General features: G+C 45.7%; 2 protein-coding genes across 3 annotated transcripts; one reads left to right on the top strand and one right to left on the bottom strand.

Annotated features, from left to right (window-relative positions):
• Positions 1 to 32,782: 32,782 nt before the first annotated feature.
• Positions 32,783 to 87,124, bottom strand: CYTH4 (cytohesin 4). Of its 2 annotated transcripts, none has more exons than XM_084809747.1 (14): positions 87,019 to 87,124; positions 71,613 to 71,695; positions 68,130 to 68,194; positions 67,528 to 67,594; positions 60,999 to 61,117; positions 60,778 to 60,858; positions 57,534 to 57,646; positions 54,166 to 54,314; positions 48,974 to 49,085; positions 47,214 to 47,290; positions 44,776 to 44,847; positions 39,536 to 39,690; positions 33,347 to 34,624; positions 32,783 to 33,212 (listed from the first exon to the last, which is right to left on the bottom strand). In XM_084809747.1, the coding sequence occupies exons 1-13, from the start codon at positions 87,035 to 87,037 to the stop codon at positions 34,552 to 34,554; spliced, it is 1,185 nt and encodes a 394-aa protein (XP_084665873.1). In that variant the 5' UTR covers positions 87,038 to 87,124; the 3' UTR covers positions 32,783 to 33,212; positions 33,347 to 34,551. The 2 variants fall into 2 exon arrangements, with proteins under 2 accessions (XP_084665873.1, XP_084665872.1); XM_084809746.1 differs by having other exon boundaries at positions 34,556 to 34,624.
• A 12,025-nt stretch (positions 87,125 to 99,149) lies between these two features.
• RAC2 (Rac family small GTPase 2) lies at positions 99,150 to 128,403 on the top strand. The gene is made up of 7 exons (XM_084809745.1): positions 99,150 to 99,294; positions 102,739 to 102,810; positions 106,805 to 106,922; positions 112,410 to 112,472; positions 113,685 to 113,844; positions 124,938 to 125,070; positions 127,338 to 128,403. The coding sequence occupies exons 1-6, from the start codon at positions 99,260 to 99,262 to the stop codon at positions 125,066 to 125,068; spliced, it is 579 nt and encodes a 192-aa protein (XP_084665871.1). The 5' UTR covers positions 99,150 to 99,259; the 3' UTR covers positions 125,069 to 125,070; positions 127,338 to 128,403.
• Positions 128,404 to 144,179: the final 15,776 nt, after the last annotated feature.

Genomic DNA, 144,179 nt, shown 5'->3' with positions numbered 1-144,179 from the left:
GAAAAATCCATTTACACTGACCACGTGTTACGTTCCAAGAAGCAGGTAAGTAATTCAAAAGAACATTTACATCAGTAAATATTAAAGAGCTTTCCAATACAAAATTGATCTGTACAATAATTCCTCCCAAAAGGAGGCGGCCATTGTGCATTTCCAAAACATTTGAATAAAAGAAAGCATTGACTGCATTACACCTCCAACAATTAGCCAAATTTGACAAGCCTTTACTAAAAAGACATTGTGTTCAATAGACCCGAAACAAGAGCTTTTGCTGAATAAGATGTAACCGAAGATCCATTGAAATGTCCAATACAGATGCCAAAACAGCAGTCCATGGATTAAGCAAAATAGGACGTTCCAATTCCCTATTCCATTCCTGCGGTAAACCACTTGTGTTATATTTATTCATTGATAAGAAATGTTTATAAACGTGAATCGTAGGATGATATATCTGATCAGCTTCAATAAGTATTTCCAATAGCGAAGGAGAGTCTGAGGTGGTAAAAGCAGCAGGACCAAATCTAGATACCAACAAATGTTTCAATAGCAAGTACTGCCATTCCACTGTAGCACGCAAATCAAATTGATCTCACAAAGTTGAAAATAACAAGAACTCATCATCAACCCCCACTAATTGATCCAGGGTAAAGATTATTTTATCTGTCCAGGTCCGCCATAAAAACATTTTCTTGCCAATTCTTAAATTTGGATTTCCCCATAAAGTCAATTTAGCATGGGAAAATCGACCAAAGTGTAATTGATGTGACATTATATGCCAGGCTTCCCTAACTGCCAAAATTGTGGGAGGAGCTCTGTCTACCTTAATATGCCAGGACCCTAATGCCATCCATTTAAAGAGAGGCTCCAGACAAGAAGATTCCAATACTGACCCACAGAGGAAAATCTAATTTTAGTGGAAAAGACCAAAATTTAGTAGAGGTCAGCAAATAGGCCCGATGGTACATAGCTAGATCCGGAAAACCGAACCCGCCTTCATTAGCTGGAAGTTGCAGAATGCCTTTCTTAAGCACTGAATAACTATGGCCAGTCATCCCCTATCATGGGTAAAAAGAAAGGCTTCCAAGTCAGAAGGTACTGCTTCCAAGCAGGCTCAGTTTGGGTCTCCCCCCAAACCCCCAGCATTAGACTGTCCACCTGGTGCTACCGGGCTGGGAAGCAAATTCTGTTCCTGGGGCAAAGTGCCACAGGGCAGGGGTGCTTATGGATGGTTAATCATGCACTCTGCTGGCTCAAAATAAACTAGAAAAGGGGTGATGTTTGGTTCGAAATGTGTTGTTTTAAACTCTTGTGAGTTGAAGGACATCATGATAGATTAGCCTCTGTCATGTTTTAATGAAAGCAGACCAAATTCAGGCTTGGAGTTTGCTGTGTTAACTGGAGTGGCAGGAGGGGTATGTGTGGTTCTGGTCAGGCACACAATATGTAACATTACTGCTGTGATGAAGGTGTGTGTGTATAGGACCCTATAAGCTGCTTGGTGGGGCAGCAGGGTGGGGGGTGGGCTTCCAAATACAATTCAGCTACTGCTGTGCCGAACCCCCACCTGCCCTTTGTTTCCCTGTGAAAGAGGCAAACATTTTTCTGCCCTTTTTACTGGGTTGCTTAGAATTTCGGAGAAATTTCTCAGGGTGCGGGGCTTTAGTGCCTACCTTACTGTAAGATGGTGGCTGAGGGGTTCATGTGTGCTCTTTATTTTACTATTTTCCCCATTCTCTCCTTGCAGCCACTCTGGCTGCTTAAGCTTCTTAGAAATCCCCCTGGAAGACTTAGCCAGGACTTCCTCCCTTGGTTTTTCCAGTGCAGCTGTTGCTGAGTACCTGAAACCTGAGTGATGAGTTGTTGTTTTTCTTATTGGTTTTCTTCTTGTTGTTATTACAAATTCTTTTAACAACAACGAAGCAACACCAAAAATGTCTCTCTCAGCTTTTCAGGCACTCTGCAGGCAGCAGCATAGGGAGTCCCAAGGGGGGAGGTCCTGGGCCTGGCTAAGTCCTGCAGGGGGCTTTCTAAGAAGCTGAAGCAGCTGGAAAGGCTGCAAGGACAGAATGGGGGGATGGTAAAAGAAGGAGCACCCCCACTCCCCTCAGCCACCTCCTTACAATAAGGTGAGTACTGAAGCCCTGCACCCTGAGAAATTTCTCTGAAATTCTCACCCCTTCCCAAAATTTTTGGGTGCAATTTCTTTTTGCCCCTCCCCCCTGACACTTGGTCAGAAATAAATAGATTGAAAAATTTGGCACAGTACTAATTTCAGCAACTTTGACAGCTTTTTGAATTGTTGCAATTGGATATCAAAAAGCCAATTGCAAATTCATTCTGTGGGGTCAACCCATTATGGAGTCATAGAAGTTTAGAGTTGGAAAGGACCTTGAAACTCATCTAGTCCAACCCAGCTGCTCAATGCAGGATCTGCAATGCAAGATGCAGCTACAAGATCCATGACAGCCCATCTAGCTACTGCTTAAATACCTCCAGCAAAGGAGAGCCCTCCACCTCCCAAGACAGTCTCTTCCAGCGTCAAACAGATCTTACCATTAGAAAGCTTCTCCTAATATTTACCCAAAATCTGCTTCCTCACAATCTCCACCCATTGGTTCTAGTCCTGCCCTCTGGAGCAACAGAGAAGAAGTCCGCTTCATCTTCTGTGTGACAGCTAGGAATGGGTGAATCTGTCAGTTCCGCTTTTCCCCACATTTGAATTTTTTTAAATCTCAAGTTCATTCTCTCCTGAATATGAAGATCTTGGAGAAATTTGGTAAATTCTTATGAAAAATGAACTGAAATCTATCTATCTGCACAAGCCAAATTCAGCAGATACAGATCTTCCTAGCACAGAGAGGACCATGTTTTCCCTGCCTGCCAGGTAGCAGTTGAAGATGAGGGGCCTGTCAGAATAAAAGAGGTGGCGTGGCAACACTAATTCAGCAGCACAAATGTAGTTTAATACAACAGGGATTCAGACACAGACTTTTAAGAGCAAAGCACTCAAAGCCCTGGGATTGGATGGATGAATCTGTCAGTTTCTGTTTCTCCCACATTTGATTTTTTTTTTTTTTTAAGAATCTCAAGTTTTTCTTGTCCCAAATAAGGAGAACTTAGTAAATCCTGTAAATTTTGTAAAATGAAACTGAAATGAAATTCTCACCCTTTCCCAGTGACAGCCCTTCAGGTATTTCAGGAAAGCTATCACGTCTCCCCTTAATCTTCTCTTCTCCAGGCTTAATATACCCAGCTCTTTCATCTGTTCCATCACTTTGCATGTGTCCAGCTTGCCTCTTGACATCAGAGTTGGCAATTAACATGGGTGGCTGCCACAGGCACAAAGTGCCATGAATTGATCCTTGCTCTGACTAAGTTGCATATCCGGCTGCACAAATGCTGTGTTTGGATGTAATGGTAGACTATGATTTAGTGTAGGGATGTCAAAGAAGGAATCCATCCAGGGGGTGGAACTCACTGACCTTTCATCAGCACAGCCCCACAGACTTTGGCTGATTTCCTGCAAACTGGGCTAATAGAATCATAGAACAGTAGGGTTGGAAGGGGCCTACAAGGCCATCAAGTCCAACCCCCTGCTCAATGCAGGAATCCAAGTCAGAGCATCCCCGACAGATGGCTGTCCAGCCTCGTCTTGAACACCACTAGTGTGGGAGAGCCCACTACCTCCCTAGGTAATTGGTTCCATTGTTGTATTGCTCTAACAGTCAGGATGTTTTTCCTGATGTTCAGCCAGAATCTGGCTTCCTGTAACTTCAGCCCGTTACTCCGTGTCCTGCACTCTGGCATGATCGAGAAGAGATCCTGGCCTTCCTCTCTGTGACAACCTTTCAAGTACTTGAAGACCACTATCATATCTCCCCTCAGTCTTCTCTGCTCCAGGCTAAACATGCCAAGTTCTTTCAGTCTCTCTTCATAGGGCTTTGTTTCCAGTCCTCTGATCATCTTTGTTGCCCTTCTCTGAACCCTCTCCAGCTTGTCTGCATCCTTCTTAAAGTGTGGTGCCCAGAACTGGACACAGTACTCCAGATGAGGCCTAACCAGTGCTGAGGAGAGGGGAACTAGTACTTCCCTGGATTTGGAAGCTATGCTTCTATTAATGCAGCCCAAAAGAGCATTTGCCTTTTTTGCAGCCACATCACATTGTTGGCTCATATTCAGCTTGTGATGAACAACAATTCCAAGATCCTTCTTGTTTGTAGTGTTGTTGAGCCACATATCCCCCATCTTGTAACTGTGCATTTGGTTTCTTTTTCCTAGGTGCACAACTGGGCATTTATCCCTATTAAATGTCATTCTGTTGTTTTCTGCCCAATGCTCCAGTCTATCAAAATCACTTTGAATTTTGTTTCTGTCTTCCAGAACAGAATTAACTATCCCTCCCAATTTTGTGTCATCTGCAAATTTGATCAGCATTCCCTGCACCTCCTCCTCCAAGTCATTCATAAAAATGTTGAAGAGCACTGGACCCAGGACTGAGCCCTGCGGTACCCCACTTGTTACCTCTCCCCAGTTTGAGAAGGTCCCATTGATAAGCACTCTTTGAGTCCGATTCTGTAGCCAACTGTGGATCCACCGGATCGTTGTCTCATCTAGCCCACTTTGAGCTAGTTTGCTCATCAGGAGATCATGAGGCACTTTGTCAAAAGCTTTGCTGAAGTCGAGGTATATGATATCTACAGCATTCCCACAGTCCACAAGGGAGGTTACTTGATCAAAAAATGAGATCAGATTCGTCTGGCAGGACTTGTTCTTGACAAATCCATGTTGGCTTTGAGTAATCACGGCATTGTTGTCAAGGTGCTTCCAGATGGATTGCTTTATGATCTGCTCCAGAATTTTCCCAGGGATCGATGTCAGACTGACTGGTCTATAGTTGCCAGGTGCCTCCTTTTTACCCTTTTTGAAGATAGGGACAACATTAGCCCTCCTTCAGTCATCTGGCACTTCACCCGTCTTCCATGATTTCTCAAAGAGAATAGACAGGGGTTCTGAGAGTTCATCTGCTAGTTCCTTTATTACTCTAGGATGCAGTTCATCTGGCCCTGGAGATTTGAACTCATTCAAAGTAATTAGGCGTTCCTTGACCATATGCCTGTCGATCTCAAGCTGCAGTCCTGCCCCTTCTGCCTGTACTTCGCCTTTGCCAGGGGAGTCATAGACCCTCTTTCGGGGGAAGACTGAGTCAAAGTAGGAATTGAGCACCTCTGCCTTTTCTTTGTCATCTGTTATCATTCTGCCATCCTTATTTAATAGCTGAACCACCATTTCTTTCCTCTGCCTTTTACTATGCATGTAGCTGAAGAAAGACTTCTTGTTGTTTTTAGCATCCCTCGCTAACCTCAGCTTGTTCTCAGCTTTAGCCTTCCTGAAGCCATCCCTGCAATTCTGTGCTACCTGCCTGTACTCTTCCTTTGTTACTTGGGCTTCTTTCCACTTCCTATATGTGTTGTTTTTTTGTTTTCAGGTCATCTCTAAGCTTTTTGAGAAGCCACATTGGTTTCTTCTGTTGTCTTCCACCTTTTCTTCTTGTTGGAATTGTTTGTAATTGTGCCTTGAGATGGACTCCTTTTCTCGTTAGCGTCGCTTTCTATGAGACCTTACTGATCATTGTTCTGAGTTTATTAAAATCAGCTTTCCTAAAATCCAGGGTATGGGTTTGGCTACACTCAGCTTTTGCTTCCCTTAGAACCAAGAACTCAAGTACAACATGGTCACTTTACCCCAGAGTTCCTGTAACTGCTACTTTATCCACTAAGTCATCTCTGTTGGTTAGGATCAAGTCAAGGATAGCCGATCCTCTAGTTCCTTCCTCTACTTTCTGTAGGAGGAAGTTATCCACCACACAAGTCAGGAATTTCCTGGAGGGGCCATGTTTTGCAGAATTTGTCTCCCAACAAATTTTGTGGAAATTGAAGTCCCCCATTACTACTACATCATGCTTCTTTAAAACATTGGCTATTTGTTTTTCAAAAGTTTCATCCTCGTCTTCTCCTTGATTGGGTGGCCAGTAGTAGACTCCGACCATCAGGTTCCTTTTATTCTTTGCTCCATTTATTTTGATCCAGATGCTCTCGATGGGGCTACCAAGCTCCTCCTCCTGTATTTCTGTGCAGAGATATGTATTTTTCACATACAGTGCAACTGTAGCCTCTGTCTCCTTTGTCTCTTTTACTACTGCATCTCCCCTGGCCAACTCCTGTTTGCTCCCCCTGTTCGCTCGCTATGGTCGCTCGCTCTCTGGGAGCTTGCTTGCTTCTGTAGTCCCTGGACCAGCTGGAGCAGCTTGCTCTGCTGTGCTCAGCTGGGAGGTGGGAAACAGACTCGATCTGCACTGAGTTGGGCCAGTTTGCAGAGTTTCAGTTTTTTTTATTTATTGCATAAATAGAAAGTTACACAAATAGCAGCTGCAATTTGCTCAAATTGAGGCTGAAATGTCCACAAATTATGGCTATTTGCACAGCTTTCTATTCGCTCATTTTTTTTTTTTTAAAGAAAAAACAACAGAAAACGTTCCTGGCTTTCAAGGAAAACCCGCAGCTTGGTTCGCAAATGCAAGCTGAGTCAGGGTGCTGTGGAAATCCAGCAAGCCCCAAAAGGGCTGGATTTCCCGGTGACAGACGTCCCTGGTTTAGCATTATATCAACAAGCCTGGGCAAGCCTTGGGCCTGCCTTCTCCCCATCCCCTCTTCTCCTTTGGCACACCTACAAGAAGATCAGAAGCTTTCACTTCAGTTTTTGACAAACAGCAGCTTAATGTAATGTCTAAACATAGACAAACTGTGGTTAGTCTTAACTATGGCTTACTGAAACAAGCCAAATCCAGACCTTGGCTTATGAGCTTGCTTGTGTCAAAAAGTGTGGGACACAATAAGGTTAAACTTCTGCCCTACATCCCATGGTCCTGATCCTGAATCTGATTGGGGACCCCTACAGCAGTGGCGGCTGGTGGCTCCAATGTCAGTGGGGCTGTGAACCCACTCCGAGTATCAGTCAGAACCAGCCAGGACTCTAAAGGAGCTATCCAAGCTCCTTGGATAGCATCTTGGATAACACCTTGGATAGCACCTTGGATAGCACCTTTTCTGTGTGAAACCCAGAGCGGATTCACCACCCTATTGACATTAGAGCCACCAGTCTCCTCTGCCCTACAGCTGTTAGTTTTAAAGTAAAAACAAGACATTTTAAGCACATCCAGAGATTTAGTGTTTGTCTAGTTTGGCCCTCATTTTCTGTGAGTTTCTTCTATGACCTTGAAGAAGTCACTTCTAACTGGTCGCTTCCTTCCTTACTGATCCCATCCTGTTGAAATCAATAGCCCCTTTGTATGCACATACCCTGAGTGCCTGCTTGCCCCAGCAATTTCTCATAGCACCTTACATCCCAGAGAGCAAAAGTGATTGGAATTCATAAATGCAACCTTACAACACTGGGTTTGACCAGTATTTTCTTCCTAGTTTGATGCAACGAAAAAGAAAATGAAGCAGAGATGGGCAGAAAGATTTGGGCCTAGCCAAATCTTTTTTCAGGAAAAGCTCATCTTCCTGAACTTGCATTTACATTGAAAAATGCACACTTATGGGGAAAAAAAGCACATTTTCATGCTTTAGTCTATGAGGAAGGTGCACATTTGGGCACTTCAAAAAATGCATTCCAAAAAGCACACTTTCCCTGTTCAAACAAACAAAAAACAGATAGCAATCGAAAACAGGAGTGAGGTGGATTGAGCTCTGAGATGGAATTCAGAGAACTGTGACAAGCTCAAGCCTCACTGATTCTCCCACCCCTAGCTTCAGGTTGCCTAACACTTACGAACCCTCCTCTTTTCATTCTGCAAGGATCCCTCTACCTCTCAGAAACTATATTCCATGGAAGCCACAGTTCATAATACTTCCAGGTATTGGTTAATGGCTTGAGACCAAACAGCCCTCTGTTCATACTCAGAGGCATCTTCTTTATTAGGGTGACCATGTGTCCTACTTTATAGAGGACATTCCTCTATTTGAAGGGCTATTAGAGTACAACCCTCTATTTAAAAGTGTTCCTCTCTATTTGAAGCACTATCCAGTCCAAGTACAGTTTAACAATAATGAACCATAAGAAGAAAGTCACTGCCGCCCCTTAAGAAAGTCACTTAAAAGGGGGTGGGGTGGGGCAGAGCCCTGTTGGCACCTGAGTACAGAGTAGTAAAGGTGGGGGGAGGATTTTCACTCAACCCTAGCCACATCTAAAAACACTGCTGTCCCAAATGACCCCTCTGAATACAGACATAGCAACAGACCCACAAATATCATCTACTACAGGGGTGCAGAACCTTTTTCAGCCCCAGGGCCAAATATTCCATTTCAGAGAAGCTTTTGGGGTTCACATTTGGGCAGAGCTGAAGTCAAAATGAAGGAGGAGTGAAAGCAAAAGGGGTGGGACCAAAGATACACAAAATACAAGCATATTTTTAAAGCTCTTGCTGCCGTGGGAGAGGCATTTCAACCTTTTAGAATGGGTGAAAATGGCACAAAAGCCAGGAAGCCACCAAATGATTGGTGGTCAGGGGAAGGGGTGTGTGGCCAGGGGAAGGGGCATGGCCCTCTGGGGAACCCCAGAGAGCTGGATTGGAACCCCAAGGAGGGCCATATTTAGTCTCTGGGCATGAGGTTCATGCAGACTCCTTAGACTGGAAAAGGAGGCTGTGAGGCTGGCACAAATCGCTAGGGAGTAGAGCAAAGCAAACAAGCCCATGAAATATGCAGAACAGATGCCATGTTTCACTCTTCCAATAACAAACGTCATCACTGACAATACAGAACGGATTCTGATTTACCTGTTATTAGACCAAATGGGGAGGAAATGTTATCAGAAAATGTGCTGGCCATGCATGCTTTCCCTTGAGGCTTCTCTGGAAGAACTTTGTGGGACATTCAGCAAGGTCTTTGTGAAGGCTTGTTGCTTCACAACAAAAGGAGTACAAGGCAGAGCCAAAGGTAGCTGTGCCATTCTCAGTGGTGCAGCCAGGGCTGGACCTCAGGGGACTGAAGTTCTGGGTGGGCAAATGATGGCCCAGAGAGCAGTAGGTGATGCAGGCATGTGGTAAATAGGCTGACTCCTGGGCTGGCAAGCTCCATTTTATTCCTGAAACCACAATGGTGCAATTAAGTGAGTTTAAAATGTGAAACTGCACATGCTCAGAGTCAGGGTCGGCCCTCCCATGAGGAGGGGTGTGAATCCCCCAAATCTGGCTGCAGAGCAGGAGTGGTGAATTGTGCAGTCCCCCCACCCTTGCCGGAAGGGCCCACCACCTCCAGTAGGTGCTGTTGAGAGCCCCACCAGCCACTCTCCTCCTGTGTCAGCTCCTGCCAGCTGACCGCAGCTGGTGACGATAAATCATAAAACTGTCCAAGGCTGGGGGAGCGAAAAGCAGCTGTAGCAAGGCATATTTTACCCAGGCAGCAAATCCAAAGCGCTGAGACAAAAAGAAGTCGATTGTCCAGTCCGAGGTCCAAAACACACAAGGGAACATGAGGAAGACAGAGGGTCAGGGCCGAGACTGAGGTGCAGCATACGATACGACATTGCTCTTCAGCAGCCCTGCCCCAGCCTGCCTTCTGCTTTTAACAGCCATGACTTGAGGCAGCTGCATCCAATCAGTCCTCCAGCCTCTGAAAGCCTCTCTGCCTTAAACAGAGAGCTGCTCTTGGACATGCAGCTGCCTTCGCTCTGTGCGGGTCAGTGGCATTTTGCCCTCTGAATCCTCTGGGGGGACTGGAGCTGGGCATGGGACATCCACAGGGGGTGAGGGCTCCTTCTGTGCTGGTCCCTTCCCCTGAGTCCGGACCCTGCCATTCCCCTTCATCCTTGGAGGAGTGAAGGAGGCATGACATCCTGTGGCATTTGCTGCAATGGAAGAGTGGGGCTGGCAAAGGGGCTGGGGTGAGGGCATGACAGGAAGGGGTAAGACAGGGGGTGTGCAGTGCCAGTGCTTCTCAGAGGAGGTTGTTTTTTGTTTTTTAACAGGGTTGGCGAACAGTTTTTTTCTTGTTAGGTTTATTTTTAGACCTGTGCACAAATGGCCTCTCAAAATTCTCCAGCCTATTTCTGGGCAGAGAGATTGGGGGGACAATTTCACTGAATTTCTCCAAGGGGAGAAGAAATTCGCCAGCACTTTTGCACAGATAGGACTCACTATTGGCATGAGTTGTAGCACAGGTTCTTTCTTTTTTCCTAAGGGTTTTTGGTTTATTGCCCTGCTTCTGTACGTGGCAGCAGCATTAACTGTGGTTGAGGCTTCAACTTTTCTGAGGCAGAATTTTGAATTTCTTTTGGTGGTATTTTTGAGCTTGTCTAATCCCTGCGAGGTGGCCGAGGGTGCCATGTGTTTTCTCTCTCTAATGCACATCTCTCCATTGCTCTGCAGCCTCCCGGGCCACCTGCACTTCCTGAACTGAAAAGACCCCATGGGAGGAATTGCCTCACGACGTCTTCCTCATGATGGCTTTCACTGAAATGTGGGAAGCCGAGGAGGCTACAGGCTGCCAGAGCGATTATTGGACAGACAGGAGGCTCATGCACACTCCTCAGCCACCTCCTAAGTAAGGGAAGCCCAAGAACCCCAAACCCAACCCATGAGAATTTCTCTGAAATTTCTCCTCCTTTGAATTTCTTTTCAAAAACAATTTCTTTTCTATCAAATTGAATGAGAATGGTCGAAAAACATGTGGGAGAAATTGTCGGCACAGCACTAGTTTTTCTCTCTCTAACATATTAGGACTATAGACGTAGTTGTAAAGCATGGAGTGGTGGGGGTGGGAGGGGCAGGAAGAAGAGAATTATTAGTTGTGTGTTTCACAACAGCATTAATATATCTGGCCATCTAAAGGGCCCCTGATAAGACTGTTACATCCAGGGACTAACCATTGGCCATTCTCGCAAGTTCCCTCCTTCTCTCTCTCTTTGTTAGGGAGGGATCTGCTGGAGGTGGCCAATTAAGGCTGAGACACTTAAATCCTCATTGAATTTCTGAACTGTTGCAGAACTGAGTGCTTCAAGAATATATCTGGGTGTTTGTGGGTCCCCCCCTTTTCCCCCACGAGACTTCCAGCAGCTGAGGAAAAAGAGTGCCTGCTGATTCCAGACAAATCACTACAATCTTTGCTCCCCGTTCCTTCCACTTGAGAGAAGCTACGTTTCTTTCCCATTTGAGTAATAATGACCATCTGTTGGGAAAGCTTCCAGCATGGATAAAAGTGACAGGTCAGCTGCAGGTGCCATGCTGTTCAGACTCAGATTTAGCGGTGTGCCTTGGAGTGATAATGGGAAGTTGAGGGGGGCGTCTTTTTCCCCCTAAAAGCTTCCCTTGAGCTCTGCTGATGTGACAAGAAGATGGACACTCATCACCATAACTGCCTGATCCACAGTAAGCTGGCATGGCTGCCAGATGGAAGGAGGGCAGCTAGAGCACAATGCAACAAGATGTTGGGTGCCCTGGGGAGGGGACATAGCTCAGCGGTAGAAGTAGGGATTTGCGTGTTTTGTAATCCATGCAAGTGCCCTGACTTGACTGCCCAATGGCTGAATGGGGCTCTCTACAAATTCCAAATTTGTAAACAGTTTCTATTCAGTTTTATCACAACTAGGGATACTGGAGGATTCCATTTGGGGGGTGAAGGTTGATGGATTTTTTTCTGGCTCGGCCCTGTGGATTTTGTTCTGTTTTCCCCCGCTGGCTCTGACTCATTCAGTAGCGAGTCGAGCCAATATACAGATTCTGGTTTTTTGGGTTTTTTTTAATGTTGGTGATTTGTGCATTTCCTCCCTTCCATCATGTGCACAAATTGTAATTTGAGCAATTTTTTTTGGCGGGGCGGGGTGACAGATCAGGAAAGGGGACCAGATCACCCACTTAGCAAGCTGATCCTCAGGGTTTGAAGTGTTGAACTGACAGTTGTGGGTCCCCTGCTTCCAGTCCACACTTTCCCAAGTCTCAAGCAAGAGCTTTGAACAGAGATCTAGTCTCCCCCCACCCCTTTGGGGGTTCCCATTTCAAGGCTCTCAAAAGGGGGTGGAGGCTAGATCTGTGTTCAAAGCACTTGTTTTGAAACATGAATTTGAGGGAAACATTTAGAAAACATGTTGATCATGTTAAATATCATTTCTATGGGAAGGGTTCAGGCGGAATCCTGACCAGATGAATTGCCACCAATGTCACTGGCTGCACAGCTAAAAATTACTGCAACTCCACACAAATGCATGAACACACACACACTTCTTTGCTTCTGGCTGAGCAACGCTGTACTGGGTTGTTTGTTCCTTGACTGTGAAATAAGTTTTCCTGAAAGGTACAGATAGAGGGATTTTTTTTAACTCTTGCAGATGTGGGAGCTTGAAGGTGTAAACTTCTTGGAAAACAAGCAAACAAAAACAAAACAAAAACCTTGTGAGAGGCAGCTCAGTCCCAGGAACAGGGTCTGCGTCAAGAGTAGGCATGGATATGCCCCTGCTGAGGACCCATACCCCTGCATGGGTCCACTGGCAAAAGCCCCCTGGAGTTACTCTCCCTCATCACCACTGCAACCTGCTTGTTTACCTGCCTCTTGCCCTGTCCCAGACAATGGTGGCAGTGAGAAGGAGGAGCAGTAGATGCCTCTGCCTACCTGCTCACTGTCTGTCTGTCTGTCTGTCTGTCTGTCAAGCAAGCAAGTGGTACCAATGATGAGAAAAAAGGACGAGGATGGCAGATGGTGACGATGGTGATGAAAAGATAGGCTCATGGAGGGGGCCCATTCAGGGTGTCTTGCCCAAGGCTTCTCCAAAACCTGGAAGTGGCACTGCCTGGGAAGGCCAAGAAGGGTTGCTCAGAGTTTCTTATTTGAAAGGATCTTATATAGTAAGAGAAAACTCATTCTCTGAGTGCCAGATATGTAGCCAGAACACCACTATCCATGCATGTGAAGAAGGTAGTAACAGGTTTGGGAAGGATCCCAACATTTGTAGAAGAATAAAAACACTTTCAGGGGGAAACCCTAAGGGGGACCTCCAAAACAGTCCAATGAAGACTGAACTTGCTCAGTGGCCATAGGACACTGGTTATTGGGATGGGGGACTGAAAACATGGGGGGAGGGGTATGGAATGGAGTATCTCAAAAAAGGGCATGACTAGATGGAACCTTGAACAGGAGTACTTCACACTTTTGTTGCAAGTCCACATTCCTTTTCTATTTTGAAGCCCATGCACTTTCTTTCCCCACATGACACTAGAAAGAAAGGAGAGGAGCCCTTCTCATTCATCCTCATAATTTAAATCACTGGTCCTTCAAGAATACAGATCATCTTGACAAATCTTCTACTAATGATTAGAGGAGAGGGGGGTGAGATGGTGGGCAGAGAGAGTCACTGACCAAGAAAAGACCAGTGGGACATAAATGGAGCTTTGCATGCCAACTCCAGGCTATCAAGAACAAGGCTGTGTCTGAAAAGTCTTCGTAATACCAATAAATATTCATATCACTGATTAGATATAATTGGCACCCAAATCAGTCCTTCTTTGACCAGCTCAAGTGTTCTATGTGACTGTCATTTGTGTGTTGGGGGGGGGGAAGCAAAGGGAAAGTGTCAGTCAGACGGTGTTCTTTCCAGAGGCTGTTCAAGCTGTGCCAGGCTGCATCTATAGAAAATGCTAGCTCCCCAGTACAGTACATTGACACAGGGAGGAATGGGGGAGAGATTTATTTGGTTCACATTTGAATTCAAATTTACCCAATTTCTCACTTTCAGTCCAATATAAGAAGTGGAACTCATTGATCCCTCTAAATTCGCACTTTTCCGAATTTTGCAACGGAGTTCTCCAATCAAAAACTGTGTACAAAAATGTGTGTATTAGGGGAAGATGAGCACAAAAATGCCTATACTTGTGAAAATAACATTAAAAATGCATTAAATTAGGAAAATTGTTTACAAAAAAAGTGTCTATTACACTACATTATGTACAAAATGCATATATTAGAAGAAAGGCACACAAAAATGCATACAGATTTTCATGAGAACTTTAAAAATTCTCCATGTCTTGGACAAATTGCACTTAAGAATGGAAAAGTGAGAAACTGGGAGAAACTGGGAGAAACCAAAATTGACAGGTTAATCCACCCCTACTCACAGGACAACTCACTTTCATTCTCTGCTCTAGTGCGGATTAAGACTTGGTCAACACAGGTAATACGTTAAGACAATTTACAACATTCTCATACTTGCAGATCTATGCTTGTGGGCTAAACTGAAAACCCATATCTGTAAAGGATAGGTAACTTTACTTGCACTGCTTGCTTGTTACTATAGCCATGTGGGCAACTGCAAATGAACAAAGAGAGGCGTAGGACCACTAAGAGGTGAAAGTACCAGCTGCTGGATCTGTCTGCCACTGCCCCGAGTGGTGAATCACTTAATTGCAGAGGGCAGTGAAGTTATCTTCAGGCCTTGGACTGACTGCGCCCACCCAAGCTGGCCATTGGTTCTTCCTGGGCAGGAAGGAGTATAAAAGGCTTCCTGTTTCAACAGTGGTGTGTTCCTGAGAAAGTGCACCTGCAATGTACAATAAAAACATTAACATTTCACATAAAATCCAAGGAATAAAGCCAAGGGAAAATAAACTGTGGCATTAAAATTAAAGACCAGCAAAAAACATAAAGCATTAAAATCCTGATGAAACAGGACTTTTCTCCCCTTTTAACTGCCAATCTAAAGCAAAGCAAACCAGCAGACTTCTGGCTTGTTTTTTGGACCCGACCTGCTCTTCTGTTTTGACTTCTGGCTAGGGATGTGCAGATTTTGTTCAGTCTGTGTTTCATGGTTTGTCAGGTGTCTTTCATTCTGTTGTCTGCCCATTGATGGGATTTGATTTTTTTAAGGGATGTACAAGAATTGCATTCCACTTGCACTAACGCACATTAATGGAAGTGCAAATCTGTGCAAATCCCCCCCATTTTTTTTTTTTTTATGGTCTGTAAGTCCACTGAATCTGCATGACTTGGAAAAAGCCAGTGCGCTGCATATTCCACAGGTCAGAGTAATAGAAATCTAAACTCATTTGAATATATTGCAGCTTTCTCTGACATCCCTACTCCTTGCTTGCTTCTTGATCATCCCACCTTTGGGTTTGTCCTTTGGCTCGGGCTGATCCTTCATCCCTGACTTCTGCCTTGCTCTTTGACGTTGCCTCCTGGTTTGCCCTCTGGTCCTGACTTGCTGTTTGGTCTTCTTGGTTACTGGGTTGTCTCCTGGCTACTGGCACCCCTCAGACAGCTGCCAATGGTCCAGCCCCGATGCAGCGCATACAGATTGAGTATCCACCCCTCCTTCCTTCAAGCCCACCATCTAAATGTTTCCCCATCACCACTACAGTAAAAAAAGAAAACAAGAGAGCAAGTCAGCCGTTAACTGAGCATGACGTGTGGATGTGCTGCACTAGGGATGCTATATGCGCAGGACAGCATCCCCATTTCCAGGTCTCAGGGGAAACCCCCACACACAATTTACTTCTTAAAAGACACAATTGGTAATTGTGTGGAGGGTGCATTGTCTGGTTTGGTCCTCAGAGTCAAACATGGGGGCTGGCCTAATAGCATTGTAGTAGGGTGCGTAAAACAGAGCAGAAAACAGTCTGCTGTTTTGGCTCTGTCCCCCAACTCTCTGAGATTTTACTCTTTCTCCTGGAGAACAACCTCCTCTTTTCACTGCCTCTGACAATTCAGCAAATACTTGTGGCGTGGAGAGAAAGGCCCGTAGCAGAGATGTGAGAGAGTGTAGGTGTGTGTGTCCCATATACACATTCTTTCCTTTCCACCTCTGTGGGACAGGCCCCATTCATCATCATCAAAGGGAGGTCAAATTGGAAATGGCACAGCAAGATTAGACTGCTGCACATCCCTGCCACAGCTGCTTAGAGCTGAGCCATGCACGTGCTCAGTAGACTCTAGCCAGTGGGAGCGCAAGGATGTGGCCACAGTGATGGCCGTTCCCACAGGGGACACACCTTTCTCAGTCTGGCCAGTGGGAAGCGGGATGAGGGAAGGCCAGTTCTTACCTTAAGGTGTGAGTGTGGGATACAGGTGGGGAGGAGGAAGGGTAGAGGAGAAAGTGTGTGGACTTAGGACCCCGCAACTAGCCATATCACTGAGCACAGCATGGGGATTTCCTTCCCTGACCTGGCGCCCTCCAGATGTATTGGACTACAACTCCCATCATCCTCAGCCAGTATAGCCATGACAACTAGGCCATGACTGGTGGGGAAGGCTGATCCAGAAAGTCAGCTATCTGGGTGGGATGTGTAACTGTGTCTTGGCCGGCTTGTAGGCAGAGCTGCCTTCAAAAAGGCAGCTCTGCAGTCTCAGAGATGATGGAATACAAAGCCCCATGAGGAGAGACCGAAAGAGCTGGGCACGTTTCGCCTTGAGAAGAGAAGACTGAGTGGAGATATGGTAGCACTTTTCAAGTACTTGAAAGGCTGTCACAGAGAGGAAGGCTAGGATCTCTTCTAGATCATCCCAGAATGCGGGACACGGAATAATGGGCTCAAGTTACAGGAAGCCAGATTTCGGCTGAACATCAGGAGAAACGTCCTGACTGTTAGAGCAATACGGCAATGGAACCCATTACCTAGGGAGGTGGTGGGCTCTCCCTCACTGGAGGCATTCAAGTCGAGGCTGGACAACCATCTGTCGGGGATGCTCTGACTTGGATACCTGCACTGAGCAGGGGGTTGGACTCGATGGACTTGTAGGCCCCTTCCAACCCTACTACTCTATGATTCTATGAAAGATTCTATGTGGTGCTGCACACTCATTTTATGTCCATGTTTTGAACTCCTTACGGCCCTTGTCAGTGATTAATTCAGGGCAGGGCCATATTTTTGAACTGAGCCAGGGCTCAAAAGGCCAGCCTCATTAGTTCCACCCACTGACTCACCCCCTCACAAGCCACCATGGCATGGAGAAAGGGGGTCTTCGACTCCCTCCCAGGCCAGCCATGTTGAGCAGCTATGGAGGCAACAGCGGAGACCTCCCTTCGTCCCCCTCAGTTACTTTCTGTCTCATTTGCCTGTCTGCAATTGCAAACATCACCTTCTGAAGCAAATCGCTGCCATGGAGGGGGGAGCACAGCACTGGACCAAGGCCCTGCAGCTGCTTCTCCTTTGAGGTAAAAGTGGCAGCATTAAGAACACATTTTTAAATGAGCAAGAAACAGGACATGTGGCCCGCAGCTCACAAGAACAGGCAGCTGGGGTGCATAAGGGGAGAACACCAACAAGACCGTGTTTTGCCTGTATGTAACACAGGGGTGAAAGACCCTTTGCTGCGTCTCGGTTAAGAAGAAACTGGCTGGAGTGCTTAACTCAGGGGGGAGGGCAGGGCTGGCATCAAGGGTAAGCAAGATCGGGCACCTGCCAAGGGCCTAGACCCTAGCAGGGCCCCACTGACAAGAGCCAGCTAGAGTTGCTCCCCCTCCTCACCACTGCAACCTGCTTGTTCACCTGCCTCTTGCTCTGGCCCCCGAAAATGGTGCTGGTGAGAAGGAGGAGCACTAGATGCCACTGCCTACTTGCTCACACTGGCTGTCAACCTGTCAAGCAAGCAAGAGGTCCTGGCAATGATGAGAGAGAAGATGAGGAGCAACAGAAGCTGGTGACAGTGTGGTGAGAAGGCAGGCTTACTGAGGGAGAGGCCCATCCAGGGTGTCTTGCCTAAGAGTCCTCCAAAACCTGAAGCTGGCAATGGTGTGTGTGTGTGTGTGGGGGGCGTCCTTGGGATCCAGGCCCAGGATAGGTTGCCTAACCCAATCTTACCATCTTTAGGGATGAATGGCTATAGATTGAGGCCAGTACTGATTAAATACATATTGGTCGATTAATCCAAAGAGGTTTAATCGATTTAATTGATTGATCAACTCTGCATATGACTAAAACAATGGTTTTCAAAAAGAAGAAAATGCTTCCTTTATTTTTAGATGGTGCGTGCATATACTGCAGCACGAGCCATCTTAGCAGAAGCATCCCCACCTGAGAGCGAAAGGGAAAAGGCCTCTACTAAGTTGTCGACTGCCATGTTCAGTTTTTACAAGTACTTATATGAAACATATATACCATTCGACACACCATCTTGCCTGGTTAATTGGGCATTTGTTTTTGTTTTTAATCAGTTTACCAATTCATCCATTAATGGTTGAAGTCCTACTATAAATGCTAGTGATATGCTGAAAAATGCTCCCATATTTTTTTCAACCATTCTCATTCAATTTGATAGAAAAGAAATTGCTTCTGAAAAAAATGCAATGGTGAAGAAAATTTTTGAGAAATTCTCATGGGTTGGTGCTTACCTTACTTACAAGGTAGCAAATGAATGTGTGCAAGTTTTCATCGTACAATATCCCTGGCAGGCTGTAGCCTCCTTGGCTTCCCAGGCTTCAATTAAAGTCCAGGGGAGGATATCATGAGGTAATTCCTCCACCAGAGCTTTTTCGGATCAGGAAGTGCAGGCTGCAGAACAATGGAGAGATGTGTAATAGAAAGAAAACACACACACAGCATGCTCAGCCACCTCACAGTGATTAGGTAAGCTCAAAAACACCACAAAAATGAATTATAATAAAGCACCCTGAGAATGAGGCAGAACGATGGAAGCCTCTTTCATGGCGGGTGGGGGGAGAAAATGTTCAGGAAAATGGAGGACAGATGGCAACACAGCACTAGCTCCACCTCTTCTCTGGATCTGGATACAACATTGTCTTCCCGCACGCACACGCGCCCGCACGCACACGCGTGCGCACACATACACCTGCATTGTGGTGGATGCAAAATGGGGGCCAAACTGCCAACACAATTGATGCTGTTGCCACTTGCAGTGGCAGCACAAGAAACCCAAAAGCCAGAAGGAAGGAAGGAAGGAAGGAAGGAAGGAAGGAAGGAAGGAAGGAGAAAGAAAGAAAGAAAGAAAGAAAGAAAGAAAGAAGCTGTGCTACAACTCATGCCAATGGTGAGTCATACTTTTGAGAAACTGTTGAGAATTTCTCCTTCCCCTGGCGAAATTCAGTGAAATTGTCCCCACATAATTTCTCTGCCCACAAATATGGTGGAGAATTTTGAGAACCCATTTGTATCCAGCTCTAATAATGCTGAGTGTGTAGAACTCATTCAGCTTCATGACATCTGAACCTTGTGGTAGCACCCATCTGCCCATTGTTCAAATTATAAACTGGATCTGATTTTGCTTTTCATCTTATTTAATCCTTTCCTCCTACTCTTCTTTCCACCTTCCTCTTTCTACCACCATCTTACCAGCTTGTCTTTGTCCATCATCTCTTCCTGATCTGCTGTTACATTTCACTCTGTCCAACATTTAGGCAGCGTTTGTGCAAGATGCCAGACATAACTCTGAAACACTGCTGTGTATCTCTTTGCAAAGGCAGCAGGCCTCCTTCCCTCTAAGGGCGTAAATACATCTGGTGTCAGGGGTGTTCCTGAGCACAGGAAGTGGGATAGCAGTTCAGATTCTGAAGGAGAACCATCAGACATGGGGGAGGTGTTTTCCCAGGCTAGTCCAGATATGAGTAGGCCTGTTTCTCAGGTTACAAACATCCAGATGGCTGAGCTTGAGGGTCCCTCGTCACCCGCCCTGCCCCCCATGAGAGGCAATGAACAGGAGGAGGCAGGGTCTGGGGAGTATGACCTAATAATTGCCAGATGCAGGCACAGAGCAAAGAGAGAGAAGGCAGAGGCAGAACTTAAATGGTCTACCCAATTGGCCTTGCATGAAAAGCTGCTCTTAGAGGCCTCACAACAAGAGAAGAACCTCCCCTGCTTAAGTTAGGCTAGTGAGACAGCCTTTCCTTTAAAAATGTAAGCAATTTCTACATGATTCACATTTGATATAAGAGCAGAAAACATACAAAATACAAAGTGGTTGCAAACAAAACACATTTTAAAATCTTTTAAATAATTGTTAAGGAACATTGTCTTTCATTGTCAAGATTAAGGGTTCTTACCCAATGACACTTCTGTACTGGGAGCAAAAAGGAGTGTAGAGAAGCTAATGAGGACAGATGGGATGTCCTGGAGTCCCTGTGCTTTGGCTCTCATATTTAATGATTTTTATTAGTACTGCTTATGTGATACTTAGGGACGGATGGACATACCTGCGCCCAGCTTCGTCCAGCTGCTGCCGCCGCCCGCCCCTGCTCAGGGTGCTGCACAAGCTTTGTCCCAGCCCAGCAAGCACCCAATGAAGCTGCGGGGCCACCTTTCCTCCCGAGCAAGACGCCATTGTGTGCAACAACAGCGGCGTGGGCACTTCCGGGTAGGTAATGTTGCATACTCGACAGCCATAAATGCCCATTTTACACAAAATTACAGGTGTGAATTCTGCATTCACGTCTGTAATGTTGCATAAATGGACCCTTAACAGATGCAAAGTATGCAACATTACCAACCTGGAAGCACCTGCACCGCCATTGTTGTGCTCAATGGTGGCTCGCTAGGGAGGATGGGCAGATCCACAGGGTGCTCTCCAAGCAGGTCCACGAGTGCCCCATGGTTTGGCAAGCAGGGTCTGGGAGGGTGGGAGAAGGAGAGTCTGGCAGACTCCCCCCTCGCACTCGCTGTGGACTCTCACAACATCCCTAGTGATACTGCTCCAGACAGAAATTTCAGAACAGGATTTCTTAACAATGCAATATCATTTTTCCAAAATTCCCAGGTATGATTTGGAGTAATAAATTTACTTCATAGTTTTCTCAATGATGCTGAGACACACTTCCCTTAAGTTTTGAAACAGGACAACATCTGCTTCTCTTTTGTAGGTTTACTGTCTTGGACTATTTTCATGTGAAGTCTTTTTTAGTTCTATTTACTTCTCACAATATTTTATGTTATTTGCTTCATAAACAAAACATGTTAACAATAGTCCAGTAAGCAATTATTCCTCTTCCTTCTTTTCTAATGCACATGTTTCCTTGACTCTAGGTGGGAAATCTTGTTTTTCTCAGATTCTGTTAACAATAGCAGGCTTCTGGGTCAATGAAAAGTTACAGCAGGTCATCTAGGGAAGTCAGAGAAATCCACAACGGATTTGTGTGAATCTGACCTGCAGATTCCACAGCAGCCTGGCTTTTTCTGAAGTCATTTGAATCCACTTTGGATTTCTCGGACATCCCTACTCCCAGCTTTAACACAGTGAGAGGATTAATGATCAAATGTCCATTTCAGTCAACTTAATGATGTTGATCCCACCATGAAGACCATAGGATGGAAGATAGCTGAACTCTTTTTCACAGTTATTTTCACTGCAGATCTGAATTAGATCACACTAAGCCTTCCTGTGGTGAATTTAACACATAACTAGCTGAGGATGTCTGGTTAGAGATCTGCAAATCAGCAAAACTTGAGCTCATCTCCAAATTCTACCTCGAAGCTCATTGTGACTTGCGTCTGTATCAGAATATGAGCTCCGGTGTTGGTTTGTTTTTCTTTTCACATGAAAATATGTGCACATGTTTCCAAATGTATGCATCAATTGTGCCCATTTTGAAATGTACTCATTTTCGTCCCATTAATTAAAGCGTATTTATGAAGATTTTTCAAAAATGTGCATCTTTTCATGGACATATTTAAAATGTACACACATTTCTTTCTTTCTTTGTTCCACCAATCACATTGTGACCTCAGAAATGTACATACTTTGACTGCAGGTTGCGTTCGGGTCCACTTTTGGTTCCTGGAGTTGCAAACTGAATAAATTCTGGTCTAAAATGAACTGAAATGAATTTCTCATACATCCTTATGTCTGGCTTGGTTTACTATAAAACGTGCCTTGAAAATACATCTTGAGCAGGCTCTGAGTTGGGATGCAACATTATGTGTGAAGTCCCAAATCGCTCACTTGCACTCCCCGAGCCCTCTAACAATTCTTCTATTTCCTCATCGTATGTTTCCTGCATCCTGTCCTACATGTCTCTCTAAACTTAGCTAAACAAAATCCTTGGCTGGCCTCCCAGCTTCAATCTCCTTCACTGGCAAATGATTTCTTGAAGCCTTTTAAAATGTATTATCTTTCCAAAGAGGAGCTGATAAACACAGGTGGGGAGGGAAAGGTGCAGGGGGGACAAAGCTGGAACCTGCCATATTCCTCTGCTTTATGCACATTGCCTCCTGGCCTTTTATGAAGATATATAGACATTTATTATATAAAAAAATTACCAGCTGCACTCTGAAGTCCTTGATAGGAAGGGGGGGAAAGGCCCAAGTGTCAGCATTCGCTTTCTGTCTCCAGGCGTGCTTGTGCTCTTGAGCGCAGACAGAAACATGTAGGCAGGCCGGCAATCTATCAAATTTACTATCCGACAGGGCATTGCATGCTCATATATGCACAGACACAAAGGTGTACGTGGGCAGTGAGGCAGTGTACACAATGGGGTTGATGATAGACCGAAGAGGCAGCACAGGAAGCCAATACTGATAGCTGGTGGGGAAATCTTAACCATATGAAGGTTTGGATCTGGGCTGGCATTAGCCTTGGGCAACTGCTAGAGCCCCAGGGTCCTGGTAGTCCCCACTGTGGATGCTTGCCCTGGAGCCTCCTGCCAAAAAATGGAAGAAGTTCTGGCCCAGTGCACCAAGCAGTGTCTGGTCTACCACCATTGAAATTCCTCACAATGCCTCCAAAAGAGTGTCACTTGGAAGCATTGTGGGAAATCAAAATGGTGACCAGACCCAGCTGCCTGGCATTGCTCAGATTGCTGCCTTGCCTCACTGCTGCCAGGTATGCCTGCCAGAGCCCACCAATGGAGGAGGGGGACAGTAGGGATGGCCATCATGGAGGAATCTGGCCCTTTTGAGGCTCTCCAGACTTCCCTGCTGCCCCCGGCTTGGCTTGCATTTGCAAGCCGAGCCAGGGGCTTTCCCCAGAAATCTGTGAACTTATTTGGGGTTTTTTGTTTGTTTCTGTGGGTAAATTTGTGCAAATTATCTTTGTAATTTGCACAAATTTTCCGACAGAGCCCCCCTCCCATTCCCCCTGCGACCTCCAAGCAACCACTTCTCTCTTTGACAGTGCCCAGCAGAGAAAGGGGCAATTGCATGGTGGCGGCAGTGGTGACAGGGTGGGAGCTGGGAGTCATGGCACTTCCTCTCCCGGTGCCCACCTTATCACTGCCACCACCATGCACAACCCCTCTCACTCTCCTTGCTGGTGTCAGCAGTATTGGCAAGGAGAGTGTGAGGGGTTTGGCTGGCAGTGGAGGTCTGCGAGCTGGCCCAACTCACACTGGTCAAGTTGGGCCAGCTGATGGACAAGTGAAACAGAGTCCAGGGGGGCTGAGCTGCCCAAAGCTTGGCAGGCCTGACCCCCTGGATGGATTCCTCCATCATCCCTAGGGGGCAGAGATAGGGAACTCTGATCAGGACCCTCTACAACCTGGAGCAAGTCCTGGTTTGTATTAGGGCTGTGCAGAGACCCCCCAATCTGACTCGGAAGCTGATTTGCGGCTTCCAAGGCGGGCCCAATTTGGCTCGGGATGATGGGGGGGGGCGACCTGACTCGGCCCTGAACCTGAAGCAGGATTCAAATGGCTGAGTCCTGCTTTGCCCCCCCATGCCCCCACGCAAACCCCCAGCTCCTTACCTGGGTTGCCACTGCCTCCTCCGCCTCCTTGTGCCAGGGATTGCACCTTGGATCTTCTGTATGCAAAGCAGGTGCTCTCCATGGAGCTATGGCTTCTCCTGAAGGACCACAAAAGCATGCCCCTAAATACCGACAAGTTACTAGCCTCCTTACTCCAGCCCACCACAAACCACATACACATGATGGGGCTAGACAAAACAGCTGCTAGGTCAGAGGCTATGACTTAAGAACATAAGAAGAGACATCCAACATTCTGTCCACACAGTGACCAACAAGATGCCAATGGGGGAAGCCCACGATAGGATATCAGGGCAAGAGCACCCTCCCACTCATGTTCCCCAGCCACTGGTATTGAGAGGCATCCTGCCTCTGATCCTGTGATGAGTAGCCATTGAAAGCCTTATCTTCCATGAATTTGTCCAATCTCCCTTTACATCCATTCAAGCTGGCAGCCATCACTACATCTTGTGGTAGCAAATTAAGAACATAAGAAGAAGAGCCATGCTGGATCAGACAGAGGGTCTGTCTAGTCCAGCATTCTGTTCACACAGTGGTCAACCAGTTGTCAACCAGGAACCTACAAGCAGGACATGAGTGCAACAGCACCCATCTCACCCATGTTCCCCAGCAATTGGTGTACATAGGCTCACTGCCTCTGGTACTGGAGGTAGCACATAGCCATCAAGAATAGTAGCAATTGATAGACTTCTCCTACAAGAATTTGTCTAACCCCCTTTTAAAGCCATCCAAACTGGTGGTCATCACTACTTCCTGTGGTAGCAAATTTCATAGTTTAACTATGCACTGTGAGAAGAAGTACTTCCATTTATCTGTCCTGAATCTCCCACCAATCAGCTTCATAGGATGACCTTGGGTTCTAGTATTTTGAGAGAGGGAGAAAAATGTCTCCCTATCCACATTCTCCACACCATGAATAATTTTGTACACCTCTATCATGTCTCCCCTTACCCTCTTTTTTTCCAAGCTAAACAATCCCAGCTGTTGTAACCTTCTCTCAGAGGGGAGATGCTCCAGCCCCTTGTTCATTTTAGTTGCCCTTTTCTGCTCCTTAAAATATCTTTTTTTAGGTGTGGTGACCAGAACTGGACACAGTATTCCAAGTGTGGTTGCACCATAGATTTGTATAGGGACAGTATGATGTTGGCAGTTTTATTCTCAATCCCTTTTCTAATTATGTCTAACATGGAGTTTGCCTTTTTTACAGTGGCTGCACACTGGGTTGACATCTTCATTGAGCTGTCCACCACAACTCCAAGATCTTTTTTTTCTTGGTCAGTCACCACTAGCTCAGATCCCATCAGGTTATACCTGAAGTTGGGATTTTTTGCCCCAATGTGCATCACTTTGCACTTGCTTACATTGAACCCCATTTGCCATTTAGATGCCCATTCTCCCAGTTTGGAGAGATCCTTCTGGAGCTCGTCACAATCCTTGTTTGTTTAAACCACCCTAAATAATTTGGTGTCATCCACAAACTTGACCACTTCACTGCTCATTCCTAATTCCAGATCATTTATGAACAGGTTGAAAAGCATTGGTCCTAATACAGATCCCTGTGGGACCCCACTGTTTATTTCTCTCCATTGGGAGAATTTACCATTTATTCCTACTCTCTGCTGTCTGTTCTTTAACCAGTTACTGATTCATAAGAGGACCTGTCCTCTTATTCCTTAACTGCTAAGTTTTTTCAGGAGTCTTTGGTGAGGGACTTTGTCAAAAGCCTTTTGGAAGGCCAAGTAAACAATGTCTCCCAAATCACCCTGTCTACATGTTTATTGACACTCTCAAAGAACGCTAAAAGTTTACTGAGACAGGATTTACCTTAGTGCAATCTGTACTGATTCTTTTTCAGCAGGGCTTGTCCTTCTATATGCTTACTAATTTTATCCTTAATAATGCCTTCAACCAATTTACCCGGAACAGATGTTAAGCTAACTGGCCTGTAATTTCCCAGATCCCCCCTAGATCCTCTCTAGATCTTTCTTATTACTAGTGAAGGAGTGAAGGAGATCAGCATATCATCAACCCAGGTACAATCTGTAATGCTCAACTAATGATGCTATGCTAGTGAGATAGTTTGTAATGTTATATAGCATCGAAGCAGGATGAATCACTAGTGAGGTATAGGGACCCTCTATTACTAACTAACCAGTAAATTGGTTGAAGGTAAGGATGGCGGAGAATTTCTCTCCGAATCTTCGGGAGGCCGAGCGCCGATGCATTCGGCCCCCCGAAGTTGGTTGGGAAATTCTCCACCAGCCCCCCGCCCCCCCCGGGACGGGACTTACCTTTACCTAAATCTTTACGTAGACTAGACGTGCCAAAATAAGGAACGCAAATGGCGGCGCCCCATGGGTGCCGCCATTTGCATACGTGCTTTTTTTCCCCCCCAAAGTCACCTGTGATAGGCTACATGACGATTTATGTAGCCTATCACGGCTGACTTTGGAAATCTAGCCGTGATAGGCTACGTAAATCATCACGTAGCCTATCACGGGGTCTTTTTTTTTTTTTATGTTTCGCGGCCGGGGAGATGGGGCGCTTCTCCCCGGCCTGAATTTCGGCCAGGCGAGGCGGGGCGCCTCCTCCCCAGGCCTGAATTTCAGCCGGGCGAGGTGGGACGCCTCACCCCCGTCGCCTGAACTCTGGGGGGAGAAGCGAAGTGCCTCCCCCCCACCGCGAAGCCAAGCTGCGAAAAGGTAAGTGACTTTCGTACATCCCTAGTTGAAGGTATTATTAAGGATAAAATTAGTAAGCATATAGAAGGACAAGCCCTGCTGAAAAGGAATCAGTACTGGCAAATAGAGGGAGAAAACGTGGAGGCAGTGACAGACTTTGTCTTTCTAGGAGCAAAGATTACTGCAGTTGCTGACTGCATCCAGGAAATCAGAAGACGTGTACTTCTTGGGAGGAGAGCTATGACAAATCTTGACAAAATAGTTAAGAGCAGAGACATCACACTGACAACAAAGGTCCGCATAGTTAAAGAAATGGTATTCCCCATAGTAACCTATGGCTGCGAGAGCTGGACCATAAGGAAGGCTGAGCGAAGGAAGATAGATGCTTTTGAACTGTGGTGCTGGAGGAAAATTCTGAGAGTGCCTTGGACTGCAAGAAGATCAAATCAGTCCATCCTCCAGGAAATAAAGCCAGACTGCTCACTTGAGGGAATGATATTAAAGGCAAAACTGAAGTACTTTGGCCACATCATGAGAAGACAGGATACCCTGGAGAAGATGCTGATGTTAGGGAAAGTGGAAGGCAAAAGGAAAAGGGGCCGACCAAGGGCAAGATGGATGGATGATATTCTGGAGGTGACAGACTCGACCTTGGGGGAGCTGGGGGTGGCGACGGATGACAGGAAGCTCTGGCGTGGGCTGGTCCATGAAGTCACGAAGAGTCGGAAGCGACTGACCGAATAAACAACAACAACAAATTCCTAACTCTCACAGTGTCTTCAAAGCATTGGGCCAATAATCTGTCTCTTCAGATGGATACATTCTAGTTAGTATGTTATGGCAAGAAGTTATGCATGTTTGTAGATTCACTGAATTACATAGTTGGAAGGGACTTTAGAAGTCACCTAATCCAAACGCCTCATTCAGTGCAGGGTCTGTATTGCAGGAAGCAGTTCCACCCAGGGCCCTTCAGCTTCTGCTTAAGTATTTCCAGCGAAGAAGAGCCTACCATGCCCTGAGGTGGTCTGTTCCCTGTCAAACAGCTCTTCACTCCAGGAAGTTTCTCCTAATCTGCTTCCCTGAAATTTTCACCCATTCCTGTTCTCTGGAGCAATGTGGGAACCAGCTCCTGCAATATTAGGAGAAATGTACTTTCTATTGTAGTTGCTATACTCCGTTATGGGAGCCTCCTATTCTTCCCAGACAGCTAGTCACGCCAGTGTCCGCTGTGCGCATTCCGATCTCTGAAAAAATGGATTATTTTCATTAAATGGCCCCTTGCATAAAATAGCTGAGTTCAAGCTCCTGGAAGCAGGCTGGCAAAGGATAACATATTTCACCCTGCTTCCCTCACCACCAAGACCAACCACCAGCTTTCTCCCCACAGCCTTGATTGATTCTGCTCCAGGTATAAAATGGCCTTTGAATTGAACCTGGGAATCCTAGGCTAGGTTGCAATCTTAAGCATACTGACTAGGAAAAATAAGCCCTGATGGATTCATTGAGACCTACTCAGGCTGTCATAGCAGACAACACTCCCACACCTCTCTGAATCAATGACTATGAAATAATTGGTGGGGGGAGGTCATAGCGGGCTGCTGGTGGGATGAGAACTCAGTTCCGGGCCCAGCCTATGTCCATGTAAAAAGGTAAAGGTGTCCCCAGCTAGTCGTGTCCGACTCTAAGGGGTGGTGCTCATCTCCATTTCTAAGCCGAAGAGCCAGCGCTGTCCGAAGACGCTTCCATGGTCATGTGGCTGACATGACTGAACACCGAGGTGCACGGAACGCTGTTACCTTTCCCGCCGAAGCGGTACCTATTTATCTACTTGCAATTTCTTGCTTTCGAACTGCTAGGTTGGCACTTGGCAGAAGCTGGGACTGAAGACGGGAGCTCACTCCGTCACGCAGCACTCAGGTCTCGAACTGCTGTCCTGCTGACCTTCTGGTCTGCAATTCAGCGTCTTAACCACTAAGCCACTGCGGCCCCTACATGTCCATGTACTAACTGGTAAAGTATTTACATAAATACATGGAGCAATGTTCTGCCATGGGTCTTGGGATTTTTATGAGGGCTGGATAGCAGTAGAACTACCTAACTAAGGGAGCGATCCTATGGGCCACTACTACCCACTAGACACTGTCTAGAGGCCCATGGGATATGCTGTTTTCTGGGAACCTACCTCCCACTACGTCCACGAGCGCAGAGCGACTGAAAAGAGGCATTCCGGGGGGGGGGGGGCGTTGCAGGGTGGGGAGAGCAGAGCTGCATGTACAACACATCCAATGTGTCGTACAGCAGCCTCCTCTCCTGGTCATCTCCCCTGTGGCTAGACAGCCGAAAACAGCTGTCTAGCAGAAAATAGCAGGGCAGGAGAGGTGCGGAGGGAATGATCCCCCCCCTGTGCCTCTCCTGCCTTGCTTTGGATAGGTGGTCACCTTTGAGTTCGGAGGCGGCCGCTTATCTTGATAGGACTGTGCCCTAACAAACTGAATAAATAAAGCTGTTGTATGATGTTGCAGCTGCTGGGCAATCATTCCTTCCTTACACAGATTGCTGGCTGATTGTTCAGGATGGTTGGTTAATGTTTAATCAACAGGGGTTAATATTTAGGAGATGGTATCCTGATAGCTATGCATTACTTTGTTCTTGAATGAGATACCCACCAGTTCTTGGAGAAAGTGGCACCTCTCTGTCTGGTGTATATGAGTGACAGAATCAGCAGCAGGCAGTTTTTGAAGACCAAGGGAAAGGGCGATGTGGAATGGCTGAAGGCGAGGGACCTTGGGGTTCAGCATCCCCCCCCCTCAAGTGATATGATTTGGGGTAGCAGATCTGCTGCCTCACAGGAATGTCTCTTTGCTATTATTATGCTCTGCAGCTGGAGATGGAACTAATATTACAGAGATGCTGTAAGTCTCCAGAGCTCTCTCATCCCATGGAAACCAAAACCCTGAAGTTGGTGGCACTGCCTCTGGAAACTTCTCACACTGCTCAGGGAGGTATGTGTGTGGGTGGGTGGGTGGATAGGAGGTGAAGTGTGTAACAAGTCAGAATGCACTGTGAGACATCAGCAATGATTTTTCTTTCCCTAGAGATAAAAGGAAAAGCCCCTTTCAGCTCCTCTCCTCAATGCTTAGGATAGGATCCACTTTCAAATCCACATTCCTTCTCTTTGGACCAATCTGAGCTATAAAAGATTTCAGAGGTGTCTTCATCCATAGCCTTTCATATCCCTCGACCTCTGCCTGCTTCTTCCTCCTACACAGACATTAAAGGATGATAGAAGCCACCTGGTTTGCAAAGCCTTGTGGGAATTAAGAACAAGGGGTGCAGTCTTCAAAGAGGAAGATGCACGGCTGCAACTGACTTCCCAAATGAAGCTCAAAGCAGTTCAAGGTTTGGGTGCTTTAAAGAGCTGCAGAACAGACAGAAATTCAACAGGTCAGGGCCAGCTCTACCATGAGAAACAGTGAGGTGGCCGCCTCAGACTCATGATTTGGGGTATCATGAAAGGGGAACAAAATTTTGGTTATTTAATTTATTATTATTGTGTTTTTTACTGTCAGAAAGGAGGAGAGGCACTTGTGGGATTTTCTGCCTCAGATACCAAAGTAACTTGAAGATCCTTGGGTTCTATGCACCTTGACTTTGGGGGTGGGGTGGGTATTTTCTGCTCTGCCTTAGGCAGCAAAATGTGTTGGGGTGGCCTTGTGACAGATGAAATGGTTCTTGGCCTGAATTCTGCCCCAAATGCTGCTGCTAAAGGCAGAGGAAGAAACCTTTCAGGGTTTGTTGTCATTTGGGTGGGCTTTATTCATTTTAGAAATTAAGCACTGCTCAGGGAGGGAGGAAGGAAGGAACTGGAACTGGATTTCATATTACCTGGAATGAACTCTGGAGGCAGCCTTTTCTGGGGAGGAGCACCCCCCATAACAACCACCATCCACAGCTGGATTTCTCTGCCTCTAAAACAGATTCTCTTTGTGCAGACTCCAGATAATATTTTGAGCAAGTAGTGCAGCTTGGACATTCCAAAGAGTTTCTAGGTTGGGGCCAGGCTGGTAAGAAAGCTGCTGGTGTATTCAACCTTCCAAATATATTTAGCAGATTCATTTCCAGTGGAGTAAAATATTCTCCCCCCTCCCTTTTTTACTTTGCTAATTTTGCTAATATCATGCCTAGAACCTACAGGGATTTCTGTTAGGGGTGGTGGGCTTTCTTTCCTTGCCAAGGGAAGACCCAAGACATACGCTAACTAGCCAAATCAATAAGTAAGCTCCTTGGTGCATTGGCGTCATCAGAGGAAAGAAAGAGCAGCGCAATGTCGTCATTCAGCGAAAACCTTCGTGTTCCTTCTACACGTGCCTTGACTCAAAGATATATTCTCTCTCCCGATGGAAATTAATTCAACTGCCCTGTTGCATTGGCAAAAAAAGAAAAGATGAACTAGCTGCGCTTGTTCTATGGATTTCCTTGTGGACAGAGCCCCCTTCAGGAGGAGAGGTGAGAAATTAGAGTTGGGATTGCAGATAAAAAGGCAAGAAAGATACATAAGGAAGGCCAGGAAATGTTCAGGGTAGGCCAGCCAAGAATAACCAAGAAAATGGAGATTGGGAGATATGTTTCCAAGTTACAAATTCTTGCATTTACTTGTTTTCTGGCCACCGCTGTGTAATGGACATTGTGATCAGAACAGTATGTGACTCCACACTAAGAAATCAAATCAAAATTCAGCATCCAAGCAATCCAAATCATGTGTCCCTCCAAAAGCTGAATTTTGCAACCTGTATAAATCATGCAAATTGGGCATCTTTGCATAATTTCTTATCTTCAATTTTGTTCTGTTTTGCTAGTCATAGAGAGCAGCAAATCAACTATGCAGGTCACTGCAGCCTAACGTTTATTTCACCAGCTCTCTGGCATTATCTCCACATTTTCAAACTGATCTTCACAACCATAATGGCTAGAAACTTGCTTTCTTTTCATGAAAGTACTCAGGATACTCAACTTTGAGTCCAGTACCATACTGTGCATTTTTTCTGCACTGCTGTGGAATAAAGGCATGCACACAGCCTTGATTATAGTCAACATTATAATTTCTAAAGAACTTGTGTTAGTTGTACAATTCTTCTATTGCACATTTTTCACAATAACCCTGTTAAGTCAGTTAGTAAAACTCCAATTTTGCATATGAGTAACTAAGTTTAGCCAGGGCCGTGGTGGCTTAGTGGTTAAGACGCTGAACTGCAGACCGGAAGGTCGGCAGGACAGCAGTTCGAGACCTGAGTGCTGCGTGACGGAGTGAGCTCCCGTCTTCAGTCCCAGCTCCTGCCAACCTAGCAGTTCGAAAGCAAGAAATTGCAAGTAGATAAATAGGTACCACTTTGGCGGGAAAGGTAACAGCGTTCCGTGCACCTTGGTGTTCAGTCATGCCGGCCACATGACCACAGAAGCGTCTTCGGACACCGCTGGCTTTTCGGCTTAGAAATGGAGATGAGCACCACACCCTAGAGTTGGACACGACTGGCTGGGGACACCTTTACCTTTTTAACTAAATTTAAGGACCAAACTAGACATGGCATTATTCATGCCTTTAGTCTGATTTAAAAACAACAAGAAAAATAGCCATGTGGGTTACTGAACTGGATTGGGGCCATGGCACTGGGCCCTCTGCTATTGTCCCAGTCTGAATCAGCCCTCCCCCCCACACACACACACCTATTTATAATGGGAAGAAAGAGTGGCTTGCTCAAGGTCACCAAGTAGTAAAGATAGGATTTGAAATGGAGATCTAAATCCAGTACTCTTGCCCCCTGGAATACATCTTCTGCCTCTTGAGTGACATCAAGCTAATAACATAGAGTTAAATCCAATGTATAGTTAAATGTATATTGTTAGATCCAGTGGGTCTTCCTCTTGCTTTCCTCCTCCCTGCAGCCCTGCACACAAGCCCCAAATCTCTTCTGAAGGGTCCCCCGACCCTCCAGAGATGATCTGGGAGTTGAAGGTTGAAGGGGAAGGAGAAATTTGTTTTGCCAGCTGTTTTCAATGTGCTGGTGGATGGCCAGCATTGGATACACCACTTAGGAAGCTGCCTTATACCAGGCCACATCATTGGTTAGCTCAATATTATATTTATTGACTGGTGGCAACTCCCCAGGGTTTCAGAGAAGGGTCCTATCTGGAGATTCCAGGGCTTGAACCTAGGACTTTTTGTTTGCAAAGCCTGTGCTCTCCCACTGAGCTATAGCCTTTCTCCACGTAGACATGATGAAAACCTACCAAATTATGTAGCTGGGGCTCATCTTAAAGGGGGGAAGGAAAGAACTACAGAAATACAGCATGCCCACTGCTTCTGTTTGATGTTGATAAAAACAAACTGCAAATGTAAAAAGCCGCAAGATGTTTTTTCACATTTTTATTTATAAAGGAAATTTGGCATTTCTCCATTTGTTGGACTGTGTGTAGGGAAAAAGCAAACACCCATTTCCTCTTTGTGTGTGTTAATACATTGGAAATAGCATCTTTCTATCTACTAACTTTTAAGTCCTTAAAATAAGTGGTTTAAAAACTCCTACTTATCATTTACATAGCACTTCAGGGATCTCCCCATCGATCTCTGGGTGATTTACAGTAGATCAGCAAGGGTTTCTGACTCCCAACTGTATAACAATAGCAAAATTAAACATCCTTTCCCCCTTCTAAATTATGTTGCTGAAAAAGAATGCTGGGGGGCGGGGGGACGGACCAGGAGTGGATTTTCGCATGAAAGGATTTGTGAGCTTGGTTCTGGTCCTGATCACAAATTCCTGGTTTGGGCATGTGCTCAGAGCAGTGGAGGCTGGTGGCTCCAATGTCAGTGGGGCAGTAAATTCGCTTGGGGCTTGAGTCAGAACTCTAAAAGAGCTACCCAAGCTGCTGTACCCCACTGCTCAACTGACATCGGAGCCACCAGCCTCACTTGCTCAGAGGCACCCTGTTCCTTAAATCTTAGCATATCTTTGCCCACTTGATCCAGTCTTCTGCAGCTGGCTCCAGTTGATGGACCTCAGTGTTCTAATTAAAAAGAAGAAGATCCTGCATGTTCAAAGTCTGCCCACCTTGGGTTAATACAACAGTTATCACTCTCACAGCAATGCAGTTCATTCTCACAATAACCTAGTCAAGCAGGGACTCTTATGCCCATTTCACAGATGAGAAACCAAGGGTGAGGGGAAGCAATTTGCTTGAGAGCATAGTTATGGCAAAGGCTGAACACATAATTCCCTACTAAAGCACAGCTCTTAATCTGCTGGACTAGACTCTCTTAGAAGATGACAGAAGTGCATAACTCATCCCAACAGTACTGTATCTTTAGTCTGCTCCAACACTGATGGGGCAGCCAGTTAGAAAAATATAGGAACTATCTACTTGCTGTCTTGTTATTTGACAGCCAGATTCTAGTTGCAAGATTCTGTCCTGAGAAGTTTTTATTTATTTATTTATTTAATTTCTATACCCCCCAATAGCCGAAGCTCTACACCACCCAATAGCTGAAGCCGAAACTAAGTTCAGCAGTATGGTAACTTTGGCAGCAGTTCACGTCTTCCAAAGGACCACGTGCCAAGCTCAGTAACACAATACTATCTAAGTGCTTGCTCTGGCCAGGCTCCACCACATGGAATTGTTACCTTTCACCCCACCAGGTAATCTTTGTCCTTCATTCTATGATTCCAAATGGATGAATTTATTATGTGCTACATAACTTGAACTGCACCATTATTCATGGAACAACAAGTTGGACAGGACAGGAATCCATGTACACAAGTCTCTCTCGGTTACATATATAAAAGACTGGGCAGCAGCTCTGGTCATTTTAAGAGGAAGTGTCTCTCCTTCCTGGGCTCTCTGACCCAGGTCAGTGATTGATGGATACAAGCATCCAAACCCTGCTCTGTACTAGGTGAATGTTGACACCTGATACCTGTACATACAAATGAGCCATAATTCTTGCAGCAGTCTCAGTTTCTTCAGATTCTGGCTCTGGGAGTGGAAAAAGGAAGCTACTCATCAGCCTGTCAGTCATTTGCCTGTCTTAGACTGGAAGTTGAAGTACTTTGAATTCCTTTGCCAACAGGACTCCAAGGAGCCTTTTCCTTGAAGTTGAAATGTTAGCTGAGCAAGAGGGTAGCCAAATAGGGTCACTTTTTGCTGGCGATTTTCTTCTTACGAGCAGCGACCAGGTCATAAAAGGGGTCTTGAGAGATGCTGGTTCTGGAATAAAGCAAAAATTGGGAAGAATTTAAGAGTTAGCCATCAGCAAAGTGTTAATCACCTTCACAGGGGGCACAGGAGAGTCACTGAACTTGAAGCTGGGGTAAGTCAAATAGACAAGGCAGGCCAGGGGTAAGCAACCTGGTGTCCTCCAGATGTTTTGGGCTACAACTCCCATAACTTACCATTGGCCATACTTGCCAGGGCTGCTGGGAGTTGGAGTCCAACAACATCTGGAGGGCACCAGGTTGCCTACACCTCGAACATATGACAGCAATACGGATCTTCCATGTATTGAAAGAAGATCAATACATCTTCCACTGAATATGCCACTGAATTAGTATCAATTGCTAGGGGCAAACAAAGGGCGAGGGCTATTGCCATCAAGCCCTGGTTGTGGGCTTCCTAGAACAACTTTTTGTCCACTGTAGGAAATAGTATGCTGGACCAGATGGATTCAGCAGGACTGTTCTTATGTTCATAGGGGCATCAAGAACACCTGGTGATCAGCACAAAAATCTAGGGAGAGAAGGAAGTAGGAAGGGAGAAATGTGGTGGTGCATGAAAAGAACAGAAAACATATGTATCCCTGGTGCCTATAATCATGGAGGGAGCTTGGGATTCACTCCACACCTGCCCTCCCCATGCTGATGGGGAAGGTCTGCAGAAGCAGTGTAACTGTATTTGGCTGGAATGCACTTACATTTCTCCATGTGGCTTATGTGACTAGGGATGTATGAGAATTTCGGTTTTGCTTACAAAACATGTGAGCTTGCTGTGTTCAAAGCTCTGAAGGCAAGTGTAAGCACACGTCCACTGCAAATATTCAGGACACATGCTTACATTTGTCTCATTCCTGATTGCCAGTTTGGTTTGTGCCAATTTCCTAATTTGTGCCAATTTCCGCTGTAGATTGAATCAGTCCTGCTTTTGCCTATGGAAGAAAGTTGTGCAAATTAGGAAATTTGTGCAAATGTTGGGAAACTTGTGCAAATCTCCTAATCAACCACTGCTCGAGTACTTTGTACTTTGTACTTGTACTGCACTTTGTACAAGTTTCCCATTCATGCAAAGTGAGCAGCGACCACGAACACAAATGGGAATCAGGCACGAGTGGCAAGATGAAGTTTGGAGACTCCTGGAGATCTAAAAGATAGGTCATTCATCCATCCCTACATGATTCCTGATCTATTAGGGTTCCTATCAGGGTTCCTGATTGCATGGGGCTCTGTGGATACCTTCAGGTCAACATAGTTACAACACCCTTTGTAGATTTTCCCCATTAACATGGGAATGTTGGGTGTGGATGGGGTGAGACTGGAGCACACATCCCTTGCTCCATCCATGCTTACAGGGAAGCCCTCTTTGGTGAACATCTGAAAAGGCTTAACTCAGCCTTCCCCAGCCTGGTGTCCTCCAGATATTTTAGACTACATCTCCCAGAATTCTTCACCATTGGTCCTGTTAGTTGGGGCTGATGGAAATTGAAATCTAAAACATCTGGATGGCACTGGGATGGGGAAGGCTGGCTCAATTCCTTTCCAGATATCGGTGTTGGAAGTGGGTAGCATGTTTTTACCCATGTACTTACAATGTTCCTTTTCTGCTATTCTAATCTCATGAATTAAATAGGGGTGGTGGTGGAATATTTTGCAAGAACTTCATGACATGCTGCCAGTTCTCCGTACCTGTCATTTCCTGCCAACTTCCACCACAGGAAGCTGCTTACCTGTGATCTCATTGTCTTAAAAAGATCCTGAACCCAAATGGGAATGTTGTGGGCTGATTTTCATATGCATGTTCTCACTTGATGACTGCTGCATTAAGTGAGGAGTTGCATGTGTGAATGACCACCATAGATCAGACACCAAAGACAGAACTTTCACAGTGATTCAAACGCAATCCTTTGCAGTGGATTGCAGTCCTTTGCAGTGGATTCAGACATTGTGCTGTAAGTCACCAAGAGCTAAGGAAATGAGAAGAGTCATGCTTGATCAGACCAAGGGTCCATATAGTCCAGCATTCTGTTCACACAGTGGCCAACCAGCTGCCTGAAGGAAACCCAGAAGCAGGACAGGAGTGCATCAGCACCCTCCCGCCCACGTTCCCCAGCAACTGGTGTACATAGGCATACTGCCTCTGATACTGGAGATAGCATAGAGTAGGGCTGTGTATCGCTTCAGTGCCAAATCCAAATACCAAAGTAAATTGGGGTGCTTCAGGGTTGTCTTGGTGAGATCCGAAGCAAATCAGACCAGCACAGAGGCAGTCCAAAGCAAAGTGGGTCACTGCTGAAGCACCTCAATCTGCCTTGGAGATTCGGAGCTATTCTGATGCCTTCTGAAGCCCAGACAGCCCATCTCTGAATGTATCAACTTGTGAAATATCAGGGAGGGGGAGAGGAGGAGGAGGGAGTGAGCTTTGGCAAATGGCAACTGTAGTTGCCAAATTAGGGCTGAACGTAACCCAGCAGTCTCCAATCAGTGACAGTTGTGGATCGGGGGCGGGGGGGGGATACTGTATATATTGGACATCAGTCTGAATTTGTTTCATTGCAAGAGAGAGAATGCTGGTTGGTTAGAGTTGGTTGTGAGAACTTAAAGGTAAAGGTAAAGGTGTCCCCAACCAGTCGTGTCCGACTCTAGGGTGCGGTGCTCATCCCCGTTTCTAAGCTGAAGAGCCAGCGCTGTCCGAAGACGCTTCCATGGTCATGTGGCCGGCATGACTGAACACCAAGGTGCACGGAACGCTGTTACCTTTCCCGCCGAAGCGGTACCTATTTATCTACTTGCAATTTCTTGCTTTCGAACTGCTAGGTTGGCAGAAGCTGGGACTGAAGACGGGAGCTCACTCCGTCACGCAGCACTTTGGTCTCGAACTGCTGACCTGCCGACCTTCCAGTCTGCAGTTCAGTGTCTTAACCACTAAGCCACCAAGTCCGTTAATTGGCTAGATCCCTCTGTGTGTGTGTGTGTGTGGGGGGGGGTGTATTGTACTGCAGCTTTGTCCTTCTTCTTTCCCACCCAGCCCTCCTCAATTCAGCTATTCCCTTCCTTCCTTTTCTTGATTATTTATTTAAAAAACCAAAAACGTCTTAAAAGTACTTTAGTTTCCTACTTTCCTTGCCTTGTTCTTTGGCTCCCCCCCCCCTTTCTGAATTATTCAACCATTCTTATCAGTTTTGCCTCTCTCTCTCTCTCTCCCTCTCTCTCTCTCTCTCTCCCCCCCCCTCTCCTTTATATATATAAAAAGATTTTTTAAAGTAGTTTAGCTTCCTTGCCTTGTTCTTTGGCTCACCCACCTTCTGAATTCAACTCTTTCTTCATAGTTTTCCCTGTCTTTCCTGCTAGATCCTTAAAAACAAATATCTATCAATCTATCACAAAATAAGTACTTTCCTTTTCTTGTTCTTGGTTCCCCCCCTTCTCAATTCCTGTACTCCTCCCCTTCCCATTTTTGAACTCTATATCTTTTCCCTAAAAAAAAAATTAAAAAAATTAAAAGCCCTTTGCTTGTATGTAGTTCTGGTTTTGCTTTTCTTTTGCTCTTGTGTGTCTGTGTGTCTCTCTGTATGTGCTTATGTTGTGATTAAGCAAACGGTGTGTGGCAAAGCACTACACACAAGTCCACATTTCAAAATACAGTGGGCACACTACACACATTAACATATATTATTTAAATGTAATATTACATTGTGTGGCACAGCAAGCCCAATATGACCCATCTTCGGGGTCTTGGAATAGGTACTGCCCATTGCCCAGATGTCATGCACTTCTGTGAAACCAGTGAAAAGTGATAGCTCTTTGCTTTGGGAGTTTTTGTTGAAAAAAAATTAGCACATAGCACAAAAACTACTCTGCCAGCCTGCCTGCCAGCCTGTTTTCCAAGGTAATGTGTATTCCATTCAGCCAAAGAGAGCTTGAGGTCATCCACTGTGAAGCTGAATAGAAAAGTAGTACTAGGGGAGAGGGGTTATTTGCACTTCAAAGAAACATTAGGTATAGTGACCTTTTCCTAATCACCACTTAAACACCTAACTTCTCTGAATATCCCTTGATGACCTTTGGTTTGAGTTTCTGAGAACACCACATTTTACCTGTGCCGAGCACAAAAAGTACTGGGCCAAACTGACTGAAATTTGGCAGGTGGAATAATCTCCATGGGGGCTGCCAAGTCCCCACATTTCATGTACAGATCATGAAAACAGAAAAGGCTATGGCCATTTCTGTTTTCCAATGCAAGTCAATGGGAAAACATCAAATCTGAATAATTCAGATTTCCAAATCTCGCTTCAGATGTGAATCCAAAGCAAAGCAGGTTGGGTCCGAATTGGCATCTGAAGTGAAGCAGGGCTGCATCGGAAGGTCTGAATCAGCATACGATGCAAAGCCGGGGGTCTGTGCACATCCCTAGCATACAGCCATCCGGACTAGGAGCCATTGAGAGCCTTCTCCTCCATGAGAAGCAGATGATGAGAAATCAACTGAGGTGCTGGTGAGCAAGGCTGGGCCAAGACATTTTGTTGCCTGAGTCAAAGAGCAAGCTGTGCAGGTGTTCATAGGCCTGGCAGTTGAATCTTATTTTAACAATGGCAATGGGACAATGCCCTCCTGAGAGGAGCAGATCAGCACAGTGTGAGCTGCATGGCCTATGCAGCTCCATCCTCCAACAGCTTGCCTCCTGCCCCCACCCCCATCTGACACCTGAAGCAGCCATCTCACTCTGCCTAATGGTAGGGCTGGCCCTGCTGGTGAGTGAACTGCACATTGGACTCCAGATTGGACTTCAGTTTGTTGAACTGATGGCATACTGTCATATTTCTTATTTCTGAGTGTTCCTCTCCCAACCTGATGTCATCTCTCCCATGACATCATTATGACCCCATATCACCTCGATACCCTTTGCCCTCACCGTATTGCTTCAATCCATTGGTCACGCTCTTCTGGCATGGCTGCAGAGATCTTGTAGGATTGGTGCTTGCCTTCAACCACCTTCCCATCCCCGTCTGTCTTGCAAGCTTTGATCTTCCGCCCTTTGCAGTTTGCATTGAAGAGCTCAAAACAATTCTGAGGGGAGAAAATGGGAGGGAATCCAAGACTGAGGATCAGCAAAACTGCAAGTTCCAATATCTGGGGTGTGTGTGTGTGTGTGTGTTGTACTTTAGGTTAAAAAACAGCAAAAGGCATCCTCTTTGATAGCTTCACATAGAAGCATGCTGAAATCCTATGTGAACCAGTGCAAGGATATTGGATTGAAGAACCGACTGTATGATCCTGGGAAATTTACTCCATCTCTTTTCCCTGTCTGTGCATTTATTCTACAATTTGTCTACACTGTGCACTTTTTGTAGGAGAGGATGTTATTTTATTTACTTGTTTTATTTACTTGAGGAATTTGTTCTTCATGGATTCCACTATGAACTAGGGATGGGTGAGGAATCTTTCACTTCACACCAAAATCACACTTCCCAAACCTATGCCCAAACTGGAATGCATTGATAAGGCAGTATTTGCATTTTCCTAAATTTTGTGATCAGTTGGCAAATCAAAACTGCACACAACAATGGGTCTGGTAGGGAAAATACATGTAAACATGCATACAATGGAGGGAAATGCACACAAAAATCTGTATATTGGGGAAAGTGCATAGAAAACCACATAATGTTAGGGAAGATTGCTTGCAAAAATGTGTATATTTTAAAAAGTGCATACAAAAATGTGTACATTTAGATGAATGTGCACAAAAATGCATACAAATTTTCGTGAAGATTTTTTTTTAAAAAAACTGTCGATTGATGCAGAAATGGAATAGTAAAAACTTAATGTAGGAAAAAAGAGAACATGAGTGGAATTGAACTTGATAGATTTTATCATTCCTACTATGAACTGATCTGATCTGCACTTCCTAGACTAATCTGCAGAATAAAATGTGAAGTTATCTATCAGATTTCACACACCCCAAATATTGCCACACCATACTTGGTGCAAAAAGTAATTTTAAAAAAGGTGTATTTTGAGAGAAAATATTTTTAATGCAGATTCTCAGAGAAAATGCATTCAAAAACTGACATGCAAATTTTGTTGCAGATTAAAACAAATCACAGATGAAACAGATTTATGATTAACCCATGCAAAAGTAATATGAATCAGAAATGGATTGATTCATCCATCCCTGCTTGTTATGTTTGTATCTCATCTTTCACTTGGATTGGGGCCACGGCATGCATGTAGGGGAGATTTCATCCCTTGCCTCCTAGCTGCTTGTTTTCCTAAATCCATCAAAGGGGCTAAGGCTAGGGTGCAGATCTTCTTTCAGCCCAAGGGACACATTCCATTTTGGAGATGGTCAGGGGGGGGGGGCAGCGCTGAAGGCCAAAGGGACATGGCCAAAATACTGAAAATGCCAGCATATTGGAGCTCACAGCACTTTCTGCCAGTAGGCATTTCAACCTTTTATGACTGGAGGCTGGTGGCTCTGATTTTGGTGGGGCTGTACATCCATTCTGGGTTTCAGTCAGAACCAGGCAGAACTCTAAAGGAGCCATCCAATGTGCTGAACCTACTTTTCAGATGGGGTTAAGCACCTTAGATGGCTCCTTTAGAGTTCTGGCTGGTTTTGACTGAAATGTGGAATGAAGTTACAGCCCCACCAAAATCAGAGCCACCAGCCACCACTGCCTCTTATAATGGCTGGGAAAATGGCAAAAAAGCCAGGGAACTGCCCAACTATTGGTGGTTGGGGGAAAGGGGTGTGGCTAGGGTTACGGCCTTCTGGGAAACCCCGGGGGACCAGATTGGGACTCTGAGAGGGCTGGATTTGGCCCATGGACCTGAGGTTCTGTACCCCTAGGTTAAGAAAGAAAGCCAATCCTGCATTGGTGTCGATATCACTAAATAAAGCTGAAATCAAGGGAGTCACACAGCAGCCAGACCTGTGTATCCCAGTCCTATTCACATTTACGTGGGAGTAAGTCCCACTGTACAATAAAGATTACTCTCAAGTAAGTGCGCAAAGGATTATGTTTGCAGCATTCATGTCAGCTTGGTAATGAAGGTGGCAGGCCAGCCAACAAGGGATCCTATTGCATCCCTAGTTGGCTGCCCAGCTGAAGAGCATTTCAATCCCAGCATCCTGGGCAAGGGATGCCTGCTCTGCTGCCTTCTCAGTGCTGCACAGCCAGATGAAATACAGAAAGTTGGACGATTTGATGACAGCATTGTAGGACAACTTAGCTGTGTCTTCCTTCTCTCCTCCTTCAGGGATTTCCAGGTGTATGGCACCATGTATAATTTGTGAACTCCCAAAAGAGGAATTATTATTATATCCCTCTCCTTTCTGTAAATAGTACTACTAAGCTATCAAGCCATCTGCTGAATTGATGCTTCCCTGGTCTCAGAGAAGAGCTATTGGTAGGAATCCTTTCTTCTGATCTGGCACCAGTCCCTACCCCCACCACCCAAGTCTAACTTCCAGCTGAGATCATCCTGACTGGTGCCGCTAAAGGGTGGGCTCCCTCAAGATGTTGATTAGACTTGACACCAATAACAAAGGGCTGACTCTCAAGTGTCTTTTTAAGACAGGTGTATTGCTCCCGCTTGATATCCATCTCTGAAGATACCTACATGTAAGAGTTACTGGTTTGTTTGTTTTTTTCCAGGTGCCTATTTCAAAGACTCCAGAAATGAGCTTTTGAGCTCTCCAGGTTAACTCTCTGCAAGAAAACTCATTCTCATATGTCCTTTAGGTGCATCTTAATTTCATATGTGGAATGGTTAGGATTTGTACAAATCCACCTGTCTGTTTTCCTAATTTGGGGGGGGGGAGCAGCCAGAAGCAAAGAGTGTGCAGAGCCAAGAGGGCTCTTCTCTGTGTGTGGGTCAGGGGGAAGGCAGTTTTTCCTTAAGGGAATTCCAGTCCACTTCCAGTTTTTGTTAAAAACCACGCACAGCATTATGTCTCTGGTCCTTTCCGTTTTGTAAATGGAGCAGGAGAGAGGCAGTATTCAAACCAGTTAGTTGTTCAGTAAAAAGCAAATCTGCTCCCACGTTCTAGTGTTCTGGTCAATGAGTACAAAGGCATAGAGATGACTGATAATAATTTATAACATACATGTACACACACAGAGACACACACACACGTTATAAACATTATTTACAGCGCAATCCAATGCATGCTTATTCAGAAGAAAATCCCACGGTGTTCAGCATACTCCCAGGTAATTGTGCATAGGGACTGAAGCCTTAAAAAATTAATAGCATAATCCTATACATGTCTACGCAGAAGTATGATCCATTGAGTTAAATAGGGCTTATTCCCAGGTACATGGATATAGGATTAGACTATCTGTGTTTTGGGGTTTTTTATGTTTTATGTCAATAGACAATGGACCCTTTGGTATACCCATTCCGCCCCCCCCCCCCACACACACACATTTCTGAATAAGTGGCTGAGGAGCACATTGGAGAGAAGGATAACTAGGTTGCTAAATTTCATTCTATCCACTTCCTTTTTTCTTGGAGTCTTTGGAACTTCCACCAACATGGTTGCCAGCTTTGAACTTCAAAAACATTGGTGCTTGGGTGGTGGGGTCAAAGGTAGAGTCAAGGCAGGATAAGGAGAGTTCAGGCAGAACCTGGGGAAATCTGGTGGGTGAGAGGTGGACTCTGTTCGGTCACAGGAAGAGCCTGACAGAACCTGCTAAGTCATGTGACGAAGTTTGTCAGAACCTGGATTTGGCTGGCTTTTCAAACCCCAGTAAAAATAACCTATATTGTAATTTCAATTCAATGATTCTTAATGCCGTTTTTATGTAGCCAAAACTGAGCCATGCACAAGCGGAAGGTATCAGCAGACCCAAGGTAATCCTGACTTTGCAGAAGTACAAAAAATGTTTAGGAATTTTTTAATTTTTTTTTGAGGGACCCATATACTAAAATAGCGAACTTGTTTTCCAAGTGCCAAACCTCACGTAGACAAAATGACACCATCTGTGCCTAAGAGAGAGACAGATACTGTCAGGCTTGGGGAAAACCCAAGGTTTGGGGAAAACCCAAGGTTTGGAGAAGTACAAGGAAACAACATTCGAGAACAAAACAACAAGCCACTACTAGGGGAACCTCCACCAGATCAGTTCAATAAGAACTGAGCCATGGTGTGGTGGTAAATAATGAGGTGCAGGTGCTCATCGTGACAATCCCCACAGCCACGCTATGAAGGAGGGTCCAAAAATGCAGGCCGCCGTGTTGCTCCATATCAACAAACCAGTTCTAGCATTTTTCATCTCCACCAGAAGCAGGTCTTTTATAGAGCGAATGGGTCTTAATTGCCCATTCAAGATCCAGCCACCCCAGAATGCTTTGCATTTCAACAAGGAACAACAATATATTAGTGCCTGGAAAAATCTTTTCTTCCCAGCAGTTATGAGGACTGCAGCTCAATGCAGAGGGAACAGGGAAGTCTGAGGGAGGTGGTGGGTGACGTCAGCATCCCTGCTAGTAAAAGAGTGCTGGTGCTGAATCCCTGTGGGTCCTGGCTCCACTACCCCACTGGGACTGCGGATGCCCAGTAGGCATGGAATGCTGACTGACTGTTGGGGAATAAACAGAAAACCAGGTGCGGGTGGGGGAATGGAATAATATCCTGGAAAAGGCATAGCTGGCTGGTTGGAATCCTGAACAGGAGCACTCCATACTACAGGATTTTGTTGCAGGTTCTACTAGTACTGTCTAGGTCACAATCTGAATCAGCAGTCCCTAGAACTAAACCAGAGGCCTTGTCAGCTTGAGCATTCATGCTGTAGCTAATCTACTGAACTGGGGAAGAGGAAACAGTCTTCCTTGGGGCCAAGAAAAGGGAGCAAGGAAGATCTTGTTAAAACTGGGAATGACCCAGGCTAGATCTCCACTAATGCTTTTATTGGTATTGAAGTGCACTACTAACTGTTAGGGCACATTAGGCATTCCATATACCGCTTTTCTAGAGTTATTTCCAGGTTTTTATTCCACCTTATCCAAAATACCACAACAGATATCATTGTGCAAGAGTATAAATTGTGCAAGAGGGACATAGTGTCACCATGACGAGATTGTATCGATGTGACACGAGGTATAGATCTGGCCCCACATATCACACTATTCGTGGCAGCAACTTACTGGTTTCTTTGGGTCATCTACTTTCCGAACAGATAGATTTTCCAGTGGAATAATCCCCAGAGGCTCTTTGTCCTAGAAAACAATGCAAATCAGAGATGGTTTAGCTTTCAAGTGTGCACGTAATACCACTGAAGTGAGTGGTAAGAGCTCCCTAGGTGACACCCCACCGAGACCGGGCAATGAAAGTAGGGATGTGCGAACTCACCCCCATCTGGTTCTCCGGACACCCGCCCAGCCCCTGCCCCTGCTCCTGCTCACCAGTCCCTGGACTGTGCTCGAGCCCCTCCCACACTTGGCGAGCAGCCCACACTCACCCCAGCAGCCTCGTCAAGCTCTGCAGTTGCCTTTTTGGGGAAAAATAAAATGGCAATTGCAAAAATGCACACGTTGTCATATGCACGAAAATGCACATTTTGCAAAAGCACTTATTTGTGTGTGTGGAATGCACATTTTTTCAAAAATGCGCATTTCCATGCATACTCAAATATGCACATTCGCAAAATGTGCATTTTCGCATGCGTGCAAATATTTTTGTGATCGCCATTTTATTTTTCAAAAACCAATGATGGTGAAGCTCGATGAGGCTGCTGGGGTGAGTGCAGGCCATTCGCCAAGCACAGGCAAGGGGTGAGCAGGGGGAGGGGCTCAGCAAGTGGGGCTCGGGGGTGCGGGCAGGGCCGGTTCCACCTGGATTTCCAGACTGAATTGGGTTCCCTAAATGGAAGAGATCCTTCCCAGTTCCCTGTATCCATGCCAGTTCAGCAGTAAGACAGAAACACCTGCGATAGGTAAGCCATGAAATGTACTCTATGGCTAGGATGGGCAGCCATGGGGATATGTTGAAAATTATTTCCTACAAGTTTGGAATGGCAAGCAGGATCACAATTTTTGACACAGCTTGGGACATGGAAAGGGGTCAGGAAGAAAATGCATTCCAAAGAGGTATCCAAAGATGGTGACCCTTCCATCACAGAGCCATTGAGATTGCCACTGAGCAGCAGATGCAGTCAGGAGAAATGCCACATGCCATCTCACTATGAACTGGAATCTCTGCCTTGATGTCATCAAGAATGTTGCATCATTCCATGCTGAGTCCAGGCAACAGGTTCCCCCCATCCCCAAAACAGCATACTGATATCTAGGGTAGCCACTTATGCATCACCAAAAAAGAGGAAATAAATCCCCACTCCCAAAAAAGGACAAAAGAGGACACATATTTGCATATGCTAATTGATATGCAAATCAAGGCACACATTTGCATAACATTTGCATGTGCTAATTGATATGAATGCATGCAAACTGAAAGATAATTACTATAATTTAAAGAGAAATACAACATGCCACACCATAGTGGGGAAGACGGAAGACTGACCAGGCGACCTGTGTGCCTGCTGCTCAATCTACTGTCCAGGTGCTGAGTGTGAATGGGCAACTTGAAGGCCCCTGCTTCTCCCTTCTTCTCTTTTTTTAATCTTTAAACCAGACTTGGGTTGGCCAGCCCTTCAGTGAGAGGACACCTTCAAATAGGGGTCTGTCTTCTGAAAGCCCTTTGAGTACAGAGGGACACTTTCAAATAGAGGACTGTCCTCTCTAAAATAGGACACCTGGCCATTTACTGATCTCTTACTTCCACAATCCATAATATATTCTCCTTAGGGATGTTGGAGAAGTCTGCAATGGAACCAAATGAGTTCAGAGTTTGATTAATCTGACCAGCAGATTCCACAGCAGGCCAGCTTCTCCCCTGTCTGGCAGATTCTGCCGACGTGGGGATCGGTTTTCTAACTTTCCCAATTTTGTGCAAATTTCATCATAAAAAAATGCAATTTAAAAAAACGGCCAAAGATGCACATTCCACACAAGCTAAAGCGCAGACATGCACATTTTGGGGAAATTTGCACATTGTCGCATGTGCAAATTCGGGGGGAGGAATCCGATTCCATCAATGGGCAGGCTGCGGAATGAAAAGTGCCCGACAATCTGCAAAACACAGATGGAATGGATTTTACATAATCCATCCATCCATCCATCCCTAGTTCTCCTGATTAGTCTGCCAAGCATGGGGGAGCATTAGGGAGGGTGATCAGAGGTCCTGCCAGATCAGAGGCGATTCAAAGGGCTCGCTCTCCCCAGGGGAGGCACCCACTGCCTGGGCACAGAAAGATGTTGAGTTTGGGTAGCAGGCACTGCCCCATTCCCCAATGTCTTTATCATTTCCAGTCTTTCCAGCGCCCAGAGATTTTGGAGTTTAGTAGTGGCTCGGCCATGTTTCAGGCTGGATGCAGCTGGGTTAGCTCAGTGGGCCCATTCAAGGTTTCATTCATGGGCCTCCTCAGGTAGCTCTCTGACCTGCCTGGATTCTAGTGCTAGCCATGAAGTTGAACATGATACTCGTTCTTTGAGATAAGTTGTGTTTCAGTGGAGCACACAGCTCTTACCGTGGTATATTCAAAATAGTACAGGCAGTTATCTGTCAAAATGAACCAACGACGTTTCCAGGTCTTCACTCTGCCTCCTAGAGCAAAAAGAATCAATCATAATGTGTTAGCCCATGAGCGCACACACACACACACACAAATATATAAGGCACACCAAGTTTGGATTAATCATTAAGCTATAAGAGCCAGTGTGGTGTAGTGGTGAGAGTGTTGGACTGGGAGCTGGGAGATCTGGGTTCTATTCCCCACTTGACCATGAAGCTCACCGGGTGACTGTTGGCCAGTCACTGACTCTCAGCATAACCTACCTCACAGGATTGTTGTTAGGATAAAATGGGGAAGAGGGGGACCGTGTAAGCTGCCTTGGGTTCCTTGCAAGAGGAAAAAGGACGGGATGCAAATCTAATAATAATAAATTTTGCCATAGGCTAGGGTTAGAATTTGTTCTAAAACACTTTAGAACCAGACGTTGGATTGTTTATTAAATAGCAGTGAAACAATGCATCACCAGCTTCCCAGCTATGGAGAAATCTAACATTTAATACTCGTGTTGTGCAGTTAATTTCATTGTAGACTTTCTGTGGTAATATATTTTGTCTAGCACGTTGGCTTAGGGCAGGGGTAGAGAACCTGGTGCCCTCCAGATATTTTGGACTACAACGTCCACAATCCCTTACCATTGGCCATGCTAGCTGAGACTTATGGAAATTGAAGTCCAAAACATCTGAAGGGCACCAAGTCAACTACTCCTGGCTTAGGGGAATGTGGGTTTTAGAACTTGCCACTTTTCTCATATTGAAATGGGTTGTTTCAATTCATTGATATTTCAGCAAAATAAATAAGAACGTCTTGCGAACCGCCCAAAAATGCTTTTTCCAAAAGCAGATGCAAAAGTTTGAAAGGTGTCCCATGCTGTGTTTGTTTGTTTGTTTGTTTTTATGGGACGGGGAGGCAGACTCAGAGATCAACAGTGCAATCCTATATAAGTCTAATCAGAAATAAGCCCCACTGAGCTCAATGGGACTTGCTCCAAAGGACATGTGCTGATGAATTAGAGAAACAAATCAGTGTAACAAAGTGTGTGTAGTTTCAATAGGAACATTTATCTTCAAATGACTGAGCCAATTGCTCACTGGGCAGCCTCTGGCAAGTTATTATCCCTTAATCTAGCCCAAACATCTCCAGCCTTGTGCCCTCCAGATGTCTGAGACTACAGGTCCCATCAGTCCCAGCTAGTGTGGCCTATGATGGGAGTTGGCATCCAAAACATGTGGAGGGTGCCAGGTTGGGCAAGGCTGACCTAACTCATCTTGCAGGGTTTTGAGGACAAACAAAGGGATATTCTAAAGATATATTGCACCATCCTCGGCAGCTTGGACTCTAAGGTCCCTGTCTCACTTGATCCAGTTGCCAGTGCTCTAATAATCTTTCCCAGCAACACTCTCCATCTCTCCCTTGCCCCAAGCAGCACACATACAAAGAACCAGGCTGGCTGAGGGCAGAGGGCTAAGTTACGCATTCCTCTTCATGCTAGCTGATGGCAGCCTGTGCATTCAGAAGAGGGAATCTCTAGGGGATACATAGCACAGTGAACACCAGGGGTCACTGTCACCCCACCACACAGCCTGGCTGCTGCTGCTGCTGCTGGGGCAGTCCTCAGCTAATTAGAAGACTTTGCCGGTTTCCTTGAGAGGGGGTTGACTTTGGGTGGAGAGCAGCTGCGAGGTTTTCAGCAGCAGCATACAAAATGAATGCATTACCTAGTTTAAGGAGCCAGCCTTCCCGACTGGGGTTGAAGAAAGTGTGGGTGAGGTCATTTCCATCATCCTCTGGGATGGAGAATGGCTCATTCTTGATGCTGTCGAACAAATTCTGCCTCGGAAAAAGAAGGGGAGGAAGAAAAGGACAATCCTGAAGTGCGCCAACATGCATCTCTTCATAGGAACATAGCAAGCTGTTTTATACCAGGTCTGTCTGTCAAGCCCAGTATTGCCCACTGTGACTGGTGCTAGGCCTGCCTGCAGTCTCGCATTCCTCTCAGATTAATTTCACAGGAACAACATGGGAATAACCTGTGGTCTATACCTACGCTAGAAATGTAATGAAGAATAAATAAAATAACATAAATGTTCCAATATGCAGAGACAGACAGACAGACAGACACTATCTTGCTTGAGCACACATCCTGATGGAAATGGACAACTGGAAATTTACCCACATGATAGTTACAGCCCTGCACGGTCCAATCTAACTGAAGTACAGAGAAATACAAAAGACTGTGGCCCAGAGAAATGGTGCTCAGAGCAAGGCAATTTAGGCTTGGCCACACTTGTAGCAGAATGAGATGGCAACAAAGCAGTTAGAATAGAATCATATATATATTTTTCATAATTCCGTGTGTAAAAAGCCTGCAACACATATAAAAACCAGCACAGAAAAAATAGGGTAATTTAGCACCTCTCTCATTTTCTCCTTGAAGGGAGCTTGTCTTTCTTTCTTTCTTTCTTTCTTTCTTTCTTTCTTTCTTTCTTTCTTGTTTACATGGGGTCCCCTACATGTACTCTGAATTAATACAGCCCATTCCACCACTTGAGGAGCCTAGTGTAGCATTCTGTTGTATGTGGAAATCCAGTTTTTGTCCCTTTCTTTGGTTACAGAGAAAAGCTTGAAATGACTGGGAAGGGATTTTGACAGCACATCAGAAACCAGGGCATGGTTAGGAAGGGCTTCCAGTAGTCTTTTGAGCATGGTTGCTTCCATACTGAAGCCCTTTAGCACTGCTGAGAAATAAAAGTTGAGTTTCCACTCAAGAATTATATTGTGCTGTATTATCCAGCAACGCCCTTCTCTGTGGCCAAGATCCTTCCAAATGATTTACTCAATAAGTTCCATTCCGCAAAGATGCTTAATTAAAGGCTTCCTGCTTGCAGGTTTGGCCCATTTTATTGCTTCCTGTTAAGCTCAGGATTACTAATAAATAACCTCTTAGTTGCCCCTTGGATTGCCTTTATTAATTGCCACTTGTACATTTTTGTTCCCATGAGGAGTGGGTATGGGGGGGGGAATTAATGATTTCTTCTCATAACTTTTTTCTTTTCATTTCTATATAACAAAACAGCACTGTTTGTTTGTTTTTCTATGCTACAATGAAAAGAAAGAAGTTATAGGCGGAAATAGATAATTAAAGCACTCCCCGTCCATCATAAACTGTTAAGAAGGGGAATTTGTAGAGAATACTCAAGGGCCAATTAAGAGGCTGTTCATTAGTAATCCTATGCTCAACAGGAAGCAATAAGATGAGCTGGACCTGCAAGGAGGAAGCTTTTAATTAAAGGCACAGAAGTCCTGATTAGCCTCAATAGCTCTTTCTTTGCCTGAACTGAGCAGGCTGGCACTGCCATTGCACTATAAAATTTTAAATAGCTCCAAACCAGTTCAGAAAAATGACAGGAGTTCAATACAGAAAGTACTGGAATGCATCAATCTGTCAAATATATCATTTCGATTTTCTGTAAAAGTGAGTGGGCAAAGGATAACTCTTCCAGAGAAAGGGGCTACGTAAAGCAAACCAGATTTCAGCACCCACCACAGTCTCTCCTCCATCCTATGGCTACTTGTCTTTGGTACCCCATTTCCTTCCACAAAGCAATTTTCTCCTCCCATTCCTTTTCTCTTCCCCTCAGTCATACCAAACTCAATTTTTGGTCTCCAAATAAATTATATGAAATAAAAACATATGCAAATCTCTTTTAGTTTTCATAACTTATTCTACGATCAGGAAGTGGGTTTCTTTTATATGGCACTTCTGTAATGCTGAAAGCACAAAAAGTCCTCATTATGTACATGTGACTCACTGATACGCTTGTTGGTTTTGGTTTTTCCTGGATGCTTATCCAGTAAATCAATGACATTGGGCCTACTGGAATATGATGTCACATATTACATAAGGTTCCTGCAACTTCCTCCAAACTGCCAAGAGCAGAAAAGCCTGGTATTGCACGCAAAGGGTAACTCAGTGCTTCCTGAACAAAATCAGAGTTGCATCCTGAGTGATGGTTTGGTTTGGGAGAATGTTTGATCACTGATGTTGAATTTGAAAGAAGTTCAGCATTCTTACAGAAAATTCCTGTGGCTGTGCTGTGCAGCATAAATCACAGGTGCTGTGAAGCCCTCTCTGGAAGTCTGAGCCCTGCTTTGACCAAAGTGAAACCCTGTATAGGAGCTGGTATTCCTTGTTGCCTTGTTACATCATGTAGCTGCATGTCTCCAATAGCAAGGAATACAGACATTGCTAGTATATATAAAGGTGACCACCATTTTGTGACAGACTTCCCATGCCTTTAATGGTTGAATACAGATGAAAAGAAGGTGCATTCATTTCATTGGAAGGCAAAAATGCTTTAGAGAGCTGAATCTGTAAAGTATTAGATACATCCCCTTTTTGTGCTATATAGCACTAGGGAACTCAGGTTTGGGGCTGGCTGCCAGTCCTGACCCTGAACATTTTATAACCACAGAGTGAGTGAGTAGGTAGATGGTGTTCTGGAGAGTGGGAAAAGGTTCAGTGGGAAGGAAAGGACAAAGGAAAAGCTTCCTTTGTCCTTTCCTTCCCACTGATCCACCCCTGCATAGTGTCGGGGGAATATATATATATATATATATATATATATATATATATATACACACATACACACACACACACACACACACATTTATATCCTGCCTTTTTTCCTCTTGCAAGGACCCAAGGTGGCATACATTATCCTCCTCCTCCTCTCCATTTTATCCTCACAACAACCACCCTGTGAGGTAGGTTGGGCTCACAGTCTGTGACTGGAAATCACCCAGTGAGCTTCCATGGCCGAGTAGAGACTAGAACCCAGATCTCTCAGCTCCCAGTCCAACACTCTCACCACCGCACTACACTGGCTCACGTATATAATCCTCTTGGCTCATATCCTCCCACAACCCTCTTTCCCCTTCCAGGATATTGTTAGAGATTTGAGCAGACCAATCCCCTTTTCTTCTCCCCCACCTCCAGTTGCCTTTCCCCCTCAACTGATACCTTAACATTCTGTAGTTCACAGGTCCTTGTCAGGCTATTTGGAGGATTTAAAGTGTTTCCCTTTTCTTTTAATTTGCAAATTTAGATACATCTGCTAGGGAGCCCCTCCTAAGTATGTACCACTACTTTATTTTGGGGTGACCCCTTTTCACTCCTAATCTAATAGGCACTCAACCTCCTGAGTTTGCTATTAGAGGTAATTATATATAAAATATAATGTATAAATTAACCAGTAACGGTGTAATTCTAGTAATACATAGTACGTATTTGTGAACGATACCATGTATACTATGTGCATATGACAATAATCACATATAATCAGATAAGTAACTCTATCTACATTCTTCGAGGAGACTCCATTGAGTTGGTGTCCGTCTTGCAGAAAACTTGAGCTCCTTCAGTGCTAAAAGGCATAGCTGATATCCCTAGTGCAAGAGGAAGAATGATTCTGGATGTTCTCTGAAGCTTTGGTAGAATTTGCTTGGGAAATAAAATTGGATGTTGACTACACATTAGTATTGTGCCTTTTCTCTAAATTCATCATCTCCGGGAGAATTCACTCATCTATGGCTCGTTATTAAGGTGTGATTCCAAAACAGTCCTATTGCGGAATTAAGTGGGGAACGTGAGAAGGCGTGTGATAGACACACAATTATTATGGAGTCTATGATAACAGGGTGCTTCAAGCAGCCACACATCCATGTTTATTGAAGGTGTGACAGGATAGCATCTGTAAGCTGCACACTTCCCTACTACATCTGCTAGCTGTGCCCTCCACTGAACTCTGTATCCCTGCACATACAGAGCTATAAACCTGATGGGCTAGGGTTCATGTTCATGTGGAGGAGGCCTACACATGTACATCTGTAGTATGCACATGGGGTCCCTTCACACTTCTGTCAAACACATGGCTGGTGGAGGACATGGCAGGAGAGCACCTTGAGTGTGGCCAGTGGCCATGATCCCACTCCCCTTCCACATGTTTGGTAAATGCATGGGGCTGTGGTTGATTGAACATGCCTAACCAAACCTATGGATTTTAGAAGACTAATGGAAGTATTTTGTGATTATTTGCATGCACACCTAGCACATTTTGTATATTTTGCTGGTGTGTAATGTATTTTAAATGTGATTCCATTTTTACTTGTTTTACCAATTGTGTGCATTTACAAATAAATAAAAATCCAGCTCCTTCTGGTGCTTCCTTTCCAATAAATTAGTGGACCTTCTTTGGATCTGTATTGATTTATAGGTTCACAGTGTCTTGTTTTGTTTAACAGTTGGATACTATTTACAAATCCAACAGGTGAAACTCCCCCTCCACTTCATAAGCATGTTTGGGAAACTGCTCCTATTGGATTTCTGAATGGCACACAGCTGTAAAATGCACAGGAATCCTGCCATCAAAGCAGAAATAGACTACAGCTGTTAAATATTTTGATGATATTAGCTTTAGTCTGCAGCCATAATTAGTTTGTCTAAGGTTTTTGTTCTGCCTTTCTTATACAGATTTCCTATAGTTCACAGTTTCTGTCTATACTTCCCCTCTCACTTCCTGCCACAATGCAGCTTGAAGCCCCACAGAAATACTTGTAGTTCTCAAGTCCTTTCCATAACAAAAGGAGGAAAATCTGAGTGCCAGTCAGTATACCTGGTGGGAAATACCCCACAATTAGTCCTCTCCCTTATGAGTGGTAGAACCAGTGGCTTCATTTCTCTTCTCCCAGTAGCTCACTTTAGGAGCACTTATTCCTGGGTCTCCTGTATAATATGGCCAGAACCACGTAGCATGGATGAATAACTGTAAATTCAGCCATTTTTAAAGAGGTTCTTTCTCTCTTGACTTCCAACAAGCAGGTTAAAGGGAAACTCATGACACCTTCTTACCCTCAGGAGCAGTTCATGAAGGTCCCCTCCATCATTGATGCCTCTGTTCATGGACACAAATCTCTCAAATGGGGGTTTGTCTTTTACATTTGGATTGTGCAGGCTGGTGTTCAACATTATGACAGAGAAAGACAGGACATAGCAGGTGTCTGCAAATAACAAACAGGTGGGTAAGTCCCTGATGAAATCTTTGGTTTCTAGAAGGTAGACAGGGTGGGTCCAGAAGAATGCTATCCAGTGAGGATCCCTAGAGCCCTGGAGACTTACCTTGAACAATACCCCAGGGATTGAATTCTGGAGCATTTGGGGGGAAATGAATGGCTGCTGCCACAAAAATATTGCAGGCCACCAAGTTTTTGTAGCAGCTGCCATTTCCCTCCCCCCACTACCACAGATGTTGAGTCAACATCCAGGGCATTGTTGAAAAACGATGGTGGCCACCAGGAGTTAGTAAGCTTTAAAAAAAACAAAAAAAGAGGGCCCAAGGCAAGCATCAGTAGGGGGCTCTGATGGGAGATGGGACCCTGGCAGCAGCCCAATGATGCCAAGCACTGGCATCATCCCTGCTGGTAGATGAAACAAGTGTGTCAAGGCTGGGACCTGGGTATTTGAAGGAGCAATGTGTCCATGTGTTGAGATCATCTTAAGAGGCCCTACTTTGGGTACCCCCATTGTCTGAAATGTGGTGGGAGTGGATCAAGGAGAGGACCTTTCAATAGTGGTGTCCCATCTCTGGAATCCTCCCCCCAGGAAGGTTCACCTGGTAATTTCTTAGATGTCTTGTATGTGCTAGGCAAAGAGCTTTATATTTTCTTAGGCCATTCAATCTTTTTAACTCCTTTATTTTAATATTGGGTTATTGTTATGCAGCTTTTACCGCAGCTCTTACCCCGTTCTGTTGTTCTTTTGTTGATTTGTGTATTGGTTTTCATCATCTTTGCTGCCCCAACAACAACACAATGTGTTGAAGGTGGGGGATTTCTTTTTTAATCAATCAATAAATAGCCAGATCTCTAGCAAGGAAGCTTGCAGGGGGGACATCTTGATAAGCTTAGAAAAGACTCTGTGTGGATGGGTGCAATTTAGGATGAATTTGCGTACTAAGGTCAGTTTTCATATTCAGCTGTTATTTCCTGTGATTAAACCTAAAAAAACCAAACCAACCAACCAAGCTTTTCATGTAGTAGTAAGAAATAGGGATGGATGAACCCACCCCCATCTGGTATTAGTGGGTGCCCGCTGAAGTGCTGCCCCTGCTTGAGCCCCCTCTGGACCCCCATGAGGTCTCTGAGACACCCACACTCACCCTAGGCTCCGTCTGCAAGTGCCTGCCATTTTGCCGCACTTATCTTTGCAGAAAAAAGGAGGTCCTTAAAAATGTGCTTTAAATATGTACACGTTTGGGCTGGGAAAGCTTGATACACACAATATGAGAGGCATATGGGCCATTTATGCCTCTAATATTGCATAGATCAGCCTTTCCCAGCCCGAATTTGTGCATATTTAAAGCACATTTTTAATGACCTCCTTTTTTCTGTAAAAATAAGCTTGGCAAAATGGCAGGTGCTCATGGACTGTTCCCAGTGAAAGCAGGGAAAGTCTGGGAGGGGGCAAATGGGGACAAGCGAGGCTAGAGGCTTCAAGGGCGCGGTCCGGGGGCACGGGTGTGGGGGATCCTGACAGACTCCTGGACCCAGTCAGACATCCACACCATCCCTAGTAAGAAACAACATATGAATAGAAATGCCTGCAGCTAGGAGTGGCCACAGTGGGAGTAGGTGAAGGAAGGAAGAAGGATGGGGCAGGGATGGGGGGATGTTCGTTCTAGTTGTGTTCCTGCTAGCATGAGAGCAGTGTCTGGTGTGAGAGAGGGAGGAGCAGAGTGACCTAATGGCTACTAGGGATTGTTCGGCTCACATTTTAATGCAAACCTCCCTAATTTGCACTTCCTGAACAAATACGTGAATTCTTTTGGTATTCACACTTCAAATACCCTTGAATACCTTTGATATTCACACATCTCTATTAGTGATGCAGTTCTCAAGCCAAGAAATGCATACAAAAATATGTATATTATGGAAGTGTGCACACAAAAATGCATATAAAATAACATATAAATATAATGCATATAAATAACATAAGCAAAAATGTATCCATTTAACAATACAGTATACCAGGGAAAATTGTATTGGAAATGTGCATGAAAATGCATACAAATTTTCATGCAGACTTTTTTTAAAAAAAAATCACAAACTGATGTAGAAATGAGACAGAATAACCTGAAGACAGGAAAGATGAGAAACTGAAATTAGGGATGTCTCAGGCACCCATTTTGGTCTCCAAATTTGAGGGACTGCTGGCGCCCACTGGCGCCCGCTCCAGCCAAACTGTGCCCGCCGAACTCCCCCCTGCTCGCTGGCCCTCTGGGCTGCAGTTGAGCACCCCTTCCATGCTCAATGAGCAGCCCGCAACTTACCCGGGCCTGTTCGTCTCTGTGCTGATCACCATGTTTTTTTAAAAAATGGCGATCGGCAGCACTTGCCCATAGAGTTATTAGCAAAATGGATCTGTAAACTAGAGTCTATGGGCGATTCACAGTGCTTTTTGCATATAAGTCTCTGTGCCCACATAGACATATATGCAAAAAGCACTGTGAATCACCCATCACCGATCGCCATTTTGTTTTAAACATGGAGATCGGCACAGAGACGAACAGGCCCAGGTAAGTTGAGGGCTGCTCATCGAGCACGGAGTGGGTGCTCAACTGCAGTCCGGAGGGCCAGTGAGCAGGGGAAAGCTCGGGGACGCCCGGAGAACCCGAACTGGGATGTGTTCTCACATCCCTAACTGAAATTGACACATTCCATCCACAGTTCCATCCCTAGTAATTGACAAATTCTATCTCTCGGGATGTTCGAGGAATTTGATCTTTGCGAATTGTGATTTGTGAATTGTGACCTGATCTGCACCTCTTGGACTAATGTGCAAGTCGGAAGGTACTTATCCTTTGGATTTTGTACTTCTCTGAATTTTTCAATGCAGTTTTCAACTCAAAACACCTACCAAAATTGATATTTTAGGAAAGATATATTTAGAATTATGTATTTTTGGATGAGAAAATACATTGAAAAATACATATTTAAATACTATTTCTTTATGGATTTTTATGCAGATTTTTTTCTTAAAAAACCTTGATGTGTTAATGCAGAAACAAGATGGAACAGAGTTATGATTATGAATGAACACATGCCAAATTGACACAGACCAGAAACAGACCGATCTATACGCTTGTGCTACTAGGACTAGCCCATGCTTCATTTTGGCAGAGTCCTCCACAAATGTTTCCCCACATCCTTTCCCACAGCTACCTGTTGACTTGAAAACTCCTGGGTTGCACTGACAATACCAGTTGGCAAAGGCCTCCATCATACGGTCAATTTTCTGTGCCTCCCCAGGCAAACGGAAACTCCACAGGAACTGCCTGTGAATGAAACCATGACATCGGATTCTTCTAATGGTCATAAGATTAGTCCTTCCACATGAATGGGACACCCTTCCCCCTTCACAGGAAGCAGAAAAAGATACCATTCCTGGAAATCATTTTTTTTCTTCAAAGCACATGGCTTGTGATTAATCTGCACGGATCTTTACATTCAATAGATTAGATTAAATTTGCTTAGAGTCATACAAGGAACCAGAACTAGAATCCTACATGGAGTCGAATTGTGGAGTTTGCAGGATCCCCACATATTGTTTGGCACATATGATACTGCAAACGTAGGGATGGATCAACTTATTGGGTACCCAAGAGAGCTTCGGCTATTGGGCGGTATAGAAATAAATACATACATACATACATACATACCAAGCCACACCGTGAGCTGGACCCCTGCTGGCCAGCCAGCCCTGCTCACCATGTGCAGCAAGCCACTGGGTGGTCTGCAGGCACTCTGCGAGCAGCCTCACAAGCCCTCACCAAGCTGCCATTTTACGTAAAAATGGCAGCTCAGCCTTTTCCGTAAATCCTAATTTGTGCATGCAGTGGCCATAAAGCAGTCATTTACGTCTGCCATTTGCACAAATGGGAATTTACGATAAAGGCCAAACAGCCATTTTGTGGCTTAGAAAGGGATCATGCATTAAGCAGCTCTAGCCAGAACATATTAGACAACCAGTGCTTCTTCCTTGCAATATTCCTCTGCCATCACTCTTCCCCAAGTCACGGGAATGGTAGGGATGGACGAAAGGGACTTACCTGACTTTGGCCGCCCCATCTACCCGGCCACAAAAAAAAAAAGTAAAACAAAAAACAAAAAACACACACCCGTGATAGGCTACGTAACGATTTATGTAGCCTATCACGGCTAGATTCCCAAAGTCAGCCGTGATAGGCTATGTAAATCATCACGTAGCCTATCATGGGTGACTTAAAAAAAAAAAAAAGTGCGTACGGAAATGGTGGCTCCCATGGGGACCGCCATTTGCGTTCTTTATTTTGGCACGTCTAGTCTACGTAAAGATTTACGTAGTCTACGGCGAAAATAAGGGCAACGCAAATAGCGTTCCCTTATTTTCGCCGTAGTCTACATAAATCTTTACGTAGACTAGACATGCCAAAATAAGGAACGCAAATGGCGGCGCCCCATGGGTGCCGCCATTTGCGTATGCGCTTTTTTTTTTCAAAGTCACCCGTGATAGGCTACGTGATGATTTACGTAGCCTATCACGGCTGACTTTGGAAATCTAGCCGTGATAGGCTACGTAAATCGTTACGTAGCCTATCACGGGTGTGTGGTTTTTTTTTTTACTTTACTTTTTTTTTTTGCAATGGCGGCAGCGGCAGCCGGTCGGGAGACCGGCTGCCGCCCCCGATGAAATGCTGATGAAACGCCGCCGGGACCCGCCGCCGAGAGGATATTCGCCAAAGGTAAGTCCCATCCCGGGGGGGGGGCGGGGGGTTGGCGGAGAATTTCCCCAACACTTTCGGGGTGCCGAATGCGTCGGCACTCGGCCTCCCGAAGATTCGTGGAGAAATTCTCCGCCAACCCTAGCTCTGGACTCAAAGCAAAGACTCTTCTCTCCACCACTAGACAGTCACCAAGAGCAAATGTGTATAGATACCCAGGGGAAAGGGAGATGAAGTCTGGTGGCTCAGATTTTCATGAATCTGACTTGCGGATTCCACAGCGGACCAGCTTTTCCCCATTCGGGCAGATTCCACAGACTTGTGAACTGGTTTTTCTATCTTTCCCATATTTTGTTGAAATTTTGTCATGGAAAAATACGCAAAATAAAAATACCGGGCCAAAAATGCGCATTTCCCCTATAGGCTAAAATACAAAATTTGCATGTGCGCATTTGCTCAAATTCAGGAAAAATCTGATTGATGACAGAGTGAAAGGCATCTGACAATCCATGAAAGACAGATGGAATGAATTGTATGCAGTCCATACATCCCTAGCTCCACCCCGCAGGCGGATTCCTCTGACATCACTAGTGGTGGCTCTCCAGGGTTTCAGTTTCAGACAAGAGTCTTTCCCAGCCCTACCTGGAAATGCCAAGCATTGAACCTGAGGCCTCCTGCATGCAAAGCTCTACCACTAGAGATGTAAGAACTCACCCTAGTTTGGGTTCTCCAGGCACTCCCCGAAGCAGCGCCCCTGCTCGCACCCCCCCCAAACCTGCGCTTGAGCCACCCATGAGTTTGGTGAATTCTCCAGTGCTCACGCGAACCCCTTCGGTGAGCACTGCCATTTTCGCGTCTCTGATTTCTGCATAAAACAGGAAATTTTTAAAATGCGCATATTCAAATTTGCACAGTTTGGAGCCGGGAAAGCTAAATAAGCACAATATTAGAGGGATTATACCTCTAATATTGTGCATATTTAGCTTTCCCAGCTCCAAACTGTGCATATTTGAATATGCGCATTTTTTTAACTTCCTGTTTTACGCAGAAATCAGAGGCGCGAAAATGGTGGTGCTCACTGAAGGGGTTCACGGTGAGTACCAGGGAGCACAAGTGGGCACAAGCAGGGACAGCGTCTTGCTGGGCACAGTTTGGGGGTCACAGGTAGGGGTTGCTCGACAAATTCCCGAACCCTGAACTGCGCTCGCAACATCCCTATCTACCAGTGAGCAACAGCCCTTCCCATGTGGGCGCTCCCACACTGGAGGCATTCAAGATGAGGCTGGACAGCCATCTGTTGGGGATGCTCTGACTTGAATTCCTGTACTGAGCAGGGGGTTGGACTCAATGGCCTTGTAGGCCCCTTCCAACCCTACTATTCTATGATTCTATGTCACCCCAAAGATGAGACTGCGTTTAAATGTAGTTGAGACCTGATATCCTTAGTGATTCAACTGGACTTGCATCAGAATGTGCACAGCTGGAATTTACTCACACATGCACACAACCCTCCCATCCCCCAGCAGTTACGCCATATCAGGTACATGTGAGAATCTACCCACTGGCACCCGACTGCTCTGGCTCAGCAGCACCAGGATGAATTCTTTCTGAAAAGCTAGGAATGGAGGCTGAAGAGGCAGGCACAGTACCTAGCCTCCAATAAGCATAGGCTACTGCTATTATCGCATGTGTCTGAAGTCACTTACCGTAGTGCTTGCACAAGGTTGAGATTAGCAAATTGGTGGCATTGTACAAAGGCCTGCAGAACCTGGAGATTCACTGGATCCCTGGCAGAAGAAAGAGGGCAGAATGAGATGGGAAGGAGGCAAAGTAGGTCTTTCCCCTAAACCCATACCCTTTTCCATACCCTGCAAGCCAGAACAACACACAAGTGTGCCCATGCATTGGGACAAGAGAGCATGCTTACCTCTGTCCCAGGTAATCTCCGATGGCTGTCTTGTTGAGCCCTTCTCCTTTGTAAAGGAATTTGGCAATTTCTTGCACATTGGATGACAGCACTTTGTGCTCAGTCAGATATTGGATGCCCTATTTGAGAAAAGCAGAGTCCCATCATGAGGGGCCCTGGATTTGTTATCTGGAGGTGGAGTGTTGGTTTGGTGGGGGTGGGGGAATCTGCCATCTGCCCTTGACCGCATGCTTTGGTCATTTCAATGTTAGCCCAGTTGCTCTGGAGCCACTCACAGGAAAGATGCTCCGACATGGCTAAGTAATGTTTAAACTTAAGGGGATCAGTAAGCCCTGGACTACCTATTACTCATCTCATTAGATGAGAGTTGTCCAGCCTGATCTGCAGACAATTCTGACCCCTTTCCCACCAACAAGTGGAGAAAGGTGGAGGGGATCACAGTGAAACATGCTGCTGGCCAGGCTATGTATTACAAGAGGAGCTGCTGGCCAGTCTATTTATTACAACTTGCATCCCTCTTTAAGGGTGCAATCCTGTGCATGTTTCAACAGCACAAAGTCCCACAACTCTCAGCATTCCCCAGCCAGCATTCCCCATGGGGGAATTGTAGGGGAGTTGTAGGACTTTTTCTGTCTAAACATGCATAGGATTGCACCTAAGTGGCTAATGTTTCCTCCTCTCCCACCTAACTCATAGGGAAAATTCATTGCCAGAGAAGACAGGTAATAAACAGAAGGCTGCCCAGAGATGCCTCTTTCTCTATTGTTTGACTGTGATCCCCACTAGCTTTCTCTACCTAGCTGCACAAGGGCCTTTACAGTAGAGGTGGGGAACCTCAGGCCGTGGGGCAAAATCCAGCCCCCCAGAGTTCTCCAGATGTCCATGCCCTTCCCCCCAACCACCAATTGTTTGGTGGCTTCCCAGCTTTTGTGCAGTTTTTCCCTATTCTAAAAGATTGAAATGCCTCTCCTAAGGCTGAGTTCCTGGCAAGAAGGGCTTGAAGCTAAAATATGCTAGTATTCTTGCTATGTTTGGCCCCACCTCTTTTGCCTTGGGATCTGCCCCCTTGCCCGCCCATCACTGGGTGGGCCCCAGAGAGCTTCTCCAAAATTGAATTCAGCCCTCAGTTTGAAAGAGGTTCCTCACCCCTGCTTTACAGCACTCTGAGCAAGCACAGCTGGGCTGCATAAGCACACGGTCAGCAGAATGCATAGCTTGCCTCTGGAACTCGGCTTCAGGTCCTATAGCTACGAGACATTAGAGCTGAGATTGCTTCAAAATAAGATCATAAGAAGAGCCCTGCCGGATCAGACCAAGGGTCCATCTAGTGCAGCATTCTGTTCACACAATGGCCAATCAGCTGCCCATGGGAAACCCACAAGCAGGACATGAGCGCAACAGCACTCTCCCACCCATGTTCCCCAGCAACTGGTGTACATAGGCATACTGCTCCAAGCAAGGGATTTCTCTGCAGCGTCATCACAATTCTATAATTCCCTCAGTAGTTAACACCTCCTCCACACACACATTACCTCCTTACTTAATGTTGCCTGTCAAGTCATTTTAGTACCACCATGGCTTTTTTTTTTAAGTATTCAACTCTTGTATTTGCCAGTTTATTTGCAATTGTATTCCTTACTGTAGTGGTAGGTTGATGAATGGTTCATAGTACTGATAGTTTAGTGTGTGTGTGTGTATGTGTGCGCGTGCCTGTTATTCTTTGCAATTGTATGTTGGTTCTTATTTGGAGAAGGAAGAATTTTAAACTGCTGGACATCAGAAATAATGGGGCTTAAGTTACAGGAAGGCAGATTTCAGATGAACATTTCAGATGAATCTGAAATTCAGATTTCAGATGAACATTCAGATGAACATGAACAAAACTTCCTAATGGTTGGAGCCATCCGGCAATAGAACCAATTGCATAGGGAGGTGATGCGCTCTCTATCAATGGAGGTATTCAACCAAAGACTGGGCAGCCATCTGTCAGGGATGCTTCAGACAATTTCTGCACTGACCAGGGGCATGGATGTGATAGCCTAAATGGACCCTTCTGACTCCATGATTCTATTAGATGTTTATTGTCAATATATATTTTGCAGGTTTCTGTAGTGCTTCAAAACCTGCAAAATCTATTTGATCAGAGATTATAGTGGGGCAAAGAAAAAGTGAGTGTCACACAATGGGTAACACTGACACTATCAAACCTCCTTCAGCTCTACAACCTCCCCTGCCCCCCAATATATGTTGTTCATTTCCAGCATAACTTTATCCCCATTTAAGTGGCAAAGTTACCACTGGACATTAACTGTACCATTGTAGAGTATGCTCCTTTTCTGCACCCCTGCTTCTTGGTGATATATTTCTTATAGGGATGGCACAGGCGCCCCATTCAGTATGGGAGTCCGGCGGACGTGCTCCTGCCCGCATTCCCGAGCCCCACTTGCCAACCCCTGACCGTGCTTGTCCCCTGACTGTGCTCGGTGAATGGCCTGCACTCACCCCAGCAGCCTCATCAAGCTTTGTGGTTGCCATTTTCTGAGAAATAAAATGGCGACTGCGCAAATTTGCGCACACGCAAAAATGTGCATTTTGCAAATGCACATATTTGTGTCTGTGCGAAAATGCACATTTTACGAAGAATGCACATTTCCATACACACACTAATGTGTGCCTTCACAAAAACGCGCGTTTCACACATAAGAATATCCGCATTTACAAAATGCGCATTTTTGCGCATGCAAAAACATGCACATTTTTGCAATTGCCATTTTATTTTCTTTTGAAATGGTGACTGCGGAGCTTGATGAGGCCGCTGGGGTGAGTGCGGGCTGCTCACCGAGAGTGGGAGGGGCTCAAGCACAGTCCGGGGACCAGCAAGCAGGGGCAGGGGATGTGCAGGAGCCCAGAGAACCTGGACGGGGGTAAGTTCCACATCCCTAATTTCTTTTCATTTCAAGTTGTCCCAACTGTTCTTGTGTTCTGTTTTATTTGCAGTGGTAGCTGCTGCTCCACTGAGGTTTAGCTGCTGCTTTATCATTGAGCATTTGCACCTGACTGTCACACTGACAGCAAGAGGGACTAAGGGAGTTATTACTAAGGGAGTTATTACACTGGGAGTATTAGACAGAAACAGTTTAGTTGGAAGCTTAGTGTAGACTGGGTACGGTCAGCATAATGGACAATTGTAATTCCACTGAGGCAAGAGAGAAAAAGGTAGACATGACTTCACTTCAGTTCAGGACAAATTCTCCATCTGGGCCTCATTAGCATGTCTTGCAGATGTGGAGGATGAGTGGAAATATTGCGAGACCGAGGGCTGAGGATAAGAAGAGGCCCTGAGCTGAAAGTAGCTGTGGTTAAAATGACTGCTAATACTTAATATTGGTGCTTGCGGTTTTTCTTCTAAAGGAGATGATGTTGATTGTGCAGAGAAGCGAGAGGAGAAGGAAGAAATATCAGGCAGAGAAAGAGAGAGAGGTTGACTCAGAATATTTTCATTCTCCCTCACAGAGGGAGGAGTTGGGGGTTCTATGGTCCTAGTGAGGAAGAATTTTCACAACTGGTCTGCACCTCTGCTCCTTTGTGGTGCATTTCTTATCATTTCAAGTTGTCCCAACTGTTCTTGTTTGTTCTGTTTTACTTGCACAGGCTTACAAAGATGAGGACTGGGTGATAAGGTGTTGCTGCTGCTGCAGTGTGTCCTTTTTTAGGGATGTACAAAAGTCACTTACCTTTTCGCAGCTTGGCTTCGCGGTGGGGGAGAGGCGCTTTGCTTCTCCCCCCGAAGTTCAGGTGAGGGGGGGGAGGCGTCCCGCCTCGCCCGGCCAAAATTCAGGCCGGGGGGGGAGGCGCCCCGTCTCCCCGGCCGCGAAACAAAAAGTAAAAAAAAAGAAAAAAGAAAAGACCCCGTGATAGGCTACGTGACGATTTACGTAGCCTATCATGGCTAGATTTCCAAAGTCAGCCATGATAGGCTACGTAAATCGTCATGTAGCCTATCACGGGTGACTTTGGAAAAAAAAAAAGCGCGTACGCAAATGGCAGCGCCCATGGGGCGCCGCCATTTGCGTTCCTTATTTCGGCACGTCTAGTCTACGTAAAGATTTACGTAGACTACGGCGAAAATAAGGGCAACGCAAATAGCATAGACGCTATGCTATTTGCGTTCCCCTTATTTTTGCCGTAATCTATGTAAATGTTTACGTAGACTAGACGTGACAAAATAAGGAACGCAAATGGCGGCACCCCATGGGTGCCGCCATTTGCGTACGCGCTTTTTTCCCCCCAAAGTCACTCGTGATAGGCTACGTGACGATTTACGTAGCCTATCACAGCTGACTTTGGAAATCTAGCCGTGATAGGCTACGTAAATCGTTACGTAGCCTATCATGGGTCTTTTTTTAAAAAACGTTAGGGGGGTTTTTTGCAATGGCGGCGGCGGCAGCTGGTCGGGAGACTGGCCGCCGCCCCCGCCCATGACGAAACGCTGCCGAACCGCCACTGGGACCTGCTGCCGAGAGGGACATTCACCGAAGGTAAGTCCTGTCCCGGGGGGGGGCGGGGGGCCGGAGGAGAATTTCCCAACCAACTTTGGGGGGCCGTATGCGTCGGCGCTCAGCCTCCCGAAGATTTGGGGAGAAATTCTCCTCCATCCCTAGTTTTTAAAAATAGTCCTAAGGCCTAAAGAAGTGCACAGATTGTGGTGTGCATGTATTCATGCTTTAAGGTCCTTCAGCCATCACTCAATTAGGGATGTATGAGAAATTTGTTTCAGTTTGTGTTTAATGAATCAGGATTTACCCAGTTTGCACCTTCTCAACCAAACACAGACTCAGATGCAATTTACAGTTGAAGTCTGTACATTTCTGAGCTTGCAGTGTGATCTGCAGACCAAAGGAATTATCTATGACAGCATGCATACATTTGAAAAATGCACATGAAAGAATGCATACTTTTGAAAAATGTACACAAATACACTTTATTCAATGGGAGAAGAATGTGTACATTTCAAAGATATGCACAATTAATGTGGAAAAATATGCATGAAAATATGCACAGGTTTTCATGCAAAAAGCAAAAACAAAGCTTGCAATCTGATACAGACTCTAATCAGAACGAGCTTTACGACGGAATTTGGAGAACTTTGGCCAGCTCAGGGTTTTGCTGATTTGCACATCCTTACCTTCAATTTGGTCCAACAAGAGAGTTTGGGTTGATGGGTAGGGAAATGCACCCTGAAGAAGACCATACTAGTTCTTTCTCAGCCTCTGCCATCAAGATCATGTCATAATCCAAGTAGCGATACTGTTTGCAGTTAGGCATCAGTTAAAAAGTGTCCCTGTTTTTTGTAGGCTTTTGAAGTACAGTGAAAGTTGATGGTAATTAAGTCATCTACTTCTGCTGCTGATTGAGGTTGTGGTATTTGCTGTTATTTTGTGATTTTATTTGTGTTTTTAGGATTGAGTTTAATTTTGTTTTTTTATTGGGATTGTTAGGTGCCCTAAGCTATTTCGCGAGGAAGGTCAAGATACAAGAATGATAGAGTGAGTGAGTATGTTTCTTTGGAGAGGTGGCTTTAATCTGATCTCTGATTGGTAAGAAGTTCTATACAAAACCCCAGAGGCCCCTGTTGCATGGATGGCAGGGGAAACAGCAGGGGCGCGATGGTAGGGATTGGGGCTGGCAAGCAGAGCCCCACTCTCCCCTCCCCAATACACAATTGTACGTTGCCTGAGTGAACACCAGGATAGAGCTTATCGATACAATGATGCATCTTATGCAGGCCTATGAATACTCTGCTCTTTTTTTTAAAACAACAACAACAGAGCTTTACAGTATTAAGTGCTAGAAACTTGCTTCTTTTAAATTTATTTATTTATTTATTACATTTATATTCCACCTTTTTTCCTCCTCAAGGAACCCAAGGTGGTGTACATAATCCTCCTCCTCCATTTTATCCTTGTAACAAATGAAAGCTGAGAGTCTCCAGGTTATCTGAAAGACCATATTCTCCCCTATGAGCCTGCTCAAGCCCTGAGAACTTTAGGGGAGGCCCTTCTTGTGATCCCGCCACAATCACAGCCTCGCCTGGTGAGAATGCGGGAGGGAGCCTTCTCAGTGGCTGCCCCAAGGCTCTGGAACTCCCTTCCCAGGGAGGAGAGAGCGGCACCCTCCTTGGTATGTTTTCGCAGGCAGGTAAAACTTTTTTGTTCCACCAGGCCTTTGGGGATAGATAGTCTGGACCTGTAAGAATATGATGGATTGATACTATGGTTTATATTGTTTGTTGTCTTTTAAAATTTTGATATTTTATACAATGTTATTATTGATGATTTAATTATATTTTTAACTTCTGTATATTTCTATTTATATGTTTTAACTGTATAAGTGTTTAATCTTGTAAAGCCGCCTTGAGTCTCAGTATTGGGGAAAAGGCAGGATATAAGTAAATATCGTCATCATCATCTTACAATTAATAACTGATCTCCACACATGCAGTACAAACTATACATACACCTGATCTTACCTTAGTAGGATCCATGTTAAATTTCTTCCGTCCAACACATAGATCTTTGTCCCTCTGGATCATTTTGCTACAAATACAAAGGTGAGATCTGAATGCAGAATGGACTGAAGAAGAAGAAGAAGAAGAAGAAGAAGAAGAAGAAGAAGAAGAAGAAGAAGATCCTTCTGACTTTTCCTCCTCGGTATTATTTGCTGGCTCCCAGAAAGGTATCCCAAATCTCACCTATTCTGATTCAATCAGGGCCAATTTACATAACCATTGCTCCACCGTTTCACTTAAATTTGTTGCCCCATAAACTTAATTGTGAAATTTTATTTGTGGTGTGCCAGTTTGTTTTGGAAGTCTGTGTTTTATGATGGCATTTTTAAGCAGAGTGTGTTAGATCCTTGAGGTATAAATACTAGAGAAGCAGAATATATGTCTCCTGAGAACTTGACTATGGCTTCTTCTTGGAGGCATGAGCATGACCCTCAGGGGCCTGTCATGAAGATCTCCTTGCACTTCAAAGATTACTACTAGACTACTGCTGCAGAGGAGGGGCAAATCTTTATGTGGAGATTCCCTGCTCTGCTAGTACTCTTCATATGTGGCTTGCTCCTTACTTTGTTTGTGTTTGCTGGAAACTATCGATCTCTTCAAATACTTGAGCAATCTCGGCTTTTAGCCTCTGTAAGAAAGAGGAAGAGAATTAATGGGGAAGGAGGAGAAAAGAAGGAAGAGGACGCTGGATCCTGTCCCATCATTCACTGCAGAAACCTTGTGGCTGGAAAGGAAGTAAAGATCAGCTGCAACTTATTTATTTATTTATATATTAAATTTACATATTGCTCAACTGGCTAATGCCCTCAGGTGGTTTACAATTATAAAAACAAACAAAAACAACAATAAAATAAGAATGAAAACAATAAATACAACAATGAAAATGCCAACACAATAAAATATTAACACTTTACGGATATTAAAAATATTAAAGAGCCAGTAAAGTTAATAATCAAAGCACAGATTAAAGATTAAATGCTTGCTAGAAGCGGTCTTACCTAGGGATTTTGGCAAAATCCACACTGGATTCAAACAACTTTGGATTTCTATGAATGTGATCTGTAGATTCCAAAGTGGATTGGCTTTTTCCAACTTGCACAGATTCTGTGCATTTGCAGAATTTTTTTTTTTAACTTTCTAAACTTGTATGCAAATTTGGTTGTACAAAAATGCAGAGGTTTCTGAGAAATGTGCTAATATATACGTTATTTAAAAAACAACAGTATGTTTTATACATCTCTAATCTCCCTTCAGCCTCTGCTGTGTAGCAGTGTGTTTGTGCGGGCCCGCACATGCACACTCTGCTCATTGATTGCACACTGAGCTAAGGAAATACACAAAATGTTACACGCCAGGGAAAATTCTGTAAATTGTGGCAGACTTTTTTGCAGACTTTTCCAAAGGGTGTATGTGTGAAAACTCAAATCTTTCAATGAGTCGATGTTCGAGTGGATGTGGCCTGATAATCCACAAAACACAGACAGAATGGATTAAACAAAATCTGTACATCCCTAGTCTTAACCTGACATCTGAACATATATAGGGAAGATGCCAGGTGGATTTCCCTCGAAAAGGCATTCCACAGATTGGGGTGGGGGGAGGATTTTGCTACTATAATGGATGCTGGCATCCTGTCAGCCATTTTGCCCTATTTGAAGAAAATCCATACTGTTCTAAAAAAATCTGGGTGTAGGTGAAGCTGCTAAAGCATTTAGCAAACATTACTATAGAGATGGCGGAGAATTCTGCCACAGATCTTGGTGAGGTCGAATGCCAGTGCATTCGGCCCCCTGAAACCTGTGGCGGAACAAATCCCCCCACCCCCCCGCCCTGTGAAAGGTGCACGAAATGGAGAACTCACCTGTTGCCGTTCGCGTTGCTTTGCGAATAAATAAATACTTACGCCTTTTGCGTCCCTGTGGAGGTGGTGATAGGCTACATAAATATTTACGTAGCCTATCATGGCAAAAAAAAAGAGACACAAATGGCGGCGGCTACGGCCGCCGCCATTTGTGTCCCTGCACAGCCTAGCAGCAGCTGGATGTCGCTGTGGGCTGCCCCAGCCAGCGGCTTCACAGAGTCGCTGCAGAGCAGAGCCAACCGTCGAGGATTTCAGGGGGAGGGATGGAATGCCTCCCCCCCACACTGCAGATGTACGAAATGAAACAGGTAAGTCATTTCGTACATCCCTACTTTATTGCCAGAAACTGGGCAGCATGGATTCCTCTCCAATAAGTGCTGTCCTGCCTTTTGTCTTATTTATCCTAGGGATGGGCGGATTCCCTACCTGCTGCTCATCTGGGGAATCCGCCCTTGGGGGGAGGTGATCCGTCCCTCCCCCCGGAATCTTTGCTGGCTGGCTCCGCTCCACAGCGATTCTGTGGAGCCGCTGGCTGCATTTACCTTAAACTAAGGCCTTTAAGGCCGCAAATGGCATCTGGGACACCATTTGCATCCTCAGTCAATCCACTCTGGAGCCAACTGGTGGGGAGGATCCAGCCAGCAAGGATTCCTCCTGGAGGTGCAGGTAAGAGATCCAATCCTCCGCGGACATCGGGGGGCCGGATTCAATAGAATCTGGGCTCATTGGGGTCCATGGAGGATTTCTCCAGCATCCCTAATTTATTCTCATAGCAGCTGCCTGAAGTCACTTTCAATTTATTACCATTCTAGGGATGTACGAAAGTCACTTACCTTTTCGCAGGGGTGCTTCACGGTGGGGGGGAGGCACTTCGCTTCTCCCCCCAAAGTTCAGGGGAGGGGGGGAGCTGTCCCGCCTTGCCCGGCCGAAATTCAGGCCGGGGAGAAGCGCCCTGTCTCCCCGGCCGCGAAACAAAGTGTAAAAAAAACAAAACAACCCGTGATAGGCTATGTAACGATTTACGTAGCCTATCACAGCTGACTTTGGAGATCTAGCTGTGATAGGCTACGTTAATCGTTACATAGCCCATCATATTTTTTTTTTTTTAACACTTTACCTTGTAATGGCGGTGGCAGCAGCCAGTCAGAAGACTGGCTGCCGCCCCCGCCCCCGCCCCCGCCGAAAGGCTGCCGAACCACCGCCAGGACCTGCCGCCGGGAGGGACATTCGCCAAAGGTAAGTCCCATCCCGGGGGGGGCGGGGGGGCGGAGAATTTCACTGCCGATTTCGGGGGGCCGAATGCGTTGGCGCTCGGCCCCCTGAAGATTCGGGGAGAAATTCTCCGCCATCCCTACATTATACAGATGAAGAACATCTGTGTAGAGAGAGTGATTTCCCCAAGTGAGTCAGAGACTAGGGACATATGAGAAATTCATTTCAGCCCATTTTTGATCAGGATTTATCCAGTTTGCACCTTCCAGATTGAACACCGACTCAGATGCAATCTGAGGTCAAAGTCTGTAAGTTTCTGAGCTTGCAATTTGATTTGTGGACCAAAAAACCTCATTTGACAGCATGGGTGCATTTGAAAAATGCACATGAAAACATGCATACTTTCAAAAAATGCTCACAAATATGCTTTAATCAGTGGGAAAAGAATGCATACATTTCAAAGATGTGCACAATTAATACGTACATTTGGAAAAAGTATGCATGAAAATATGCACAGATTTTCATGCGAGAAGCAAAAAACAAAGCTTGCAATCTGATACAGACTCAAGTCAGAACGAGGTTCAAGATGGAATTCAGGGAACTTTGCTGAGCTCAAGTTTTGCTGATGCTCACATCCCTGTCAGAGACCAAGCACAGCAGCCTTCCCCAACCTGGCACCCTCCACTTGTGTTGGACTGCAACTCCCATCATTCCAAGTCAGCATAGCTGGGAATGACAGGAGTTGCAACCCAACACATCTGGAGGGCACCAGGTTAGGGAAGGCTGGAGTATCGACTGCCCAACCTAGGTCTTCAGGCAACAAGACTCTTTCCCCAGGATCACATGCATCAGCAGCAAGACTGCATTGTGTGCGCATTGGAAGGGTGGTTTGGCTTTGAATCCCGCACAAGGATAGTCAGAATTTTGGCAATGCTTTGGATAATCTGTGTAAGAAAAGTGGCATGGCCCCTACCTTAATATCTTCCAGCAACTCAGTCTTGTGCTTCTTGATGATCTCTATCTCAGTCTCCTCGGTCTCATTCAAGTCCGATGATTCTGAAAGAAAGCAATCCTTTTACTCCCATCCTAGAACTCACTGTGTGATAAGGGTATGACCTCGAAGGCATCCCTTCCTCCAAGGAGCTCCAAGCAACATACAAGCCCACACCACACATTTTATCTTCACAACAACCCTGCAGGTAGGCTAGTCTGAGAGATAGCAGTTGGTCCAAGGTCACCGAGTGAGCTTCATGGCTGACTAAAGATGTGAACTGCCCTCCCTCCCCCACGGTCCTAGTCTGACTCTCTAACAACTAGACTATACTGCTCTGTGTACACACTTATACTTTCCTTCAGTTTGGTCTTCCAGGTGCCATTGCCACACCCCCCACAATGTTTTCTTGAAACTCACTGGAATTCAAATGTAGTTTGGGAATTTGATGGAAACACAAGCCAAAGAGATTGAAAAGGATGGGTGGGGAACAGTGGGAAATATTGCCATAGCATTGTAATGAGGTGTGTAAATGTGTGTGTGGGGGGGGGGTGCAGGTGAGCTGGATGACCTTAATGGCCCTTCCAACTCAGTGTTTCTATGGTTTTCAAGGATGGGGTTTGGTTACAAGAGGATTATGAAAACCAGTAAGACTGTTAGATGTTACTTTGATGGCTCTGGCAAAGTGACCAAGCACCTTTCCTTGTTATGGAGATAGCTCTAACTGCACTTTTCTGAAAAAAGAGGCTACCTCCCCCGCTCCAGCCGTGAATGTGAACGTAGAGGTCTGTGTAAATACAAGCCGCTTTAGTTGCAGCTGAGACCACCAAAGGAAAAGGCAGAGCTGAGGGAGTTCTGAAGAAACTGGGCAGTGCCTCCCCTACCCCAAGAAATCAGATGGGGAGCAGCATTGGTTGGGGTCCTAAGCTGTGAATCTATGTTCAACCTCTATATTTCTAAATAAATCCCAATATTACAAAATGCCTTCAGTATCCAGTGACCTCATTCATCAGGATGAATGGAAAAGGAAATTGCAGACTGGATTACAAGAAATCTGGATACATTTGAGTCTGTTTTGGATTTCTCCAACATCCCTATCTGAAACCTTGCCACTCAGTGTCAACAACACTGAGTTAGATGGGCCAATTGTCTGACTCAGTACAAGGCAGCTTCCTATGTTCCTAAGTTCTTAAAAAGAGGTTAGGGCTCCTACACCTTTAATAGTTGTGTAGAAAAGGGAATTTCAGCTTCTGCACAACTATTAAAGGTGCAGGAGCCCAGCCCACTTTTACATCTGGCCACCCTAAAGGAAACCAAACCTCAAAATACACCTGAAACCTCACTGCTCGGATAATTGGTGTGCACATAACAATCTTATCTCCATGTCTCTCACTCCAGACTCGCAAAGGTTTCACTCCCAGAACTCTAGCTAAGCCATACTTTCATTCCCAAGCATTTGAGTGGGAAGGGCCCAAATTTGATATGTATTTTGTTTGGTCATGCATAAACAATTACAAGTTGGCAGTCAGTGTATGAATGGCCCAAATTCTAAATTTTAAACTCGTTTTTATGTGAAAACTCCCTTTGGGTGGTTGTACCTCTCTCCATTTTAAGGGTGGCTAAGACAGTTGTGGACTTTAAAAGAGGCAACGGAGGAGATCTTGCTATCAACTGGTGGCTATGCATAGATGCTACTCTAAGCTGTGCTCAGTTCCTCTTTTATTCTTAGGAAATTGAGTGGATGATGTCAGAGACGAGAAGACCACAGAATGATTCACTACAGGCAAGAAAGAAGTAGCCGTCTCAGCAGGGTGGGGCACCAACTCCATAGTTAAATAAAGATTGCTCCGAGCACTCGGCAAGAAACTGACAATAAATGGAAAGCCGCTGTTTGTAGCTGAAAATACATATCCACAGCAGCAAGATTCTGATCTCTGTGTGAAGGCTGTGGTGTTTGCTAAAGCTAAATTGGACACACTCAGGCTGAACTTAGAATTCAACCATTTTTGCAAATCAATTTCTTCTTCAGTGAGAATTGGGGCTAGCTGTACCAGGAGACAGAATGAGGCAGGCCACTTCAGATGGCAGGCTTTTCTTTTCTTTTTGTAAAATGCAGCTTATATTATCATTATCATCATCATCTCTCTTTTTCAAACAGCCACAACATGGGTTGCCAACTCCTTTTTTCTGTCAGGCACCTCATCTTTAATAGCTGTATGGTAGGCAGGTACAACATCGTCCTCTCCATGCTGGGAATAGATGAACCTGTTGAATTTGGTTGTTGCAGATGGGTGAGAATTTCATTTCAGTTTCTTTTTGATAGGAATTAACCAACATTTGCACATTTCTTCATTTATGGGATTGAAAAAAATAGATTTAAACACTGTAATTGCAGGAGAAAGCAATTACTAGCATCCCTAGTATTCGCTTTTAAAACATATTCGCAGTGGTACAGCATTATTTTAACTTTTATCTTATCTTCCCATCTCTGGACAGAAAGAGGAAATCCAGTCCATTTGTCCTGGAAACTCTTTCTCTAGTTTGCACATTTCACATGCAAGACCATTGCTAAATATATGGTCAGAAAAAGGGAAGCAATGGCCTAGATCTGGGGTGGGAGTGGGTGGGCTGGAAACAGCAGGGAGAAGAGCAAGGGATGTACTTTTTTATTTTTACTGAAACCTCAAGGTCCCATCAAAGCCTGGTGCAAAATAGTGGTGCAAAGGAGCAGACATAAAAAAAAAATATGGTGCCACTGAGCATATGTTGAGTCCAGGAAATTGTTTTGGTTTGAGTTTTTGGTACTAGAGCCAAGCTCACAGTCCTTTCACACAAAAAATCCATTCCTGGGGTTGGATCCAGATTTCGTCATGCAATGACCCATTGCAATCAGCGGGATGTAAGTTAGTCAGGACTGACTCGTCCTACTGCTTTCAATGGGTCTGCTCTAAACGTAACTAAAATTGGATCCAAACCCTGGTGTGTGTGTGTGTGTGTGTGTGTTCCCCCACTCCAGTTTCCTTGGTTTTAATATCTTAATTTAGGACCCACTCCCAAAGCCTTTTGTTATTAGTATTGTTAAATGATTGGAAGTCAGAAAACCCCTGCTGAATCCATAATAGGTTGAATATAAATAAGTCTCATTGAAATCCAAAAGAGTGTTTAATCAGGTGCTGATATCTCATGAATTGCAATGAGACCTGAGCATGCTTAACTTCCTCAGGACTGTGGGCATAGATAACACATTCTCTCAGGGCAATTCTATATATGTCTGCTCAGAGGTAAGTCCCACTGAGTTCAATGGGGCTTACGTCCAGGCAAGTGGGAGTAGGATTGCAAGAGAAACCATTTTTCAAGGACTTAAGGGAAGCTATCCACAGAACTGGCAAAACACATGCCTTTAGTCTAGAATATGTTTCTAGATGTGAAATAGAACAATACAGAAGAATTTAAGAGACTAAAGCACCAGAGAGAAGGAAAAATGTAGAAAGGTTGTGGAGTAGATCAGTGCCTTGGTCAAGGCTGGATAAATACAAGAGAGAAGACTTCATGTGTATCTAGACCCCAAAATAAACATGTCAAAAGGAAGCATTTTCCATCACCTATGTGGGAAGAATTATTTAGAAAGCTGGCTGGGACAGAGTACTGTTATACACCCAAGATGTCCATTGGATTTTGCCAAAAGTGCCCTTGGACAAAGAACATGCGCAGATGAGTACTTTCCCCTTCCTCCTTCAGTAGGTATTTGTTTTGCAAATTCACCTTTGACTTACATTCTGCCCTGAAGGTATTTCAGTAGGGGAAAATTACACATTTTGGAAGATATACAAAAGGTTTTTCATAGATGGCATCCTGATCTGGGAAGAACAGAACCAGAGGTGGCAGGACACTTCGGGAACACTCAGAGGAGCAGAGCTGAACTTGAACAGAAGTATCAAATTAGAGACCTTGGTGAGCAATTAAAAGGCAGATCTCTACACAACACAGTGAGAACACACAATTTGCCTGGGGCACCCTTTGCCACCCCTTCATGGATCACTGCCTTGTTGTGGCGAAGGGGCTTGTATAACTCAGTGAAGCCATAAGCTATGTCGTGCAGGGCCACCCAAGATGGATAGGTCATGGTGGAGAGAGTTCTGACAAAATGTGGTCCACCAGAGAAGGAAATGGCAACCCACTCCACTATTCTTGCCAAGAAAACCCCATGGAACATATCACAAGGCTAAAAGAGATGACGCCGGAAGATGAGCCCCTCAGGTCGGAAAGTGTCCAATATACTACTGGGGGAGAGCAGAGGGAATTTCCAAGTAGCGCCAGAAAGAGTGAAGCAGCTGGGCCAAAGCCGAAAGGACACTCAGCTGTGGATGTGTCTGGTGGTGAAAAGAAAGTCCGATGCTGTAAAGAACAATATTGTTTAGGAACCTGGAATGTAAGATCAGTGAATCAAGGTAAGCTGGAGGTGGTCAAACATGAGATGGCAAGACTGAACATCAACATCTTGGGAATCAGCGAACTAAAATAGACAAGCATGGGCGAATTTAATTCAGGTGACCATTGTATCTACTACTGTGGGCAAGAATCCCTTAGAAGAAATGGAGTAGCACCCATAGTCAACAAAAGGGTGGGAAAAGTAGTACTGGGGTACAATCTCAAAAATGATAGAATGATCTCAGTACAAATCCAAGGCAAACCATACAACATCACAGTAATTCAAGTCTAAGCCCCAACCACTGAGGCCAAAGAAGCTGAGGTTGATCGTTTCTATGAAGACCTACAACACCTTCTAGAACTAACACCAAAAAAAGATGTCCTCTTCATCATAGGGGATTGGAATGCTAAAGTAGGAAGTCAAGAAATCACCGGGATAACAGGCAAGCATGGCCTTGGTGTACAAAATGAAGCAGGACAAAGGCTAATAGAGTTTTGCCAAGAGAACACGCTGATCATAGCAAACACTCTTTTCCAACAGCACAAGAGGCGACTCTACACATGGACATCACCAGATGGTCAATATTGAAATCAGATTGATTATGTCCTTTGCAGCCAAAGATGGAGAAGCTCTATACAGTCAGTAAAAACAAGACCTGGAACTGACTGTGGCTCAGATCTAGGGATGGACGAAAGGGACTTACCTTGTCCTGCAGCTTGCTTCGCAGTGGGGGGGAGGCGCTTCGCTTCTCCCCCCGAAGTTCAGGTGAGGGGGGGGAGGTGCCCTGCCTCGACCGGCCAAAATTTAGGCTGGGGGGGAGGCGCCCCATCCCTCGCCGCCAAAATTCAGGCCGGGGAGGAGCGCCCCATCTACCTGGCCTAGGGATGGACGAAAGTCACTTACCTGTCCTCAAAGCTTGTTCGCGGTGGGGGGGAGGTGCTTCGCTGCTCCCCCCGTGAAGTTCAGACCAGGGGGGGAGGCTTCCCGCCTCGCCCGGCCGAAATTCAGGCCGGGGGGGAGGCTTCCCACCTCGCCTGGCTGAAATTCAGGCCGGGGCGGAGGCGCCTCGCCTCACCCGGCCGCGAACTAAAAAGTTTTTTTTAAAAAAAAACACCACGCCCCCGTGATAGGCTACGTGACGATTAACGTAGTCTATCACGGCTAGATCTGCAAAGTCAGCCATGATAGGCTACGTTAATCGTCACGTAGCCTATCACGGGGGCGTTTTTGTTTTTTTTTCTTTTCTTGGAATGGCGGCGGCAGCAGCCGGTCGAAAAACCGGCTGCCGCTCCCGCCCCGGGCGAACACCCGCCGAACCGCCGGCCGGACCCGCCGCCGGGAGGGACATTCGCCAAAGGTAAGTCCCGTCCCGGGGGGCGGTGCGGGGGGGGTGGAGAATTTCTCCCCGAAACTTGTTCGTGGGGCCGAACACGTTGGCGCTCGGCCCCCCGAAGTTTCGGGGAGAAATTCTCCGCCAACCCTAACCTGGCCGCAAAAAAAAAAAAAGTAAAGTAAAAAAACCCAAAACACACCCGTGATAGGCTACGTAACGATTTACGTAGCCTATCACAGCTAGATTTCCAAAGTCAGCCGGGATAGGCTATGTAAATCGTCACGTAGCCTATCACAGGTGACTTTGAAAAAAAAAAAAAGCACGTACGCAAATGGCAGCGCCATTTGCCCTTTGCGTTGCCCTTATTTTCGCCGTAGTCTACGTAAATCTTTACGTGAACTAGACGTGCCAAACTAAGGAACGCAAATGGCAGCGCCCCATAGGTGCCGCCATTTGCGTACACGCTTTTTTTTTTTTTCAAAGAGGGGGAGGGAAGGGGCCTGGAGATCTCATTGGAAGCTGTCTAAACCAGCTTCCACGGTCTCTGCCCCTCCCCAACCCAAGGGCCAACCCCTTTTCACCCTCTAAGCACTCTGTTTATGAGCATGGAGATGGCAGTGGCATGGAAAGAACCATGCCTGCTACAAGAGGGTAGTGGAAGGTGTGGGGAATGCAGTTTCTGGCAACCAAGCTTGGAGCACTGGCTCTAACCTCAGTTCCCAGAAACTGAAAAAACCTATGGCTGTCTAGACAGCGTCTAGCAGCCATTGGATTGCTCTCTAAAACATGTGGCTGTGTGAATAGGGATGTATGAGAATCCTGTTTGCACTCAAGTCGAGCATGCCCTGTTCACAACCCAAATGTGAATGTGAGCAGGAGAACATGTTCTCCGAAAATGTTCACAAATTCTTGAACATGTGCTCACATTTAAAAATTGAGCATATTTTGGAGAAAAGGCCATTCGAAATGGTGCAATTTAAAAACATGTGCATTTTCACACATTAGCATATGGGGGAAAGTTGCATGACTTTGAAAAATACTCACATTTCTGCACCATTTCCCCACTCAATCATGTTTGATTTGCGCGATTTTCCCATTTGTGCAAATCAAACAGCGATCACAACCACATGTGGAAATCAAAGGAGAAATTAGCATCAAGTTGATGCTCGGAGAATCTAGGAATGCGAACGTCGCTTCTTTGCCCATCCCTATTACGGAATGAGTTGACTGTTTACCTTCAACCACCAGATACTGGGGACAAACAGTTTATGCGTGTTTTCATCACATCATGTTTGCGAGCTTTCTGGAGTACCTAGCTAGCCACAGCAGAAGACATAATGAGGATCCAGGGTGGGTGGGAACCATAGCTCAATGGGAGAGCAGATGCTTTGCATGCAGAACATCCCAGGTTTAATCCATGGCATATCTCCACTTAAAAGGATCAGAGAGTAGGTGATGTGGAAGACCTCTGTCTCTCCACAAAGACCCTGGAAAGCCAGTACTAGGCAGAGTAGGTGATAGTGTGTGAGATGGACAAATAGTATCTCCTGATATAAGGCAGCTGGGTGGACTTTGGGCTCTTTCCAACATGGCAGGGGTGGGGCCCTAGAATGGGCCAGATGATGTCCAGGGGGCATGGCTGGATGATGTCTGGACGGTACATCCAGTGATCCTTCACCTTGATTGGGCAAGGCCATGACCATGATGGGCTCTGGAGCTAGCCATCTGCATTTGACCCCCTACATGTGTTCTGAATACTGCCCTCACACATAAAATGTGAGCATGAATGTCCACGCACAGTCAAAGAAAGCTATTTTATGAACAAGAATCATGCAAACACAGTTTTGCTATACATTTCAGTGGAAATCATCTTCTGTGTTTTCCTGGAAGCAAAATGTTAATATCTTGTCCATGAGAGAGAACTAAAAACAAACTTCCCCTTTTTCAGCATACTCACGCACAAACTCACTTCTCAATAAAGAGACACAGACTTACTCACTGCCTCCTTCAGACACAACAGCTGGACAGGACAGGAGGGCTGGTTCACACATCATGATAAGCTGAAAATAAACTATGGTGGTTTGGTTGTTCGCTCACTAACCCACATTACTCCTGACAGATGATCAGGCACTCTTCAGCTTGCCATGGCTTGTTTCCCCCTTAGTCCTTCTGCCCACTCCCAGCATGTATCCCATGGGCCTTTGTGGCACAACCTTGGCAGCCTACTCTGCTGCTCCCGTAATGAGCGCCTTTTGCTCATCAGTGGAGTAGAGGCTTTTTTCTAGATTTTTTTTTTCACCTTTGGGGATATTTGTGCAAATTTAACTCTTAAAAAAAAACTTTCAAGGAGATTTGCGGAAATCTGCTAAATCTCAGTAACTACTGGTAGTTACTCTGCTACACTGGAGTAGTTAATGTGCTTTAGTGGATTTGCACAACTATCCCCAAAAGTTTAAAAAATAAACAAATAAATTTAAATTCATACAAATCTCCTTGAAGTTGTGTGTGTGAGGGAAATAATGTTAAATTTGCACAAATCTTCCTGAAGGTGGGGATAAAACAGTCTAGAGAGTTGTCTAGGGAGGTGATGACGTGGAGGAGTAAATTGACTTGTGTCATTTCAAGACGTAATAGAGAAGGGATATCATTAGTGAGATCACGAGGAGAGGCTGGCAGGGTTTTTCACTGTTCTTGTCAGGCGGCTCTCTTGCTGTGTTAAACAACCCATGCTGAAGCAACCCTGCCGGGTTTGATCGTCACAACAAGCCACCCTAAATAATGCTATTACAAGCCATGGGTTATCAGGGTGGCTTGTTTGCAAAAAACAACCCATGATGCAAAAGCTGTGCTGGGTCTAGACATCACGCTAAGCCACCCTGCAACCTTGGTGACAACCCACTGTGGCTGAGCATGACATGCAAACCAGGTCAGAGCCAGGGCATTTAGCTGCCTCAGGAAGACCAGCAAATGCATTTCATTTCTCACTCATTGACCTTGGGTCAGTCACCACTTCTCAGCCTAACCTACCTCACAGGACTATTGTGAGGATTAAAAAGTGCGGAGGCCTTTTTTTTGCCGTAATAGCTTACGTAAATATTTACGTAGGCTAAAACGGTGGGGAAAAAAGGAACGCAAATAGCGCCCACTATGCTATTTGCGTTCCCCTTTTTTTCCCGCCTTAATAGCCTACGTAAATATTTACGTAGGCTAAAACAGCGAAAAATAGGGAATGCAAATGGCGGCTGCCGTAGCCGCCGCCATTTGTGTACGCTGTTTTTTTGTTTTGGGGGGTTTTTTTGCTTGCCGTGATAAGCTACGTAAATACTTATGTAGCCTATTACGGCAAACAGCAGACACATAATGGTGGCCACAGCAGCCTGTCAAAAGACCAGCCACCGCCGCCGGAGCAGCCACCCCAGGTAAGCTTCGTCCTGAGGGGGAATCCGCGGGGGGGCAGGGGGCAGGAGGTCATTCTGCCACGGATTTCAGGGGGCCGAATGCCAGTGCATTTGGCCTCACTGAAATCCGTGGCGGAATTCTCCGCCATCCCTACGACCGAGTCAATTCTGGTCTAAAACAGAACGAAACAAATTTCTCATTCATCTCTCTTCAGAGAAGGAGGATGCTTAGGTGGGATCAGGTCAGCTTCCTGCCTCATGTCTGTATTCCACCAAGCAGCCGGAACTAGGGATGTTGGAGAAATCAGCAATGAAGCCAAATGAGTTTGGATTTCCATGAATCTGACCAGTGGATTATGCAGCGGACCGGCTTTTGCCCCTGTTGGGATGATTACATGGACTTGCGGACTGGTTTTTCTAACTTTCCCAAATTTTGTGCAAATTTCATTGTAGACAAATATGCCAAACAACCTGTCCCAAAATGTGCATTCCCCCCCATAAGCTAAAGCATGAAAATGTGCATTCTGGGGGGATTTGTGCATTTTTGCACTTGCAAATTTGTGCAACTGTGCATTGTGCAAAAGCAAATTTGTAGAAATTTGGCAATTACCCCCCCAATTCTGTCAGTGCGCAAATGACAGAACAACAGGTGCCTGACAATCTGCAAAACACAGACAGAATGGACTTCTCACAATCCATGCATCCCTAGCCAGAACATTAACAGCCATGCCAAATGGAAACTCCCTGATGGCCTCAGGAATCCATTACCCTGAGGATGGATAATCTCAATCAGTCCACCAGCTCTGCAGAGGGATAGTGATTCAGTGAGCCTAAACCAGGGGTAAGCAGACTTTGAGCTTACTGGATCTCCCTTGTTTTTCACTGGATCCCTAGAGGTCCAACAACCAGAGCCAGATGCAAAATAATGGTTCAGGCAGGCAGACATAGTACTAAGGCCCAGGAATTTGTTTTCAGTACCAGAGCTGGAGCTCATGCACATAACTTCTCACACATTAATCTACTGCTGTTTTCCTCCATGTTTTATTGATTTTAGCAGCCAAATTTAGGAAGGGGAAAAAGGCTTTTTGTTTTTGCTTTTGGGAGCTGAAAAACTTTCCTGAACTACTGCAAGTCACCTAGATGTCTACCAGTACACCCTGTTCTATCTTCTGCCCACCCCTTGTCTAAACTTCACCAGGAAGTGATTTGACCATGAAAAAAGAATTCACACACACACACACACACACACACACATACCCCTCACCATTTTTCCTGCCCACTTGGGGAAAAAGTTTAAAAGATTCCATCTAACTATCATGTTAACAACATGTGTTGAATGGTAGTCCTACCCTGCAGGAATTTCTCTGATCCACTTTTAAAGACGTGTCAGTTAAGGCATAATCCTATGGGGGTGGCCGTAAGCCTATGAACCTGGAGGTTTATGGCCATCCAGTGCAGAGTGGGAGGAGCGGCAGAGGAGATGGTCATCTTTGCACTCCTCCTGCTCTGCATCTCAGCTCGAAGGACGTTTTCACCCATCTAGCTCAGGCATCGGGGAGGGGAGGAGACTGGGGAAGTTGGAGGATTCCTTGTAATCTGGCCGCTCCAGTCCCCTCTCTCCCCACCCATGGGAATGCCCCCTTTACCTCTGAGTTTGTCTTTGTGACCTTGGAGAAGCAGCCGGTATGGTCCTCTATGCGCCAATGTGGGGGGGGGGCAGGGAGCCTGGACTCCTGGGTCTGGGTCGGAGCACTGTCCCCGACCGCGGATCCAGGAATCCGAACTATATTATGGCCCTCCAGACGTTGCCTAGGAGCCATAGGATCGCTCTCTTGTTGAGTTCTAGCGTTATGAAAGAGGGTGGATATGGCTGTGTAACCTTAAGCAAACCTTACCTGTGAGTAAGCCCCGTTGCACTCAGTGTGACTGACTTATGAGTAGACATGCATAAGATTGCCCTGGGGCAGAGCAATTGTACCATGGGTTGCACGGAAGGGGAGGGGGCTGAAGGGGGAGGATCCGCCGTATCCAGAGCTCTGCTGGCAAGGCAGAAGGGAGGGAGCAACAGAATTTTGCTGTTGCTGGTGTCGTTGCTGTGATTCTACTTGTCCAGAACATTCTCCACTCCTGCTCCTAGTTCCCTCCCATCAATTGCAATGGGAGGGAAATAATCCACACCAGCCTTCCCCAACCTAGAACCCAGCAGATGTTTTGGACTCCAGCTCCAAGCATTCCTGATCTTTGGCCAGGCTGGCTGGGGCTGGTGGAGTTGAAGTCCAAAACATCTTGAGGGTGCCAGGTTGGGGAAGGCTGATCTGTGCCAGCTCCAGGGCTGGCATATATTTCCTGCCAATTTGGGGGCTTGCCTGGCAAATGGGAAGGCTTTGAATCCTGTGGATCTCAGTCTTCCCCTGATCCTCCTCCTGACACACCCAGGGAATCTCCCTCCCTTTTTTGGCCTCTACTATGAAGGCGCTCCAGTGTCAGTGAGGCAAGAGCTATGGAGGTTTCTGCAGTGGCTGGGGTGGGGGTTCCAAGGCTGGGCTTGTCTCTCTCTGCCTTTGGACAGGAAGATCCAGAAGACCTTGTGGCCCTTGGGACATCCTCCCAGGCACCATAGGATGTGGGTATACTCATGGGACCATAGGACATCCATAAAACCATAGGACATTATCCCGGGCACCATAGGATTATGCTCCTTGGGACATCTTCCCAGATGCCATAGGTTTGCACTGCAGCCTAATGAAAAAGCATAATATGCTTTAGTCTCTCCTCATACTCACATGGAAGCTGCTCCAGCTGTTCATTTTGGTTGCCCTTTCCAGTCTGTTTCCCAACTTTTCAATATCCTTTGCGATGTGGTGACTAGAATGCAACAAAGTATTCCAAATGCAGCTATACTCTAAAAAGGCATTTGAATGTGGCTGACTGTCGCCTTTTCAAAGCCTTTCCTAATAATGCCTAACCCGAACTACTTTTAAGTGCTAGTTATCCAATGATGAGGATAAATTAGATGGTTTACTTGGCTAAACAATTGGGGGGGTAAAATGGGGAGGGGGATTAAGCAAAGGGATTATAAATCATGGAAAGGTGGAACTAGAAGAAGAAAAACCCCAGTTTAAAGGTGCATAACCCAAGTCTAGTAAGTGTAATGTATGCTTTTTCATTTCATTATAGTACTTAGCAGGCAGTTTAGGGCAACATATTCATTTGTTAAATCAAATTTGCTGGCTTAGATTTCTTAGAACACAATTGTTGGAGAGAGAGAAAGAGGGCAGAAGAACCTCTATCTCCAAGCTTGATCCGTCTCCAAGCTTGATCCGTCTCCATCCATGGGAAGAGACCTAGCACCTCCCTTGAAAACCAGGACTCAGCTGCCTACTTTTGGCTTAGTGGGGGCAGCAGTGCTGGCCAGTCCCTCTTCTTTCCCCTACTAAGATGGAGGAAGTGCAGGTCATTCTTCTTAGGTTTGGAGGGGAAGTGATAGCAGCCTTCCACTTCCTCTGGCCTAAGACAACAATTTGTTGAGAGTCATAGCCCTATGGGCTGCCAATAGGGATGTCGGTGAAATCTGCAATGGAACCAAATGAGTTTGGATTTTTATGAATCTGACGCATGGATTCCACAGAGGACAAGCTTTTCCCCTGTCAAGTTGATTCTGCAGACTTGTGGACCATTTTTATAACCTTCGGGAATTTTGAGCAAATTTCGTAGTAGAAAAATATGCAAAAAAAAAAAAAAAACCCAGCTGGAAATGTGCATTTTCCCCATAGGCTAAAGCACGAAGAAGCACATTTTGGGGGGATTTGTGCATTTTCTGAGAATTTGTGCATTTTTGCATGTGCAAATTTGTGCAAATTCAGAAACTAAAAACAGACCACTTCCATCGATGGGCGGACGATGGAACGAAAGGTGCCTGACTACCCATGAAAAACAGATGGAACTGATTTTACATGATCTGTACATCCCTAGCAGCCAAAGGGAATGGGAAAGGGCCATTCCCCTCACATCCAGTCAGCTATGGCTACCTATAGGTGCTTGGGGAGGGTTGGGAATTGGAGTGCCGACACATGCACCAGTGACTTTTTGGAAAGCCCTGAGAGTCTCTGCTCTTGACTTAAACCTTTCCTTTGTCTTGGTAAACTCTCCCCAAAAGGCAACCATCAGGCAGATGATTTGGGTGGCATAAAAGGAAAGCAGCAAACTGTTGGATAAAGGACAGCAGTAAATTGTTTGCTGCTCAGCCTCAGGCAGCAAAATGTCTTGGGCTGGCCCTCATTGGCAGATATTTATTCCCTACCTGATCCTCCTGCAAGGGGTTTCAATATAAAATAGAAGCCCAGCCACACACACACACACACCCCTTCTAGAAAAGTGGGTTAGAAATTATGGTAATAATTTTTTTTTCATATAAAGTCCCTCTTTCCTCCTTTCGTAAACTCTAGTCAGGTGCCATATGGGTTTATTTCACTTATTCATTTCCTGCAACATTTTTAAAACTCTAATTGTATAAACATTTTGTGTCATTCATGTAGGCTAACTTACATTGGACTCATGAAGCTTAATCGGCTGTTTAAGTTAGAGGATTTTAAAAAACAAAAAACAAAACACCACTTCAGAACCAACCAACAGTCAATAAAAATGGACTAACATCACTGAAATCTAAACAACACACTCTTTCATCTGAATACAGGCAATTGCACACCCAGAGGAGACACTGCTAACACTGTACTTGAATCCTGACTTCTGCTAATGAGAAGGATTGGGGCAGTGGGAAAACATCTCCTCATTTGGACAGAAATTCTAAGCAGTAGCTGGAATAACACCTCTGTCTTGACTATACACTTGGCTATTACAGTGTCTGTTGTAGCTTCCCAGATGCAACGGAGAACATGTCTCCTGTACCTTTAGGCTGTGTGTAGAACTGGGAAATTTCAGCAGCTGCAGCTCTTGTTTGCAACAAGCTACACCGCCTGAAAGTTCCTCCTCTCTGCACAGCTATTCCAGTCGAGTCCTTGATTTCCTCTGCATCCAACTTTTGCCACCCTGCTACTAGATCCTGTGCAGTGTGTAGCAGTCAGAGTGATGGACTACGAGAACTCTCCATTCAGACACAAATTTCACCGAGTGACCTTGGACCAGTCACTATCTTTCTCACAAGGTTATTGTGAAGATCAACTGGAAGGGAGAACCATGTTGTCCACCATCCTAAGTTCCTTGAAAGAAGGGCAGGATGTGTGTGTGTGTGTAATCGATTAACTCTAGGAGCAGAGAGCTGCAGAAGACAAACCTGCTGTGTGTTTGCCTCATCAGATTTTAGATACTTCAAATGTGTCCGTTAAGATCGCAATTCTTAGCCCCCATCCCTTCTATACAAGGCACAGAAGTGTTTAGAAGGCACAAAACTGCATCTTTGAACAGCATTTCCATGCAAGCACCATTAAAATGAATAGCAGTTGCACACAGCTCCTAATCTTCTGGATCACCCTTCCTTCCAATATTTTCCCTTTTCATTATTTATTTCTCTAAGTCATCGGCATGCATCCTTCACCTCCAAGAGGCTGTGTCTACTCACCGCTATTGGAAAATGACACAGAAAAGGGCTGAGCCAAGGCTACTCTTCAGCCTAGGCATAAATGGGGTGGCCAGATGCAAAAGACAACAGGGCTCCTACACCTTTAACAGTTGTGGGGAACAGAGAATGTCAGCAGGTAGAGCTTGCAAGGGAGCGCTGCAGAAATTCCTTCTTCTCCAAGAACTATTATAGGAGCAAGAACCCTGTCTTCTTTCTCACCTGTCCCCCCACCACCATCTCAAGGATAATGCATAGCCCAAAGGGTATAAAGGGACTCCTATTGGTGAGATTTATCTATGTATAGGATCTGTATCCCTCTATTATTAATCAGCAAGTGGTCTCAAGGCAGCTCACAGTGGTAATACATAATCAAATACAGCAAAATGAAACAGCACAGGAGTTGCACAGGTCCCCTTTTAAGCAACTGATACCCTAGGTGGGAGGTTAGGATGTAAAGTAAGAAATCCTCCAAACAAGATTGGCAAATGGTAAAATCCAACCCAGGAGCCCCCCTGTTGTCTCATTTCTCCCTGGTACGTTGTTCAGGCTGGTGATGCTCCTATGAGACAAAATACATCTAGGCCCACACAGCACATCTGCCTAGAAGGCAGCATTAAGAAACACAGCCCCTAGTTCTTTAGAAGATGACTTACTGGTGGGACAAGTATCCATTGTGGAGCTAAACCAAGGAGACAGTCCCGACTGAAGTGCAGCTCTGCCAATTTCTCTCCCCACACTGTGCTTCTTCAGAATTAAAGTGACTTCAACATGAAGCACAAGAGACTCCACCCTTTCCTCCTGGTTCCTCCTCCTGCACCCAGATTGACAGAGGAAACCATTTGCTCATAAAATGAATGCAAATGATCTTTTGCTTGCTTCCTGAAAGAAAACCCACAGCATAACTGCTCAGACCAGAATGAGCAGCCTTTTCTTTTTTGCCGAGAAGGGTCTTGAATTGCAAAATGTGCAGTGCAATATGCAACCTGGCCTAAATCTCTTTACTCATAAGTAAGCCCCATTGAGTTAAGTGGGATGGCAACCTTAGCTGCTTGTTCTACAGCTTTACCCAGCGTGCTCTGGGAGAAAGTGGGAGAAAGAGAACATGGAAATCCCATGATGTAGCCCTCCCTAACCTGGAACCCTCCTGGCGTGTTGGATAGTGACTCCCATCATCCTCAGACAGCCCCCATGATGGCTGGGGATGATGGACGTTGCTGTCTACCACATCAGGAGGGCACCAGGTTGGGGAAAGCCTCTATACTGGATTGCTTATTCGGGAAGTGCTTTTGTGTTGCAAACTGTATCTCTGTCCACCTTAGTCCTCGGGGTCTGCGCAAAGCAAGCCGGCTGCGTAAGTAAAACGGGTGTTTTTCAGGTCTTTGTGTCCTGGATCTATGTCCCCCCCCCCAGTGCTGCCAATTAAGAGATGTGGGACTTGTATTTATAATTCACTTCTGCTTCTTCAATACAGCAGGAAGCAAAAGGAGGAGCCATCGGGAAGAGGTAGTGTGAGCAGGAACAGTGCCAGCTTCAGGTTCTGGAGGGCCCTTGGGCAAGGCGCATTCAGTGGGCCCCCGTCCTCAGGGAGCCTTCCCTCTCACCACCATTGTGAACTGCTTGGAGATTTTTTAATATTAAGTGGTATATAAATATTATTAATAAATAATTAGATCCCCCACAGTGGGCCTGGGTTTGAGCCATCACACACTGTTGTTCCCTCATAGCATTCATGTAGTTCATGACTTTTTCTTTGTTCAATGTAAGACCGAGGCACACTTCACATTTCCCCAGTGGAAACATGTTTGGTTCCATAAGTACTGAATCAGGAAGCCATGGCCAATTGTAACACTCCAAGAAATGTATTTGTGTGTGAGAGAGAGAGAAATCATGTGCTGATCATGCACACATGTTACCTTTTGAGGAATGTGCATGCACAATATTTTATAGGTATACATTTCTCGGATGAGAAACAGCTTGGAGCAGCAAAAGAGATGGAATAGGCCATATGGACTGAACTCCCATGATTCCTGCTGCATAATCCTGTGTAATGTTCTAGGCAGGAGTTAGTCCCACTGAATTCAATGGTGCCAAATTTGCATAGGATTGAGCCCACAGAGTGGCCATTCCTTGTAGATTCTTTGCATTTGCTGGACTGTGTGAAGACTACACATTTTCTCATGGCTGGTTGGGTCACGCTGGGAGCTATAGTCCAACACATCTGGAGGGCACCAGGTTGGAGAAGGTTGCCCTAGTTTATGTGACTTGCCTGGAAGAAGAGTTGCCCCTAGCATTGGGGCATCTTATGTGGGATGCTGTGATGGAACCTTCTCTCAGCTGGTCCTTCACTCTCTCCCAAACTTAATCCAGCTGCAACATTCTACTGGACTATGAAATGCAGTTTTTTCATTCTGTTTCATTTCATTTATTACATTTCGATACCACCCAGTAGCCAAAACTCTCCAGGTGCTATTAAAGATTAAAATGCTTAAAATATAATATTGTATATCATATAAAAACCATTTATGCACAAACATATAAACAGAGAACATAAAAAACAATTTTAACAATCAACAATAAGAAATCCCAGGACCCAAGTTATCCACTCCTTTGCACCTATGGCTGGAGAAAGCTTTACATCCAGTTCCACACATTTCTGGGACTCTCTGCCATCATCCTTCCCTTGCCCCCTTGTATTACACACTGCTGCAGTCTTGTTTCCGATGGGTCACAAGGCACAGCCAAGTGGAGCCAGAATATCAAGTATTCCTCTTACACTTCTCTTCACCATCTTCCTCAAATGGCAAGGGTGAGAAACAGGAAATGCTCAAAGCTGATACTACCCTTTTCACTGCCATGGGATGGAGAGTCCTGGGCAACAGCACCCTCAGCTGGATGGAGGAGATAAGAAGAAGAAATACAGATGGTTAACCTCTGAAATTCTTCATCTCAAATGGTGATGGCCAGGGCTGGCATCAAGAGTAGGCATGGTTGGGCATCTTCCAAGAGCCCACACCACAGCAGGGGCCCACTAGAGTTGCTCTTCCTCTTCACCCTTGCAGCCTGCTTGTTCACCTGCCTCTTTCTCTGGCCCAGACAACAGTGGCGGTGAGAAGGAGGAGCAGGAGATGCCACTGCCTACTTGCTCCCTGGCTCTCTGTGTTTCCAGGAAGCAAGCGGTAGCAATGATGATGAAGAGGAAGAGGTGCAAAGCAGCTGGTGACAATGGCAGTGAGAAGGTCAACTCACTGAGGGAGGAGCCCCACTAAGGGTAGGGGTTATGACAATTCCATTTTGGGGGTGAAAACTTGATGGATTTTTCCCAGTTGACCCTGTTGAATTTTGTTCCGTTTCTCCCCACTGGCATTGACTCAATCTGTAACAAGTTGATTCAATACATGGATAATATTTTGTTTTGTTTTTAATGATGGCAATTTACACAAATTGGATTGGAGGGGGAATCAATACATTTGCACAAATGAGGTCGTAACTTTAAAAAAAAAATGGGCGTTTGTCAAGGATAACGGCCTGCTTTCTGCCATAAGATCGGGTCAGGCTGTCAGGTCCGATGTAACCACCTGGAATTGTTTGTAATCTAGAGGCACCTCAGCCCTTTGCCCAAGGCCAGATGCAGTCCCTGCTAACTAGAAAGTGCCAATAGCTGGAGGTGGTGGGGAGTTCCAGCCTCTCAGAGGCCAGGGCGGTCCACCCAGGGGCTGAGCCAGTGATTGGCTGAGGCAAAAACTGCCCTGGGTTGCCAGAGCTGGGGTTTAAAAGTGGACTGAGGTCTAGGTATAGGGTCTCCCTTCATCCTGGTGGTCCTGGACCTGCAGATGGCTGGTTGCTATCCAGGGAGATCTACACTTAGGTATGCAAGGACAGGCCAGGTAGATTTATTATTTTACTTGGGTGTGCATTCATGAAGCTCTCTGTATATAGTTAAGTGATTTAGCTTTGTACCCTCTGTGTAACTTGCTATTTCCATTGTCCCCTTTCCCTCTACCCCTTTATTTTGATCTTAATAAACTTTTATCCAACCTTTAGTTGGTGTGATCTCTCTGCATAACCTCAGTGCTAATTTCAGTGCCTCTTGGTTTAAGAGGGTGGCTACTGGGTATTTGGGGGGGGGACCGAAAGACCAGGTTTGGCCACTCCTGTTTTGGGGAAGGGGATCCTGGGATTGGGTCCTGGGTGGTTCTCCCTCACAGGGAGGTTGGGGCTGGGCCCGGCGGTGGGGATCCTTCTTCCCCTCTTTTCCTTGACAGCATTGTTGCTCAATACAAGTCTGCCTGTCCCCATGTAGCCCCATGGAGGCATATTCCCCTCCTGTCACTATCCTTGTCAATTTCCTCCTCTCTAGGCACTCCTTCATTTAGTCCAGCACAGCCATATTCTGTACTTGTCAAGGAACTTCTCAATTTCATCACCTCCACCCCTTCACTCAGGAAGCCCAGAAGTGGTGGATGAAACTGACAAATTCTTTGACAAGTACAAAATATGGCACTGCTGGGCTAATTTGGATTGCACCCTAAATCTATTATAATAAAAGGCAATAAAACACAACTGGGTATTGGTAAATTATGAAATGCAGGAGCTCATAACGACAGCCCCAGTAGCCATGTCCTCACAGAGAATTCATAGTCAAGCCCCCAGACATATTTATTTATATTCTGCTTCCATTATTTATACTCAAAGTAGTTAACACTCTAGTTTCCAGTCAAAAACATCATAAACAAAGGCATCCATCCAAACAAAGGCATCCAAAAACAAAGAAACTACCAGAACACTAATAAAATCTCCCAATTACACTTACGGGGCAAGAGTGCCAGTGGAGGCTGGTGGCTCCCATGTCAGTGGTGAACTGACATCCAATGATGAACCCTGTCCCCAAAATGGGCACCTTGAATAACTCCTTTAGAGTTCTGGTTGTTTCTGACTGAAACCCAGAGCAGATTCGCAACTCCACTGAAATCGGAGCCACCAGCCTCCACTAATGAGTGCAATCCTGTGCATAGTTACCTGGGAGTAAGCGCCATTCAACTCAGTGGTGCTTATTTTTGTCCACAGAGGTTCAACTTGCAAAACACGCTGAGCTTTAGCAGAAGATATTCAGCCTGCTGAAATGCAAACTTTAGATTTTAATGAGGAATGCACATAATCTTGCGAAGAGGTGTTGCCATTAGGGATGGACGAAAGGGACTTACCTCGTCCCACAGCTTGCTTCGTGGTGGGGGGGAGGTGCTTCGCTTCTTCCCCCGAAGTTCAGGCAAGGGGGGGGAGGCGCCCCGCCTCGCCTGGCCGAAATTCAGGCTGGGGGGGAGGCGCCCCATCCCTCGCCGGCGAAATTCAGGCCAGGTAGGAGCACCCCGTCTACCCGGCTGCAAAAAAAAAAGTAACACACACACACACGTGATAGGCTACGTAACGATTTACATAGCCTATCACGGCTAGATTTTCAAAGTCAGCCGTGATAGGCTATGTAAATCGTCACATAGCCTATCATGGGTGATTCTGAAAAAAAAAAAAAGGGCGTACGCAAATGGCGGCTCCCATGGGGACCGCCATTTGCGTTCCTTATTTTGGCACGTCTCGTCTACGTAAAGATTTACGTAGACTACGGTGAAAATAAGGGCAATGCAAATAGCATTCCCTTATTTTCGCCGTAGTCTACGTAAACGTTTACGTAGACTAGACATGCCAAAATAAGGAACGCAAATGGCGGCGCCCCATGGGCACCGCCATTTGCGTACGCACTTTTTTTTTTTCAAAGTCACCCGTGATAGGCGACGTGATGATTTACGTAGCCTATCATGGCTGACTTTGGAAATCTAGCCGTGATAGGCTACGTAAATTGTTACGTAGCCTATCACGGGTGTGTGTGTGGTTTTTTTACTTTACTTTTTTTTTTGCAATGGCGGCGGCGGCAGCTGGTCGGGAGACTGGCCGCCGCTCCCGCCGAACCGCCACCGAACCGCCGCTGGGACCCGCCGCCGAGAGGGACATTCGCCGAAGGTAAGTCCCATCCCGGGGGGGGGGCGGGGGGCCGGCGGAGAATTTCCCCAACACTTTCAGGGGGCCGAATGCGTTGGCACTTGGCCTCCCGAAGATTCGTGGAGAAATTCTCCGCCAACCCTAGTTGCCATTTAAACTGCTAGCATGAAATTGAAACCTCATCAAAGGTAAGAAAACGAATACCCATCCTCGGCTTGATTAGATTCCTCATTCTCTGACTTCCTCTATGATAAAATGTCACAAACATAGTGAAACTTGAATGCTTCATTATTATGTCATTCACTTCTTCTTGCCAGAAAAAGGAGGGTCCATCAGTTCCCCTGATGCCCTGGGAGATGACATTGCCATTCTAAATAATTTTTTTTAAGTCCTAAAGATTTGCTTCCCTGCATTCCTCCTCTTTGACTCCACTGATAAAAGGAAAAAAAAAATTCTACTCATTCCTGCAAGCACAAACATTTAAAACACTCCAGAGACCAGAAATGTTTTCATTTGCTATCAAAAACTATATTTTAAAAAGTGGCTTATTTTTAATCTGGGTAGGGTGTTTCATAACCCAGTCCCACCACCACCAAAGGGCTCGATATAGATGGAACAGGATCCTGCCATGAGTGCTACACATTCTTGCTTTCTGGAAATAAGAACGTAGTTGGAACAAGACCTCCTCAATTAAATTAGGGGTCTGGGAAGGTGGATATAATGGGTGGGCAATACATAGCCCCCTTGGCCTTGAATGTGGCCTCTGCCACATCCACTACTGTGCTACCAAAAATTTGGTGATGGCAGCAAGAAAATTGGGGGGGGGGTTGCCGCTGAAATTCAAGCTAAAGATGGCCCTTTTAGTAGCATTTTGCTGCTGAATTTCCATGGTAGACCTCCAATATTTTTGCCACCACTGTGCTGTCAAATTTCAACAGCACAGCAGTGGCAGGAGTGTGGCCCCTGGGGGAATCTGCGTGCCCAAAATTGGCCCTCAGAACACCCAAAGTTGCCCATCCCTGGTGAATATGTTGGCCACTTGGCACAGAGTCAGCAGAGCATAAAATCAGCGCTACTCTCCTGGTGACTGGGCAAGGGGAAACACTTTCTCATCTTTGCTCTAGAAATGACATGTCCTCTCAACATGTGCCAAAGCAGAAACAAAGATCTGAAACGTGTGGGTGTGTGGGATAAAGAGATCAATAATGGAGGCTAATGGGTGATAGCTCTTGAGAACAGACTGAGAGAAAGGTTGCAGGGGAGAGATCTTGAGTGGGCACTGAAAGAAAGATCTGCAGTCCAAAGGGCTCGATATTGATGGAACAGGAAGACAGATGGATGGTAATTTTGCAATTACCTTTGTGCTGAACAATCATTGATGTTACAATGCCACCTTCAGAAAGGCCAAAAGTACCATGAAAAGCCATGTCACCCTCAGAGTGTCAAAGAACATAATCCATCTGTCCCTCCACAGATGCAGAATTACCTCACCATGGCTCTGAAGCTGACACATGGCCAACCGATAACCTCCAGTATTGCTTGGGAATTTCTTGGTATGATATAAAGCCACTGCAATCATTGATCAGGTGATAATGTAGTGTTAGCAAAGCACAGTAATTAGTAACAAAAGCTGTTATTGAAATGTGATCAAATGATAGCTGCAATTATCACATGAATAATTCATGCCTTCAGTTAAAATAGACCAATTTGCCTTTTTAAAGGAATGGACTTCATCAGCGCATCTTCTCTCCTTAGATCATGATCCTTACTGCTATACCTTCTGGGTCAAGCACATGTGGGAACCTATAGCAGGGGTGGCCAACTTCGGGGTATCTGGGGGCATTTCCCTCACCCACCCCACCCCTGCAGGCCAGCCTGAAGAATTCCACAGCATGGTGGCAAAAGCAATTGATGGTTTGACAGCAAACCCCATGGAGCATTAGAGAAAATCTAAATTTGTCCTTTTTAATGCTCAGTAACAGTTTGCTGCTAAAATTTGGTGGCAAACACCACACACACACACACACACACACACACACCAGTACTTTTCCAGCTGCACTGGCTGCCAGTACATTTCTGGGCCAGATTCAAAGTGCTGGTATTAAGATTCAAAGTCCTTAACGGCTTGGGGCCAGGTTATCTGAAGGATCACCTCCTCCCATATGTGCTTGCCCAGGCCCTAAGATCATCCTCAGCAGTTCTTCTCATTGAGCCTCCACCAAAGGAAGTGAGGGCACTTTTCTGCTGTGGCAGCCCGGCTGTGGAATGAGCTCCCTAGATAGGTTCGCCTGGTACCTTCGTTGTACTCCTTCCAGCGCCAGGTGAAGACCTTTTTATTCCCCAGTGTTTTAGCATTTTAGCTTCCTAGTCTTTTAGATTTGGGGTTTTAAATCTGTATTTTAAATCTCTGCATTCTTGAAGGTTTTATTCTGGTTGTATTTTTATATTGCGGTTTTAAGCTTTCATATTTTGTATTGTTTTATGCTGAGCTTCGTGGTCTAAATTTTTGTGAACTGCCGAGAGACCTTCAGCTACTGGGCTGAATAATAAATGAATGCATAAATAAATAAATAAATAAATAAATAAATAAATAAATATCACTGCCATACTGCTGTATTTGGGGGGGGGGGTTGCATGTAGCCTACAGGCCATGTGCTGCCCAGCCTCAACTTATAGCGTAGGCTCAAAAGGAACCAAAGAGGTGTCCCTGAGGTTGTGCATGGTGATGGGGAGATGGGATGGCCACTTCAAAAAAGAGGCAATGTGTCTCCAAAGAAGAGGACAAAAGATAACACAGATTTGAATAAATGTGCATATGCTTATATGTATAGATGCACATTTAGAAAAAATAATTATTATTTAAATAGAAATTCAGTCCATCTCAGCATAGTGAGTGAGATGATGATCAGGTGACCTATGTGCCCTGCTTAGTCTCTGCTGTCCTGTGGATGGGCAGCTTCAAGGCCCCTGCTGTCTTTCCCTTCTTTCAGTTCATTATTTTTAAACCAGAGTTGGGTCCAACAGCCCTTCAGTTAGAGGGTTGCCCTCTGTAAAATAGCACACATGGGCACTCTAGGGTTAGATGGTACACAATGATAGCAAAGAGAGAGACTTGATTAGGGATGTTGGAGAAATCTGTTTGAAGGGTGGAGTTGGATGAGCTTTGCTAGGTTCACCCCCCCCCCCAGACCTTGTTTTGGTTCCTGCTGAGGCATCCGACTCCATCTGCAGCGAGTTGGGCCAGTTTGTGGATTTTCAGGATATTTTGCACATTTTTTGCAAGTTCCACTATTTGTGCAAATTGCGGAGAAATTTGCATGAATTCAGCAATATTTTGCGCAAGAAATTTGTGGAAATTACAGAACCTGAAGAAAAAAATGCAATAAAAAAGTTCCTGGAGTTCAGAGGAAAGCCCGCAAGTCAGCTGGCAAACAGAAATCAAGCTGTATGCACTGTGGAACTCTGTCAAGTCAACAAAGAACCGGATTTCCCAGGGACATCCCAGGGACAAGTCTAGAAATCCCTAGACTTGATAGAACTATAAAGATTATACTGCTTTTCTCAGTATAATTATTTACTTATTATTATTATTATTATTATTATTATTATTATCATCTACTGCATTAGGCTGTGAAATTACAAAGGGTGTTCCTGTCGAGGTGTGAGCAGATGACAAAGGGAAGAGTTGTGCTGTTTCTGGTGGTTTCAGTGGAGATATTTATTACCGAGTATGTTAACTGAAGTATGCATATGAACGCAGTATGATAGAAGGATTTGTAGATGGGTGCATAATTAGGTTCTAGCATGTTTCTCTTCCTTCTTTGCATGCTGACTTCCTTAGGGTAATTGCATTGCATTCACTGTGATGGCTATTTGAGATTTGTACAGAATCATAGAATCATAGAATAGTAGAGTTGGAAGGGGCCTACAAGACCATCGAGTCCAACCCCCTGCTCAATGCAGGAATACAAGTCAGAGCATCCCTGACAAATGGTGGATGCCTCCAGTGTGGGAGAGCCCACCACCTCCCTAGGTCATTGGTTCCATTGTCGTATTGTTCTAACAGTCAGGAAGTTTCTCCTGATGTTCAGCTGGAATCCAGCTTCCTGTAACTTGAGCCCATTATTCCGTGTCCTGCATTCTGGGATGATCGAGAAGGCCTTCCTCTCTGTGACAACCTTTCAAGTACTTGAACAGCTCTATCCTATCTCCCCTCGGTCTTCTCTTCTCCAGGCTAAACATGCCCAGTTCTTTCAGTTTCTCCTCATAGGGCTTTGTTGCCAGTCCCCTGATCATCTTTGTTGCCCTCCTCTGAACCCTCTCCAGCTTGTCTGCTGCATCCTTTTTAAAGCGTGGCGCCCAGAACTGGACACAGTACTCCAGATGAGGCCTAACCAGTGCTGAGTAGAGGGGGTCTAGCACTTCCTGGGATTTGGAAGCTGTGCTTCTATTAATGCAGCCCAAAACAGCATTTGCCTTTTTTGCAGTCACATCACATTGTTGGTTCATATTCAACTTGTGATCGACAACAATTCCAAGATCCTTCTCTCTTGTAGTGTGGTTGAGCCATGTATCCCCCATCTTGTAACTGTGCATTTGGTTTCTTTTTCCTAGGTGCAGAACTGGGCATTTATCCCTATTAAATTTCATTCTGTTGCTTTCCGCCCAGCGCTCCGGTCTATCAAGATCACTTTGAATTTTGTTTCTGTCTTCCAGAGTATTAGCTATCCCGCCCAATTTTGTGTCATCTGCAAATTTGATCAGCATTCCTTGCACCTCCTCTTCCAAGTCATTAATAAAAATGTTGAAGAGCACTGGGCCCAGGACTGAGCCCTGTGGTACCCTGCTTGTTACCCCTCCCCACTTTGAGAAGATCCCATTGATAAGCAATCTTTGAATCTGATTCTGTAGCCAACAGTGGATCCACTGGATTGTTGTTTCATCCAGCCCACTTTTAGCTAGTTTGCTCATCAGGATATCATGGGGCACTTTGTCGAAAGCTTTGCCAAAGTCGAGGTATATGAAGTCCACAGCATTCCCACAGTCCACAAGGGAGGTTACCTGATCAAAAAATGAGATTAGATTTGTCTGGCAGGATTTGTTCTTGACAAATCCATGTTGGCTTTGAGTAATCACTGCATTGTTTTCAAGGTGCTTCCAGATGGATTGCTTTATCATCTGCTCCAGAATGTTCCCAGGGATTGATGTCAGACTAACTGGTCTGTAGTTGCCAGGTGCTTCCTTTTTACCCTTTTTGAAGCTAGGGACATTAGCCCTCTTCCAGTCATCTGGCACTTCACCCGTCCTCCATGATTTCTCAAAGATAATAGACAGTGATTCTGAGAGTTCTTCTGCCAGCTCCTTTATTACTCTAGGGTGCAGTTCATCTGGCCCTGGAGATTTGAACTCATTCAAAGTAATTAAGTGTTCCTTGACCATATGTCTATCTATCTCAAGCTGCAATCCTGCCCCTTCATCCTGTACTTTGCCTTTGCTGGAGGGGTCATAGACCCTCTTTTGGGAGAAAGGTTAGAGTTAAGGTGAATAAAGGTGCTTATTAGTGAGAAGGAAGTTGTGTGGGTAGCTGGTTCTGTAAAGGGCCAGCCCTACCATTAGGTAGAGACAGGCAGCCACCTCAGGCAGCAGATGCTGGGGTGGGGAGCAGCAGCGAGGTGTGGACGGCAGAGTTGTGTGTGTCAGTCACCCACCCTGTGTCCCCTAAGCTAGTCTACTGTCCTCAAGTGCAGTGGAGAGTGCTGTCCCATCACCAAGTAAGATTCAACTGCCAGTCCTATCAGTGTCTATAATATGTGGAATGGGGGTGGAGTGTGGGCATCTTGTCCTTTCCTTCAGGCAGAAAAATGTCTTGGGCTTACCCTGGTATGGGTGTTCCACTGCTTACATGGAAGTGTGGACCATGGGCAGTAACAGAGTTAGGTATTATTGGGCACCTGCCAAGGTCCACATGCTTGAAGGGGTCCCACTGTCGACCCTCAGAACCTCTTGGACCTACTGCTGCTGCTGCTCCTCCTTGCTGTTGCTGCTTGTTCATCTGTCCTCTCCAAGCGTGCAAGCAGCAACCAGATTGAGGAGATAGAGCAGCGTCTCTCATTGGCCTTGTGCTCTCCCTCTGGGCAGTTGTACAAGGCAGGTCTAGAGGGAAAGTGCAAGTGAATGGGCACTGGAGACAGAAGTGAGGAGTAGGTGGAACCATTCAGGTAGGGGCCCACTTAGGGCATCTTGCTCAAGGGCCCCCCAAGACCCAGAGCCGGCCATGGTGTTGACAATGTTCTGGAAAAGTAATTTTTTAAAGGACAGTATTAAAAAGTGGGCTTTTGTAACTTTTTTAGTGCCATTTTAAAATTGGAATTCTTCTCTCTCTCTCTCTCCCCTTTCTTCACCATTTCTCTCTTCCTTCAACATGGTATCGGAGATGGCCACAAAGCCAATGATTAATCAACCAGGTGTCTTCTCTTCAGCCAAAGTATGAGAAAAAAGAGAAGAGGTCCTCCATGTGTGTGTGTGTTTTCCTCTCCATCTGTTCTTTGGATGGTTCTTCCTGGGTGGAAGCTGCATAGCAACCTCTTCTCATACTGTCCAAAGCTTGGAGTCACAGAGTGTGATGAAAGGAAACGCTTAGCCATCTGGGCCATGCAAAGACAGAAATATCTTTCCGACTGCATGCCCTTCCCCCCACCAGCAAACAGCCACTGCTTCCTCATGGGGGAAGGGCCCAGTGGGCGGGTTGAGAAACATTCTCTCTTCCCTTTCCTCCCTAACCCACAACCTGCTGTTCAGTTCAGCTTCAGTTTTGACATAACTGAGGAGACTTACCGCCATCAGCAGAAAGCCGTTATCTTTGCCCAAGAGACTCGCTGGACTCCCCGGCTCCGCTAGGCCACAGTCATGCAAGCCATCAAGTGTGTGGTGGTGGGAGATGGGTATGTATGCACCATTCTCTTGAGGGACAGGGGAGAGTGTGGGATGGGGCAACTCTTCCTTGGAGTGACTACTTCTCTACTCTGAAGGCCCTTCGACATTGTGTGTGCGTGCTCTCTCTCTCTCTCTCTCTGACTCTCCATCTCTCTTCCAGGGAGGCCATGCACACATGAGAAAGAAGGAACAGTGATTTGCATCAAGGGCAATAAGGTTGGGGAAAGAACACCTTACGCTTTCAAAATGGAACATAAAGACAAGCACCTTTCAGTTAAATGCTAGCCTGGATAGAATGTGTGTGTTATTTCTGTGTCGCAATTTCTGGCAGAGCTATTATTGGTGGTGGAGTCAGGAACAGAGTGCAGAAGACTATTGGTACATGGCTTTAAGCACTCGTGGGAGGATAGACATTTAACAGATATGGAATGCATCCCTGATCCTTCCAAAGCATTTAACTAAACAGTTGCATCCTTTGGGTTGACGGATTGCGAGCCTGGGACAGTGTAGCCATCTCTCAATTGAATTTGGAATGAAGGTATGGCCCTTCGGTTTGTGACCTTGTGTCTGGGTTGTGCTTCCTCTGCATTGATGAACCTGGAGAACATATGTGATCATTCATGGACAACACTTTGCACTGGAAATTGGCAAAACATTTGCTTCTAGGAGGCCTGGAACATTTGCAACTTGGAGGTCTAAGATGCAAATAGTTTCTAAGGTTTATAGGACACCTGTGATCCCTGGAGTGGAATTGGAATGATCACTTCCTGATGTCACTAGTCAGTCATAGACTAGAGGTCAGCACCTGGCTCAAAAGGTAAAGTTAGCCCTTGGAAAATAGGGTGGCCATGTATCCTACTTTACAGTCCTCTATTTGAAGGGCTATCAGAAGATGGTTTTCTACTTGTAGATGTCCTCTATTTGAAGGGCTGTCCTGTCCAAGTCCAGTTGAAAGATAAAGAACCATCAGAAGGGAAGCTGGGCCTTGAAATTGCCCATTAGTTGTTAGCACCATGACAGTAGGCCAAACAGACACAAGGTCTGGTCACAGCCTTCCCCACTATGCTGAGATGTACTGCATTTCTATGTAAATTATAGTAATTATTTCTAAATTTGCATTGATACATATAAATGGGCATATGCACATTTTGTGCAAATCTGCGTTCTCTTTTGTCCTCTTTTTTTGGTTATGCTCTTCTTCTTCTCCTCCTCCTCCTCCTCCTCCTCCTCCTCCTCCTCCTCCTCCTCCCTTTTTTGCAATGTGCAAGTGGCCACCCTAAATGTATAGCAACTGGCCCAACAGTTTGCCATTCAGAGGCAAAGCAAGGGGGAAATGGGGGGAGTAGTTTCGGGGCTTGCCATCAGGCTACTGTGAGTGTGGGGTAGGGTTAAGCCCTTGGCCTGCCACATATCTCTCCCTTTCTCAAAGTGCCCCCCTCCCAGTAAACATATTTGTTTATTAGAGAGGGGCCACAGTCTGGTGTCATGATACTTATTAAAAGAAAAGTGCAACAAAATGGGAGCATCTTTTATTGGAACAGCTTGTGATGGTTTAAGGGCATTTGCAAGACATCAGATAAATTCTTCATCAAGCCAAATCTTCACCTCCTTCCTGATGATGTGCTCTGGCTGACTCAAAAGCATATTCTTTTCCATGAATTGAAGTCAGCTCATTAAAAACGCTCACCTCGTCCACATGTAAGACTTGCAGTCCTGTGTATGTTAACTCGGAGGTCAGCCCCGCCTAATTTTGGGCGGCACTTGCTTCTAGTGAGTGTGCATAGGACTCTGCAGCCTCAGCTTCCTGCATCTTGGGTTGGTACTGTGCACAAATTTTCTAAGAGCAGCACTCTTAACCATCAGGAGGAGGAGAGAAACCTGAAGGGAGATTTTGAGCTCACCATCAAGAGGGTTAAGCCTGTTCCCATGCTAGGGGGGTTTGTACTGATGTCACTTGGGCCAGTAGCAAAAAGAAGAAACATTAGAAGTGTTTGCATTTTACCCCAGTCCCTTCCTCTTTAAAAGGCTCCAGGGAGGAAGTCTGTAAGGACACAGAGCCACAGAATGCAAGAGAGAAGGAAGCACCATTCTCATGAGCAGGTGGAAGTGGAGGGTGGGGCCATAGTACAGGGAGCACGGTTCACTGTCCAGTTAACAGGATCAGGTAGTAAGTTGGCCTTCCCCAACCTGGTACCCTCTAGATGGATTGGACTGCCACTCCCATCAGTGTAGACACATTGAAACCAATGGGGCTTAAGAGTCTGGATCCAAACTGCCATAAATATCTTAATTCTTGCCCCATCCTAAGTATGTTTATCCAGCTGTAAACCCAGCAGATGTCATTGGGCTTCACTTCCAGTTAGGAGTGCATAGGATGGAAGCCTTAGAATGGCCTTCCCCAACCTGGTGCCCTCCAGGTGTTTTGGACTACAACTTCCATCAGCCTCAACCAGCATGGCCCATGGTCAGGGATGATGAGCACCACAGTTCAAAATGCCTGGAGGGCACCAGGTTGGGGAAGGCTGCATTAGAGCAATATATCATTAGAGAGAAGTGGTACAGGAAGGAAGTTCTCTTAGACTTGGAGATGTGAGGAGTCTTCTGGTCCTAGGTGGGATAGCAGCCTCCCAGGGGATCAGGTTAACCTAGGTGTGCTTTGGGGCCTGGCCTTGCTGCTGGATGTTCAGTTACAGCTGATAACCCAGCTAAGGCTAAGTACAAAGGGGGGGGGGCTTTTTGAGTAAAAAAACCCTACCATTTTGGTAAATGTCCAGGAGTCACCCTAACTACACTGGTTACTGGGCCCAGTAAAGGCTTTTATGGGCTAAACCCTGCAGAGCTCAAGAGAGTCTCCACCTATTTTCCTGCCCATGTGATCCTCTGCTCTATACACTTTCCTTTAGAGAAGTACAATCTGTATATATGTGGAGCAGGGTGTTTTCAGTGGTAGCGCCTGCACTGTGGAGTACTTTCCCCAGAGAGAAGCCCACCTGTCTTCTTCACTGCTCAGGCAGACTGAAAATAAAATATTTGTATTCACAAAAGGCTTTTCTGGTTTATGATGTTTTGTGTGGGAGGGGGGGTTAACATGTCCTGCTATGCTGGCTTTTAAATTGTCAAACAACGGTTCTTAAAAATGTTATCATTATTTATGATCTTATTATTGCTGTGTGTTTTTAACTGGTTTAAAAAAATGCAAGTTGCTTTGAGTGTGGGGTGTGTTTTTTTAATGGAAAGGAGTTCATTCATATTGCAAATGAATGAATGTATGACATGAATCGTATGAATGAATGAACATGGTGACATCGTTTCATGCTTTCCTTCTAGCATTGATTACACAGGGATAGACCAAGGCATGGGGAGCATATCCCTTTCCTGCTCTGCCTTTGTTAGGACCGGGTGGACATATTACAACAAAATGCACCATGTGCCTTTTCTTTTCTTTTTTCCAGAGCTGTGGGTAAAACCTGCCTCCTGATCAGCTATACCACAAATGCCTTCCCAGGAGAATATATCCCCACTGTGTGAGTATGGTGCCGGCGGGAGGTAGAGGGTTTGGAGAATATGAATTTGGGCTTTAGAAGACTCAGCTAATATGGAGAGCTGATTTCTCTACCCACCTCATCTATACCTTTGGCAAATATTGAGAAAACACCATTTTATTTTTATTATTTATTTATTTATTTATTTATTTATTTAAAACATTTGTATCCCGCCCTATATCATTAAGATCTCAGGGCTGCATACAGATAAAATAAATGTAAACAGTATAAAACAGTAAATAATTTAAACAGCTAAAAACATATTAAACCATTAAACAAGCTAATACCAATTAAAGTCTAAAACAATAAAAACGTTAAAACAATGTACTACTTTAGGGAATGTATTTAGCTCTCAAAAGCTTTGGTAAAAAGCCATGTTTTTACTTGGTGCCAAAATGAAACCAATGTCTGCGCCAATTGGGCCTCCAAGGGGAGGGCATTCCACAACCGGGGTGCCACAGCAGAGAAGGCCCTTTCCGACGTCCCACCATAGTGTATGTCACACACTGGTGGGACAGAGTGGTGGGCCCCTCCAACAGATCTCAATCCTCGGGCAGGCATATATAAGGAGAGGCGCTCCCTCAAATATTGAGGTCCCAAGCTGCTTAGGGCTTGAAATGTCATCACCAGAACCTTGAATTCTGACCAGAAGGATATTGGCAGCCAGTGCAATTCCTTTAAAATCAGTGTTATGTGATCTTTAGGAGATGTTCCAGTCAGCAGTCTAGCTGCTGCATTTTGCACTAGCTGCAACTTCCGAGTCATTTTCAAGGGCAGCCCCACGTAAAGTGCATTGCAGAAGTCTAATCAGGAAGTTACCAGCGCATGTACCACTGTGGCTACATTATCCCTGTCCAGGAAAGGCCCTAGCTGGTGGATCAGATGAAGCTGGCCCCAAGTACTCTGGGCCACGGAGCCCACCTGGGACTGCAGTGACAGGAATGGATCTAGGAGTGCAACCCCATCCAGGACAGGTCACTTACCCAATTCCCAGACTTGGGAACCACCAATCCACAGAGCTTCCATCTTGTCAGGATTTAGCTTCAGTGTACTGGCCCTCATCCAGCCCATTATAGCCTCCAGCACCTTCATTGCCTCAGCTGACTCTGATGACAAGGAGAAATAGAGGTGAGTATCATCAGTGTACTGGTGACAACCCAACCCAAAACTCTTAATGATCTCACCCAGTGGCTTCATATAGATGTTGAACAGCATGCCAAGTTCCTATGGCTCGAGGAAAGACAGCATTATACAATCCCCGATGTGAATGCCAAAGAGAACCAGGTGGGTTAGGATAGGCAAGAGATGTGTATCTGTCCTACACATTACATGGAAGGAGATGGCAGACGGACATGGCAGAGTTCTTGGGCTGTACTAATTCAAGCAGTAGGGGAGCATGTATTTTGCATATATGTTTTAGTTTGGTGTAGAGCAGAGCAGAGCCGGGCAACCGGTCACTCTCCAGATTTTGTTGGACTGCAACTCCCAAGCCAGCACAGCCAATGGTGAGGGATGATGGGAGCTGCAGTCCAATAACATCTGAAAGGCCACAAGTTGCCCACCCCTGGTGTAGAGGACTGGTGTGTTGTAGGCTTAGGGCTTCTCTACACAAGGCATTTATCATGCACTCAGCATTCCCTGCTCATGGCTGTTTACAGGTTCTTTAGACAACATTGTGACCATCCAGTTTTGCTTCTGTGTCTAGATGTCAGGGTGGAAACTGAGCCCATAGAACCCCAGAGCAGTTCTGATTCTGAGGAGGAACAGCAATCCGTGGGAGAGGAGCCCGCCCATCCCTCACAGGCACAGCAGCTGGCAGACATTCCTCCTGCCATCATTCCTGAAATAGATAATGACCCTGGCAGTGAGAGAGTGTGGGAGGGGGGCTTGCTAGATGCTCGATGCAGACGCAGGGAGCGACGAGCGATGGAGGGCGCAGAAAGGAGGCATAGCACCCGTTTGGCGTGCAAGCAATGGTTGCGTCCTGTGGACCCAAGGGAAAGAGGGAGGAACTCTCCCTAGCCCATAAGTTCAGGGTCTGCAAGTGATTCGCCTTCAAACGGGGACCAACTGCCTAACCCGGAGCATAGGCTAGCCTGCTGTTCATTGCTAAGTCGCTGGTGATTGGCATCTGAAAGAGTCATTAAGTTGTAAAAGGATTGAAGCCTTGAAAAGAATCCTTTTGTCTGTGTCTTGAGTTGGCTATTGGAGTAGACTGAAAGAGGCCACTAGTGTGCTCCTGACACTAACCAGCACTTTCCACAAGTTTTTTTTAGAACAGGGAAAATGTGGCATTTAATTGTGAAAGCGAAAGAAAGCACTTCTTGTGTAGTGCTTGGATCTCAATTCAGCGATGAAACTGAAAATAGATACCACAGATTAACAGCCGATTAACAGCCTGACATAGAAAAGCTCTTAGTATACATGCAGGGAGCTTATTTTATGGGGGAGGATTTGAAAATATGACGCATCACCACCACCCCATTTGAAGTGTTGCAGTCCAGAATTCTACCACTTTTGCCGCATTCTACATCATTTGCAGAGTCACTATGAGATACTCAGGCTGGAGCCATCATAGATGCTGTTCTAGCCCATTATAATCCAGAACACTCTTTATGCATATAGTACATCTTTGGTCTAGAGAGCAGTAGGCACAGGGATGGGGCAACCATCACAGACTCATAGGTTTGATTGGCCAGCAGAAACTCAATAAACTGATCTCCAAATGAGAAGCAGCAATGCTTTATCCTTCACAAACACACCATTAGCCCATATAACACAGACCATGATCATGTAAAAATTAAGAAATTGCCACTAGTTTGGTGGATGGGTATGGTGGTAGCAGTGCAAAGATTACATGTTGGAAAAGGCATATGCAATCCCCTAAGTAGCAACTGAGTGGACAAACCCTTAATTAATAGCTGTTGAACATTCAAAGAGGAATGCATTTATACTTTCTCCTAATGTGCGTTATAAACAAGCACTAGTTTGGATCCTAAAGTAAGCTAACTTACAGAAATTCAGTGTCTCATCTCCTCTTCCCCTGCAGCCAATTGCATCCCCCCCCCCAAGCATCTTTGGAGGGTCAGGAGCCCTCCTGAACAATGTGGGATGGCTGCAGGGGACTGCTGGGGGTGGGGGAGGAATAATAAAAAAGGAGCTTGGATTTTGTGTGGATAATAGTTATTATACAGTTTAGTCACTAGGTGGCACTGAACTAATTGTTTCTGGCTGGAGCCAGGAGTTTCCTATGTCTGTTCTATTCTTGTTTATGAAAGGCAATAAAGTTCTCGTCTGACTTCCTGACTAAGCCTTCCATGGCAGATCCTAAGATAAGTTAACTTAAGGAAGTCCATGGAAGGAAAGTTTCCCATCCCATCCCCTCCTCTCCCCTGCTACAGCCCCCTGAACCCCACCTAGGGTTGGATGTATATCTGGTCCATGTCATTTCTGCACGTGTTCAATCATTTAATCTAATTTCCGCATCAATCTACAATTTTAAAGCACGCACATTTTGCATTTATTTTTGTACACAATTTCTCCTAATGTATGTATTTCTATGTGCAGTGTTCCCCAATATTTTCAGATGCAACGTTTCCTAATCTAAGCATTTTTTTTACAAAAACTTTGAGCTAAGAAGTGCACTGCAACATTCAGAGAAGTGTACAATCTGAAGGACAACTCTGTTCCAATCCACGTATTAGTCTGGGAAGTGTGAATTAGGTTGGTTGGCTTTACAGTGTGGGCCAAACAAAAAATTCTCCCCCATCTCTAACCCCATCCTGCACTGGTTGGGTGGGGGGTGCAGTGCAGGAGGCTGCAAGGGGTAGGAAGGGATGGGACAATTTCCTTCCGTGAACTTGCTTAGGCTAATTTACCTGAGGATTGAAGCCATGATATGGGACAGAGATCCCTCTGTCCCAAGTATCTCGTGCTATTTCAAACAGGAATGACCTGAGACATGCATCTGTTACAGATTCGATAACTACTCTGCCAATGTGATGGTTGATAGCAAACCTGTGAACCTGGGACTGTGGGATACAGCTGGCCAGGAGGACTATGACCGCTTGCGGCCTCTCTCCTACCCGCAGACGGTGAGTCACTCTGAGGCATTTTCCTCTTGCATTCTTCACATGCACTGGGGTTTTGTCTCACATCTGCACTGCAGAAGAAGTGTTCACAATCTAATTTCATTGAGATGTTAGAGTTTCCCCGCTATATTTATCCGTGTCTGCCATCTCTCAAGGCTTCCCAGAAACCCTCCTCTCTGCTTGTCCTATGAAACTGGATCACTCCTTTCTTTCATGGGGGTCTCCCAATATCAAGGGCTCAGTATCCTAGACATGCATGAGAAATTTGTTTCAGTTCGGTTTTGATCAGGATTTACCCAGTCTGCACCTTCTGGACTGAACACGGACTCGGATGCAATCTGTGGTCGAAGTCTGTACATTTCTGAGCTTGCAGTGTAATTCGTGGACCCCCCTTTTCAACAGCATCTGTACATTTGGAAAATGTGCATGAAAAAATGCACAGTTGTGAAAAAATGTGAAAAAATGTGCACAAATATGCCTTAATCAATGAGAGAACAATGTGTACATTTCAAAGTTGGGCACAACTGATGCGTACATTTGGGAAAATATGCACAGAAGTACGCATGGATTTTCATGTAGAAAGAGAAAAAGAGCTTGCAATCTGATAATGGACTTGAGTTGGAATGAGCTTCAAGATGGAATGTGGAGAGCTTCGGCAAGATAGAGTTTGCTTATTTGCACATCCCTGCAATATCCCCAGTTCTGGCAATGGGGCCATTAGTGCAAGACTATAGGGCAAAAATCCAGGGCCCCAAGCAGCAGAATGAGGAGCAGGGATGGCATACCACATTGTGAAGTAAGTGAAACAATACACCTAACCTTTAAGGGGTGGGGGTCCCTATAAGACCATTAAGTCCCAAATCTAAAATTACCTAATTGTACCACTCACTCAGTGCTAGAAGCTGGAGCATGTAGCCTTCCTGGATGTCAGTATTATGCAATAATAGTTGCTGAACAGATGCAAAGGGAGAAAAGAGAGAGAAGAGAGGCAAGAAGGATCCCTAGAAAGTTGTCAGTGAGCATAGACAGCTCAAGATATTTCTGTGCTTGAAGCATGGAATCCAAATTCGGCGCTTCCTGACATCAGCTCTTTTCCAGGAAGTCTTCCTTGGTTGACCAGCCTCAGTTTTATTGGCACTCTGCTTTTTAAAGAACAATGTTAATATGTTTCAGTCTGTCTATCTTTTATTCATTTTATCTCTTGTTCACTGCTCCGGAATCTGCTTATATGTGGAGCGGTATACAAATGTTGTTAAGTAAGTAAATAAGTAAATAAATAAAATGGCACCTATTGGTAATAGAAATATATACGAGTAAATTAAATAATTGCCCATTCAGTGCCCTTTAATGGTCCTCTAAAGTCTGCTGCCTGAAGTGGGCCACTCCACCTTAAGGGCAGGGCTGGTGCTTCCTTTGAGGAAGAATGATGTTGGCCTCTACTGGAGAAAGATTTTCACCAAATGCACTGGACTTCTTGTGATTTTCATTCTGCAAGAATAAGTTCTCTTACAGAGCAAACCAAACCTGGAGTGATGAGGTTCAGTGCCACTGAGCCCCTGCTTCATCCCAAATCCTGCCAGAATACAAGTGACCAGGGCAAGAGATGTGTGTGTGTTTGTGGGAGTTTTTCTTCTGGTGGATCTCAGGGATGTTGCGAGTGTCCGTCTGGGGGCTGGGGCTTGGCAGGTTCCTGCCAGTTTGGCCCTCCGGGGCGGGTACCAGTTCATGACCCCCTGCTCTTGCCTGACTCGGTGCATGCTGAGGTGGGCTCCCAGCACGAGCAGGTGCAGGAAGTGGGCGGGCGGGGAGCCAGCAAGCAGGTCATGGGGCGGCCTCGGGTGAGTTCACACAACTGTAATCTCAGTGATTTCAATGTGAGGGGAAATACTTAAGCCGGCATAGGGATGTCAGAGAAATCCACAGCAGAGCCAAATGAGTCCAGACTGTAATTAATCTGACCCTCAGATTCTGCAGCAAACTGGATCTTCCCCTGTGGGGTGGGTTCTGCAGATTTGCAGACCGGTTTTCTAACTTTCTCAAATGTTGCACAAATTTCATCATAGAAACACACACACACACACAATCCAGCCAAAAATGTGCATTTCCCCCATAGGCTAAAGTGTGAAAATGTGCATTTTGGGGGAAATTGTGCATTTTTGCATGTGCAAATCATCTATCTATCTATCTATCTATCTATCTATCTTAAATAAAATAAATAAATATAACAGTTGTTAAAAAAAAGTTGTCTGCAAAATCCCCCCACTGTTATGATAATTAGCAGGGGGCTGCAAAATGACGTGAAAATGTCACCCCAGGCCCATTCAGTGTCATCACTGTAATTTGTGTTATCATCAGGTAGCCATGTTGGATTGGCTACATGGCACTGTGGCATTATCGTGCTGGCTATATGATTCCTGGTTGGCCGAGTCACATGGCCGGCAAGAACTACTCTCTTGAAAAACAAATTCCCAAGAAGCTGCCAAACAGCAGCTTGAAAGCCCCTCCTATAAGGCAAGGCTTAGGAGGGTTTTTCAGAGAATTGCTTTTCATACCAGAAATGTGCTTACACACAGACATTTGGCATGCTCCTATTAAAGTCACAGGAATCCTGTCCTATTTTGCATATTGCTACCCTATTTAATAATGGTGTTGATAGGTGCCAGCAATAATTGATATTGGTTAATAAGTATATGAAGCCTCTCATTTGTAATAGTAAATTAAAACCAAGGATTACACAGAGGAGCAAACAGGGTTAAAGTACTATGTTAACTTTCACAAACCACAAGGTGAGGAATATTCAGCCGTGAGAGTAATCAGATGTCAGTACAGGGATAATGAATGAGCTAAAACCCTTAATTACATTGCTAATGACAGGAAATGAGAAATGGTGTGTTCTGCACTCTCAAATAAAATAAATAGTTCTAACACTGTTTTCATGTGCATTGAGAAATATCGAATGGTAGTAATTCGGTAGATACGGAGGCAGCTACATTAGTCAAATGAGGCATCATTTCTTGTGCAAATTCAGCAGAATTCACTGCTTAGAAAGGAAGTATGGAGGACTCCTGCATTTCTAAGTAGGCAGCAAAACTGAACAGCATTGGCCACCTACGGGAATGGACACAAGGAGTATGACCCTGTCTGTTTTTCTGGATCTCTCAGTGGCTTTCAATACCACCAACCATGGTATCCTTCTGGATCACCTGGCTGGGTTGGGGTTGGGTTTAGGGGGCATGATGTAACAGTGGCTCTGATTCTGCGTGACCAGTTGGACGCAGAAGATGGTGCTTGAGGACTTCTGTTCTCCTTCATAGCACTTGGTCTCTGGGGTACTACAAGGTTCCAACTTGTCCCCCATGCTATTTAACATCTACATGAACTGCAGGGGGAAGTCACCTAGAGGTTTGAACTGCAATGCCCCCAGTATGTGGATGACACATAGCTCTACCTTTGTTTTTTGCCTATTTAGTATTTATCCCAGGGAGACTGTGGAACTAAGGATATCAGAGAAATCCATGGGGGGGGGGGTGAAGTTTCATGGGTTTTCCTAGGTTTGGCCCCCTGGACTTCATTTCGGTTCCTGCTGTGACAACCAACTTGATCTGCAGCGAATTGGGCCAGTTCGGGCATTTTGTGCAATTCTTTTTCTGTTTCCACAGTTTGTACAAATTTCTGAGCAATTTGCACAAATTTGCCATAATTTGCACAAATTAGGCCGTAATTTATGCAAATTGCTCAGAAATTTGTGCAGACCATGGCACTTAAAGGGAAAACTGCACAAAAAAGTTCCCAGAGTTTGTGGAAAAGCCTGCAGCTTGACTCCCAAACACAAATCAAGCTGTACACACCACAGAACTCCATCAAGTCAAAAAAGGACAGGATTTCCAGGCAACAGATAACCCTATATGGAAGTCCTGAATAGGTTCTTGGAGGCAATTTTGTGATGGATGAGGATGAACAAGCTTGAGCTTAATCCAGACATGATGGAAGCACTTTGGCTAGGGCAATCTGATGTGGATAGAGTGATTCAGTGGTAGGCGGCAGTAATGCAACCGAAACTCTCCCCACGACCTGAGTTTGATCCCAGCGGAAGCTGGTTCTCAGATAGCCGGCTCACGTCAGCTCAGCCCTCCATCCTTCCGAGGCTGGTAAAATGAGTACCCAGCTTGCTGGGGGAAAGGTAGTCACGACTGGGGAAGGCAATGGCAAACCACCCTGCTATAGTCTGCCAGGAAAACGCTGAGGAAAAACAACGTCCTTCTAGGGGTCAGTAATGACTCGGTGCTTGCACAACAGGAACTTTTCCTTCTTTCCCCTCCCAAATCACTCAGAGACCTAGCAGTAAAACCTGAACTACCTTCTGCACATCCTTGTCCTAGAGAAATGGCAACTTAGCTTTTCTCCCACCATACACTCTTGATCAGTTTCTAATTCCTGTGTTTACTCTCTTTCATTAGTTCTCTAAAAGCCCAGTCCCAAGGGGCTGCCACTCTGTAGACAGACAGAAGGAGCTCTGTGCCTGTCCTATGCCCTGCCAGGCAGAACAGGAGAAACAGTGGAGGAGAAAATACCTCCCATTCCTTCTGTCCGCTATTTTGAGGTGGATGGGCATCTTGCTTGCTTACCTAGGGGCGTGGCCAGGCACAGAGAGGCTTGTGGATCCTTCGGTTCCATGCCCTCTCTGTTCCCTCCCTACACACTGGCATGCCCCCTTCCTAACTTCCCTGACCCTCTTCCAAGATAGCAACAGAAGAGAAGCCATTGCAGAGTTTGCCATGGTGGCTGGTAGATGTGGGGAGTTGGGAAATCCCCATTCAGATTTCCTCTCCCGAGGTTGTAGCAGTGTCTATAGCTGTGGGAGGGGAAATCCGCTATATCCTATGATTCCTGGGATGCTTTCCCAGGGACCATAGGATTTCTCTGAAATCTGCACTTCTATATTGGGGCACTCTTCCTCCATTTTGTTCTATTCTTTGCTATCTCTACGCAGTCTTCCTTTTCTCATGTTTAGTGTACTATCAGTATTGTTCATTTAAGATTAAGCCGTTTTAAAACTGCATTAATTTAATAAAGAGATGCTTAACCCCCATTGAAATCAATGGGAGTCAAGGATGCTTAATTGGATTATGTGCTAATTTTGTAATGCACTGAAAAACAACTGGAGCCTGCAGATATTCATTTTTTCCTGGTTATACAGATTCAGGTTGTTTTATGTGGTTTCATGAACTGGTTATAGTTAATGACATTCTTCCGCATTCCTGCCACCTTATTACTAGTTAATGTGTGTGTGTGTGTGTGTGTGTCGGGGGGGGAGAATAATAGTGGCCTACCTTACTGGGTTGTTGTAAGGACTACAGAGATGGTGTGGGAAATGCTTTGAGCACTTGGCAAAGCCCTATAGTACTTGATAAATTGTGTTTCACAACATGGGACTTCACAACATGGGACAGTGTGACTTTTCATGGCTTTTCTTTTCGTTTCTGCCTACAGGATGTCTTCCTCATCTGCTTCTCCCTAGTCAGCCCTGCGTCTTATGAAAACGTCCGTGCTAAGGTGAGACCATTCTGGGCTTTGTGTAGCAGAGAAGGAGGCACAAAGAACGTGAGACTTAGGTTGGAAAATGCTCAGTCTAGAAACAGCTGCAGCATGACAATGTATAGTGACCCTAAATGTTTTGATCCCCCCTACAACTGTGATGGGGCCTGCAGGAGTTCGCCATCCAGTCCCTGCCCTTATAATTTACTACTATTATATGGCCTATAATTTACAAAGCCAGAGCTCAGCCCAGGGTCCTTTGAAATGCCAAAGCTCGGCCTTTGAAAGACCACCTCCTTTCCTTTGTACCTTCATGACTGTTGAGATCCACCATTGAGATCAACTTGTACCATGATAACCAGTTAGATCAAAGCAAGGCCCAGCAGCAACAGATGACACTGTTAGGCAGCTGCCTGGGGCCCAGCGCTGCTGCCCCCCCTCCCCCCACACCACTTCCACTTCCTCCTCTGTCCATGCCTCCAGTCCCCTTTCTCTTCCTCCCTGCTGTTTGTGTGTAGTTCCCTCCCCTCCCATCCACCTGTCTGCAGAGCACACAAGCAGGTCGTCTGTAGATTATCTTATCAGTTGAGTAGGTTCATTCCCGAGCTTGGATCCCAGTTGTTGTTGGACTACAGCTTTCATCAACCCTGACCAATGGCCATGCTGGCTGGAGAGGAAGGAAGTGCTGGTCCAACAACAGCTGGGACTCAAGTTTGAGAACCAGTTCTGAGTAGCCATGCATAGGATTGCATGCTACATAATGAACGTATGGCATGCATTCTATCAGGATGCTCTAGCCACTAGCAGAAATGGTGTCTGGGGGGTGGGGTAGAGTAGATAAATGAATGGAGGTTTGAAGGCTATCAGCCAAGCTAAAAGCAGATACTCCATATTCAGAGGCAGGCAGTATATCTCTGATAACCAAACATTGGGTGTAAACAACAGGCATGGTTATCTCCACTGTGGCCTGATCATAAGCTTCCTAGGAGCACCCGGTGGCTATTCTTGGAGACAGAATTCTGGATTACACAGAACTCCATCTGATGATCCAGCCAAGCTGTCCTTCTCTACTGTGAAGTTTTTGCTCAGTCCTTATCTATTGTGAAGCCAGGTCATCCTTATCTGTAGGTAAACAGCACTGGTACAGAAGGGCAGCCCAGTTTTTCTTCTTCTCCCCCTGTCTCCATGTCTCTTGTCTCACTCCCCCTTAAATCTTGAATTTTCCTCTAGTGGTTCCCTGAAGTACGACATCACTGTCCTAGCACTCCCATGATCCTTGTGGGCACGAAGCTGGATCTCCGGGATGACAAGGACACCATTGAGAAGCTCAAGGAGAAGAAGCTAGCACCCATTACATATCCACAAGGCCTTGCACTGGCCAAAGAGATTGGTATGTGACAGTGAGGGGGATGGAGATGCCAAATTGAAGCTATGTCAGTTAAAATTGTGGAAGCCCTGCTGACTTGAACAGAACAAATGCAAGAAGGTAACCATACTAATGCTTTAGTCTCGCTGGCCCAGATCTCCATGTGGAAGAGCTGTACCTCAGCGTTAGAGCCCATGCTTTGCATGCAGATGGTCCCAGGTTCAATCCCTGGCATCTTCAGGTAGGACTAGGAAAAAATCTGCCTGAAAACCTGGAGAGCTGCTGCCAGTCAGCGTCGACAATACTGGGCTGGGTGCACCACGGGTCTGACCCAGTATTACGCAGCTCCCTATGTTCCATGCATTTGTCTTACGTCACGTAGGGCTGAGAAAGCTACACCATATCTTCTAGCTGTTCTTTGGTTTGTCAAAGTATGACTATAACAAAAATACAGCGGAAGGAGGGATGGGTGAGAATGTTGCTCTATCAAAGTTTTTTTAAAATGAATTTTCCCAATTTGCTCCTCTCAAGTCTTTCAGTGAGCTTAGACAGAGTTCTGTTCCAAAATACACATTTTTGTGAGCTTTCTGATGTAGCTCATCTCAGGGGAAAATTTGCATATTAGGGAAAAGTGCCCACAAAATATTTGAGAATAGTGTGCATGGAACAGCATTTCAGCAATGTCAAGTAAATGAAAAAAAAGTGCATTTAAAAATGCACACAAAACTGCATACATTAATGCGTAAATTACAAAAAAATGTACATGAATTTCCATACAGATTTTTAAAAATTGCATACTTGTATGGGCATGGGACAGAATGAGCTTGACCTTAAAAGTAAAACAATCTCAACAAAACTGAGATTGACAGATTCATCCACCCCTAACCAGGAGGATCCAACACAGTGGTCTCCCCGACTCATCTTTACCCCATTTGTTTGCCCTTTAGCTCGTAGTGCTGCTGTAGAAATGGACAGGTGCGGTGTCCAGGAATATGTGGAGACAGGAGGACTGGAGAGCAGCATCAACACATAGGGAGGTGAATGCATATAAAAATGCAAGCAGCCACATGCCTACACACACATACACATGCACACACACTTTTGATGTGGCAGTGCAGCTCTGGTTGGAACATCAGGCATATTGGGGATCACATTGAAATCCGTCTGCAAAAATGTCTCTGCACAGGGAAATTCCAAAACTGGGGTTCTCATGAAACAGTTTTCCCTTGAAAAATATTTGCAGTCAAATATGGGAATGTGAGTCCCCACTTTTCACACATGGGCACAAATCACAGGAGACCGCACCCACAAAGAGTGGATCTGCAGTTCTCTTTTCAGGTGAAAAAGTGAGGCATAGGGGATACATTACAACTGTTGTGATGTCTGGAAAGAGGTGCATGTCTTATTATGATCTATGCACTTTTATAGTGCCAGATAATGTGAGTCATTTGTAATGAGTCCAAATGGAAAATGCTAGCAGTGGGAGAGCCCACTACCTCCCTAGGTAATTGGTTCCATTGTCGTATTGCTTTAACAGTCAGGGAGATTTTCCTGATGATCAGCTGGAATCTGGCTTCCTGTAACTTGAGCCCATTATTCTTTGTTCTGCACTCTGGCATGATCGAGAAGAAATCCTGGCCTTCCTCTCTGTGACAACTTTTCAAGTAGTTGAAGAGCGCTATCATATCTCCCCTCAGTCTTCTCTTCTCACAAGGCTAAACATGCCCAGTTCTTTCAGTCTCTCTTCATAGGGCTTTGTTTCCAGTCCCCTGATCCAATCCCCTGAATCCAGAGGTCAGGTGAGATGGTCAGCTTAGGGAGCAGATCTTCGGATTTATTTATCTATTTATTAAAACTAAAAGACAATTGAAATGTGGAGGGCAGTAGATTTTGTCATTTTGGTCTGACACTTAATTTTTTTTTTCCCCATAAAGCCACAAGCAAGTACGGCAAGGGCAGCAGCAATGGATGGGGGTGGGGTAGGGCCAGCCCTAACATTAGGCAGAGTGAGGCAGTCGCCTCAGGCAGCAGATGCTGGGAGGTGGCAGCAATGTGTTGGAGGAGATAGCTATGTGCCATGTGTCCTGTCCTGTACCCCCTAAGCTAGTCTGCTGCCTTCAGATGCAGTGCAGGACACTCTCCCATCCACAGTATTGATGTAAGATTCAATTGCCAGTCCAATCAGCTTTTGTACATGGAATGGGAGTGGGCACTATCTTGTTCTTTGCCTCATGCAGCAGAATGTCTTGAGTTGGCCCTGGGGTGGGCATGGGGAGGAGAGTGCTTCTAAGGCATGGCAACAGGTTTCCTGGAGTGGTGGCTTCAGAGCAGTACTGTCTTGGATGAGATGGTGCCCACCCTCAGGATGCTCAAAGATTTTGTTTGGTCCACATTTTTAAGCCAACAGACCTAAGTTGCACTTTCCAGACTAAAATGCAGATTGGAACTCAGATATCCTTAGGAATTTGCACTTCTCTGAATTTTGTGATACAGTTCTTAGCTCAAAAACGTAATTTAGGATGAAATGCACATACAAATGTGTAGTTTGGGGAAAAATATGTGCAAAAATACTATTTAAATGCAATTCTTGTGCTTAAAAAAGAATTTGGAGATTGATGTGGAAACAGGATGGGACAGACTTATAACTGAACTCATGTGAAATTGACATGGACCAGAAATAGAATGGCCTGTCCATCTTTAATCCGCTCGAAAGCTCTAGGGAGTTTTTGTGTATATGCTTGATCACACCATCTTAGAATAGCTTCCTTCCTTTTGCTAGCAGAGGCAACGACAGTCCACAAGTGGGACATAAAATGGCAGAACAGGCTGGTGACTGAGGAAGGCAAAAACCGTTTGCCTCAGATCTCAAGACAGCGAAAGCCAGTCCTGGAGAAATCCCAGGACTGTTTACTTATTTTCTTGCCAATACTGTCCCACCTATGATGACCCCACCACTGGTAGCTCTTCCAACTCCTTCTAGTTGAGCCCATTTGCTTAAGTGTGAACGAATGATATTAGCAGCCACTTTCCTCTTTTCTCTCTCCTCTCCTCATCTTTCTATGCCCAGAACTAGTCTTCAAGATCGAACTGTTGAAATGTTGTTCAACCACAACTTCCTTTTCCTGCCCTGATATGTGGCTAACCAGCAAAGGCAGAAGCTCCACTCTAGTTCTTTCTCAAAGTCCTTGCCTCTAACTGTACAGGCACTGTATGTTCTTTCCTAGATGGGTGAGAGATTATGGGATACACAGGGCAGAGTGAAAGGAGAGATGGCATGTCTCAGATGGCAATTTGGGGTGGGTTGGGGCGTGGGGGCTGCTCTCTGGGGCACACAGACACAAATACTTGTTCCTGTCCATAAAATATTTCCTTTTTAGTCAACCTAGTATTCTCCTCTTCCAGCATAGTAGCAAAATCCAAAATCTGCCTGATACATATTTTTTTTCTAATATTCTAGAGATTTCTAGAGACTTTCACAACAGTAGTATAAGTCTATACTTTCTTCTTCTTGCCTGTTTTGGCTCCCTTCTACTTCAACAGGAGATCTGTTGGCAAAGGGAACCCTTCCCCAACCTAGTGCCTTCCAGATGTTTGGGACTTCAGCTCCCATCAGCCCCAGCCAGCAGAGCCAGTGGTCAGGAAACCTGGGAGTTGTCGTCCAAAACATACGGAGGACACCAGGTAGGGAAGGCTGACATAGGTCCACTTGTAAAGCATGATGACCAGCAGACATTTCCATGGGCATCCAGAAACAAAAAATGTCAGCTTAACTAGGGCCGGCCAGCCCTACTGTTAGGCACAGTGAGGCAACTGCCTCAGGCAGCAGAAGCTGGGAAGCAGCAACAGGAGCCCCCTGGCTGTTCCTCCTGAGCATCTCAGCCACTCCCCACTGTTGGAGGACAGAGCTGTGTGCGCCTCACAGCCTACGCTATGCCCCCTAAGCTAGCCTTTTGCCCTCAGGTTCAGTAGAGGACACTGTCCCATTCACTGTACTGAAGTAAGATTCAGCCCCCAGTTCCGTTAGCTCCTGTACTTGGAATGGGAGGATGCCATCTTATCTTTTGCCTCAGGCAGCAAAATGTCTTAGGCTGTCCCTGAACATAACTTTTATTACTCTGAAAAGCGTAAGGACAGGGAGTGTGTATTAGGGGGTGGCCACTTATGCATTGTCAAAAAACGTGGCGGCAGCAACAAAAGAGAGAGAGAGGAAGAGGACACCATTTTGCATACACCCAGCATATGTTGATTTATATGTCTAGGCACAAATTCAGGAAAAATTAATAGAATGTAAGTAGAAATACAATACATCCCACCACAGTGGGGAAGACAGTGGCTGGGTGACTACGTGCCTGCTCAGTCTGTGGTCCAGGACCCACTGTGGAAGGGCAACTTCAAGGCCCCTTCTAGCCATCACTGCTTCTTTTTTTATGGTCCTGTACCTGTAAAGTGGAGTTGGGCTGGGCATCCCTTCAAATAGCAGGGGATGACTTCAAATGAGGATTGCCCTCTGTAACTTATTTATTTATTTATTTAATTTCTATACCACCCAATAGCCGAAGCTCTCTGGGTAGTTCACAAAAATTAAAACCAAACAGCACACAATAAAACAATATAAAACATATAGAACATTAAAACCACAGTATAACAACACAACCAGAATAAAACCTAGCAGCAGTGCAGGGATTTAAAATACAGATTTAAAACAGCAAAGCCAAAAGTCTAGAAAGCTAAAATGCTAAAATGCCTGGGAAAATAAAAAGGTCTTCACCTGGCGCCGGAAAGAATACAGTGCAGGTGCCAGGTGAACCTCACTAGGGAGCTCATTCCAGAGCCGGGGTGCCACAGCAGAAAAAGCCCTCCTTCCAGTAGCCACCCGCCTCACTTCCTTTGGCAGGGGCTCACGGAGAAGGGCCACTGACGATGATCTTAAGGTCCAGGCAGGCACATATGGGAGGAGGCGATCCTTCAGATAATCTGGCCCCAAGCCGTTAAGGGCTTTGAATGTTAATACCAGCACTTTGAATCGAGCTCGGAAATGGACTGGCAGCCGGTGCAGCTGGAAAAGTACTGGCATAATATGCGCTCGTTGGCCAGTCCCTGTTAACAATCTTGCTGCCCTATTTTGGACCAGCTGAAGTTTCCGGACCATTTTCAAAGGCAGCCCCACATATAACGCATTGCGGTAATCCAGACGAGAAGTTATCAGAGCATGGATAACTGTAGCTAGGCTGTCTCTGTCCAGATAAGGGCATAGTTGGTATACCAGCCTGAGCTGATAAAAAGTGCTCTGTGCCACTGAGTTCACCTGTGCCTCACTGACAGTTCTGGATCCAAGAGTTGTAAAGCAGGACTCGTAGCCACCCTAGTGTATATGCACACGTTTTCCCCTTGGGATAACAGGATTTTCCCTCTTCTGCTCCTCCGTTATCGTTTCTCTTGCTTGCTGTACCTTGCTGTACCCACTCCCCCTGAATTCCAGAATTGGACCATATGCAGTTTTTGACACCGCTTTCAGTCCCTTCAGCCCATTTCCTTCTTTTTCCTCCTCTATGTTACTAATGTGAACATAGGCATTAAACACTGCAAAGAAGCAACTTTGATGTGATCGTATATAACATTGCATCACAATGCTTCTTGCACCATGCTTTACTGATGCACCCATATGCTCCTGCACATCATAATACTACATCTTAGTGTCTTGATACAACAGAAGTCCTATGCAGCAATTCACCTGCATTATTCATAAGGCTAAAGTGGGGACAGGACATGTCCAAGCATGCATGCCCAGAAACCTTCTCCTCACCTTGAGCATGATGGTCTGCAAAAATCTGCATAAGGGCTTGTAAGTGTATTAAATCGAACATGCTTCCATAGCTCCCACAATCATGAATCTTGCCTTATCAGGGTTCCCTTTCATGGGAGCTCTGGGAATGCATTCAGCCAAACAAGTTCACAAGCCCCTATGAAGGTCTCTGAGGTAGCTGTGCACTCAGGGATGCTCTGGGGCAGACTGTCCTCAGTTTGATTGTTAACTGTGCTGCAGGTGAACACTCGCATAGCCCTAGAGTGTGCAATCACATCAAGTCTGGATCTGTGTGTGTATTTTATCTATGCACACAAGTGGTTGTGCACACCTGCCAAACATCATGCGAGGAGAATCTTGATGCAAATATGCATACAATTGAGAGTACTTTTTTGCAGTGTTTTATCAACAGTGATGTTGAAAGGAGCATGAAGAGAGTTGTAGGGACCAGCCCCTCCACAAACAATGCAGGTGGAATGCTTTGTACAGAATTTGGAAATAAAAGCAGAACAATGGAGAAATCCTCAGGTGTCACTTCCACTTTGGAAACATGACCATGTAAAGTTGAACTCCAAATTCCTTGGGAAAATTCAGATGAGGGGTATATCAAATGTATTATTTATTTTTGTCTTAAGAAAGATCAGTTTTAAAAATTGCAAACAATATGTGTGCATGGGGGCATGGGGAGCTGATGCTCTGAAAACTGTTCCTCCACCACCACCACAAACCTCTGAAAAGGGTAGAAAGAGCTTTCTTCGTGCTGGAGCAAAGATATGATTGTATTTTCCCTGAGCCACAAAACCGATGTGCACCTTTGAAACAATGTTCTAACTTGTAAGAAAATCAGTGAGCCTGGAAAATGGCACCAATACATTAGAGCAACTGGTTGCATGAGACACCCTGATCTTGCCAATTTTGTGCAGGCCACATTGACCGATGTAATCACCTCTCCCTCCCAGTGCAAGTTGAGTCAGCCACCTCTTCCATGCACCTCTCACTGTCCACATTGGGGGTAGCAAGAGGTAAGGGAAGGAAGACTCAGTCGCTGCTGGGAAAATTGGGGATGTTGGAGAAATCCATCTGGGGGGTGTGGAACTCAATGAGCTTTCATTGGTTTGGCCTCCAGGACTTGCGGAGCCCAACTCAGTCTGCAGCGAGTCGGGCCAGTTAGCGAATCTTCCATGTTTCTTCAATTTGTGTAAAGTACAGTTCAATTTTGTGCAGAATTTGCACAAATTATGGCCACCATTTGCACAAATCTCTGAACACACACACAATATGCCAAAAAAAATCCCAGAGTTCAGGGGGAAAACCTGCAGCTCAGCCCGCAAATGCACACCAAGTCAGGAACGAGCTGAGAACTCTGTTGAGCCCAAAGAGGACCGGATTTCCTAGTGACAGACTTCCCTAAGGAAGAGCTGCTGATCCTCACAGCACTGGCCAAGGCCTTGGCTTCGTGCAGCGTGCAACATCCCTATGGAGGCCACTCAGCTGGTGCTGGGAAGAGCACCCGTTTTTCCCAGCGCCAGCCAAATCCCCCAGTACCTAGATCCCCTCTGTCATCTCTCAGCTCAGAACAGATATAACAGCAGGGATTCCTTCGCGGGGGTTTCCTCCAGGGGATGGGGCCTGGAGACCAAACCCAGCCTCCGTGGAGAAACCCGAAGTGGCTTCACAGGCCAGATGAAGGAACTCTGAGGGCCAGATTAGGCCTGCAAGCTGGAGGTTCTACATTCCCGGTGTTGGGGATTTCCTGCTACGGAAAGACCGTGTGACCAGTTCCTAAAGGCTGAGCTGGTATGAAGCAACATACAAGGTTCCTTGAAAACAACATTCCAACTTAAAAAAAAAAAAAAACATTTATGAAAATTGCCATTTTCCCATTGCAACATCTTGTACATTTTGTGAAGGAGGGAACCTAGCTTAGTACTGGTTGAAAATCTATTATGAAGGGCAAGCAACAGCCTAGAAGAAATGCTGAAATCTAGCTTTATATAAGTTAGGCTGCAATCCTGCATGCATTTACCTAGGAGTAAATCCCACTGAACTCAGTGGCACTTACCTCTGAGTAGAAATGGCCAGCATGGGAAAATCTAGCCCTTTTTAGGCTCGCTGGATTTCCCCAGAGCCCCATTTGGCTTGCATTTGTGAGCCAGGCTGGGGGCTTTTCCTGAAATCCAAGAACTCTTCTCAGTTCCTCCCCCAAATCAACATTTGCACAAATTACAGCTATAATTTCCTTAATTTGTGCATATTGCAGCCATAATATGCTTAATTTGCACAAATTATGCCTCCAGTGTACACAACTTAGGCATATCGCAGCCAGAGTTTCTGCAAATTAGGCAAATTATGACTGAAATTTGGACAAATTGTGCAAATTGCAGACACAATTTGCATAAATGTTGATTTAAGGGAAAGAAAACCTCAAAAATCTGTGAGCTGGCCCAATTTGGTCTGCATTGGGTTGGGCCAGCTTGTAGGTAACTGAGCCAAAGTGGGGGGGGGGGGCTGAGCTGATGAAAGTTCCACAAGTTCACCCCCCAGACAGATTCCTCCAATACCCTTACCTCTGAGTAGATTGCACTGGCATGCATAGGACTTCACTATTTGGGTCTGTATACAAATTTAGCCACTCCTCTGAAACAAGGTCCTGACTCCCAAAAAACAATATCATGACATTCGGGCCAGTTGTTACATGAGTAACAGAAATCATACTAATAGTGCTTGCCATTTGTATAGTGCTTTTGGAGGGTCCTTTTTTTTTCATAGCAACCCTATAAGGAAGATACAGTATGCTTCACATATTGTGGCCAGGTTCAAATGTCACGCAAAGCCACATTTTGTTTGATGGAAACCAGGCTAGGCAAGCCTCAGGCTCACACACTCCCCCTCCCACCCCCTGCTGCAGCATGGCCTAGGGATGTCAGAGAATTATGCCACGGATCTCGGTGAGGCCGAATGCCAGTGCATTCGGGCCCCCGAACTCCGTGGCGGAACGGTCTGCCACCCCCCCACCCCCCGCAGATCCCCCCGGGACGAGAATTACCTGGGGCGGATCTTCCGGGCGGCGGTGGCTGGTCTTCCAATCGGCTGCCGCCGCAGCCATTTGCAGTCTTGTGGGTTTTTGTTTTTGTTTTTACAAGATGTGATAGGCTACGTAAAGATTTACGTAGCCTATCATGGCTGGGTAAAAAAACAACAACTGCGTACGCAAATGGCAGCGGCTACGTCCGCCGCCATTTGCGTTCCTTATTTTTCGCCATCTTAGTCTACATAAATATTTACGTAGACTATGACGGTGAAAATAAAGGGGAACGCAAATAGCGTAGCGGGCGCTATTTCATCCCTTTTTGATTCGCCATTTTAGCCTATGTAAATATTTACATAGGCTAAAATGGTGAACAAAAAAGGGAAGCAAATAGCACCCGCTACGTTATTTCGTTCCCCTTTATTTTCACCGTCATAGTCTACATAAATATTTACGTAGACTAAGACGGCCAAAAATAAGGAATGCAAATGGCGGCGGCCGTAGCCACCGCCATTTGCGTACGTGGGTTTTTTGTTTTTTTCCCAGAGCCCGCCACAGCCGGAAATCTGGCTGTGGACAGCTCTGGCCTGGGCTGGGCCTGGCCAGCTGCTCCGCGGAGCTGCCGCGGAGCACAACCGGCCGTGGAGGATTTCGGTGGGGAGGAACGGATCGCCTCCCCCCCCACCATCAACATAATCCGCGGAAAGGTAAGTGACTTTCGTACATCCCTAGCATGGCCATGAGGAGGAGTTCAGAAGCTTTTCAAACTTATAAAACTGGCTTGTTTCAACAAACTACAGTTAAAATTAACCACAGTTTACGGTTTGGATGTAACACTAAACTGGTTAATCAAAACTGGAACCAACAGCTTCTTAACCTCCTCAAAGCCACACTGGAGGAGGGGAGGGGGCTGTGGTGTTCCTGCCTATTTATCAGTGAGAATACCTTTTCAATGAGGCCCTTCACACAGCATGCAATACCTTCCCCCACACACAGTAATGCTGCCACAAGGACCTTTTATCTCAGGTTCAACCCACTTACTTTGTGATACGGAGGACATGCTGCCTTCTATTCTGACCTGTACTATTCTAAAGTTTATTACTTTACCCTTATAGCCACAAGCAGTAGGCACAGGATTTTATAGAATAATGAAATCCTGATTTGTTACAGCATTAAGATGTTAAACAGTAAATAAATAACTTCTAAAGCATATCTGTCTATCTGTCTATCTCTTCTCACACCCAGGCACACTTGATGTCCACTTTAGTCCTATACACACAAATCCTTTTCACAGTTTATCTCTTTACAACCTACCTCTTCAGAGTCTACCTCTCCACAGACCCTATCCAAACTCTAACCATTCCCTGACTCTCCCCAAGCCCTATCTCACTATAAACCTTTTCCTATCTATATCCCTATCTGAACTACACAAGCACAGCAGCCTGTTTGTATAGCATGCATCATTTCACACATATCCACTCACTCAGCCAATCATCTCACATATGCAAGTACACCACACTTCCTGTCACCCGTACCACTCTCACCTTAGATCTACTTACCATAAAACATAGGGCTATATCATCAATACACATACGTACATAACCACAGGTTCATTATATGTACATATGTAACATCAGAGGAGCAAGTGAGCCCAAGACTTGCTTAGGCTCGTTCTCTTCATGCTAAAGGCCTTTGATCTGATCCAGTAGGGTTTTTATGTTCCTAGTAGGGGCGGGGGGAGAGAAATTCATTAGTTTTGCCTTTTAATGCGAATTTACCTGAATGGGTGTTTTTGAATGAATATGAAAACTGAAGCTCAATTATCCTTCAAAATTCACACTTCTCTGAATTTTGCAGTGGAGTTCTCGAATTAAAAATGCATACAAAAATGTTCATATCGGGAAAGAAAACACAAAATGTGTATAACAGTGAAAGTCACATTCAAAAAGGCAAAAATGTGTATATTAGACAAATCTGTGTACAAAAATGCATGTATTAGGGGAAGTACACACACAAACACATACAGGTTTTCATGAGAACTTAAAAAAAAATCTTGATGTTCAGGACAAATTAAACCTAAGACTGGAAAAATGAGAAACCCTAAATGGAAAACAGAGTCATCCATCCCTACTTCATAGGTGTTCAAGGTGGACCCTCCCTGGCCTCTGGAGCCCCAGCAGTTGCCCAGTGATGCTACTGTGGTGTCAGGCTCGGTAGTGGGGCTAGCACAGGAAACTCATGGAGTCCCACCCCATCCTCAAAGCAATGGCTTTCTTGTACTCACAGATGCGGTGAAATACCTCGAATGCTCAGCACTGACACAGCGCGGCCTGAAAACGGTGTTTGATGAAGCCATCCGGGCAGTTCTGTGTCCGCAACCCACGAAGACGAAGAAAAGGGGATGCATTGTCCTTTAAGGGTAAGCAGGGCAGTTCCGGATACCTTTAAGGGTATCCGGAACTGATCAAGAGCAACGAGCTTCCTCACAAGAGAACCTTAGAACCCTAGAAACTTGATAAACCTGTTTGAGGGGGAGTCTTCCTCATCCTTACTGTCCTTGTAATTCTTTGCCCCTGACATATCTTCCTTTTGACCATTGTGCTGGGTTTTTTTACTCTGCCATGAGAAAGCCTCCTTCATATGGTGACCTAATCTGCTCTGGAAAGGCTGCTACAAGCTTGGTGGTCCAGAATTAGACATCTGAAACTTGGTGCCCCCTAAATGAGGCCAGTTCATGTCATCAAACTGGGAAAATATGAATGCGGGCTGCGTGGAGCCATGTTGAGCCTGACATGCAGAGACATCCTGTTCAAGCTCCCATCTTCTCCATTCCTTTCCCCTAACCACTTCCATTTTCCCGCAACACTCACTCAGCATTCCATGGCCACTGAGCATGCTATGTCCTCATCAGGGGTGTTGCTAGGCTCTTTAAAAGATTCCAGGCCCAGGCCCATAGGACACAAATCTGCATTAAATCTGTGTATGCTACTTTATATCTGTAAATGCAAATGTAGAATTCATTACTAGGATTTATTTACATTCCACAGGAGGCAAAGACAGCCAATTCATTTCTCACCCAAATAACCTCCAATAAGATAAATCCTTCAATTGATTTACATCCTGAACCCAAACATCTCAAACCAATTGAAAGGTGTTTTTAATTTTTTTTCCCCTAAGCTTGATTGCCACGCAGGGAAATATTTTTGTGGGGAGGGGTGTTGCAGCATATGGGAAGGGGAGAGTTAACTCTTCCTTCCCCAGCTGCAATCCCCCTTGAAATTGCCCCCTGCACATCAGTTAAGCTAAAAACAACAACAACAACAACAACACCTTCCACTGGCACCAATGTACAGTCAGTGCTCTGTGAAATCCAGAGCTCTGGGAAATAGTTTTAGGGCCAGGGTCCTATAGGCCCAGGCCTAGCAATGCCCCAGTTCCTCTTTGGCCTGTTTTTGCCACCTCCAAATTTTCTAAATATGCTTTTACTTCTGTAAATCATAGGGTTTTCCCAAGCATGCTGATACTGTGTGGGTGGTGCTGTTCTGGCTACCTAGCAATAGCATGCACTGCCTGAAATCAGAAATAGGGGGAATGAAGCCCACACATCCCCCCCCCACAACCTGCCTGGGCCCAAACTACTAGCCCCCCCCCCTTCACTTTCCAATTCTTAACGCTTGCTGGGAATAAAATTTACCTGGTAGTTTCCATACAGGAGAGGCCCTATTGCTCTTTTGGCATCTAACACAAAAAGCAACTGTCCTCCCACCTAAGCTGCAACTAGCAGCCGCCATGCTGATAACAGCATCTAGATGCCAGAACCAGGGCCCTCCAGGTTTTCATGATCAACTACTCTCCTCATCCCTCACCATTGTCCAAGTTGGCTAGGGTGATGGGAATTGGAAGACCACAGGTTCCCCAGTACTGCCATGCAGGCTGATTTCCACAGAGCAAGGTGCTCCCAGCTTTACTTGCCCTCAGCAACTCAGGGCAGAGAAGCCCACATATTCCTATTGGACTTAAGCAAGGAAAAAAAGGGCTGCTGGTGAATTCCCGTTGTTCTTCATGCAGACACTGCACATTATTGTCAGAGCATGTGCAAGCTTCTATCAATCACATTCAATCATTTATTGTTACGGTCAATGACCAGCAATGACTAGCGATCACATCAATCAGTGTTGAGAACCTGTAACCCTCCAGACACTGCTGCTCTACAGATCCCATCATCCCTCACCATTGGCCATGTTGATTGGGACTGATAGGCGATAGGAGTCTGGCAACATCTGGTGGGCCACAGGTTCCCTGTCCCTGACGCAAATGGACGCTCCCCTTCCTTGAAGCCAACCCTGATTTAGTTTCTGGGCAGGCACTTGCAGTTTCAAGCAGGAGGTGGGCATGTTTATTTTTTATTTTGCAGACACTCAAAATGAGGAAGAAAGGTGGTTTGTAAACTTTATTTCCTCATTTTATTTTATTTTTGTTTGAGCAGCAGGCAGGGGTTTAGTGACCTTTATGGACTGTGAAAGGAGCTTCAGCTCACTAGAAATCTCCAGTTTTCTCTTTCCCTTTAGAGGAAACATTACCCTGTAATGGCTGCTTAAGAAAGGGGGAAGCGGTGAGGAGGGGGGTACACATGAAACTCCTTATTGTGAACTGCAGAGACTGACTCCCCTTTTATATGGTATACAGATTCCAGATTCTGCCCCTTCACCCCATGGATTGGCCTTTTCTGGATGGGTCAGAGACGGAAGACTTTGGCACCAGCTGGATTCTTCTCCTCTACCTAAGAGACCCCAATTTTTTTATTGGGGTGCTTCTGCACTAGCTGTTAGGTCTCCTCACTCTTTATGGAGCATCCACACAACATTATTGTTAATTTGTTGCATTTCAGTATTTTCTTAATTTCGTTGTGTTTTTTTCAGACCTGATGTGTGGCTGTGTTTTTTTTATTATTTTAAAAAAACCAAATGCAACTGTAAGCAAAAGAATGTCCACAACTGAAAGGAAAAGCGGTATTCGGGCTCTTAAAGGCTTCTGTGCCTTCCACTTCTGTTTTGCAGGTTCAGCCTGTTTATTGCTTCTTGTTGATGTGGGCTGGGGTTGTTTTTGTTTGTTTGTTTTTGATGAATATCCTCTGATTTGCCTGTTGTAGCTTATCTAAATTGCCCCAATGCCAGTTTCTCTACCTGTGTCAGGGTGGGTGGGAGTGCTTTTAATTATTGATTTCCTCTCATTATTCTTTACTTGTTTTAATGGCAAACGAGTGCTGTAAAAGTGCTACTCCAGCATTAACAAAAGTGAAGAAAAAATAATGCCAGGAAACAAATAATGAACACTTCTCCCCAGTGGGCAGAGCAACTGACACTGGGGCAATTTAGAGATGCTGTTCAGAAGGAATCCCAGGCTTCCCAGCCCTTTGCAATATGAAGGAACAAAGCTGGCAAAGAAGAGGCTTTCAGACAAGTTCGAAAGGATCTTTGCTAAATGGACCTTACTTCTGAGTAGACACCATGGAACGCTCTTGTCCATGGGGAAGGGCATTGCTGGATAATATCATGGTATATAAAGCGCTGTCTTGAACCTCTGTTTTTTAAAAAAATCACTTCCAGCTGATTGCAGGAAAGCCATGTCTCAGCTTCATCTCTAGAGGCATTTAGTGGGAGCACCTGTGTTCTCTGAAATCTCTCTGCGCAACTTATCTGCCACTGATCACTGCATAGCAAATAAGACTCAATAAACTCTCTGCGCTAGTCAGCAATTTCTTGTGCTGCTTCTGTAGAGATTTGGTACAGAGATGGATTTTAAGAGCTAGAGTGCTCAGACAGTGACATGTTTGCTACTTAGCTCGAAAGCCATAGCTGATGCATCGAGTCTCCTTTTGCACAGTGGCATGAGGACTCTGGTGGCCTAAAGCAGATCATGAATCTGGGAGTTTGGGGAAGCTCAGTGGGAATTTATCCTGGCTACCATGACTTAGTTCTGGACAAAGGAGGTGGCAGGCAGGGGCTATGGCCACCTTTGCCTCTGAGGGCACGGCTGAATCTCTCCCCCAATGACTAGAAAAGGAGTGGGCAACTTTGGGAGGTCTGGCGAAGAATTCAGCCCCTGACCACCACCACCTTTCTAGGCCGCACCTTCCCCCCAGAGTGCTGTGTGGGGGGGTGACAGCATACAGAGTGACATTTGGGGGCAGTGGGGGTGGAGGAGACAGTATGTTGCCCGCTCCTGAACTAGGGGAAGAAAAAAACCCTTTATCATTGGATGAGCTATCCCATGTTTTTGCAGCGGCCATCTTGGGGTGTAGGTGGGTAGTTCCAATGCCCTCCTGTTACACTTATGTGCTGTTGGGAAAGGGTGGCTAGTTACTGGCTCCTTCCATGGCCACCACCTCCTCCCCACATGCACACATGCACGCATACTGGCTAGTCTCTGAGTTTTCCCCTGTAGCTCCCCTCCAAGGTTGTTGGACTCCTCCAGTCCTTATCTCCTCCTTCAGAAGGCTTCTAAGGGCTACGGGGCTGAGTCCTGATGCCAGCATGTTGGCAGTCTTGTGACACTTCCCTAGCCCAGATGGGCACACAACTGATTGAGCTGACTGAGATATGTGGTGGAGCCACAAGTAGTCTATGAGACACCTGGCAGGAAAGCCTGCTAGACCTGCAGGAGCCACTTGGACATTTAACAGGCCAGAAGAGGTGAAGTGGCAAGGCCTAGATCAGGCCTATTTCTGTGGTCTAACACAGGGACACACACAACTCCCCCTGGCTTGGACCTTGCCTCCTCTCATTAGTCTCCCTTATGGCAGAGCCTGACAGATAGCATGTGTAGGTCTTGTTAATAGTGCCGAGGCATGTCAGAGAAATCTACGACAGTCTCAAATGAGTTCAGATTTCTATAAATCCTACCTGCAGCTTCTGTAGCAGTCCAGCTTTTTCCAAGTCATGTGGATTCATGCAGACCACATCCTTGCAGACTGGTTTTTCTCTTCTGGAGGGGATTTGTGCGAATTCGCCTTTGCACCAATGTGCATTAGCGTGAATCCACATTAACAAATGAGCACTGGTGCTACTGCACAGGTGTGCACAAAGGCTAATGCGTATGAGTGCTAATGCAGATTAGCACAAGTAGAACAACATTCTGCTAAAAAAAAAGGGTCTCTCTCTCTCTCTCTCTCTCTCTCACACACACACACACACACACACACACGATGAAATCTGGAGGATGCCCTAGGAGGGAGAGCTTGTCTGCTGCAGACTCTGCAGGTCAGATTTTCAAGAATCCAACTTCATTCAGTTCCATGGCAGATCTCTCCAGCATCCCTAATTTTGTCAAGAAGCCAAGGACGGAATGAAAGGTGCGTGACAATCCACAAAACACAGAAGGAATGAAGTTATCAAAATCTATACATACCTGATGGCACCACATGCAACATCATTTTCTGGTTCCTGTAAACCCTCTCCTATTGTGGCTGACACCCACATTGAGAAGACCAAGCCAGCTGAGACTCTGGATTTTCTGAACTTGGTTTTCTATCAAGTTCCTCTCCTAAAGTGTGTCATCATCATGCATGCTGGGGGCAGAAGACCTTCACTGAACATCAGCCAAGAGCCTTCAGGTTCCCTGTCACCATCTTGGTGTGTAATCATGTCATCAGGAGAGACATTGATGGGTGGAATGTATAACGCTTACAAGTAAGCGTGCCCTCGGCCGCAGGATCTAGAACAGCTTATGCAAGCCTAAAGTACAATTGAGGCTCTGGGAATTGGGAAGGGATTGTGGGGAAAATATTGTATTGTAGGTTCCCAAGAAATGCAAGCAGAAATGGCTTCTTGCTCTCAGGAACTATACTATGCTGATCTGCTAAGCATGGGAGGCTGCTGGCTCCAATTTCAGTGAGGTGAAGATTCCATTCTGGGTTTTAGATGCAACCAGCCAGAAGTCTAAAGGAGCTATCCAAGATGCTGAACCCTATCCTCCAAATGGGTCCAGCACCTTGGATAGCTCCTTTAGACTTCTGGCTGGTTGTAACTAAAACCCAGAATGGAATTTCTCCACCGAAATTGGAGCCACCAGCCTCCCCTGCTGCTAAGGCAGGCATGGGCAGACTTTAGGCTTGTGAGATCTACTTTGTTATTTTTCCTAGAACCCCCAAATCCACCAACGGGATCCAAGATGCAAAATGGTGGCCCAGGGGAGGAGCCAATTATCTACTGCACCCTTGAGCCATACACTGGGATGTACACCGGGATGTACACTGCATATACACATACAAAGCCACACATGAGTTATTAAAGATAGGGGACTGTAAGACCCAAAATTGTGTGTGTGCTGGGGGGGGGGTGGCTTTTGGCTGTTGTTATCGTTAAACAGTTGGGACCCAGAAATAAGCCCTTGTGTCCAGCGATCAACCTTCTTCCTATCCCTGATATTAGGACATTCATTTAGGATAGTGATCAATGAATATTCAGGGCACATAAACCTGCTTTTCTGGCATGGCTCCCTCCTCCCCAGCCCCCAAATGCCAGCAAATCTAAAAATGGTAATTTTATTGCAGTGCTGAGGATTTCCCCATTAAGGCAAGAATTCCTTATGGGCAAGTCATTTTCCTGACCTGCCACTCAAGGTGCCCTGTGACACATACATGATATATGTGTTGGGGTGGGGGGTGGGGGATGGTTGCAAACCACTTCTGTGGGATGATAATGGTTATTATTTTTTTGCTTATACACTAGGCTACTTTATATCAGCATATCCGCTGATCACCCCTACGCAAGGAAAGGTGCCCAAGGGCATAAGCAGATAGATGCCGCATGCATGAGCCCATCATGATTAAAGCCAATAGCAACATTGGCAATTAGTGAGCCTGCATGATTTTGTTGGGGGTTGGGGTTGTTGGGAACTCTGAACCTGGGGACAAGCACTTCCTTTTGCGGGTGCTTCCTCTTGTCAGAGTCCTCTAGGATACTCATTAGGAATTATGCACATCTCCGCTTATATTCCAATCTCATCCGCACACTAATTCTCCTAAGGAGCAGAACTGCAGAAGACAGAAATGGAAAGCTGGAAAGAGCAAGGAGGAAACAGAATGAGTCACCCATGAAGACAAATAGCCTACAGGTTGCTAAAATAAAACAGATGAGAGCTGTCCCTGTGGTGCAATAGAATTGGCAGCTGTTGGCGCCTGCTTTACTGACTCATTACAGGGGGTCCAGGGGTCCTGGGTGCTCCTAAGTACCAGGAATGGTAAGTGGCATTATGTGACGATGAGTAGGAGACATTCTAGAATATCTCCCCAAAGGCACCAGGGTTTGGGGTTTTTTTTACAGTTTTTTACCACTTGTTTTGCTGCCCAGCTGGCGCCAGGGATGTTGCTGAGTGATAACAAGGTTCAAAGCAACAGAAATGACCAAGAAGAACCCCACAAAAGAGAGAGAGCATGAGAGAGAGAGAGAGAGAGAGAGAGAGAGATGGGAAAAGAAAAGTTCGGACAAGAAGCAGCTTCGATTTCTCAAGACCTCTGGCGATGGGATTATCCCTAGAAGTCATTCTATAGATTAACTGCAGCAGTAGGCATGAAGCCAAATCTTTGGTGTTACTAGTGGGGGAGTCCAACCTGTTGTGTCAACAAATGATGTATTCAATAAGACTGGTCCATTTTTGTGGTGAATAAAATGACTCCTTAAGAGAAGGGCCATAGCTTAGTGTTAGATTATATGCTTTCCATGCAAAAGGGCCTATGTTCAATTCCTGGCATCTCCGGGTAGGGCTAGGAAAGACCCCTGCTTGAAACCTTATAGATTTTATTTTATTGTATTTTTAATCAATCAATAAATCAATTAGATTTGTATACTGCCCAGCTGGCAAATGCCCTCAGGGTGGCTTACAATCATAAAACCAAACAGCAGCAACAAGAAAATAACCAAGAATCAATTGACTAATCCCTAAAAATAGTAATACATCAACACAAGTATCAAAATAATGCAATACTAAACATTTAAAATATTAAAGACATTGAGGAGCCAGCAATAAAATTAATAAAGCAACTGCTTAAAAGGCTAAATGCCTGATTAAAGAGGAAGGTCTTAACTTGGTATCTGTATGTATACAGTGGAGATGCCAGGTGGATCTCCCTGGAAAGGACATTCAACAGACACTACAGAGAGGGTCTTTCCCTGGCAGCCACCCGTCACACTGCGGCTCCCAGAGAAGAGCCCCTGAAGACAATCTTAGCGATCCAGAAGGAACATATGGGAGAAGGTGCTCCTTCAGGTAGACTGGTCCTAACCCATTTAGGGCTTCAAATGTCAGCAGCAGCACTTTGACTCAGGCCTGGAATCTGACTAAAAACCAGTGCACAACCCAGCACTAGAGTAATATGTTAAAAACAGCCAGTCCCAGTGAGCAGCCTTGCTGCTCTATTCTGCAGATCCATTGCCCATCAGCATAGACCTCATATGGGTAACCCACGGACCACATTCGGTCTGCTGGAGCCCTGGGGCACCCTACCCACCTTCCCTGCTGCCTACCAGTCATCACCTGGGGGTAAGGATGGTGCAGCTGCAAAAGCTTGTATTCTTGCGCTTGTGTATATGGGTCATTCACGGCCCCCTTTTGCACACAACCAGATGTGCACATATTTTGAGAGCACCATTTTTTTTTTTATAAAACGGCATTCATGGCATTTGCCAATGGCTCTCGGGTGAGTACGGGTAGCTCGGCGGGGGTGAAGGTGGGGTCCAGCAGTGCACAAGCAGGGACAGGGGCTGGGTGGGTGCCTGGCAAAACTGGGCAGGGGGTTCCATCCATCGCTAGCTGGGGGAGCAGAGAACATGTTGCTGTTCCTACATTGCTAATAGCAGGAGAGAAACAGCAATCTGCATTAAGCTTGTTAGGAGGGGGTGAAGTTAAACCCTCTTTCACCCCCAAGACCCTCAGGTCTATGTTGGTGCTGCACCAATATCCAGGAGGGCACAGTTAATAATAAATAACAATATGAGTGTCTGTGTGTGTCTGTGTGTGTGTCTGTGTGCATGTATGTGCACGTATGCATGAATGTGTATGCACATTTGTGACCCCCGACTCACCAACCAGCACAGCATGCAGACGTGAAGCCCAAAAGGTTGCCCAACCCTGGTGTAGACTATACTGCATTAGATGGAGCAATGATCTGACTTGGGGCTTCTCCCCATGGGGCTTTTTTCCTGTGATTGGTTACTCACAGAAGCATGCGGGTCCTTTACATGATGTCATCAAGCTCCAAGGCCTCTCCTGTGCTTTCTGACCTTTATCCCAGTTGTGTGTTTTTTAAGATTGTGGATAATGAGCTATTTAAATACAGCGAGTTGACTTCCTCCATGAAAAGAGGAAGTGGCACTATAACACAATGCCATCTAGTGGCTGTATAATGAAACATTAAGCTTGCAGATAAAGGAACTCCCTGGGGAATAAAAGCAGAAGTGCATGAAAAGGGGTGATCTTAATCCCGCAAAGAATACAGTAGCAGAAGCCCTGGTAAGGTTGCGGGATAAAAAAGCCCCTGTGTAGAGAAGCCCTCAGTGTAAGGCACTGCCTGATTGGAGTCTGCATGCTGCTTGCTTGCACCTCTGTTCCAGTTGTAGATTTGTGAATAAATCAAATATTATAAAAACACTGTAAGTCTCCAGTGTTCTTTACTACTTTGAACTGAAATCTCACTGCCAAACCTTGGTAGAGGCGTAGAGGTACCCCTGAAACTTCTCACCGCTCCTCAGAAGTGGGCAGCGAGGGGTGGGGGATACACATAACAAATACTGATTAGCAGTTGCGCTGGTGAATTCTAAAATAATTGGAGTTTCAGAACAGTCTTCAAAAGAAGCCTGATTTAGCAGCTCCTGGACTGGCATAGTCCTCCCCCATTTGCTTTTCCATCTCTAAATGGGGAACGGAATAACATCGACGCCTCCAACTTATTATGACTATGAGACAGGTTAGTTTTACCCCCCCAATGAAGTGCTGTTGCAATTGTATTCAAGTGCAACACCCATAGAGGCCAGAGGCAAACAGGGAAAAGCTGAAATCCTATTCTTTCCTTCTTCCATTCATGCAAAATTGTATCCTCAGTCACACCATCAGTCATCTGAACTTGGCCCCCAAATTCCACTTATGAGGGTGAAAAGTGGCAGCTTAACAGCTTTCTGCTGCTGAGTGAAAGGGGAATGTGCATTGTAATGGCACTGAGCAAACTCGCTTGAGTGTAAGAGGCGGGGAAGGAAGCAGGAGGTGAAGGAGAAAGTCAGCGTGTAGAAGGAGAAACAGACAGGTGCAGAAGCAAGAGAAAGTGGTTGCAGCTGATCTCTAGATAAATGCCCGGGGGTTAAAAATGCAGCTCCGGAGAAAGGACAGAACATAAGATTAGAAACCTTGTTTCCAGAGGGTAGTCGTATTAGCCTATTGCAGCAAAAAACAAAAAACAAACAAAAATGTGTGTACGCAAATGGCAGCACCCATGGGCGCCGCCATTTGCGTACGCACGGGTTTTTTGTTTTTTTTTAATCAGCCATGATAGGCTACATAAACATTTACATAGCCTATCACGGTGTTTTTTAAAATTTAGCCGTGATAGGCTACGTAAATGTTTACGTAGCCTATCACGTTTTTTGTTGTTTTTTTTAACTTGGAAATGGCAGTGGCGGCAGCTGGTCGGAAGACCGGCCGCTGCAGCTGCCGCCGCCGAACCACCGCCAGAGCCGCCACCAGAGCTGCCGCCGCCAGGAAGATCCACCCCAGGTAAGTCCCGTCCCGGGGGGGGGGGTGCGGGGGGGCGGGCTGTTCCACCATCGATTTCGGGGGGCTGAATGCGCTGGCATTCGGCCTCCCCAAGATCCATGGCGGAACTTTCGTACATCCCTACTTAGGTGTGCCTGAGCGATAAACTATTTGTTTAAAGCAACGCTGATTTAAAGAAAGTAAAAATCTTTTAAAATGACCATGCTGCTCCAGGACTGGCATGGTCATTTTAAAAGCTTTTTTTCTTTCTTTAAAACAGTGTTGCTTTAAACAAATAGTTATCGCTCAGGCACACTTAAGACAGCCTTCATTTGTTTTGGCTGAAAGTAAACAGAGTTTACTTTCAGTGTTTTGGCTGAAAGTAAACGGAGATGGAGGATTTCAATTTTTCAAAAATGTAAATACTTACAAAAAATAGTGATTCTTACGGACGTTATGCAGACTCATGGAGACGGCTGGGCACCGGACTTACAGTTGTCGGTACGGATTTATCTTTGTAATTTTCGGAGTGGAATAAAAGAGGAGAATTCCAGGGGCTTGTGAACAGCGGAACGGAGCACTGGCCGCAAACTGCGGAAGTCAAGCGGCACAGAAGGTACACAATCCATACATCCCTATCTGGCGGTTGTTAACGTCTTCTCCAGTAAATGGGGCCCTGGCCCCACTGAGGTCCCGCTGTGACCTTTTTGCATCACACTTTGAGGACAAAATCGCTTGTCTCCGCAGTGACCTTGATGCTGCTGTTAGCGCAGTACCAGTCGAGGTGTCTGATGCCACCATCTGCCCGATTTTGTGGGATCAGTTCCAGCTGTTATGGCCTGATGATGTGGACAAGATGCTTGCAATAATGTGACCAACCACGTGCCCTCTTGATCCATGTCCCTCCTGGCTAATAAAGCTAGCCAAGGGGGTATGACTGGGTGGGTCCAGGGAGTGATAAATGCTTCCCTACGGGAAGGGGTTGTCCCTGCTGTCCTTTAGGAGGCAGTAGCGCAGCCACTCCTGAATAGGGACAGCACAGAATTCTGCCATGGATTCCAGTGAGGCCGGATTCTTTAGAATCCGGTCCCCCGGAATCCGTGGCGGAACGGCCTCCTGCCCCCCCGCCCCCCCATGGAATCCCCCGGGATGGCACTTACCTGGGGGCGGATGCGGCGGCTCTGGTGGTGGCGGCTCTGGTGGCTGTTCTCCTGACCAGCCGCGGCCGGGCTGCTGAGGCCGCCATTGGCGTCTTTGCAGCTGTGATAGGCTATGTAAGAATTTACATAGCCTATCATGGTTAACCTCCCTCCAAAAAAACCCAGCATACGCAAATGGCAGCTGCTACAGCAGCTGCCATTTGTGTTCCCTATTTTTCTCCGTTCTAGTTATGTCTAGTCTAGTCTAGTTCTAGTTATGTTCTCTGTTCTATTATGGCGAAAAAAAAGGGGAACGCAAATAGCATAGTGGGTGCTATTTGCATTCTTTTTTTTTTTCGGCGTTCTAGCCTACGTAAATATTTACGTAGGCTATTACGGCGGGGAAAAAAAGGAATGCAAATAGTGCCAACTATGCTATTTGTGTTCCCCTTATTTTCGCCGTAATAGCCTACGTAAATATTTACGTAGGCTAGAACGGTGAAAAATAGGGAACGCAAATGGAGGCCGCTGTAGCCGCTGCCATTTGTGTACGCTGGATTTGGGGGGGGGGGTAGCCGTGATAGGCTATGTACATTCTTACGTAACCTATCACGGCAGCCTGGCTGGATGCAAATGGCAGCCGCTACAGCGGCTGCCATTTGCGTCCGCAGAGGCCCATCTGCAGACGGAAATCCGGCTGTGGGCAGCCTTGGCCAGCTGCTCCGTGGAGCCGCTGCAGAGCAGAGCCGGCCAGGCAGGATTCTGGGGGGGAGGACTGGATCGCCTCCCCCACGTTAAGGATTCCGGGGGGAGGGACGGAGCGCCTCCCCCCCCACTGCGAATCACATCCGCAAACAGGTAAGTGAGTTTCGTACATCCCTACTCCTGAAGAAGCCCACTCTGGACCCAACGGTATTAGATAACTACCAGCCAGTCGCAAATACCCCTTTTCTAGGGAAGGTACTTGAGAGGGTCGTGGCGGACCAACTGCAGGCACTCTTGGAGGATACTGATTATCTAGACCCATTTCAATCTGGGTTTCATCCTGGTTACCAGATTGAATCAGCCTTGGTCGCTAGGGATGGCGGAGAATTTCTCCCCGAAACTTCGGGGGGCCGAGCGCCAACGTGTTCGGCCCCCCGAACAAGTTTCGGGGAGAAATCCTCCGAACCCCCCCGCACCCCGCACCCCCCCCGGGACGGGACTTACCTTCGCCGAATGTCCCTCCCGGCGGCAGGTCCGGCCGGCGGTTCGGCGGGTGTTCGAGCGGGGCGGGAGCGGCAGCCGGTCTTTCGACCGGCTGCCGCCGCCACCATTCCAATCAAAGGGGGAAAAAAAAAAACGCCCCCTGATAGGCTATGTGACGATTCACGTAGCCTATCACGGCTAGATCTGCAAAGTCAGCCGTGATAGGCTACGTCAATCGTCACGTAGCCTATCACGGATGACTTAAAAAAAAAAAAAAAAAGCGCGTATGGATAATGGCGGCCCCCATAGGGAGCCGCCATTCCCGTTCCTTATTTGGTCGCTGTACTCTACGTAAACATTTATTTTTTCGGCAAAAAAACAGGAACGCAAATGGTGGCCACCGTAGCCATTTGCATCCGCAGGCTCCGCACGCATGCGGATGCACCCAGCTGGCGGCTCCGCAGAGTTGACGTGCAGCAGAGCCGTCTGGGTTAGGATTTCAGGGGGAGGTGCGGAGCGCCTCCCCCCCACCCCAAATCACCCCTTTGAAAAGGTAAGTGACTTTTGCACATCCCTAGGGCATCGTGGTAGGGAGAGAAGGCGAAACTCACCCAAAAATGGGGAAGAAATTTGGGGGAAATTTGCAAAGTGGCATTTGGGTGAGGGGGGTTAAGAAAATAAAAATCTCAGGACTTTCCTGAGAAAAATGTCTTCTGAGAAATTTTGGCTGAGCTCTAGTTGACATGGTTTATGCTTCAGCAACTTCCCCAGAATCTTCCAAATGTTAAATTTCTGAGGATGAATTACAGATACATCTTGCTCTAAGGTGCGGAAACATGATTGTACAGTGAAAGGCAGGATACTCATGCACACTCCTTGGCCACCTCATATGCACGGTAAGCACAAGAACCTTGAACCCAACCCAGGAGAATTTCTCCAAAATTTCTCCTCTTTTCAAAAGCAATTTCTTTTCTATCCAATTGAATGAGAATGGTCGAAAATAATGTGGGAGAAATATTTGGCAAACCACTAGAACATACACCACTGTGAAATCCTTATGAGGAGGGGTTGGATATAATGAAGGGTGGGTTATAAAATAGATAAATAAATATATACATGTGGCACATAGTACAGGTGCAAGCTGAACTTTTAATATGTGTCTTCTTCCCCTGTTACATATAGAATGGCTCTTAGCTTGGAATGGGTGGATGTTGTTGATGTAGGATTTCCACACAACACATTATTAACTTATGGCATTCATTGCCACAAGATGTAGTAATATCCACTAGCTTAAGTGGATCCAAAAGGGCATTCGACAAATTCATGGAAGACAGACCTAACGTGCTAGCTAAAAGGAGCCTCTGTGTTTCAGAACAGTTGAGCTGATCAAACGCTGGGACAATGATTTGAGACGGCAACCACCTCCACACCCTGCTTTCCAGTTTCCATTGGCATCTGGTTGGCCTTTGCTGTAAACACAATGCTGGACAATGGAGCCAGCCCTACCATTAGGCAGAGTGAGGCAGCTGCCTCAGGTGGCAGATCCAAGTGGGAGGGTGGGGGGGTGGCTGCAGATGTTGGAGGACAGAGTTGTATGTGTACCACATAGCTTTTCATGCATCCACTAAGCTACCTTACTGTGCTTAAGTGCAGAAGACACTGCCAGCATTGAAGTAAAATTCAATTGCAAGTCTGTTTGGCTTTGGTCCATGAAATGGTGGGACGTCATCTTGTCCATCATCTCAGGCAGCAAAATGTCTTGGGCCAGCCCCACTGGACAAGATGGAACTTGGTCTGATCCAGCAAGGCAAGAAAAGTATATTTGTATACAATAGAAAGTAGAAGGAGGCATTTTAAAAATCAAATGTTCATCCATTCTAGCCGTAGCTTTTTATTTTTATTTTAAAAAACCCCCAATGATGATAATAGTTATTATTCCAGTTACAGATGCCCCAAATGCAAATAATTTACATGAAGTGTCACTCCCCCCCCCCCAAAATGGGCCCAGGCTCTGGCACAGATAAACAAGTTACATAACACCAAATTAATAAAGGCCAAACCACATTTGTGAACTAACATGCATGGAGCTATGGATTATGGAGGCACAAAGAGCAAAGTTGGTTTATGGATTCACAAAGAGAGAAGCTCTTGAAGGTAAAGTCTGTGAAACTTCAATGGAGTCATGGTTAAGAGGATGCGTGGGCTCTGTGATGCATCCAGCATTTGCACTGAACGTTCGGCTCTACCCCCAGCTTGCCTTCGTGTGTCGGCTACAATCCAGGAGAATCATACAGCTTCTCTCTCCACATTTCTCCCTTCCCCATTTCCTCCACTTACCCCTCTCCTTCTCCCTTTCCTGCCCATACTCTCTTCTGTCACCATCTGTCACAGTTGCTCCCTCGCACCCCCTCATTTCCACCTTTCTCTCCCTTGACTCCCCCTCATTTTCTCCTTCCTTCCTTCCTTCCTCTCTTTATCTGTCTGTCTCTCTCATGCTTTCTCTCCATCATAATCACTATGTCACTCCCCCTCACTCCCCCCCCAGCATTCCATCTCTCCCTTAATCATTCATTCTCTCTCTCTCTCTCTCTCTCTCTCTTTCTTTTTTTCTTTCTCATCCTCTCCCCGTACCTCCTCCCAGTTGCTCCCCTCGGTTCCCGATTGGCTGGTGGCAACATTCCCAGGAGTAATTGACATACAGCTTGATCTACCTAACCCTGGGAGACAAGCCCCCCCCCTCCGCCCCTTCATTCAGCAGAAAGAGAGCCAGAGGGGGGCAGTCCACTCTGCAAATGCTGGGAGACAGCCGTCTTACCTGCAGTAGCACCGGAGACCAGGTGGGAGAGCGTCAGCAGCAGGCACAGGCAGGCAGTTGTAGGAGCGCAGAGGGCACGAGGAGGGATGCCTCCTCTGGAGGAGCAGCCGAAAGATGGGGAGACAAAAGCAAAGCTCTCGAAAGGGGGGGGAGATGTAAGAAGGCATTCCAGTCTCATAGAAAAGCCTCTGGATTCAACCCACCCAGGAATTCATTTCTTTTTATTATTATTATTTTAAAGAAGAAGAAATAAGAATATGAAGCATCCTGGGGAATGAAGGCAAATATCAATTCCTGTGCTATGTGAGTATCAGGCAACCCTGCCTCCTGTACCTGGCTATTTTCTCCAGATCCAATTGCATGCAAAAGTTTACTTTGGCAGCCTGTAGAATTGAAGCTCACTGTTGCATTCACACCCACCACCACCACCGGTCTCCTAGAGATCTGTAGGCTTTTAAAAACAACAATGACAACACACACACACACATTTACAAGAAAACAGAAACGGAGCTTTAGGTCAAGGTGGGAAGGGATGACAGGTGACATGATGGAATGGGCTGGCTGGCAGTGCAGCTTTTGCTTCAAGTGCGTTGCTGTTTTGTCACTGGCTTGCATTCTCCTGGGTCTGTCCGCTGCTGCTACCTGTTGTCTTCCATTTCACACATTGGCCGTTGCAATCTGTTCACTGTTTGCTCCAGGAAAGTTCCACTGGCTTTCATGGGACTGTTGAGGAATAATTGGGATGCAGCTTGTGGTCTTAGATTGCAAACTCTTTGGGGCAGAGACTAGCTGTGTACTGAGTGGCATGATAGGGGGTTGATTTGGAATGGGGGGAGGGCTTCCTTGATTCTGCCACAATCAGACAAAGAGATAGAAGGGTGCAACAATTGCCACCTCCTGATGCTGGTACAAGAAATTATGGGCAGCATGGGAGCAGTCAACTCATGATGACATGCAGATTTGGGAAATGGATGATAGGTCATTTTCGATGAGGGCCTCAAAAGAAAGATGATCAGCCTGCACGTCAGTCCTCGAGGCACTTTTGCACAGCTGAATCCTGTTGAAATACTTTGGAGACGTCAATGTTGCGTCGATGGGTCTCTCTCTCTCTCTCTCTCTCTCTCTCCCTCCCTCCCTCCCTGTATGTGTGTGTGTTTTCCCCCAGCCTCACAGAGCTAGGTTGTTCTGAATAAACACATTTATCCATATAAGTAAAGCCAAATCAGTGAACACACAGGCATTTACAGTTCTTAAGAATGTGCATATCAGAAGCGACTATATCCAATAGCAGACTGGGGTTCCATAGGATTAGGCACGTGGGGTGTTCGGATGATCGGGCGGGGGGAGAACCCATTGTGGCTTCTTCTCTCTTGCCATTGTGCATGCTGTGTGCGCGCCCATCATTTACATAATTACCCATGCTGCAGCGTGGATTGGCATGTCATCCAAACCTGGTGCGTGGCACGACGGGGGTGAGTTCATACCCACCCTACTACCCCTACGGCAAGTCATGGGTTGTATGGCAGGTACGAAGCCACCACTGTCGCACCATGCACCAGGTTCAGACGTCGTGACAACCTGCTGTACAGTGCGGGTAATTATGTAAATGACAGGCATGCACAGGGGCAGGAAGAGAAGCCACGATGGCTTCTCCCCGCCCCCCGCCTCCGATCATCCAAACTCGGACACTGCATGTGCAAAATTAACTGCCCCAAAGAGCGTACAGAGTAAGGGCATGTCTGCACGAGTGGTCAGTGCTGATGGGTGGGGACCTATAAAGCACATCTGACTGGCATCATTTTGGAACATTTCAGATGTTTGTATTTTTATTTTGTTTTATATTTTTGTATGATAAATGCACAGTTGCTACTCATTCTTTTCTTGGGATCCAAACTTCATTCCTTAAGGATGTTCTGTTGTTTCTGGCATACTGCCTTTCTCTACCACTCAAGCCACAATATTTTGTCTTTGGGAATATGCAATCCTTCCCCTGTTAAGTACGATCTGTTGTGGTTAGAAGTGCTGAAATATATCTGGGTGAGGGTCACAGACCGCTCACAGAGAGCTCCTATGTCAAAGGCAGCAGTAGTGCTGAGGTGCACAACTCTTCACAACTTTGTTAATTTAAACATCCATTTGTTCCCATTTTTTTCTGCCTTTCTTTTTCTTTTGTGTTGTGGGGTTGCTCAGTGGGTCCTCTAATGTCCAACTACATTGCTAGACCATTCCTTCAGGATAAGTTTAAACAAAAAAGAATAAAACCACAAAACACAAGATTACTTCCTTCCCTCCACACTGCCCAATCAGTTCAAGAACCTTTGCCTGAAACATTTAAAACAATTACTCTCTCCCCCCCTTTTTTTTTTTGCTGGCTCTCCTAAGTCAAAACTGGAGCACTCATTTAGCCCTGCTTTTAGATAGATAGATAGATAGATAGATAGATAGATAGATAGATAGATAGATAGATATAGATATAGTTAGGGTGATATCCTATGCATGTTTAGACAGAAAAAAAGGTCCTACAACTTTCTGCATGGCTGGGAGGCCACATTGGTACACATAGCTGCCCTCACCAGCACTCCTCACCCCTCAGCATCTGCTGACTGAGGCAGCTGCCCTCACTCTGCCAAATGGTAGGGCTGGCCCCCTATACGGTTGATGGAGGCCAGCAACTACCATGCCATGTCTGTAGAGATAGCCACATTACCCCAGAGTAATCCACACACACTCTGCAGACACATGATTCACTTCTAATAAAGGAGCACATGAAGGCTCAAATAACTAGATACAAATATGCAGCTGAAATAAACCAAATCCAGGGAACTGCCACCTTTCAAAATGAAAAACCTACTTCCAGAAACAGAGATCACCCAGAGGGTAGCACTGGGAGAGGAGGTGTTAGACCTGTGTCCGCTCACTTGTGGGGTGCCACAGGGTTCCATCCTCTCCCCAATGCTATTTAACATCTATGTGAAGCCACTGGGGGCTATCATCAGGAGGGCTGAGGTGCAGTATCATCAATATGTGGGTGACACGCAGCTCTACCTCTCGTTCAAATCTTCACCAGTGTTGGCTGTAGAATCCCTGTCCAAATGTCTGGAGATGGTGAGTGGCTGGATGGGGAGGAATAAGCTGAAGCTGAACCCTGACAAGACCGAGGTACTTTTGGTGGGAGACAAGAGGAGGCTGGGGGATGTCGACCTGGTGAAAAATGGGGTATGGCTACCCTTGAAAGATCAGGTCCACAGCCTGGGGTCATTTTAGACTCCCAGCTGTCCATGGAGGTTCAGGTGTCAGCTGTGAGTCAGACAGCATTGTACCAACTCCATCTGATATGGCGGCTGTGCCCCTACCTTCCTGACCATCTGCTCCCATTGGTAGTACATGCCCTGGTCTCCTCTTGTCTAGACTACTGTAATGCGTTCTATGTGGGGTTACCCTTGAAGACAGTTTGGAAGCTGCAGCTGGTGCAGAATGCAGTGGCTTGCCTGATTAAAGGCAGCCGCCAGCGTGATGAGGGAGTTGCACTGGTTACCAGCTGTTTTCCGGGCCAAATTCAAGGTGCTGGTTTTGACCTTTAAAACCCTATACAGTTCTGGCCCAGCCTATCTCAAGGAGTGCCTCCAGCAACACCAAACAGGCTGC

The sequence above is a fragment of the Heloderma suspectum genome, chromosome 7 (assembly GCF_057233095.1).
Source record: "Heloderma suspectum isolate Gila_16-S chromosome 7, 16-S_ref, whole genome shotgun sequence".
Classification (NCBI taxonomy): Eukaryota; Metazoa; Chordata; class Lepidosauria; order Squamata; family Helodermatidae; genus Heloderma; species Heloderma suspectum.
The sequence above is the reverse complement of the archived record's forward strand: the minus strand, read 5'-3'. Positions and strand labels throughout refer to the sequence as shown.

Bases quoted from the DNA above. Each gene is read 5' to 3' on its own strand.
- CYTH4 (XM_084809746.1), bottom strand. The intron at 68,195-71,612 runs GTAGGGGCCATG...TCTTTCTTACAG, and splicing joins AGTTGCTGGAAGATATTAAG to AGGCTAAAAGCCGAGATTGC. The intron at 61,118-67,527 runs GTAAGATCAGGT...TTTCTCAAATAG, and splicing joins TTAACATGGATCCTACTAAG to GGCATCCAATATCTGACTGA.
- RAC2 (XM_084809745.1), top strand. From the start codon at position 99,260: ATGCAAGCCATCAAGTGTGTGGTGGTGGGAGATGG. The intron at 99,295-102,738 runs GTATGTATGCAC...TCTTTTTTCCAG, and splicing joins TGTGTGGTGGTGGGAGATGG to AGCTGTGGGTAAAACCTGCC. The intron at 112,473-113,684 runs GTGAGACCATTC...ATTTTCCTCTAG, and splicing joins ATGAAAACGTCCGTGCTAAG to TGGTTCCCTGAAGTACGACA.